The 109,114-nt window shown below is 38.7% G+C and overlaps 12 protein-coding genes, 1 long non-coding RNA gene, 1 other non-coding gene and 3 pseudogenes across 22 annotated transcripts; 10 read left to right on the top strand and 7 right to left on the bottom strand.

Moving 5' to 3' along the window:
- Positions 1-1,901: 1,901 nt before the first annotated feature.
- Positions 1,902-5,810, bottom strand: LOC113664729 (neuroligin-4, X-linked). The gene is made up of 2 exons (XM_089182012.1): positions 4,255-5,810; positions 1,902-3,750 (listed from the first exon to the last, which is right to left on the bottom strand). Exons 1-2 carry the CDS (start codon positions 5,394-5,396, stop codon positions 3,138-3,140), a joined length of 1,755 nt encoding a protein of 584 aa, XP_089038138.1. The 5' UTR covers positions 5,397-5,810; the 3' UTR covers positions 1,902-3,137.
- Positions 5,811-6,717: 907 nt separating this feature from the next.
- Positions 6,718-9,839, top strand: LOC113664747 (neuroligin-4, X-linked). The gene is made up of 2 exons (XM_027180373.2): positions 6,718-8,132; positions 8,783-9,839. Exons 1-2 carry the CDS (start codon positions 6,988-6,990, stop codon positions 9,405-9,407), a joined length of 1,770 nt encoding a protein of 589 aa, XP_027036174.2. The 5' UTR covers positions 6,718-6,987; the 3' UTR covers positions 9,408-9,839.
- Positions 9,840-9,979: 140 nt separating this feature from the next.
- On the bottom strand, positions 9,980-13,407 carry LOC149039789 (neuroligin-4, X-linked-like). The gene is made up of 2 exons (XM_089182013.1): positions 11,643-13,407; positions 9,980-11,078 (listed from the first exon to the last, which is right to left on the bottom strand). The coding sequence occupies exons 1-2, from the start codon at positions 12,365-12,367 to the stop codon at positions 10,445-10,447; spliced, it is 1,359 nt and encodes a 452-aa protein (XP_089038139.1). The 5' UTR covers positions 12,368-13,407; the 3' UTR covers positions 9,980-10,444.
- Positions 13,408-13,794: 387 nt separating this feature from the next.
- Positions 13,795-16,282, bottom strand: LOC113664730 (neuroligin-4, X-linked-like; annotated as a pseudogene).
- A 46-nt stretch (positions 16,283-16,328) lies between these two features.
- LOC113664749 (neuroligin-4, X-linked) lies at positions 16,329-19,643 on the top strand. Its single transcript, XM_027180375.2, has 2 exons — positions 16,329-17,972; positions 18,538-19,643. The coding sequence occupies exons 1-2, from the start codon at positions 16,828-16,830 to the stop codon at positions 19,169-19,171; spliced, it is 1,779 nt and encodes a 592-aa protein (XP_027036176.2). The 5' UTR covers positions 16,329-16,827; the 3' UTR covers positions 19,172-19,643.
- A 521-nt stretch (positions 19,644-20,164) lies between these two features.
- Positions 20,165-27,591, top strand: LOC113664744 (tetraspanin-13-like). Of its 2 annotated transcripts, none has more exons than XM_089182014.1 (5): positions 20,165-20,368; positions 21,800-21,967; positions 22,599-22,814; positions 23,831-23,965; positions 26,772-27,591. In XM_089182014.1, exons 1-5 carry the CDS (start codon positions 20,204-20,206, stop codon positions 26,835-26,837), a joined length of 750 nt encoding a protein of 249 aa, XP_089038140.1. In that variant the 5' UTR covers positions 20,165-20,203; the 3' UTR covers positions 26,838-27,591. The 2 variants fall into 2 exon arrangements, with proteins under 2 accessions (XP_089038140.1, XP_027036170.2); XM_027180369.2 differs by lacking the exon at positions 26,772-27,591 and adding an exon at positions 24,484-25,714 and having other exon boundaries at positions 20,190-20,368.
- Positions 27,592-28,044: 453 nt separating this feature from the next.
- On the top strand, positions 28,045-31,303 carry LOC113664741 (myosin-2 essential light chain). The gene is made up of 6 exons (XM_027180365.2): positions 28,045-28,155; positions 28,241-28,268; positions 28,418-28,561; positions 30,082-30,252; positions 30,678-30,755; positions 31,065-31,303. The coding sequence occupies exons 1-6, from the start codon at positions 28,153-28,155 to the stop codon at positions 31,091-31,093; spliced, it is 453 nt and encodes a 150-aa protein (XP_027036166.1). The 5' UTR covers positions 28,045-28,152; the 3' UTR covers positions 31,094-31,303.
- A 1,123-nt stretch (positions 31,304-32,426) lies between these two features.
- LOC113664742 (myosin-2 essential light chain) lies at positions 32,427-37,032 on the top strand. Its single transcript, XM_027180366.2, has 5 exons — positions 32,427-32,571; positions 32,655-32,789; positions 35,377-35,544; positions 36,624-36,701; positions 36,803-37,032. The coding sequence occupies exons 1-5, from the start codon at positions 32,541-32,543 to the stop codon at positions 36,829-36,831; spliced, it is 441 nt and encodes a 146-aa protein (XP_027036167.1). The 5' UTR covers positions 32,427-32,540; the 3' UTR covers positions 36,832-37,032.
- On the bottom strand, positions 36,849-43,060 carry LOC113664743 (checkpoint protein HUS1). The gene is made up of 8 exons (XM_027180368.2): positions 42,903-43,060; positions 42,395-42,522; positions 41,644-41,817; positions 41,087-41,194; positions 40,169-40,243; positions 39,819-39,918; positions 39,160-39,282; positions 36,849-38,382 (listed from the first exon to the last, which is right to left on the bottom strand). Exons 1-8 carry the CDS (start codon positions 42,952-42,954, stop codon positions 38,297-38,299), a joined length of 846 nt encoding a protein of 281 aa, XP_027036169.2. The 5' UTR covers positions 42,955-43,060; the 3' UTR covers positions 36,849-38,296.
- Positions 43,061-43,262: 202 nt separating this feature from the next.
- Trnar-ccg (transfer RNA arginine (anticodon CCG)) lies at positions 43,263-43,348 on the top strand. The gene is given in 2 exon segments: positions 43,263-43,299; positions 43,313-43,348. It is a non-coding gene; the product is annotated as a tRNA-Arg (tRNA).
- A 1,781-nt stretch (positions 43,349-45,129) lies between these two features.
- LOC113664746 (uncharacterized) lies at positions 45,130-47,082 on the bottom strand. Its single transcript, XM_027180371.2, has one exon. It carries the CDS (start codon positions 46,805-46,807, stop codon positions 45,683-45,685), a length of 1,125 nt encoding a protein of 374 aa, XP_027036172.2. The 5' UTR covers positions 46,808-47,082; the 3' UTR covers positions 45,130-45,682.
- Positions 47,083-48,048: 966 nt separating this feature from the next.
- Positions 48,049-60,360, bottom strand: LOC113664752 (2-hydroxyacyl-CoA lyase 1). Of its 4 annotated transcripts, none has more exons than XM_089182707.1 (17): positions 60,113-60,360; positions 59,757-59,797; positions 59,273-59,353; positions 58,369-58,441; positions 57,516-57,593; positions 57,167-57,261; positions 56,606-56,718; positions 55,433-55,568; positions 54,246-54,351; positions 53,785-53,868; positions 52,514-52,627; positions 52,343-52,396; positions 51,764-51,864; positions 50,826-50,996; positions 50,256-50,357; positions 49,246-49,441; positions 48,049-48,764 (listed from the first exon to the last, which is right to left on the bottom strand). In XM_089182707.1, exons 1-17 carry the CDS (start codon positions 60,302-60,304, stop codon positions 48,732-48,734), a joined length of 1,770 nt encoding a protein of 589 aa, XP_089038833.1. In that variant the 5' UTR covers positions 60,305-60,360; the 3' UTR covers positions 48,049-48,731. The 4 variants fall into 4 exon arrangements, with proteins under 4 accessions (XP_089038833.1, XP_089038836.1, XP_089038834.1 ...); XM_089182710.1 differs by having other exon boundaries at positions 58,365-58,441; positions 59,752-59,797; positions 60,113-60,342; XM_089182708.1 differs by having other exon boundaries at positions 59,752-59,797; positions 60,113-60,342.
- Positions 60,361-60,801: 441 nt separating this feature from the next.
- Positions 60,802-70,403, top strand: LOC149039788 (uncharacterized). Of its 4 annotated transcripts, XM_089182693.1 has the most exons (4): positions 60,802-60,845; positions 62,328-62,375; positions 63,485-63,522; positions 67,998-70,403. In XM_089182693.1, exon 4 carries the CDS (start codon positions 68,009-68,011, stop codon positions 70,163-70,165), a length of 2,157 nt encoding a protein of 718 aa, XP_089038819.1. In that variant the 5' UTR covers positions 60,802-60,845; positions 62,328-62,375; positions 63,485-63,522; positions 67,998-68,008; the 3' UTR covers positions 70,166-70,403. The 4 variants fall into 4 exon arrangements, with proteins under 4 accessions (XP_089038819.1, XP_089038822.1, XP_089038823.1 ...); XM_089182696.1 differs by lacking the exon at positions 63,485-63,522 and having other exon boundaries at positions 60,813-60,845; XM_089182697.1 differs by lacking the exons at positions 60,802-60,845; positions 63,485-63,522 and having other exon boundaries at positions 62,311-62,375.
- Positions 70,404-78,096: 7,693 nt separating this feature from the next.
- LOC149039785 (uncharacterized) lies at positions 78,097-103,261 on the top strand (annotated as a pseudogene). The gene is made up of 2 exons (XR_016179810.1): positions 78,097-81,535; positions 103,176-103,261. The product of XR_016179810.1 is annotated as an uncharacterized LOC149039785 (transcript).
- On the top strand, positions 89,609-92,332 carry LOC149039787 (uncharacterized; annotated as a pseudogene).
- LOC149039786 (uncharacterized) lies at positions 96,224-96,874 on the bottom strand. Its single transcript, XR_016179578.1, has 2 exons — positions 96,629-96,874; positions 96,224-96,272 (listed from the first exon to the last, which is right to left on the bottom strand). It is a non-coding gene; the product is annotated as an uncharacterized LOC149039786 (long non-coding RNA).
- Positions 101,573-104,437, top strand: LOC149039784 (uncharacterized). Its single transcript, XM_089182705.1, has 2 exons — positions 101,573-103,020; positions 103,176-104,437. The coding sequence occupies exon 1, from the start codon at positions 101,603-101,605 to the stop codon at positions 102,416-102,418; it is 816 nt and encodes a 271-aa protein (XP_089038831.1). The 5' UTR covers positions 101,573-101,602; the 3' UTR covers positions 102,419-103,020; positions 103,176-104,437.
- The last annotated feature ends 4,677 nt before the right edge of the window (positions 104,438-109,114 follow it).

Below are 109,114 nucleotides of genomic sequence, written 5' to 3'. Positions count from 1 at the left end.
TTCCTTGAGGAAAAAAATGGTTCAACTTTGCTCCAACCCCACAAGCTAAATTCCTTCTTCTCGAGCTTCCTGATACCGAGGAAGCATCAAGAAGGATTAAGATTCGAAGCTATGCATAATCGTGACACAAAGTATTTAAATTCAGCGATCATGATAAAAGTCAATTTTAGACGTTCTCATTCCGTAGAAACAATGAGATGTTTAGTTCAGGGAGGGGGGAGGGAGGGGGGGGAGAAGGCAGCTTGGAAAAGATTTGTTATCAAACACTTCGTCTCGAAATTCATTTAGGAGGTCAGGTTATTTTTTTCCGAACGTCCAAGAGATAATTAACCATAATTTAATTAACCACTTGATAATTTCAAAATCTACGTGGTAAGGTGTGATTTCTAGTCATAGAAATTACACGGACTAAAACGTCTAAAAATTCACCTAACACGGCTTTCAGGTTATTCCGCACTCCCTCCACACCCCCTCCCCCCTTCTCTTTTCAAAATGTTTGGTTTAATAGCCTTTCAAATTCGTCGTGGGGGTTCAAATTCATAAGTGGCTTGGATTGCCTAAAGAAGTAAACAGTTGAGATTCGGTTTTCAGCTGAAACAGATCACGCTTCCTAAAAGTCTTGATCTTCACAACAATCTCGCTCAGAAAGAGTCCCATCTACTTCTGATGACCCTCCAATTCATTGCAGATCTGTTCGTTTTAATCTGAGGCCGGCCAAATCCTGCGACATGGAAAACAACTTACATCATCTGTGAGAAATGTCGGTGTTATTAAGTATCAAGTGTTCTCTAATGAACCGGCCTGCATGGCAGAAGTTCAATTTCTCAGCCCACCCTCGACAGGTGGTTATCAGATTTTATTCTTTATTTTTATTGACGTAGATGGAAACTAATGCCAGCATGTACTGAAAGCCTGTTGACGTCACAAATTTTGCATTCGAAGTAATTTTATCCGCTTAAGTTTCATGACCAGTAATCAAAATATGTAACCTTGGCCATTTTCCACACCGCTTTTCAATGGCCATGGACTGTTTCCAGAGGAGAGTAATCACAGTGAGGCAAAAAGAACCCAGAGCAAAATATTATTACGATAATTTTTTCTCGGGGAGGGGCGGTTCGAAGATTTTGGTTGCGTCACAATAACATTTACCTGATCTCCCCCCCCCCCCCCCATAAAAAGCTCGATCCGTTGTATTCAAATTATTCCCCCTCCCCCCCGTCATTGGCCGTCAAATTTCTTCAGTCTCCCCTCTATACTCTGTTAGCGACGACTCATCCCCCCTCCGGTCCCCCCTGAAACCATTTGATCCCCCAAAAATCTTCCGATTCCTCACGTGATAATAATTACTGGTCCATGACGCCTCAAACGCGGGGAAAACGCGAATGATCTGGTCGCTGTTAGTTTTAGTTTTAGTTTAAAGCTGAATCGTTAGGAAATTGGTGTAGGTATATTGTTGACCAATCGGAGGGGGCGACGAACAAAACAAATGCGATCCCCTGTTTATTTTAAAGACTTAATTGGGGATTATTTCGGTCTAGACTATACGATTTTTATCTGTCTGATTTAAGATCAAAGTTACTGAAGAAGAAAGCGAGGAAACAATGACGAAAATGGAGGGGAAAAAGTTAGAAAAATTGTCAGAGATTGACACCAGACCACCATGACCACCAGACCTGTGAAGAAATATCACCTAACTCTTAGCCCAACAATGTTTTTGCTCGCACGCGATGAAGGTCTAGGCGCATCACATGACGGAATATGCCCCAGTTAAAACTGGGAAATATCTAGTGCTGTATATACCCCAAGGGATGTTTCCTTACTTTTCAAAGGTTACATCCACTAGCGGAAAACTCTGAAGTAATCTTAAGTTTGACTCAAGATGAAAGAGCGTTTCGCTGTTGTTACAGAAGAAGAGACATTATTGTTTATAAAAATAGTACCAGTGGGCACTGAAAAGTGAACATCCCACGCCGTAAAAGATAGCCTATTCGTAAACATTTTTTCCAGCGCGTTACAAAATATTCGTAAGATGTTTGTTTGTTAACTTCCATTTGGCACGAGAATAAATACTTGGACATTATCTGTTCTTTGTAGCTCAGTTTTCTTCGAGCTTCGCTCTCGGAAATCTCTGCGCATCTTGGTAAAGATAATGTCTGTGAACAACTATCCGAGCATATTTTCACGCCACATGGAGTCTATTACTTAGTTGTCAGCATCATGCTTAGTATACGATTATTAGCATGTAAGATTCATTCAACCTTGACGAAGTTTTCTTTCTCCTTGTCTCAGATATTTAAGATTTCAACAACCTTACTTTCCACTCAGAGACTTAATTAATATTCAGGAACTTAGTAATCAGTCATTTTGGACGTGCAATGCATGCTACACGGTTCGCGCGCGCATCTAAATACGAAAAGTGTGCTGACAAGTACCCTAAGCAATCTTAGGTTCTCAGTATTGTATTGTAAAATCTCATTTTTTACCAAAGAAATTTAGTAAATCAAACAAATCAGGAGAATTATATAACAGGTATTTTTAAAACACAACCATACAAGAAAAAAAAAGCCGTGTTCAAGTTTGATATGATAACACAACTTTTGATTTGGAAGACTTTCGGTGTCGTTAGGATTTAAACTCCGCTTCAAAAGTGACGTGGCTAAGGCAAGAGTCATTGTTAATCGCGTGGGAGAGGGGGGTGGAGGATTTTTGGGGCAGATCATAGGGTTTCACGAACAGATAATAAAGGGAAAGCTTTAGAAAATTGACTGCCAATTAACTGTCAATGATGGCGGGGAGCCATGTATGGTGTCGTTAGGATTTAAACTCCGCTTCAAAAGTGACATGGCTAAGGCAAGAGTCATTATTAATCGCGTGGGAGAGGGGGGTGGAGGATTTTTGGGGCGGAACATAGGGTTTCACGAACAGATAATAAAGGGAAAGCTTCAGAAAATTGACTGCCAATTAACTGTCAATGATGGCGGGGAGCATTATGGGGGATAAAGTAGATTTTATGCGACATAAGCAAAAACCCTCAAGCCCCCTCCCCTCCCCCTTAACTGTTTGCTAAAAACAGAAAATTAGTACGATAGTTTAAATCAGTGGACTTGCTAATCATGGTGAGGCAAAACAGTTAGAGATTAGCAAAGACTTTTGAAAATTGTCAAAGCAAGAGTGGGCAAGACATGAATACTGACAACTTTGGCACTAGCGCTATTGATCTCTGTACCAAAGCCTACTTGAATTAGCTTAGGATGGTAATTGTTCCAAAATGCCACTCGACGAGGAGCAAATGAAGCGGCCATCTTGGATTTGTTGTCAACTCGGATGTAAGCTCTGTGACTTGAGTCGTACTTCTCCCACGTAACACCGCTGACTGGCAGTGGTGTTGGATCGCCATACTTGGCAAAGTTTGTATACAGTTCCATGATCGTCAAACTAATATCTTTGTCGATGTCATCAAAGAAAGGTAACGTCAAAGGAGCGCCAAAGTCAAAAGGCGCGTTTGCGTCATGAACCACACCCATCCACTCTGGGGTGGGACTCGCTGTCTTTGAACGGTGAGCGAATTCGTACATGTAAACTGGCGCGTATTTGCTGTGAATATCGGCCACCTCGTGACTTGGTGCAAAGTAGATGTAATCTCCAATTAGGTCGACAAGCTGACTTCTTAGTGCATATTTGTTACTGTTGTCAGGCCATGGGGTGTACATAAATTCCAGCGCGTCTGCGATAAGGACAGCGGTTTCATTTCTAGAGATGAAAAGACGAAAGCATCAAGTTTGTCTGAGGATCGAGGATTATGGCTCCTGGTTGTTTTTTTGTTTGTTTGTTTGTTTTTTTTTCCTTTTGAACTGCAACCTGTTTCGCTTCGCCTTTGGAAAAGTTGGAAAATTTTGGATTTGGTTGTGAGGAAACGGGAACTGTTGATGGTCAAATGTCTTAATTAAACTCCTTATTAGTTTAAGATAGGCATTAAATAAGACTGATTATAAATTGAAATATTTCACAAATTTCTTCCCAATTCTTTTAAGATAGACTGGGAGGTACTGTTTTGTCATCCTGGATGTTCACTCTTGGAAGTAAGTGGAACAAACTCTATTAAATATGAACGTTCTTTATAGACGGCGTTTCGTCCCCACCACACCCACTTTATTCTGGGAAGGAAAGGGGGGGGGGGGTACTAAAAGTTTTACTACTTCATTTCAAGACATGGAACAACACTGACGACAAAGTTAAAAAAAATTTAAAACTCACCTGCTGCTTTGAGCATGTGCGAGCCTTGTTACAAACTTCTTAAAGTATGACGGGCTTACACCGTTTTTCACATTCTCTGTGAGTCCGAAAGAAGATTTCGCTACGGAGCCAAGAAAAGTTGAACCCTCGTTGCTGGTGAAACTTATCATCAACGGCACTTTCTTGAAATCTCCTCTTCTACGCATCCGTTGAGGAGAGTCATCGAGAAAATTCTTATCCACGATTGGAGCCCAACGGACGTACTGATGATGCGTATTCTTCACTGATTCTGCAGCTTTCTGTATTTCCGAGCCTTCTTTACCGCGTATGCAATCAACCATTAAGGCGTGATCGCTTGTTGTGCAGTCCAGTTTTTGGGCAAGCTCTTTGGCAAAATGCACACCGATTGAAGTTGGTTGAGTTGCAAACGAGCTCAGATCTACTCCGCTCTCTGCAATGGCTTGGTGGAAAAGATTTTTTGACAGCGGTGATAGTAGATGAAGGCTGACACTTGTTCCTCCAGCGCTTTTTCCAAAGATAGTCACCTTGCTGGGATCCCCACCAAAATTCTTAATGTTCTCTTTGACCCATTTTAGAGCTGCGACCTGATCCAGTATTCCATAATTTCCGGGAGCAGCGGAATCCCCGGTGGTCATGAAACCAAATGGACCGAGACGGTATTGAATCACGACAACCACCACCCCATGAAGAGCTAACATGTCGCTTTGAAATATTAATGCAGTGCCACTTTCGTAACCTCCCCCATGAATATACACCATCACAGGTAAACTCAAAGTTACATTTGGGCTGTAGATATCGAGGTACAAACAATCCTCGCTGTAGACAAAATCTTTAGTGAATATTCGAATGAAGACCTCATGGTCGTCATCTTGCCAGCAAATGTTGCCGTGTTGTTTAGCTTGACGCACGTCTGGTTTCCATTGCCGTGGAGGATCTGGTGGTTTGAATCTGAGGTTTCCAATCGGTGGTGCAGCGAATGGAACTCCAAGAAACTTGCTGACAGACTTGAATGGTCCAGTAGAATTTTGATAAAAACTTTCAACACCTTCAATGTCCCCATACTTTGTGGAAACCATGGTTGATTTGATTTGAGGCAAACACACCACGAATAAGACAAGCTTCGCTAAAACCGTCGAAAACATTCCTGTTTACTTCTCTTAAAGATGATACGGACAAGTTTAACTCATAAATTCGTGACCCTATCGAAATATTGATCGCCACCGGATAGGCATACTGAACATACCAGAAATAACTCAAGCGTGTTTAGGGTTTGAGACGAATTTATACATGTATAAACAATGCGTTTAATTGCTAATCGCAAGACTAGGCAAGCGTTTCTCATACCAATGAAGTTCGCGAAGGGAAACGACGTTTTAAACAGAACGAATTGCAATGAGAGTTGTTTTGTGGCAAAGTGGACAAGTTTAATTTCGAAAGAGAAGTTTATGAAAAAGTGTGATGAATTTTAATCTGAGCTGTTTGCGCACAATAGTGTGACTAGATGATAAATGTAAAGTGAGGTGGAGTAGATCATTAAAAATTAAAAAATATTTGCACATACATTTGATTTGCATATCATTCTAGAAATATAAGGAAGTTATTCGGACGTAACAACAAAGAACTGGCAGACGAGTCGCACTCGGAAATTGCAAAAAAAAAAATGCATTTTTCTTGATATACATGAATTGTCGCGATTTGTTGAGTCATTTTTATGATGGACGAAATTGCCATACCTTCAAATGTATTTCTTTATTCACTTAAAATGCATGATATTTATTATTTCAGTTAGGTCAATATATGTATCCTTTTAGTCGGGATAACCTCTTTTCCTTTAATAGCAGTACTCATAGCTATGACACAAGGCACGCTATTCGCTTACCATACTGCAAATGTAACGCAGGTTCCGTTTTCTTTCAAAGTCCTGCATTTTTCAATACCCTTAGTTGCAAAATTAAAAACACTCCAACTCTAGCGTCCTTCAACTATTATCAACCTCCTTCTTTCTTTTTTTTTCCTCCTGATGCTAATCTGGCTTTACACCTATGCATCTTTTTCGATGTTTTGTCCGGCACAATCTTTTTGTTCCTTAATTTGGGAGAAAACCTAATCGCATGCAAGCATCGTGGTTTCATATAAATTTCCTCGCCACACCCCACCCTATCATACCCTATGTATTTTAACAACTGGGGGACCAGTCTAATTTATGGGGGGGGGGGGGGGAGTGGGGTTTTGAGAATTTTGGGGTTCACTTGATTTTCAGGGGTAACTGAGGGAGATCCGCCTGTGGCAGGGGTCGGAGGATTTTGATTGTTCCCCTTAGGGCTCTGTAGTATTCTAATGCCCCCCCCCCCCCTCCATTCTCTGTTAACGACGACTGACGATTTTTCGCTCTCGAGAGCAGAGTTGCATAGCTTAATAAATTGGTGTTAACTATTGTGACTTTAAGTTTACTGTACCGTGATTAATTCAATTTATTCCATTTTTGTTACTCTGTAGCTGTGTTTTGTTTGCACACAGCCATACAGCCTCCTTGACGTGCAACTATGGTGACAGTTGACAGTTCTCCGGCATTCCCAGGACAACATGAATGCCACGAAAGCTTTTGTTATTGTCTACAGATTCAAATTTTACATTCCGTTCTGTGAGAGTTTTCAGTAGCTATAACAACGAACACTACACCGGCATTTTGTACTCAAGTCACGCACAGAACGGAGATAATTGCTGAGAAGAAACATGTTTTCAGTTCTTCTGAAGCCGTTGACAGCAATCTGTACATTATTGCCACTGGTCACTTCAATAAGAGTATCTACGAAGTATGGAGATATCGAAGGTGTCGTCGCTTCATATCCAAGAGTCTCGGGGCTCCCTTTTCAGTCTGTCAGCAAATTCCTAGGCATTCCTTTTGCTGCTCCACCGGTTGGTGAGCTTCGACTCAAACCACCTGTACCTCCAGTTGTTTGGAGACCGCACATCCTTCCAACGAAAAAGCATGGAAACATTTGCATGCAAAGCAGACAGTATGATTATTGGTACAAAACGTTCGCTGAAAACTACTCGTACAGCGAGGATTGCTTGTACCTCGACGTCTACTCCCCAAATGTAAGCTCGAGTTTACCAGTCATGGTTTACATTTACGGTGGAAGCTTCACCAACGGTGCGGCTATCACATACCCGAGCGACATTTTGGCTCTGCACGGGGTGGTAGTTGTAGTGATTCAGTATCGTCTCGGTCCGTTTGGTTTCTTGACGACCGGCGACTCTTCGGCTCCTGGGAATTTTGCAATGCTGGATCAAGTCGAAGCACTGAAGTGGGTCCAGGACAACATTGAGACTTTTGGCGGAAATTCTACCGAGGTGACGATATTTGGAGAAAGCGCCGGCGCGGCGAGTGTGAGCCTTCATTTACTTTCACCTCTTTCGAAGGGTCTCTTTCATCAAGCCATTGTCGAAAGTGGGGTGGATTTGAGTTCCTTCACGACTCAGCCCGTTTCGTTTGGCCTTCACTTTGCCAAAGAACTTGCTCAAAAATTAAAGTGCACTACAAACAGCTACAAAAATATGGTCTCTTGCATCCGCTCGAAGAGTGCTGTGGAAATGCAAAACGCTGCCGAAATGTTAACGTTTAAGCTCACCGATTATCTTATGTGGGCGCCGGTAGTAGACAACCATTTCCTTTTCGCGGACCCACGAGAACTGCGTAAAAAAGGAGAGTTCAAGAAAGTCAAGTTAATGATCAGTTTCATGAGTCACGAGGGCGCATCGTATCTTGGACCTGTCGCCAAATGGTCTTTTGGACTACAGGAAAATGTGGAAGACGGAGTCAGTCCAGCCTTTTTCAAGGAATTCTTAAAGGCATTCGCTCATGTTAGCGTTACCGAGTGAGTCACTTAATATTATCAGCATTTTTTAAAATTTGTGCTTCTGTTTGGTTTTAGCACTTACTAGGTCAAAGGCTAGCAAGGGGCCTGATGCATCCTTGCCTAAGCGCAACTACATGTCAAATTTGACACGTTCTGTTTGTATGTCAGAAGTTGATGTTCTGTCTGGTAGACCAACGGCCCTGTATATGTTATGGAAGTCACACGGACCGTATATGATAAGAGATGCACTGCTCAAAAAATTACACTGCTTTTCAGTGTTGTCAGCAGTGTGATATTATTACTGCGTATCCCTAGCAGGTCGCTAGTATGTTCCATAATTAAGTAATTTTGCGTGTCATGGCACACGAAACGCTTTTAGTCACACAACCACGATGCACGTCAGTCACGCTTGTCACGCTACGTGTCGTTTTCATCCCTTATATCAATTGTTTGTTTATTGTCGCACGTTTAACGCTGCATTTCGTCCGGTACATCACAGCTGACGAGAGTGTCACAATGTATGACAAACTACATGTCACTCCGCGTATTACGCTACATATCAGTCGTTTCAAGGCACTACGTGTCACGCTCTCTCAGCTCATGTCACGCTTAATGAGACATGTAATATTCTGTATCTCTAAGATGTTTGATCACTTTATTACCTTTAGGAAGAAGAATGCTGACCTCATCGCAGACGCGCTGGAGTTCATGTACACCCCATGGCCTGATAATAGTGACAAATACGCACTAAGAAGTCAACTTGTAGACTCCATCGGTGATAATGCGTTCGTCGCACCAAGTCACGAAGTCGCCGATATTCACAGCCAGTATGCCGAGGTCTTCATGTACGAGTTTGCGCACCGCTCAAAGAATGGCAGCTACTATGCTGAATGGATGGGCGTGGCACATGGGGAGAACCTTCCATTTGACTTCGGTATCCCGATGCTGCCGAATTTTCCTGAATATGATGAAGCCGATAGAAACATCAGTTTCTTTGTCATGGCACTGTATGCAAACTTCGCCAACTTCGGTAATCCAACGCCGCAACCAGTCAGCGGTGTTATGTGGGATAAGTACAACTCAAGCCGCAGGGCCTATCTCCGAGTGAACACCAAACCCAAGATGGCGGCTTCGTTCGCTCCTCGTCGAATGTCATTTTGGAATAATTATCATCCCAAACTGAAAAAGACGAATTTTGATTTGAAGAGAGCCGTAGTCGGTGGAGTAAGCTCTAATGTAGTTTTGGCAACATATCTCCAGCTTGGAGTTATTATCTGTGCAACAATAGTCTGAAGTAACAAACATGATCTTATCATACCACCTAAGATATATATATATATATATATATATATATATATATATATATATAATAGAGATGATCTCACTGACTCTCCCGTAAACCTCTCCACCCAAAGCTTTGATATTAAGGATGAGAAGGGGCTGGTCATTATTTTTCGCCTAGGAGATTGAAGGGGGGGGGGGGTAGTTTGGAGGATTTTTAATTTTTCACGTTAAATTGTTCCCAATCCCCATAGGCTCTGTATTATTATCCACCCTTACTAGAAGTTAATTGGCGGTCAATTTTCATTAGCCCCCCCTTTTTAATTACTTTGTAGGCAGCGACTGATCCCTCGTCTATTTCCCCCTGAAAACCATGTGACCTCCACAGAATCCTCCAACTGCCCTCGAAAATAAATGGCTAGTCCCTTATCACTTTGCAATTTACTTTCGTTTCATTTCACCACCCCATATGGTGTAATGAAAAGAGTCACGTAGAAATTTGTCATGAATAGAATAGAGAAAAATTAAAAGGGTATTATCTAAGATGTAGAGCAGGCTATAAATTCGATTACTGCACACACGAATTTTATGAAAATTTTATTTTCAGAGGAGCCAAGTTTACCTCGATGAAAAATCTCACCGTCAAATATATAACTCTCACTAACCGTGTTTAGGGTCCATAGTGTAAATTGCACGCCAGTTTTTTTCCGCTCGGAAATATGGCCTATGTGCAAGGTATGGGGCCATAAATCCGAGAGCAAAAAACCAGGTTCCGTAACTTACAATACGGACCGAGAAATCGAGGTTAGCAATGTATTTCTTATATATCTGAGTTAAAATGGAGGGGAAATATGCCAATTAAAACAAGCTTTTGAATTTAGTGAGCCATACGGTGAAATACAGCCCGCTAAATTGACCAATCATGGCGCAAATACTAGCGAAGAGTGTTATCGAATGTAACTTTAACGCAAAAGTCAGAAGCAAGCTTCACTGAGGTAAGTTATACAGATATAATGTCCACGTATTATTTTCAAACATTTTCTCAAGTCTCATTTTAATGTCCTAAAAATGCCAAAGGAAAGAGCGGTGAGAAAAAATGTTGTGCTGCATACATTTTCGCCGGTACCACTAGCCACATATTCCTTCGTATCAAACTTGACTTGTTCAAGCTTTGGATAGTAATCATTCCAGAATGCCATTCGACGCGGGGCAAAGGACGCCGCCATCTTAGGTTTCGAGTCAGCTCGTAGATACGCCCTGTAGCTTGAGTTGTATCTCTTCCACATAACACCGCTGACTGGCTGCGGCGTTGGATCACCGAACTTAGCAAAGTTTGTGTACAGCGCCATAATGAACAAACTGACGTTTTTGTCATCTGCGTCGTAACGGGAAGAAAACGGTGGGAGTAGAGGAATTCCAAAGTCGTAATGTCTATTGGCACCATGGACCACGCCCATCCACTTCGGGAGCTTAGTAACCGTTTTTGAACGATGCGCAAACTCGAGTATGTATACCGGAGCAACCGAACTGTGAATATCGGCGGACTGGTGACTAGGTGCATAAAATACGAAATCGCTGGAGAGGTCCATAAGTTGACCCCTTAGTGCGTATTTGTTGCTTTTATCAGGCCACGGGGTGTACATAAACTCCAGGGCATCCGCAATAAGGTTTGCGTTTTTTTCCCTGCGCGAGAGACAAGAAAGCAGAGAAGAGAATTTCTGATTGAGATACCTAGGATGAAACTTGGAGCGACGTATTGAATACTAAGCAAAACTAGGAGTGTAGTATGTTTTCGTATTAGTCAAATGAAGGATTCCCATTTCTCTAAGCTGAGGGCATAAATAATGTAGGGACTGGATACAAGTCTATCCCCAGTTTCGTTCCCAAGTCTCCTGTATGTACCAATTCGAAATGAATGTAAGATATCTAAGGAAAGAGCCCCTCAAGGGGAGGGAACAGAGCAGGAGACCATACAACGAATAGATATAGCTCATTGTGGTTATTGGAGGTACTTTCGGACCCCACTGGAGGGATAACGCTTAACGAGAACGCGAGTAACACACGCAGGAGAGCAGAACCGCGAGGATGACTTCTCGTGACTTGTCACTTACATGTTCTGGTCTAACTAAAACAACCAACAAATTTTGCCGAGTAAATCATAGAAATCTTGGTTAACCGCAAATCCGTCTATTGAATCTACCAGCTGATTATTCCCAAACGCTTAATAACAAATTCTCTTTTTCTTACCTGCTGGTCTGACTATGCGCAAATTGTGTTACGTATCCTTTGAAGAAAGACTGACTCGATCCGTTGACTAAATTTCTAAAGGTTGCTCCACCCTCCTCACTGTTAAAAGTAATCATAAATTTGGCTTTCTCAAACTTTCCTTTGTTTCGAAGATTCCGGGGGGTGTCAAGAAGAAAGTATTTGTCCACAACTGGTGCCCAACGTAGGTATCCGGTAAAATTATAGGTTATTGAGTCGGATGCGTCTTGTATCTCCTTCGCTTCTTTCTGGCGAATACAGGCCATCATTTCGCTGTGGTCGCTCGTTGGACAGTCCAGGTATCCAGCAAGCTCATTGGCAAAGCGAAGACCAAAGGAAGTCAGCTGGATTGCAAAAGGACTCAAATCCACCCCGCTCTCTGCAATGGCTTGTTGGAAGAGGCCCTCAGACATTGGAGACAGTAGATGGAGGCTCACACTTGTTCCACCGGCGCTTAATCCAAAGATGGTCACCTGGCCGGGATCCCCGCCAAAATTTTCAACGTTCTCTTTAACCCACTGAAGTGCCGCGACTTGATCCAGCATTCCAAAATTACCAGGAGATGCAGAATCCCCTGTAGTCAGGAAGCCAAATGGCCCGAGACGATACTGAGTGATGACTACCACCACCCCATGTAAAGCCAAAATATCCCCGGGAAATGTGACTGTAGCTCCAAACTCATACGATCCGCCGTGAATGTAAAACATCACGGGTAGTTTCGATTTGACATCTGGGGTGTAGATGTCGAGAAACAAGCAGTCCTCGCTGTACGTGAAATTGTGGACAAACTTTTTGAACCGAACTTCATAGGCCTTGCCTTGCCAGCAAACGTTTCCGTGTCGTTTAGCTGAACGAACTTTAGGTTTCCATTTAAGAGGCGGTTCTGGTGGCTTAAACCTAAGTTGGCGTACGAAGTTACAAAACCTTCGATATCTCCATTCTTTGTTGACACTGTTACAGAAGCGATTGAGGGCAACCAGACACAGAACACCGTCAATCTTATGAGCATTCTGGCCCTCAGATTGTTCAAGGTTAATGAGTTTATTTTGTTTTGTCGCGAAGTACACTATTGCGTGATAAATTTTCCTCTCAAATTTCCTAATAAGACTTATTTGTCATGTCATTGTGGAACGTCACGTCATTGAGGGCTCTCATGTAATCCGTGATGGTAAACCTAATGATTCTATCTACATATCATCCAGACTGATGTGTTTCGTCGCAAATGCCGAAGGATGCTCATATTGTCTGATTTCTATTTTTAAAACCTCTATTTCCTTCCCATCTACGTAATACTAGAACGTGATTGCAAAGGTCATTAATAAGAACATAGCTTTATACGTCATAGATTGATCACGTGGTTCATAATGGGTAAACAACAGTGGCAGCCGTATTAAATACATAAAATTATCCACAAAGGAAGTGGGTTTCTGCTGTCCGTCATTGTTTTTATGGTAAGCGAGAAGTTAACTAAATAAGAAACGTTGTTTCGTTTTCGGCATGGTAATTGTAGGGGTGTTGTGGCTTCAACCTCACACTGACCTGTTTTTATCTGTGAATCTCCTTAAAACATGTAACGAGCCTGTTGTCAACATGCTCCTCTCGATAATCGATCATCATTAGGTTCCCTTGTTCTCTACAGACTACGGGTTCTGCTAGTACCCTTACGAGAACGTCACGCAACGCTTCCGAAACTTCTTTTGTATTAGAATTGCGTGACATCCCAAGAAAGATAACACATGACTTTCATTTAAAATAAGTATGATACTACTACCTAAAGGGAGAGGTCCTCTGCTTTCAAAGGGCAATTGCAACGCAGGTAACATCTTCCCATAACTGAGAAAGCTTTAATTCCTTTGGAAACATAATTGGGCTGCACATGCGTTTAGGATAAACGGATGACATTTTGTTCCACTCCAACCGGCAAAAAACAGGTCAGATATCATTCTAATGCTAATTTTATCCAGAAAACAAATAATTCCCTTTCCCCCGCCCTTTCCGGTAATAATAGGGAAATATTGAGGATACTGTTTATGGGTGCACACTTCCATTTAAAATGTTCAGCTTGTTAGCATCACATTGTTCGAAGAGAAATGACGTGTTGTACGGAATTTTTCCAGAGAAAAGTATTTGTATCATGGCCCTCTAAAATGCCATAAACATCACATCAGAAAGGTTAATCCAGAAGCAACCACCACTTATTGTAACAGACCTTTCTTAAAACAGCCATTCTATCAGAAATTGCTACTCGGCTAAAAAAGATTTACTTTCGCGAGCCGAAAGTCTTCCTCAGTGCAGCACCATCGAGAAAACCGCGAATGCAATAAGAACAAACTTTGCCAGAGCAGAGGCACAGCCAGCATCACTAACTACCACTGTCTCTTTTTAAACTTGACTTCCATCAGCTTGGGATAATAATCATTCCAGAACGACATTCGGCGAGGAGCAAACGAAGCTTTCATCTCGGATTTTTTGTCCACCCGGAGATAAGCCCTCTGACTGGAGTTGTACCTCTCGAACGTAACATCGCTGACTGGCTGGGGTGTTGGATTGCCGAGCTTGGCAAAGTTTGTGTACATTTCCATTATAAACAAACTGATGTCTTTGTCACACTGGTCCGGAAACAAATTTGCAAAACGAGGCATCAACGGGATTCCAAAATCGTAGCCAACGTTATCGCCGTGTTGTACCCCGTACCACGCCTTGTGAAGGGGGCGTACTCTCTGCTGATAATCGAACATATACATATAGACGTCGGCATACTTGCTTTGAATATCGGCGACTGCGTGACACGGGGTATATGCCAAAGAGGTCAATAAGCTGAGTTCTCAGCGCGTATTTATCGCTGCTGTCGGGCCATGGGGTATACATAAACTGCAACGCATCTCTTATGAGGTCACCTTTCTGCTTTCTTAAAGGAAAGAAAGAGAACAATCGTTTTAATTTCAGTGTTTGTAAATGCTTTCCTCGCTTTCGCCGCATTTACCCTGACTAGGTTTCATTGACATGTGTCTGGACTTTCTGAGATGTTTTTTCATGTACTTTGTTAACAAGTAATAACATAATTTATCTTGTAATTTGGTACAATAAGCACTTCAAAGACTTCAAATTGCACCTGCCCTCGGGCTTGTGTAATTTTTTTTGAAAATTTATTCGTGTTTATTGACACCAAATTGAACTCCAAATCATGCTATTTCCTATACGTATTTGACAGATACTCCTTTAGTGCGCTTTGAATTTGAGATGATAGCGTTGCGCCGAGTTGGCTGTAGCCAAACTCGTATCTAACGAGCGCGAATGGAATCATTGTTTTTAATTGTCAAATTTCATTTACTCCTGAAAGTTTGGTCATTCATTTCATTAGTACGTGTCATTGTAACGTCACCTGCGTTAGGAAAATTCCTTCCTCTCGAGGTTCTAAATTTAAAAATGTCAAAAACTCACTCATCTTTCAATTTTTAAACAGAAATATTTTCTAGGAAGGAATTTTTTGGTGTATTTCCAATTGTACTTTTGCGCTTATTCCCTTTGGAATGTTATGTGTCGGTTATAACGTCATCTCTGCTAGAAAACTTTTCTATAAGGGACGCGACTTAGTTCAAAAACTCCTTTCCTCATTAGCACTTTTTACAATATGGAATTTTTGCAGCAAGACTCCGAGTTCTCGTGAAGAGAAAACAATTTTAGTATAACAGATAACTTAATTTACCCCATATTTCGAGAGTCCACAAAATATGTTAGAAATTCAATAAAGAAAGAGGGACTCACTCCGTTGTCTACACTTTCTGCCATCCCATAGGAAAAGTTTGCCATAATACCCAATGTAGCTCCAAATTCCTCACCGTTAAAAACGATCATTGACTTGACTTGACTTTCTTAAATTCTCCTATGTTTCGCAGATTCCGGTGGGGTGTCAAGGAGAGAGTTTTTATCCACAACAGGTGCCCAGCCCAAGTATCCTGTGTAAAGCGTTCTCTATCTCCTTCGTTTCTTTCTGACGAATGCAGGCCATTATTTCGCTGCGGTCGCTCTTTGGACGGTTCAGGTTTTCAGCAAGCTCACTGGCAAAACGGAGACCGGCTGAAGTCGGCTGAATTGCAAAGGGACTCAAATCCACCCCGCTCTCTCTAATGACTTGATGGAAGAGGCCTTTAGACAGTGGAGACAATAAATGGAGGCTAACACTTGTTCCACCGGCGCTCAATCCAAAGATGGTCACCTTGCCGGGATCCCCTCCAAAATTGTTTATGTTTCCTTTAACCCACTTGAGTGCCGCCACTTGATCTAACATTCCATAATTCCCGGCGGAATCCCCGGTCGTTAAGAAGCCGAACGTACCCAAGACGGTATTGAATAACAATAACTACCACACCCTGAAGAGCCAAGTAATCGCCGCGATGCGAGGTTGCAGTTCCATACTCATAAGCTCTTTGCTCTTTTTACAAAAGTAACACTGCTAGCATATACAGTATATTTTTTTAGAGTCGTATTTCAGAACTGTGGGTGGTAATCGAACCCATTGCTCCTCTCGCTTTTCGTAATATGGTGATATTGGTTTCAATTTCAAAATTAGTTCGTTGATATCGATTCAGCATCTCGCTTGGACTTCTATTGTCATTAGTCATGATCCTCGAAAATTAAAAACGGTTTATCATTAACTTCTCTCGCCAGAGAATCTGTTTTATTCATGTATTTCCTTGCTTATTTTTGCATATAATGCAAAAAATTTTGACACGGCTCCTACGCACGTCGAAGTCTCTTTTCATTCATGTAAATTGCGATAAGAGTCATTTGATTGGCCTATAGCGGCCTTATGGGAGAAAGGCCGTCTTACGCAAACAAACACGTTGTGAAAAGCCAGACATGCGCAGTAAGAAAATATAAGATATCAGGAAAAACCCTCATTAAAACATCCATCCTCTCAGATCTATAGAATTTTGCAGTGCTTGTAGAACGAAATTTTCCCTATGCTTCGTTTCCTTCTGGATGAGGCCTTTCCAGACATCTAGTTAAACAAAGAAAGCCATAACTTGACGTCATAGATATTTCAAGCAACTTCAAGCTGTTTAATGTCTATTTCAAACTGTTGCAACATTACCTCGCTATCAGGTGACACGAATACACAGTGGATTAGCGAGTCAAGTCACGTTCCCACTCAAACTAAGGCACAATGATTTCGACAAAACTTTTACCACGTTTATCAATTTTCTACGTCTTTCTGCCTTTAGTCACGTCGATGAGGGTGTCCACAAGCTATGGTGACGTCGAAGGTGTCGAGGAATCCTACCCGAATTCTTCTTTCGCTTACAAGTCAGTCAGCAAATTCCTCGGGATTCCATTCGCAGCTCCACCAGTTGGCGACCTCAGAATGAAAGCACCAAAAGAGCCAGCTTCTTGGAAACCAAATGTTCGCCAAGCTAAACGGCACGGAAATATTTGCATGCAAAAGAAGACCCTCGAATATTTTGTGCGGTTATTTACTCAAAATTTTACCTACAGCGAAGATTGCCTATATCTCGATGTCTACAGCCCGAACGTGAGCCAGCATCTACCCGTAATGGTTTACATTCATGGAGGAGGCTATGAGTATGGAAGTTCAGTCACATACCCTGGCGATTACTTGGCTCTCCAAGGCGTAGTAGTTGTTGTTATTCAATACCGTCTTGGTACGTTTGGCTTCCTGACGACCGGGGATTCCGCTGCCCCTGGGAATTATGGAATGTTAGATCAAGTGGCGGCGCTCAAGTGGGTCAAGGAGAACATAAAAAACTTTGGAGGGGATCCCAGTAAGGTGACCATCTTTGGATTAAGCGCTGGTGGATCAAGTGTTAGCCTCCATTTATTGTCTCCACTGTCTGAAGGCCTCTTCCATCAAGTCATTGCAGAGAGCGGAGTGGATTTGAGTCCCTTTGCAATTCAGCCGACTTCCTTAGGTCTCCGCTATACCAATGAGCTTGCTGGAAACCTGAACTGCCCAACGGGCGACCACAGCGAAATGATGGCCTGCATTCGTCAGAAAGAGACAAAGAAGATACAAGACGCTTCCGAAAAAATAACCTTAAGTTCTGTTGAATACCTGGGCTGGGCACCAGTTGTGGATAAAAAATTTCTTCTTGACACCCCCCGGAATCTGCGTAACAAAGGAGAGTTTAAGAGAGATAATTTAATGATCGTCTTTGCCAGTCAGGAGGGCGGATCTTTTCTGGGTATGATGACAAACATGTCCTTTGGGATGACACAAAGTGTAGACAACGGAGTGAGTCCCTCTTTCTTCAAGGAATTTCTAACAAAATATGCGCACGCTCAGAATATCGGGTAAGTTAAGTTATCTGTTATAACTGCTTTTTGTCACAAGAACTTGTAAAGTGCAAATATGAACAAATATGACAACTTTCTTCTTGAAGTTTTTGAACGAAGACATGTTATGTGTAAAACTTTTGAACGAAGTTTTTCTAGCGTAGATGAGGTTACAATTTCACACAGAATGTTAAGGAAAAAGAGAGCAAATGTGCAAATGAAAAACTATGACAAATTTTTTCTGGAAAAATCTTTCTGTTACAAAATTGACAACTCATTAGTTTTTGACATTGTGAACGTAAAACCTCGATAGAAGGAATTTCCCCTACGCGGATGACGTTACAATGACACGCACCTTTGAAACTTGAAAGGGTTTTTACAACTTGGTAATTCTACTCTATCAGGGTTTCCTCTTCAAGCGTCTTTTGACCTCAGTCCTTAATTAACAAAAGAGCTCTGATAAATATCCGCATAGGGCAATATATGTGTCAATGATAACAAGCCAGGGTAAATGCGACTCAAGCAAGGAAAAGCTTTTACTAACTCTGAAATTAAAATGATTATTCTCTTTCTTTCCTTTAAGAGAGCAGAAAGGTGACCTCATAAGGGATGCATTGCAGTTTATGTATACCCCATGGCCTGACAGCAGCGATAAATACGCGCTGAGAACCCAGCTCGTTGATCTCATCGGTGATCAGCTTTTCTACGCCCCAAGTCACGCAGTCGCCGATATCCACAGCAAGTATGCCGATGTTTACATGTCCATGTTCGATTATCAGCAAAAAGAACGACCCCGTCACAAGGCGTGGTACGGAGTACAACACGGCGATAATGTTTTTTTTGAATTTGGAGGCCCGTTCATGCCTCGTTTTGCATATTTGTTTCCGGACCAGTCGGACAAAGACGTCAGTTCGTTTATCATGGAAATATACACAAACTTTGCCAAGTTCGGCAATCCAACACCCCAGCCAGTCAGCGGTGTTACGTTCGAGAGGTACAACTCCAGTCAGAGGGCTTATCTCCGGGTGGATAACAAATCCGAGATGAAGGCCTCGTTTGCTCCTCGCCGAATGTCGTTCTGGAATGATTATCTTCCCAAGCTGATGGAAGTCAAGTTTGAAAAAGAGACAGTGGTAGTGAGTGATGCTGGCTGTGCCTCTGCCATGGCAAAGTTTGTTTTCATTACGTTCACTTTTTCATGGATGGCGCTTTATTGAGGAAGACTTTATAAGGCGCACGAGAGCAAATCTTTGCAAAGGTTCCTTCTTTAAAGACTGCGAGCGAAATGTAGAATTCATCAGGTGGAAGGATAATCTATGAAGCATGAAAAACAAAGTTTGAAGATGGAAATATTGAAAATTTCAAATTAATTTAATCCAAACTGATCCTCTATATTGCCCATATTTCAAGACGCAATTACGAATACTTTTGTACTTTGTCGTAGATAAAGAAGAATTTTATCGGCTAATGGAAAATTGAATATTGATCAGACTGGTTGAAGCTGCTATTAATTTTGCCACATAAAGTATGTTTGTTTTATTGTCTTATTTCAATTTCTTATTGAGTGGCTGTTTTTAAGAAAGTTCTGTGATTTTCTCACTGAGAAACGCAAACCCGTTGTATTACCTCAAGGAGTTACTATGGATGAATTTTGCCTCTGAATAAACCCTCCTGATGTGATTTTTATGGTATTTTGGAAGACCATACATTGTCTGAAAGTTTCTGTACAACCGACTCGATTTTGTCTTCCAACAATCTCTACTGAACAGAATTTTCTTACAAAATCACGTAATGTGCGACCCCATGCGGGCACCTGAACTAAAACCGAGCTAAACGGCCCTTAATCAGCCCAAGAAATTCACACGATGCAAGGGAACAATCACCTAGCGAGATGAATTTTTTCAAAACCAGTTCAGATTCGTTCTGATCGAGAGCGCGTTAACAAAAATGCCTACATTTGGACCATTGCACAATGTGAACATATTTGCATATTTTGCGAGCTTGTGTTTCGAATTCCTTTGTTTTGACTCATTTATTCCTACAACGATAACTATACTTTCGGGCGCAAATCCACACGAGTTGCTTGGAGTTGAAAAGCAAAAGATATCCACTTTGAGTTGCCAATCAGAGCGCACCTTCTACGCTATCTATTATTGATTGTGTACCTCATATCGACCTCAGCTATATTTAGCCAGAAATAGTAAATGACGTAAGTTCTCTTGTGTCACGTGATCGTTAGAGAGCCCACGATGCTGGTGGTCTTTTTGGATGTAAATCGATCACGGATTGTAATCGGGCGACGAAAGAAGGCCGTGAACATTTTCCAGATGTACAGTCCTAAATACTCCAAAGCACAAAGCTGTGCTTATTTCTGCTTCAAAAATGCCCTGGTGGCACTTAACACGCTTTATATTGTAAGTATCTTAGAAAACCTTTCAACTTTAAGTCAGAGTTTTAACGAATCTCGCGAGCTATTGAATGGGGAAATTGAGTCTTCGCAGTCTGTGTTACGTGGCATTTGGTGGTTATTTAAAGCTTTCTATTAGATATTCTACGGAAATCTCCTGCGGTTCTTATCCGTAAATGTTTCTAAATCTGATTAGGGGCTTAATGAGTAAAAGGTACCTCTCCTACGAAAAAGAAAATCTCTAGGCAATAAAACCCCGTTGTTCCTTTGCTGCAAAAGGCTAGCTGTTTATATAGCGCATCATGCATGTATTCAATAGTTTTTTTCTGAACGAAAAACCAATAAGAGCTCTTTAATTTGACTATCACCTTATGTTTCAGGAAATGTAAGCTTAATTATAATTAACGGGCGAATTTTTTTGTATTTATTTAATTTTCCAAGATCTCGACATAGAGTCTTCCTGTTAAAAATATTGTAAAAGCATTGTTTAGACGAGGTTAATTAGTCGATTATAAAGAAGTAAAGGTCGTGTGTCCTCGGAAGTCCATATTATTTCTAGGGCTTCCTCTTAGATTATTTTAAAACCCATTTACTAAATGTTAGGAGATTTTAATGAGGCTTCACCTATATCAGTGGATCTTGAATGCAGCTTTTCCATTTATCACAAGGAAAGGAAATGAACAAATGAAGGTCCTAATGACTATGCTATGCAGATAAGCTGACTTGTGTCGCATTTCATTTAACAAAGCTGTTCGTAATTCAAATCATTGCAAATTTTAATTTTGTTGTGTTAAATTTGCCATAAAGTTAGACGTATGACATTGTCCTCTCAAAATGACATGGAATGATGTTGTTTGCAATGAGTATTATTACAAACTTCAGAGGGATTTTGAATGTTCACTTGTCTTCCTGGTATTTAGTATTTGGCATGAGAATTTGTTGAATAACATAGCAATTTAAATCTAATTTTTATTTCAATTGATGATAAGAATATGTCAATGATAGGGGCACCATTGTTGTAAAGAACTTGTTGTGGGTTGGGTAGATTATGTGTTCCCTCATGTATGAACAGTTATTGGCATGCTGCTTTTTGTGTTTAAGGTAATCTTCGATACTGAAAGAAAAAAAGGATAAAGAAAATTTGCTTAGAGTTTTTCTTGAGAGATACTGGAAACATGATATCTTGCTCACGGAAACTATTTATTGGAAGCCCCCAAGGAAGAGGTACCTAAAAGTATACACATGGTAAACAGTATTGTCAAAACTGTGCTCTTAGAAGCTGCCCAAAGGCTATGGACCCAGAAATACAAGGTGCTCATCTCTTAAAAACCTTCATAAAAGCAAAGTGATTCCTGGCACTGTAAGACAAAAAGCAAAAGAGCACAGCCCTGAACTACCTGATTTGATTGTTTGTATAAAGTCTTTTTTTCCCTTGCAGTTCATAGCCTTGGTAATGATATGTGTAGCTGTTTATGCCAAAGCATCATCTAAAATAACCAGTCTCCCGATTCTTGGTGGTGTAGTTGCCTGTGGCGTTTTCCTTCTTCTCATTGCCATCATGGGTGTTGCTGGTGCAGTGCGTCACAGCCAAGTGATTCTGTTCTTTGTATCCTTTTCATGATTGTGAACTGCAGTTAAAAGCAGTTGTAGAAAGTAAAGTTTGCAGAACAGTTCTGCCCAGTGCCTCCCCGACAGTGGTTTGCTCCAATGCTACCATTGTAAAGCTGTGTATTAGGAGCACAGTCTGACTTATAAATGGTAAAGTGTAATGAAAGCAATTTGGAGATCATATTGGCATGATGGTTAGTGCGCTGGATTCTGGGTTTGAGAGGCCTGGATTTGAAAGCTGGCTGGGTCAAAGTGTTATGTTCGGGAGAAACATTTTAACTTTACAGTGCCTTCTCCACCCAGGAGTACAAATTGGCGAACAAAATCACCAGGCAAGCCTGGTGAAATCCTGGGGGCAAACCTTGCAATGGATTACCATCCCATCCAGGGGGGAGAAGTAGCACTTCTGGTTACTTCATGCTAAGGAAACTGGGGATGAGTTCTTGCTGGGTAGACCACTTAGCACAAGTACAGATGTTACTTCACTGAGGTGTTCTTGTTGCCTATTGTTTTGGAACTAGCCTAGGGTTAAGAATAATGACGATGATGATGACGATTCTTGTTACTTAGTGTTCTGGAAAGTACATTATGTTCTTATCTGTTTGTTTCAGCCTTAACTTATTGAACAGTATATGATTATCATGCTACTTCTGTTTATCATTCAAATGTCAGTGTCTCTTGGTGCAATAGCAGTTTCACATGAGCAGCAGTCTAATCTAATGGAGGCAGGATGGGGAAAGATGTCACCCACTTTAAAGACCAAAATCCAAAAAATCAAAGACTGTTGTGGATTTAAAAATAAAAATATGACGTCAGGTGAAATGGGACATCCGAAGTGTACTGCGGTAAGTTTTTGTGGTGTACGACCCATTCACATGCTGGGGTTGTAGTTCTTGAAATCGGAGACTTTCAGGAGGTAATGACCCCCCCTATTTGTGACACCAATAATTTTTGTGGCCATTGCCACCCTCCAATTATTGCTTGTTAGTATTAATTACAAGAAAATTTTTTTTTGTTAAAGTTTGGATTCTCTCTAATGTATTCACATTTGTGATACATCAGCCTTGTAATGTTGTCACAAGATAGTGCTTGTACCTAGGCTGCTGTTAACCCAATAATGCGCACCAAGCGTTTCTCCCAGACCTATTTACTTGCCATGTGTAGACAATGGTCTGTGTATTATTCTTGTTAATAAAATGCTCTGTAAATGTAATTTATAATTTTAGTCAGTATTGTTAATAATCATACAATTCAGCCTTATTAAGCTGGCATGTGATTTTTAATAAAGCTCTCTACCTATAAAGTCACAACAAGAACTGTAAGCTGCCAGAGTTATTGTAAGTCTAGGAAAAGATTATGCTCTAAAACAGTACAGTCAAACCTGTTATCCGCACTTGTGAGAACTGGGCTGAATAGTCTGGATAATCCAGGGTTCAGATAATCAAAATCACTGTGGATTACTGCTAAAATTTGCTAAAGAATTTACAAAAACAACATTTTATAACCCAAAATGCTGACATAAATCAGTTTGTCTCAAGCTGCTACTGCGTTTGTGCATCACTAATTCTGTCATTCTATGAAACTGCATGAAAGAAATAAGGTCAAAATTAATTATTTCATCATCTGATTTGTTTGATGGAAAAATTGATGGTAAAGAAAGGCTGTGAGCATTGTTGATTAATTGTAAAAGAATCACAAATAATACTATTAACTCAAATTCTTGTGTTTTTTTTATGCCTTGTGAAAGTGTTGTTACCTGATCTGGTCTGGGAATTTTAACTGAATTCCTCATAGATATAAAACCACTAACACTAGTTTTGTTTGAGTATTCATGACCATTTCTTTAATAATTGTGTTTTAGCTACCATGCTGTTCTAAGACTACTAACGATGATACATGCCCCAAATGTGAAACATGCTATGACAAGTTAAAAGATGTGGTAAATCATCTTCTGAAAGTGGCTGGAGGAATTGGTCTGTTCTTCAGTTTTACCTTGGTAAGTACAGAACTTACATCAATTTACACACCATTTTTTTTTTTTGTCATATAGTGAGATATCTTCTCTGTAACCTTGTTGAGCAAGATACTAACACTTGCATTTTAAAGTTGGACTAATCTTATGCCTAACCCTTTAACTCCCAGATATTATTAACATGTAACTTCTCCTTATAATATCAATATATATCAAGTAAAAGGGTAACAAGAATACTCAAACTTATCAGGTAGAGGTTGTTACTTTGATCCAACAGCAAATTGTCATTGCTGTTTTACAAGGAATTAAATGTGCAGCAGGTAGAGTGAAGAATTAACAAGCAAATCTTGGGAGTTAAATGGTTAAAGGAATTTAATTATTACTCTAACTAATTATTTTGATAATTCTGGTCCGCTTCCTCTTAATCTGGATTCACGCTCATTAACCACTTGATTAGGACATTTGATTGTCAGTAATGAATAGTAAAGTATCTCTCTCTATAAAGTCTTCTTAACTTCCTCTCATATTTCTATCTTTCACAGCTGTTTGGTGTGTATATGGCGTGCCGCTACAGGAATCAGAAGGACCCTCGTGCCAATCCTGGGGCTTTCTTATAGGTCCCTGGGTGCTGAGCTAAATTCTTAGACCTGTGCTAACCTTTCTTTAACCTCTAAATAGATCTCTTAACCATGCTAATTTACCCATTATTGAAAATATGTAAAATAAGATTGGAGAGACATGATTGTTTGTAATATATTATACAGGTTAGATTGCATGTGTTCCTTTGCTTTTTATTATCAGTATTTTTCAGTATCACTGTGTCAGTATCATGTGGAGTTAGTCTGATTCAATACCATGATTACATAGCTGCCATTTTTATTCATTAGAAGCAACAATAGTAGTTGACTAAGCTTTTAAATGTTTCAAGACTAACTTTTAATCAGTGACATGGCAAAGTCTACTGGTATGACAGATTCTAGTGAGGGGCAGGGTGGGTGGGTTAGTTAGTTAGTTTGGTATAAGAGTTTCCCCCTCCCTGCCCTAGGCATATCCTTCTGTCCATGCAGAGTGACTTTTTTCTATAATATCCACAGTAGCTAGTGTTAAGTAATCTATCAATGAGTTGTTTGCTGCGAGTCTTTGAGATTATTGTATGGCGAGGTAGTCTTGAGGTAAATCCCAGTATTCTGACTCACTCTTACTTTGTCTTTATTTTGCTCTATGGACCAGGTCTTTATTTTGTTTTATGGACCATTTCCATGGAAATAATCATAAGCTCTGTATTTTTGGTTGCAAAACCTGCAAATTCAGAATAAAAGTTTGGTCCTGGTGCCATATGTTAAACCACTTACTAACCTTGCTTTATAGAGCCATACTGCCGAATTTTTAGGTCTCAGTCCATTTTTAAATTCTAGGGAGAAATCTTTTGAAGTTAGATTGACTGACAGTTCAATTTTCTCATATTGTGTATTGTATGAAGGTCTATGGCCCATTGATATCATTACTCATTTTTTTTTGGAAGAAAAACAGATACCTTTCTTATGTTGCAGTATTTTAGGGTTAGAGTAGTTGCCTAACTGCTTCTATTTCTCCAGTTAAAATGGAGGTATTTTGAGAATAGACTAGAAAATCTCTCTTTGAAAGCTATATTTAATAGCAGTATTTAATTATTTCAGGAGTGTTTATTGATGAATTATTTAAGGTTAATTTTTTTTGTTACGTTAAGTGTAGAATATATCCTGAAAATAAACATTCGGTATCTTTGTGCTTTTATGCAGTCTTCAGTAACATTCCCCAGAGCCCATAATTCCTAGAAGTGAATGATATACCAGAAAACCAGAAAGTTTCTGGCCTTTCATATCTCTGATAGTTTTTGTAAGGTTACTTTTTCACGCGTGTTTTCTAGGTTCCAAAATAAAACTTTGAAAATTACCGTGCGTAGTTAGAACTTGAATGAGATACCTTTACTTTACAAGTGTCAGCACCCTTTAGTCTGTAGGTAACCAGAGGAATGTCACGCCTTCTCCATGAAGCCGCTACTGCGCATTTTATGTTTTTACGGATTTTTTTCACTCTAATCTCTTGAAGAACATGTAGATGCTCATGGAAATACTCCTCTTCCGTCATATTTTTATCGCAAAGAAAGCAAATTCTCTGAAAAAAAACTTGTTAAATGCGACCCACGCCATACCAAGATTGTGTGACGGGCCAATTGCTATTGTTGCTGGTATCATATATTTAACCAATTAGAAAGCGTGCAGATGATTGGTGCCAATGGTTTGCAAGAGTCGTATCGGCTTTTTGGCGTCTTGTAGGAGCAAATTATTTCGGTTACAGTTGATGAAAATTTGAAGGAGCGACTTTTCCGGGATTTTTTTTATCAATAAGTGAAACTTTGAAAAGAGAGAAAACCCCGAATTGTATGAAATCTTAGAAGGTAATGTCTTACTTCCGAAGAGGACTTATAAGATTACATAGGCAAACGAAACTCTTATTCATAACGCTGCAAACCTGCATTTGAAACGCATGCCTCTATTCAAATCAAAAATTTGCGCTACTCGCCCTTCAACCGTTGGCTCTTAATTTTTTCTTTAAGTATCTCCATAGGTTCAAATATGAAGGTCATGAGAATTACGGAAATGATCACCAAGTAAAGCTCTTGATGATTAAACCAATTCTCCTTGCCAGCACCTTAAGAAATGTGTTAATAACAGCGTGGAGCATATGTATACTGATGTTAGGGTGTGAAGATTTAAGACCATGCACATAACCAGTGGTTAAATATTGAAATACTCGTGCTTATCAGTCAGTTATTTATATTTTATTTCAGATTCTGGGAGTGTGTCTTGCCAGACGAGTGCGAAACCGCGGACCGCAGAAACTCTATTTTGACTAAGGGACATGAAGTTTGCTGTTTGGTCATCTTGGAAAATTCTCTTTTTCAGTAGCCTGAGTACTAGGCTTCCTAAAGGGGGTGGGGATAGGACGAGAGAAAAACCCACCGCTCTAGCTCGGCCCTAGTCCCCCTTCCTCTGGAAGGCTTGTTATTCAGGCTACTGCTTTAAACCGAAAAAATAGGCTTTGATAAAAATTGTGGGCATAATTGCCTGATACTGGTACAGGTGATAGTAACTAACATTGGCTTTGTTTGGACTGTAGATCAATTAATGATTAGAATTTAAATGGGAAATATTTTCAAACCAGTTCTCTAGCATTGTAAAATAATAGCTCAGATCGAAGAGGTGGTTACAGGAAGCAAAAAAATTAGGGTTCTTCTCGTGTAGAACTCAGCACGAACCATTTATTATCGGGATAGTTGAGCAAAAACAAATAAAAAGACCATGTTTAAAAACTATGCAGTTAGCTACCCACGCGAAATCCTGAACACATGCAGAAAAGTTGTCTCGGATTCGACATTGCTTTTTTAGTAATTTTTCGCACCAATTATTGGTTTAAACAACTTGTGCCATAACCACATGCTGGATATTTAAGATTGATAGAGAAAATTATATTTATTAGTTTGTAAGATAATTAATTTTATTTAAGAATTTATACTAAGGTTGGGGCAATTTACAAAAAAAAATGGTCTTGATGCTATTTCATAGCTATTTGTAAAGATTGGCATTCAAATAAATGAATATTGTGAGGTATCACGGCGTTTCCAATCATTGTTTTGGATCCTTTTTCTTTTCCTTCGATTATAAATTCATATGGAGATCGAGTCTGAGCGGTGCGTGATCCTTGTTCCTCCTTGCGTTACGCGTGACACCAGCTTAGCCTCTACTGACGCGTCACAAAATCAACTTTTCTTCTATGGAACTCACGATCAATATTTGCATGACATCACTAACGCTGATCATGATGACCAAAAAAATAGGATGGTATCAGGAGGGGGGCGGGGGAGTGGAGGAAGAGTGGTCTGCAGTGGTTACGCAAAATTGTCGAAAATTTGTTACTGCCAACAAATCAATTTCTACGTAAAGCATCTAATTGGAACGAGAACAGTCCTTCAACAACGAGATTTTTTCGCGTCCTACGCTTTAGCGGCATCATTTCCTCTCCCTGTCCCCTCTCCTTTCCGTTTCTCACTCTCCCGGAAGTTTTTGACATTACTAGAAACCAAAATCTCCAAATAAGGACAAGTCCCTTGGGACTTCTGTTAAATATTTCCAGAACGGCGTGACAGAATCTCAGATCTAAGCTAACTGAAAATGGTGAGGGAAAAATATTGTATAGAATATTGCATTTTAGCCCTCTGCTCCCGGATAATCATGCTTAAAACCTATTTTTCTTTCGCAGGCAACTTTAACGGAAGATCAAATCTCTGGTATCTATCACATTGCCCATTATGGTTCAAGATTCTTATATTAACTTATTCTACGATGCTCGAAACATCGTTAAAATGATACAGCTGTTTTAGTTTTAAATTTTTTCTTCACTTGTTGTTTCAACCTGTACCTTTTTTGTTTTTCGTAGAGCATAAGGAGGCGTTTATGCTTTTCGATCGCCGAGGAGATGGCAAAATCGATTCGGCACAATTGGGTGAAGTTCTCCGTTCTCTTGGACTCAACCCAACACAAGCTGAGGTCCACAAGGCGTTAAACGAGGTCGATCCTTCTGGTAAGCAATCAGCCTGTCTAATAATATTAGAGAATCTTGTAGCTGTGATGTACCTGTCCAAAAACTACTCAGTTATTTCGTTGGCATGATTTGATCGAAATACGTTTCATATTGACTTTTCATTTGCCGCAACTTTGAAATGGCTTGGAATGAAATAAGTTTTAAAAGAGCTTCTTTTAGATAATAAACTTACTTAATTCTTAAGCCTTCTTTTGTTTATACGTACACTTCGTTATAAATCCTTAGCAAAATTTTGCGACCGATCGAAGAAATCGAAGTTGATCTAGACTTTTGAGGAAATGTTTCGTTTTCCTTGCAGAGTTCTTGCAGTTAACTAGATATTTATCACAATGACTTGACCCTGTTTGATACTAGCTCGCGTGCGGACGAAAATCCGGCTTTCGATATTGTAGAGATTTTCGAATTTTTGCACAATTCAAATGGACGTCATAGTGATAAATGAATTTTAAGTTTATATCTTTTAACAATCGTGCATAGATGTATTACGTGCTTGTCGCAGCGTGCAAACTTTTTGAGCTAAAAATAGACAACTAGTGGTCTGCAGTATAACTACTACACTTCAACGGTAAACTGTATTTCGTGCTAACGATTCGTTCAGTTGTGTGTTTTTAATGGGGGAATCTTTTGTTATTCTCCTTGGACTTTTTTCGTACCGAAATTTTTACAAAAGAATCACTGAACCTTGGAATAAATGGAATCATTATTTTGGTTTGATTAGCCTTTTTAAGTAAGCGGCGTTCGAAGGGTGAGGCAATTAACACATGTAAATAAACTTTTAGATTGTGTTAATGAAGTGACTTTTTAATGAAAGCTGAAAGCCTTTTATACTTCAAAGTTGCGATAGTGTTTTTATTGCTCATTTAATTGTTAAATTTTCTGTATGCCCCATTGACGAATGAAATTTGATTGGATACTACAAAGAAATGATAATTTACAAGTGACTGTAGTCAGTGTTCATAGAAGTGATCCCTAAAATGAAATTTTATCCTCCCTAGATGCCTACTTCTAACCTTTTACTGCTGAGAGTGACTAGTAATTAATTTTTCCTTATAATATCTTCCCTGAATCAAACATTAAGGAAATGAGAATAAAAGAAATGATCACCAACGGAAGAGACTCTTGATTGTTAAACAAATTCTCCTTTTCAGCACCTTAGGATATGTACAGAAAAACAGTATAGAGAATATGTATATTGATGTTAGAGTTTTAACCCTTTAAACTCCCAGAATGACCAGCATCTAGTTTCTCCTTACAATAATACTGCTGAATCATTCATTCAAGATCATGAGAATAAAGGAAACAATCACCAGCTCAAGAGGCTCTTGATTGTTAAATAAATTCTCCTTGTCAACACCTTAGAAAATGTATGGAGAACAGTATGGAGAATATACATACTGATGTTAGGGTGTAAAGGATTAAGGGTAAAGGTTGTCTCAATGAAGTTTTATTGTACCATCTAATGCCAAAGTTTTATGAACAAAAAGTGAACTCTTTTTTAGGGTCTAAACGTATCTCATTCGAGGAATTCTTGCCAATCTTCCACTCCTTTGGTCAAAGGAAGGCCAGTAAAAGTACAAATGAAGGTTTTGTGGATGGCTTGAGAGTCTTTGATAGAGAAGGAAATGGCCAGGTGTCTGCTGCAGAGCTGCGTCATGTGCTGACAGGATTAGGTAATTGTATATTTTGGTTCCTTTATCTATGAAAGTAAATGATGGAGAGGAAAAGTGAATTAGGAGAGACAAGCATTGAAAAGCCTGCTTTCTTTGCAAATTAATGCCTTAACTCCTAAGAGTGATAACCAACTAATTTCTTCCTACAATTTCACCCCTGAATCAAACATTAAGGTCACACTTGAATAAAGCAGGTGATCAGAAATTTAGCTCTTAGTTGGTAATCCTTTAATCCCAGAGAGTGACTTGCATACAATTTTTCCTTTCATTATCACTTTTAAATCACACATTAAGGTCATGAGAATGAGGTAAATGATCACCACCTCAAGATTCTTGACTGTAAAACAAATTCTCCTTGTCAGTTCTGCAGGAAATGTATTGAACAGTGTGGAGAATATTCATACTGATGTCTCTTTTTGTTGCAGGTGAAAAAATGACTGAAGAGGAGGTAGACTTACTCCTTAGTGGACTGGAGGACAATCAAGGCCAAATCAATTATGAAGGTGTTTAATTAATTTTTTTTTCCAGTTTAGTGAGTACTGAATATTGCTTGCCCACTACTAATGAAGCTTTATATCCAAGTTTCTGTGACTATAATTGATGTAATGTTTATGCATGGGTTGTAAATGGGTTGTAAGGGTAACAGTTAGGAGATCCAGGTCTTAGTAGTTATGCTCCATGCTAGTTCAAATTCTGCCCTTCCCAACCCCCCCCCCTCCTCCCCTCCTTGAATGCCAGCCGTGCAGGCTAAATGTCCTAAGACTGAAGTATAGATACATTGTACTAAAACAATTTTTTTTATTTTCTGGCAGAATTTGTGAAGACAGTCATGTCTGGATGATCACTATCCACCCCATTTTTTACATACAGAGCTCTTTATCTACTGTGATTAAATGAGATAACAATACAGAAGATTAATTTATCATTGTTAGGATGATTTCATATCATGAGGGATATACAACTACAGTGATTCACAAAGTATTATCTATATAAAGATTTTCTTATAGATAGTTTTGTAGAAAATAAAATCAAACAGCAGAACTGGGATCTAGTTAATTGTGTGCCCTTTTTTTTCATCGTCAATAACATAACCAAAATGCTGCCAGTTCTTCTTGGAAAACGTTTGCGTTGGAATGTCACGCAAACCCTGTTGCGTGACATTCAAGAAAACAGTTGCGAAGAGACTCGCAGAATGTGTAACACGCGGCGAGAGCGTTTACGCTAGAAGCCAGTTTGGCAAGGCGCATAACGCATTGCGGAGAATAATCTCCTTCACCGTCTTAGTTCGAATCGTCCCGTAATACGCCCTTTAGAATCCTTTAAATGATCGATGAAAATGTTCAAAAATATTTGTTTACTGTGGAATGTTTCTGGCCCAACTTGAGATATGTTTATGTTTTCCTTACAACCTCATCACTGAAAGTTTAAGACGTTTCCTATTTTGCGACTGACACATCTTTTTATTTTATAGATTATTCATTGCATCCTATTGCTTTCGTTTCTCTGATGTTTTGGCAAACAGATGTTATCTTTCAAGTTAATTGAACGACGCCCCATTACAAGACTTTGCAATTCAATTAACATTACCTTTCACAGTGTTCATTGGACACCTGATATCTACAAAGGAATGTATACTAATTTTTCTGCATAAACTGAGTAATATTGAATGTCCTGCATATCTTGACGTGAAAACAAATATCAGGAAAGAAAGAGTAACATTTCGTGGTCAGATGCCTTTCGACAAACCTTGAAAGCTCTCGAATGACGCAAAGTTTCGATTTACGGTTTGCGCTTCGTAAAGAATATACTCTCAATTTTTCAAGTTTTTCACATTTAATCCACATTAATTTAAGCCATTCTTGACTCTTCCCTGTTTCTATGCACTTCGTTATTTCTTCTGTTTTACAATCTTGGTCGAATTTGTTGACAGTTTGGTAAGGAATTGAGGCTTTTTTTTCATACGGTTACAATTTACTTATTCCTATTACTGCTAGCCTGAGGAAGTTGAAAAAAAATTTTACACAGTAATTTCTCAAAAACTACTCTGAATTAAAAATGCCCTTTTTGTTTACAATTTTTCTTTCTCTGGAAAACTTCCTACCACCCCGACCCATGGTATGATAATAATCACTGACGCGCTCCACGACGCCCACGCCCTGTTAACGCGCTGTCTGTGATTCCTGGATTTCCTAGTCTAAATAGGTGACTTCATTTAGCTTTGGGTCAAACGCTCAAAGTCACTCGGGCGCACCACAACCTCGCTTCAACACTTTCCTTTAACCGCCGAGATGTCCCAACCAACTCAAGAGGAGATGGACGGTTTGTATACAATTCAGAATATCAATAATGTTGTTCACAACAACACTTACAATTGGAAATCTTTCGCAAATATTTTCTTGCAGAGTACAAAGACGCTTTCGCTTTATTTGATAACGAAGGCGACGGCAAGATCGAGTCGGATCAGATCGGTAGGCTGCTTCGTTCTTTGAACCTCAACCCCGATGACGAAGACATTGTGAAGATCGAAAAAGAAGTGGGTGAGTAATGAAGAATTTTTATCGCGCAATTACGACCTGATCTTTGAATTCCTATTAATTGATCGACATTCAGAAGTTATCTTCTTTGGTTCACGTTAAACACCGGTCAGGGGGCTTTTGTTCTGAGAATGATAACAATGCTATCGTTTTGCCTAAGAGTTATTCTATTCATTTAGTAACTTAAACGTTTATGTTCTAGATTTTGCGACCCATAACAAACAAATTTTAAGAATTGTTGAGAAAGGTGCCGCGAATGAGTCAAACAGATGTTGCGTTACGGTTCAACTTCAACTGTAAAATAGACAAGTTATTGTAGGTTAGGCCTCATAAAGCTGATTTATCTCATCTTTCGTCAAGCTGGCTTCCCATGTCGAGCGATGATCTCTTTCTGTTGCGTTTTTTTTGTCACGCGAGTAAATGAAGAGTAGTTAGTGTTTTTATTTGATGTGTGATAACTAAGACCATTTGACTTCGTACATGCATGATTAGTAAGCGGGTCGAGAAACAATTTGAAAAAAATATGAGCTCTGAAAACAGTCACAGAAGAAAATCGTGTCTAAGTAACAATGCGTAAGGTCCTTTCCTGTTACACACTGTAAGAGTAATAATCAGCTTGGCGATTCAATCGAAGAAAAGTATTCATTTCACTGTTAAAAAGTCACTTGTTGATTGATTTTGCATCCTTTCACGGTTGTGATCACAAGCGCTTCGATTAATTTGGCGTGCGTCTACGAAAAAAAAATCACCAAAATTAATATCCAAGGACCAAGGAAAATAATCAAACGTTTTAGTGAAAGGGACATGTCATCTGGAGTATCATGTTTCATTCGAGGTCCATCATTTTGTCAGTCTTTCACAAAATGGCACAGGAGATTCTTAGTGAAAACAACTTTTTTACATAAACAGCCGCAGGGAAATGCATTGTGCAAATTAACCTGCTCGCATTAGTGCCTGACGGATTGTTAGAGGTGCTGTAATTAACTATTATGTCTTATCTCTTTTGTTGTTGATTTGAGCTAAATCTCGTCCGTAAAACTCGTTAAAAACGCATTTCTTCAATATTATTGCAGTTTACAAACTCGACCTTTTCTCCTTTGTTCGGTACACGCAAACTTTTTGGTTGAAATTGGTTTTAAGATGAGAATGTTTTGAACAGAAGTCCTCATTCCCAAGACCAACTTTTAACTCAGGTCATGCCCTTCGATTATATTATGTGAAAGCTGATACATAATCATCCTACATCGCTATCACGAGTAACACAATCAGGACATCTTTTCACCAGTTTAGGAAAATTCACCCGATTCTGTCCTTCAAGGGCACAAATTTGTTGAAATTTTATTTTATTTTGTTCTTTCTTTTAATGAGCAGTCTTCTTGAGAGTTTTAAAAGTGATTCGTGCAATTATGTACCAAAGGTTATCACTTAATTGAAACACCCACACCATCAATTATTAAGATGGCGAGAAACTCAGCCCAATATTTGTGATAAACAATGACATTCGTTGCATAAGTCTGTTGCCATAATCCATGACATACAAGCCAGATAAGATAAGATTAAAATGTCTTTTAATAGCCCAAACTACAGATTGAATCAAAAACGCTTTACACCAGTCCAAAAGAGACCTCAGATTTACGATCTCTCTCACTGATTCACACAATGTTGCTTTGATTTTCTCTTGCGTGATTCTTGTCCAGTTCAAAAGTGACTGTTTCATAAGAGACATTTTAATTGCAAGATCGGAAATCGCTCAGGGTGAACGACTCGTTAGAGCCCAGTTATTATTTGTCGTGGGTGTGTGGTGGTGGAGGGGGAGGGGGGATGTACTGAACTCGTGGGGTACATTCTACTCTCAATCGTTAAATCCTTGTTGTTTGTTGTTTATCGTCAACATTCACCACGTCACAAACTTAGAACACTCTCTTCTAAAACCTATCACTCTAATCATCACGTCTCCTATTCAATTGTAACCTCACCGGGAATGCTTAAGTGCCATGTCACGCAACTTCCGTTAAGAGGGGGATTTTGGTGATTTCATGTTAAAATTTGCCTGTTTCCCCCATAAGGCTCTGTGACATTCTTATGCCCCCCCCCCCCCCGTCACTGGTAGTTAATTAGCAGTCAGTTTTCTATAGTTCGCCCTTTATCCTCTGTTGACGACGACTGACCCCCTCCCTCTCTCATGAAAACCATGTGACCCTCTGCAAAATCCTCCCACCCCCTTCATTAAATAATGAATGGTCCCCTAGATCCCACTAAATGAGGATAAAATATCGTCCCACAGTTATAACCCTACCCTTCACCCCTACCTTAGTGCCCATTCCACACCCCTCACCCCTTACTATTCTACCCATGATCCCTCCCCAGTTTAGGCTTGTCCCGCTTGTGATCGACTACCCTTGAGCAACCTCTGCCGTTTGGAGCAACTTTTGGCGGTTCTAGCAATGTCAGAAAATTTTTGGTTTGGAGCAAGTATCAAGCACGAAGAAGTCAACGATTTCATAGAAAACATCAATTTATGCAAATTTCTTGAATGATTATCAACCTTGAAGGGCTCAGCTAATTTTTTTTTTACTCACTTGTGTTATAGGCAATCGTCGTGTCAAGTTTGAGGAGTTCCTCGCTATCTTCTTGGCTGAGAAACAAAAGGCAAAACCGGTCACCGCCCAGCAGTTTATCGACACGTTGAGCGTTTTTGACAAGGACAATGCCGGCAAGGTCTCCTCTGCTGAACTACGTCACGTGTTAACCGCGCTCGGTAAGCTGGGAGCCATAAATATTTTTGGTCCATAAAGCTTCTTTTCATTTGGGTGTGGTAAAACCGAGCCCGTTATAATCCAAACGTGTCATCAGAACAGGGTAAAAGGTCTTAACCCTTTTATTCTCAGAAGGATTAACATGTAACTTCTCCCTATCATACCATACACTATCCAGCAAACAGGTAGTAATAATACTGAAACTTATCAGTTACAAAATATTTTCTTGATCGAACAGCAAATTCTCGTAACCAATTTACAAGGAAATGTGTAGCAGCTAGAGGAGAGAACTAAAAATCAGATCTTGGGAGCCAATGAGTAAAAAAAAAGTCACGCGTGGGATCAAGTCACGAATAGTTTAAGCTTTACATTTGATTGGTCGGGGAGATGGTGTGAGTTTTTTAGACTAATTACAGAGCTAAAAAAAGCAAAACTAGTCTCATCTAGGACACTAAAAGCTAGAACCAAGTCAGGCCTTGAGTCCCAGTGATTCAAGACCCTCAAAACGGTCATTTGTTGGCCAAAATTGTACAGAATCATTTGCAGTTTGGTTGTTTTTATAGTGAAGCGTTTTGATTGTTTATTGGTGAAGTTCAATGAGTTGAGGGGTAATGATGACGTGGGAAAGGGAAAACTTTCAGACTTTTCGAACACAAAGCTAATTTCAATTCGGATATCTTGTAGATTTACCACTCTGTTTTGAGCTTTTCCAAAAAAGTTATACGCCTTTAGAATACCGCGACTTACTAGCTTGTGTGGCTGTCTATAACACGCGAGAGACAACTTGATTCTAACAGCTTGAAAGCACGCCACCTAGTCAATATAACGTTTGCAAATGCGCAGACGTTTGACCGCTTGCCTGTGTTGCTGGCCTACTGGTGAAGAGTTCCCTTTATGAGCCCTTAGTCGGTGAGAGGGTTTTGTTGACTGTTGCGTTTTGCTTTGTGTCAGACACTTCATTAGTCGTTTATAAATCAGTCCTATAATCATTGAACCAAGACTAATTAACATATTTAAGTCCAAGGTAGTTCTCGCAAGGTTGTGTCTATTTTTAATCGTAACGAATTGTTTTGTTTCAAAGGCAATAAACTGAGAGCCAAAGAAGTGGACGTTTTATTTGAGGATGTTGGGGAGCATGCCGGATATGTCAACACTGCAGGTATGATAACCTTGATTCCAAATCCTTAATCCACTTCTGAGAACAAAATCGAGCAATTATATTAAATTACTTATAAATGTTTGGTTCTCCTTACTCCGCAGATTTCGTCAACATGGTCATGTCGAATTAGCAACGAAGACCGCTATGTACCATAACATGAAGTTTTAATTATCGATGAGTCGTGGAAACAATTTAATGACAATAAACAATAGATATGGCCTTAATTTTTTTCCTGATTTCTAGGGCTTACAAATGAGAGAAGCGTAACTTGATTTAAAATATGGTAGCATTTCTTTTTACATCTTATTAAAGAGATTTCTACTTTTCGTAATGACTTGAAGTATTCGTTCACGCTTTCTGAGATTCTCCATTCCCTACGTCTTCCATACAGAATCACCGAGAGACTCAATAACACTTCAGGAACTATAGCTGCTGTTTGTAAATACGTCAATTGTTTCACCTCTCACCAGTCCACTCTCTAAATCCTAACATCACCCTAAGGTGCTGACAAGGAGAATTTGTTTTACAATCAAGAGCTTCTTTAGCTGGTGATCATCTCCTTAACTCTTTTTACCTAAATGTTTGTTTCAGGGGTGATATTAAAAAAAGGAATTAGATGCTACTCACTATAAAGGGCCAAAAGGGTCGAATCGTCAAATTCACGAAAGTAACATACACAATGAAGCTCTTTACTTGATTTTCTATGATAAGAAAAATCCTACACGCTTTTTGATGGGTTCTTACCTATGATCTATTGTAGCACAGACGCATAGATTACGTCACCATTGCCAATCTTTTGCTTTTTTATCACGAAAGATAAATATATTTCATTTGGTCTTGGGTCTGTACAGTAACGGATCACAAGAGACGTTAGAATTAGCCGATGAATACTAAAAACAGGCAAACTGCCAAGAGCGCGGGAAAACGCGAGTGAGCATGTCACGAGTGGCATTAGTTCTGCGTTTGATTGGTTGAGAAGATACGCGAGACTAGTTTTCGGGACCAATCACAGAGCGAGGAGAAGAAACCCAAAGTGATCCTCAATTTGTTTCGACTCTCAGTCGAAAATTGCTCAGACATGATGGCGTCGGATTCGTCTTAAGTCAGAACTGTTTCATGTCATTCTCGGCCCGGCTACGGTTCAAGACAATCTTTCACCATCAGTTTTGCAGTTTTCTCAAACTTTTTAGTTTTCAAATACATGCAAACACTGCTGAATGTAAAAAAGGCGAAAGTTTAACGCCAAAAACGAATGTAAAGCTTTATGTGGTGTGTTCTGGCGAAATGTAATAACTAAAGAATTCAAACTGGTTTTTATAAGACTCAGAGATGTACTACTGAGGACTACAAGTTCTTAAGATCAGGCCGTACAAAGTTACTGTAGATTATCGACGGGTTACTCAAGGAGTTATCGACGCAATAATGTAGCAAAAACGTACGTTTACCATAAAGTGCCTCACTGAGATTCCCATCGTAAATCTATTTTATGAACTCTATTCAAACGAGTAAAGGCCGTGTCTAGTGACAGATCCCTCTGTGAAATCTGAGCGCCATGTCAAGCCATGAAGTGTAAACCGCGACATTTCGTTCGAGTATCAGAGAGAAACCGCTGGGATAACGTATTGGAGAGAAAGATCCTCATGAAGTAGAAGAAACTGGACCGCCTTCCCATGCACAATATCTGATGTGGAAAAGTAAATAAAACAGCAATATTATAACCGCTAACTGACAGGAGTTGCGCCCCCCCGGGAGAGGGGGGAATATTTCCTTGTAATAGGCTGATGGGGATGTGCCACTGAATGGGATGGCATTTTCACGACTTGACCGACTGTAATCGGGTTGCATTTTCAATGTGGTTACTACATTAAGGTTATACAATTTCGACACTTTGTGGGCTAGAAAATTCTAGCAGGTAGGGATTAAAAAAAAATGGGAAGATTTGCGGTTAAAGTTGAACCATATTAAAACATGTGACCAGGATGGAGTCTTTAATTGACCAAAGAATAGAGTATAATGGGAAGGGGTTCTAAGAGGCCAGCGGCACATACTCAGAAAAAAAATTGGTCTAGGACTGATAAAACCAATTCCCAATTCGTCTCAAATCTCCCCACGGGTGGTAAAACGCGCGTCCTGTATTATAGGGGCCTACTAGCAAGCCGGCTGATTGGCTATAGAAGCAATCTGGTCTTGTATCAGTGAGCAATGCTGTGATTACTTTAAGGATCTCATCCCATCCTCTTAACCAGTCATATTAAACTTGGACAACTAGGTCCAGGTCACTCGCATTTTCTGGCAATGAGGCCCAGATTAAATGTTTTAACTTCGAGTTCACATGGACACCAGATATTTCCCTTCCTTCTGATTGGCCGCTGTGGTTATGTGTGGGTATGTGTGGTTATGCTGTGGGTATGGTTTACCAAGATCAAGCAAAAAGAGCTCTAAAAAGATCTTTACTTACTGCAGATGACGCGGTTTGGACTAACTTGCTGACTGTGTAGAAAGGTGGCGAGTTTCTTAACATCAACCCTTGCCTCTGCCATCTTGTCAGGATCCCGGTTCCGCTGTTGAGACGATGTGTCACCTGTAAATGTTTGAAAAACTGAAGTTTACAAGGTGCAGTTTGTGGTACACAAGGGTAGTAAAACAGATATAACAGGAAAGTGTCCAAGGGAGGAGGTAGAGCAGGGTTTCTTAGTAGCATAAAGGGGATAAGCTTCTAAAGAAAATATAGTGTTGGGTCGGTGGGAGAGTATAACAGGGTAATTTAGTATTATCATCTGAGTTGGTATCATAAATTGGCCACCATAAAGACTTTCAAACCTGACCTTTCGAGCGTTAGCCCTTCGTCAGAGCGAATAAATACACACACAACCCACAATTCCTCCATTTAAAACAACATGACTCACTGGTTTGTGTGTATGTCTATACCTCTTACAAGACAACTTGGTTTTGAAACCCTGCAAATACGCCACCTCACCGGTTTATCTCGTCATGCCCTCGCCATTAACGCGTTTGCACATGGGCAAACGTTTGACCACTGTTTTGAGTCAACAACTCTCTTTATTTGATAACTGAGCAAAATATCCTACTCAATCGGTAAACAAAAAAATTATTGACCCCACGTAGGTGTGTCCAAATTCTTGAAATGTGTTGTGACAGATGCTAAGTCCGTGTCGATTCCGAGAGTCATGTAACCATTTTGATTAGCTGCAAGAATCTAACAAAAACAAGTACAAAAATTAATGGACTTATTAAATAGAACTATTTTTAAGTGAGCGTCGAAAGTAATTCCCTTACAATGACATACATTGGCAAAAGTTTGGAAGAACAAGAAAAACAGCAACTCAAGGCCTCAATCAGGTGTCCCTTTTATCTATGACAAGAAAACCCTGAAGGTTTTTTAAATCAAGAATTTAAAACATAAATAGTGCAATATTATTACTTGAAAAGTATAAAATCAAATTTACCAAAAAATTGCTGAGGTTCTTCATTCGTTCAATTACGTTCTTAACAACTGTGAGGGATGGCATGTAGATGCTCACCTGTGAAAAACAAAGAAAAATACATCAGCCATTCACCATGCATTCTCTTTATTATCACATCTATATATAAACTATTATGATCATACTTTGAAGGTTGCTTAAGTCTTGTGGGGGATGTGGTGCTAACTGCCAGAGCCCCCTTGGTACAAATTTCTTTCTTGCCCCAGCCTTCCTCTACTGTAAAAATCAAAGATGGCAGCTTTAGTTTTCACTGAGAAAATACTAAGCACTTGCTTTCATAAAATAAGGCCTGTTCTGCAGGCTTCATTATTTTTTGCATGTAAAGAGATACTGTAAAAGCTTGTCATTTTGCCCTGGGTGGATCGGGACATTGTGATAGGAAACCGCTTTGCCCAGGAACATGAAACAGTGACCAAGTGGGGGGTCAACATGGACCTTTTGACTCAGAGTCTGGAGAGATGCTAAGGACCATTGGTCAGTGTAGTGGACCCCAGGTCGAGAGGTCTGGGTTTAAGACTTGGCTGGGTCAATGTGTTATGTTCTTGGGTACAACACTTCATTCTCATGGCACCTCTCTCTATCCAAAAGTTTAAATTGGTCCCAATGAATAAATAATTGTCAGGGAAGCCTGAAAAAATACTGGGAGGTTATCTTGTGATGGACTGGCATCCCATCCAGGGGGAAGTAGTAATACTCCTAATCACTTTACGTCTAGGAAACTGGGATAAGCTGTTGATGCTGCTAATTGGGCCATTAAGCTCAAGTACAGACTTAACCTTGCCTTTTCAGCTGACAATGAAGCCAATAATTCTACCCCAGTAGATAACCTACCACAAAAAGTCTTAAAAAGAGCAAGGAAGTTAGGATTGAAACAGCACTTACATCAAATTCAGGCATAGCAGGTTCCTTATAATCCTCCCAGTCTCTCTCAGGTATGACTCCTACTGGTACATCATGCACTACACTTCTTGTGTGACTGGTGAGGGACGGCTGCCCAAAGAATTTCAGGCACAAGTTAAGAACTCAATCTACCATAATATCAATAAGCCATTTCTGAATTACTTTTGGCCTCTTTTTTAAAATGAGGTCTGGTGCTAAACCAACGATAATGATCATCACATGATTTTTTATCACCATATCAATGTCAAAATTTCCAAGTGATCCATGTTTGAGAGCTGATAAAGGCATCGCATGAAATCTTGACACGAGTAGCATTGTCTGCACAGTTGCCTATTGACAGTGGCAACTGGCCAATCAGATTGTGTCATTACTACCGACTGTGGTACAATACATTTTTTGAAATATATTGACATTGTAAAAAGGGAAGGAAAATTCATTTTTGGCAATTCCTGGAAATGAAATGGTAAGAAATTTCTGCATTAAACACAGTTCAAACTATTTCAGTTTTCATACAATACTATCAAAGCAGCTTCACTTACCAATGTAATCTCAAAAGTTAAACATGGTGCGTGTTTTTTAGTAAGTTTTATTTTGACGGCTTGTGCACTGCTGGCTGATTTCATGGCTCGCATCAAGTTTTCTGGTATCAATTCAAGGTAAATATTGTTGCTTTCATCCTTTCCTTCAATGCGATACTCCTCAAAAAAGTTGCTCTGAAATAAAGAAATCAATGCATGTTGTAATGACTAAAGCAGACAACTATATATCTTAAGGATCCAGTTTCACAGAAATTGTTTTCAAGTAGGTAATTACCACCAGAGAACATTATGCTGGGGTTGGCACTTTGTAAATTATTTGGGTGGAGTGGGTGGGTACATTGCACAAGGACAATGAAATCCTACCCAGGAGGGGTACTGATGGGAAATGTGACCCAAGTTGTTCAAAGCTGGGTCAAGATAACCCAGGGTTAGAGTGAAATTTGATTCCAGGTCTGAAAGCTTTAAAATAAATTCAGTTCAAATCTTGTTGCTTGCAATTTAGTCACTGGATGTTCTAACAAGACTAGAGAAAATTTTCCCTAAAAGGCTTTGGAAAAAAGAAATAAAGCAGCCTGGATTTAAATTTAACCCTAGGTTAGCACTAATCAGCCTTCGAAAAACTGGGACCTGAGTGGGAGTGTGATGCCAAGGCCTCTAAGCCATGAATCTAATTAGAATTTTCAAACCCAGAATTGACTAATCAGTCATTTCTCCTTACTATATCACAATATTATCATCAGATTTAACAGACCTGTATCAATTCACACCAAATGGACACTCCCCCAAGAGCAGCATTGTCAGCCAGTATAAAATAAAGTTTTGTCGGGGTCATTCGCAAGGCACACGTCTTGGCCATATGAGATACCGTGCCTAAGACACCTACATTGTCAACATGAAATAATATGGAAAGACATTTAAGAAAAGTTATCTTGACTTGTAAGCACATTTTAAAGAAAGAAGTACGTAAGTTTTACAAAAGGTGCGAGAAAGTGTCAATACTTTAAGTGTAACAAGGCTGAAAAAATGTGATCGTATAGTCAGCTGATCGTTTGAGAGTGGCTCTGAGATGGAGGGACTGTTCTCTATAACATTAGCGAGATTCATCCTCACAATGGGCAAACAAACCGATTTAAGATAGTACCACCCTTCAATTCAACCAAGCACTACACTGCATCCATTCTGCAATCTCTGTCATACGATGCGGCTTTCTATTTCGCTGTGCTGAAGAAAACGAATTATGATGTAATCTTATGACTTACGTGTGAAATGCTGTATGGAAGTGATGTCTACCATCCTTGCTCGAAAACGCATATTGCTTGGCAATTTGGCAAGAATCAAAGGTAAACTCTTAAGTCATTTCTACTCAAAACTACCGCCATTTTGTATACTACCCACAATGCTCATCAAATCGTTTGATGCGTGGGGTCTGGGAGAGAAAAACGTTAAGCAGGTTCTTACGGGTTATTAATCCTTTATATCTTCATGTGCTTGTAAGGAAAATATTTAGAACTTTAGAAATTCCTCACCCGCAAGAATTTTCCCACTAATGAAGCTTTGAGTACCAAATAAAAACAATTTTATTTTTAAATACGTAAATTTCAGAAATACTATTCTATTGTGTCCTTGTGGCCTAATGGATAAGGCGTTGGCCTCCGGGTATGCAGGAAGTAGCCAAAGATTGAGGGTTCGAGTCCCTTCAAGGACGAATATTTCTTTTAATTTTCGCTTTTACGTGAGACGAAGAAAATTAACGATAAAAGTTTAAATTAGGGTCGAAAGTCATTCACTTATCGCATGCGAAACGAGTTCATAAGTAGGTATCCATGTAAGGCTTTCACGTTTTTAAATGAGATATTTAACCCGTTAACTCCCAGAAGTATTGAACACATAACTTCTCCCTTTAATATCCATACATTATCAAGTAAAGCAATGATGAGAATACTCAAACTTATCAGGTTTTAGTTTTTATCTCGATTTAACATCAAATTCTTGTAACTAATTTACAAAGAAATATGTAGCAGCTAGAGGGGAGAATTAACAATCAGATCTTGGGAGTTGAATGGTTAACAAGAATTTTCCATACACCAGACATAAGCATGAAATAATTTGATTTCCACCCGGTTCTATCTACTTGGAGATAAAATTTTTTACCACTTTAAAGACCATCATTATGCTCAGAGTAATACTCTGCAGCACTCTGGTTTATGTAACAGATAGAGATTATCTTTAAAAAATAAAAATTAAATGGTATATTAACCCCTTTAATACACAAACATCAGTATCGATATTCTCCATACTGTTTTGTTTACAATTTCTATGTCATTGATGAGGAGAATTTTTCAGAAAATCATGAGCTTCAAAGATTTGTGATCATTTCTTATATTCTCATGGCCTTTGTAGTTGATTCAAGGGTGATATTTTAAGGAGAAATTAGATGCCAGTAAGTCCCAAGGGATAATATGAAGGGCAAGAGATTTTCAGTGAATGAGGCAGAAACACCTCAGACCCCCTTAGCTGGTATTTTGTGACACTCAGGATTACCTTTAAGAACAAATGTACAGTTAAAATTTCACACACATGGGCCTTTTTTTTAAATGACTAAGGAGAAAGTTTCTTAACATTTTGTTTAGTATTTTTCTTAGAAATATAATGATTGGCTCAGGCAGACTTGCTTTACTTTGGTCATGGAAAGTTAACCCTTTTACTCCTAAGATCTGACTGTTAATTCTTCCCCCCAGCTGCCATATGTTTCCATGTTAATTAGTTACGAGAACTTAGTGCTGGATCAAGACAGCAGCTTCTACCTGATAAATTTGAATACTCTCATTACCTGGGCCCAGTTGTATAACCCTTCAACTCCATGAGTGACCAAAACAGACTTTCTCCTTACAATAACAACCAGGTAAGTGATGAGAATAAAGAAAAATGTTAAATTGAGGATAATTAGTTGATCCAATAGTAAATTCCCTGAACTAATATTATAAGGATTGCATGGTTGACAATAAAGAGAATTACAAATTTGATCTGGGAGTTAGAGTTAAAGGGTGAGTAACACTATCAAATGGATAAATTGCCATCCAGGGAATAAGTAATAGCAAAATGTATAGCATTATCCACTGGTTATCCAATCTTCAAACAACTGGGGCCTGTTTGCTGAAAAATGTATATAGATGTTATAGGGAGAAGTTTCATGTTAATCAGTTCTGGGAGTTAAAGGGTTAAGGATCTAAGGAGGGCACTGGAACTCTGTTGTCACAATTTCCCTGATTAGCAATCTCTTCAAAAGGTGACATGCATTTCTATGTACATCAGTAAAGAGAAATTGGTTTAATATCAAGACAATACTCTCTACTTGAGTCTGTCTATTCCCACCACCTACTTGCTGAATAACATATGAAAATTGTGAGGAGAAGAAACACTTTAATCACTGCTGGGAGGCAAAGGGTGAACTAGATAACAGTAACTGTTTTCATCACAATAAATCAATTGAACTCTAAATGTGTATTTTATTGCAATTTTTTTAAATTTTGTCATTTTACAATTAAATTCAAAGACATTTGTGTCAAATAAAAGATTGGGGTTTGCTGTGTTTCGCAAGGAAAAGCAAGATAATTGAAATGAGAATCTAGCACTGCATGATAAGTCTCTAAAGATGTTTTTCACACAATTTCAGTGCTAACCCTAACCCTAACCCTAAGTGCTACTGGAGCATGAACCAATAATTTAAATAGACAAAAAAAGGACCATATTTCCTCATGTGAAAAGTACCATATTTCCTCTAAAGGGGAGGGGGGCACTCATCAGAAGGCAGGTGCTTAATCAAAGGGGGGGCCTTTTTTAGTTTGTGCAGCAAAAGGACAAACTCAGGAACTCAGTGAGCACAAGGAGATAGAAATAGCTTGTATCCCAACCATTAAGAAAGTGAGGAAGGAGGGGGAGGGGGGTATTTATTCCAGAGGGGTGCTTGCTTAACATTATAACCAAGAGGGTGGGTGCTTGTTCAAGGAAATATGGTAGTTAAAAGTAAAACTCCTCTGCATCAAAAACTAATGAAATCAATAATGTGTGGATCAAATTTGGTACCAATGTGCCGTGAACCAGTAAACTTGACATGACCTGTCTTTATCAGCTGTGTGAAACTTGAACAGCTGGAGCCAAACATGAAACCACCAGTACCTGCTGGGACACCCCCAAGACTACTGAATGCATTTGGGCCACTTTGTATACACCGACACTGTCGGAAATCTGCACCTGAGATGTCAGCATTCGTGAAATCAACCACTACATGACTGGAAAACTCACAACCATAGAAACTTGTGTTTACCAGACAAGCCTCTGCAAATGAAACATTATGTGCAAATGTGGTATGTGCAAAGGAAAGACCTGAAAGGTTTTTACCACTGAAATCTATATTATTTTTGGTCATGTTGTGGGAGACAAAGTCTACATTTTTAAATCTGGAGGAGCCTACTGCTGCATCTGGTTTGGGCATGTGTTGACTTGGTGATGAAGGACGAGCGCTTGTGGAGGCCTGTCTCGTCAAGGTCGCCAGCATGTCATTAATTTCATCCTGGGTGAAGTCTGGCGCCGGTGGTGGCGGATCCAAGATATTCTCCACGCTAGCTACTAGATCACTGAGTTGATAATAGTGCGCCTCGTTTATGATTTCCCTCAGTAATACTTCATCCTGTGGAAGCAAATCAGGTCTAAACCCATCACGGAGATAATTTAAAATGTGCCTGAAATGGGTGCCATCTCTGTCTACGAAATAACTTCCATCTGGTTCTTGTAAAAGTTTGTGCCTCCCTGAAAACATGGTAGCTAGCATTGAGTCTTTGTCTCGCCTCAGAGTCTGAAGGGAAGTCGTGAAACGATGCCCTCCTATGTTGAGATGAACAGGTGATGATTGGAATTCATGCACTTCTTCCATACTTTTCTTCTCTTTTTCAATCCGTTGCCTGGTCTCGTCAAGATCTTTGTATTGCTCTTGAATTGCCATTTCCTCGCTTTCTCGCCTAGCCTTCATTTCTTGTTCAAATTCAGCACGATCTCTTGCGAGTTGCTCGCTCAATCTCGTCAGCTCACTCTCGCGTTTTTCAAACGAAGTCAAGAGATCGTTAAGTTTTCCGTGAACTTCACGACTCCAAGATTCTCCGTCAGACATGTCTTTTAGTGTGGATAATCCTTTCTGGCAGACTCTTCTTCCGATTTTCAAAGATCGACTGATGAAAGTTTTTGAGAGGGGAATAACTATCGACGATAAGCCAAAACAAAGGAGAGACACGTGTTCAGCGGAACGTACTGCGGCCTCATATAGAACGACTTGAGTTGGAAAGGGAAAAGAATTGAGGCTCGTAACATATCTTGCTCTTGTAAATCATTTCCTAAGTGAAAGTATGTCCAATGTCACAAAGTAAGAAGCGAGTTAATCTGACGTGGCACTCGAAACTAGACTTTCTTGGGGTGTGGTAGTATGGGGAGGGGGGAGGGGAGGGGTACTTTCAATGACTTTTCTGGCATATTGACGGAAGGGGGGGAGTGGCGGCTTGAACTTCACCTCTCAGGGACAGTTCCCACATGCCTAACTTAGCGCATTTCACCGATGATTCACTCTCTTTTCTACGTATGTTACTTTTCAAGATGGTGATTCGATATATATATATATATATATATATATATATATATATATATATATATATATATATATATATATATATATATATATATATAACTAACTGCAGACAGTACTGTTTCGGCCTTCTGGGCCTCATCAGTGCAGTGCTGATGCTAGGATGGAGGTAAGGCTATATAGCCACCCCAAGTGATCTCACATATGTGGTATCATCTAAGCCATGCCAGAGTGCTCAAACTATTTTTTATGAGTGTATAATAAGTGCCAGACCCCCGGCAAATCTCTCCCCGACTCGTCTCCAATCGCGGGCGGCGAAACGCGCGTTCTGCATTGGAAATAATGATTGCCAACTCGCAGGCTAGGAAAACGCAGTCGCAATTGTTTTAAATTTGACACTTACAAGTTCAACGGATGGTACGAGTTTCCAAGACAAATTACAAGTCGCAGTGTATCACCAATCTCTAATAATTTCGCTCCAGCTTTAACCCTTTACACACTAACATCAGTATGCATATTCTCCACACTGTTCTCTATACATTTCCTAAGGTGCTGACAAGGAGAATTTGTTTAACAATCAAGAGCTTCTTTAGTTGGCGATCATTTCCTTTATTCTCATGACCTTAATGTATGATTCTGGGGTGTTAATGTAGGGAGAAATTTCATGCTGGTCACTCTTAGGGGTTAAAAGGTTAAGACCAACAGGTTAAAACTCGCTTTCCAACAATTCGCCTGCTAGGGCAACTCTATTTATAAAGCAAAAATTTCAACATGTGTTTAACTTTAATCTACATTTTAATTCACACAATTCTTCAAAATGTTACTCAAGTAACAATGCATGTTGCTGTACCCAGCGTCTGTTTCCCCTAGGTATCTGTCTTAAACAGAATATTTGTAATCTCTACTCGTGTTACATGAAAAATGCACTCTCTTTCAGCCAATCAGAAGCATGTGATTTTTTCATGTAAATTATCAACCATTAAACACGTCCATATTAAATGATAAAACACGTTTATTCCATTAGGAAGTTTTGAGAGTTCAGGTTCATTTCCCCACCCCAAAAAGGCAAGGTCTAAGTCCCCACAGCATTACCCATCTCCAGGGCCTCCGTTTGAGCTCGATTCTTCATTAGCTCCACTGTGTAAAGCTGTCGGGAAGGCTATCTAAGGCTTGCCTTGATCCTGCGCAGTAGACTGAGAAGACGGGAGCAGGCATGTATTGAGCTGCCGTTGAGGACAATCTACAGGTCAATACAGCTTAAGAGTATAAGAATTAGATTTAATCAAAGGGCTTTAATTCCGTCTTTAGTGATTTCGTCATTCGTGATTTTCCATTTCTCATAGCAGGCTACTAATTCGAAGGCAAGATCATGATTGAGTGCAGCACGTTCTGATCTCTTATCCTCATGAGTTCGATCTCATCTCCTATCATCTGACGGTGATTCCCATAGCAATAAAATTCACATCTTTGAGCGTGTAAGCCAGAAAAATTCCTGTAAAGCAAATGCAGAACATAACATTAGTTAGACTCCTAGACGCTAGGGGTTTTAGAAATCTCTCCTCCTTGCTCTCACCAAAGATGTCCACTTCAGTATCGAGAATAAAGTAAACAAATATAGTTAGATTTTGTCACCAAGACCTTCTGTCCCTCCGTTCCCCAGCCAAATTGATTTGGCGCTGAATTATGACATAACGACACATTTTTAAGAAATAAACATGTTATGAGGTTAGTTCTGAGATTTTGGTATTGGATTAACTAATTTACCCAATTGATAGTTTTCTTTATTCTCATCACTTATCTGGTTGATATTGTATCGATATTGTAAGGAGAAATTCTGTCTTGGTCACTCATGGAAGTTTAAGAGCTAAGAGTGGTTAAAATTGACACCGATTGTAAAAGACGAACTTGGAAGATTTTTCAACATCCCCAAAACCACAAGGGTGCTCAATCTGTGCATTTTCTGACTACTTTACCTGCGGTTTGCGGTCGGCATAGGGGCTTATCATGACGTTGATCAACACTGGTTTCTTATTCTTTCCCGTCTCGACGAAAGCGCTTTCCAACGCTTTCTTCAGTTCATCCGCAGTCTCTGCGAAGAAACCTTTTCCTCCAAATGCTTCGATAATTCTCTCATACCGTGCCTTGGGTAAAAGAGCTGTTGGAGGCGCACTAGAGAGAAATGTTGACAAACAAACAAATCTTTTATTTATCATACATAATCTTTCTTACCTATCACACAACGTGGAGAACAAGTTGGAATTGAGAGTTGAAGTAATCCGTGACTGGCTTAGTTTTGCTTTACTTCGCTGTGTGATTGGTTCAGAAAACTCGCGCCACTTTCTCAACCAATCAGATCCAAAAATAGAACCGATCGCGAATTGATCACTCGCGTTTTCCCGCGCTACCGGCAGTTTGCTTCTTTATTTTGAGTTTTCATTGGCTCTTTCGTATATTTCCTTAATTCTGATTGGCTGTTTGTGCTTTCTTTGGTTTGATTTAACGACATGTGATCGAAAAGCACTTTAAGACGAGAATTGCTTATCCAAAACCATGGGAACTCCCACGGCATATCATCACAAGACTTAAATAACTCGAAATAACGGGGGTTTACAGTCATCCCGCCACAAAGAAGACTCGCCTCCGGTGAGCTCGCCACCAAGGCAATCACGCCACCACCAGGTCAGCACTAGTAAACTCGCCACTAAGGTCGCTAGCTAATTTGGTATAAATTCAAAGAATAAGGCGACTCTTAAGTTTGATTTTGAGTCTCGCAAGCATCGCCATAAGGATGCCAGGGGCCATACCGCTGATAGCAATTCCAGTAACATTTGATATTCAGTTGTACACCCCCTTACAAGAGACAATTGAAGGACTTGCAACAGGCAATAAGAAAATGGAAAAACATAATCACATTATAATGACATTCGTAACTTCTTTTTTTTACCGCCGACGGTTCACAGTCACTTGTTCCATGTAACTTTACCTTTTTGCAGGATTGACTCCCAACTCGTCCCAGCTCTCCTCGTCCAATCCGTTGTAGATACCATTGTTGTTTACTATGATGAAGACGATTGGCAGATTGTATCTGGGGTGACAGAAAAACTGTGAAATTTACAACAACAAAAAAAACTCGACCACAACTAAAAGATCTCTTGACGCTTAGCTTAAATAGTACTTCTCCTTCAAAACTGCTGTAGACTTTTTTCGGTGTTAGTCGTCAGAATTTTGTGGAACATCTTTATAAAGTACAAAGTAAAGCAGTGGATAACGTTGAAGGCGCTATGCTATTCACCTCCGGGCAACTCGCACGGGATTTGCGCCCGGAAATATTGTAATCGTTGCGAGAATAAATGAGCTAAAATCATCTTTTTGTGATATATCATCTCACTTTTTTTATTTTATACTAAAACAATTATTCACCTCAGTGTAAGTGTCCACTTAGGTAAATCCATTGTTGGTTGGTTTTTTTCAAATTCTTAACACCCGCACGCTGTATTGATATTAAAAGAAGACAACAGATGCTGATCTTTAAATGTTTATTGCTGTATGATACCTGCATGCAGTTTCAAGCTCCATTCCTGAGAAACCAAAAGCACTGTCGCCTTGGACGCACACCACCCTCCTAGGGGGATTTTTGTCATCAGCTTCGGACTCAGCTAACAGAGCAGCAGCGATGGCAAAACCAGTCCCCACTCCCATTGTACCAAACGTACCCGCATCTAGCCTGGGATGAAACGCAAGGAAATATTTACAAAGTTTAAGCTGTGGAAGTCAATCGATGTAATTTAACATAACAATAGTTTGTGCACAAAAACTCGTCTGAGTTGGAATTTCTCTCCTTAGGATTCGATTTCTTTATGTGCGGGTTTGAAATTCACATTAGATGATGCGGTAGCCAGGCGCATTTTACTCTTGATTGAGCAATTTTCAATCTAGTGTCAACAGTAATCCAGGACTGCTTTGGTTTTGCTTTACGTCGCTATGTGATTGGTTCAGAAAACTCACGCCACTTTCTCGACCAATCAGATTCAAAACTAAAACCAAAGGCGACTCGGCCACGTAAGTTTTCCCGTGGTTCACTTGTTTTTACTTTGAAATTAATTTGTCTCTTGTTTCGATTGGCCGTTGTATTCACTTTGGTTTAACCCTATTCACCCTAATATCAGTATGCACATTCTCCATACTGTTATCTAATACATTTCTTAAGGTGCTGACAAGGAGAATTTGTTCAACAATCAAGAGCTTCTTTAGTTGGTGATCATTTCCTATATTCCGATGATCTCAAATGAATGAATTAGCAGTATTATTGTAAGGAGAAACTAGATGCTGGTCAATCTTAGGGTTTAAAAGGTTAGGTTCCAATGGTATTGGTCTAATAGTGTCTTGTGAAGACTGTTCATGAAAAGTAATCAAGTCTCTGAGTAACTACTAAGTTAAAACAGATTTACGACAGATTTTGAAAATTAAAAAATGAACGAAATTACATCATACCTGTTTCGAGGGAGGTGATTGGGTATCATGGTTCGTCCAATGTCCATTGTGTTTGCTCCTTCATTAACTACAACACAGTCACGCGGTAAACGCTTTGTGAGCTAGAAAATGAAGAAAAGCGCCAGTTTCAATTCAGCGAAATCCCTTACCTTCTGTTTTCCAGGAAAAGTATATTCCTGTGCTTCAAACTTGCTCACTCCCCACCCCAAGCTATGTAACCATGCCTCTTGTGAAGAATGTAAGACCATATAAGGCCACTAGGACTATTTGTAAAAGTACTGGTACTCATTAAATTACATGTAACAGTCCATATGGACAGGAAGGTAAATGAAATGTTCAGTTTCATGGCTCGTGAGCTAGAATCCGTTTCTAGAGGTCTGGGTTAAAGTCCTGGGAAACTCATTGCTTCTAAGGGCCTAGAAGTATTTATAGGGAAGACCTGGCAATTTTGTAGAAATCTCAGCTAAGAGCAGAAGGAATACTTCTGGTCACCTTATGCCCGGGAAGCTGAGATCATATTTGGCGATATGGACCACCACGCTTGCACGATGATTTTAAAAATATGAATATTCCACTTACCTGACCATAAACTTGGTAGTAATTCATTGGAACAGAAGTCTCGTTGGTAAGTTCCTGTTGAAATATAAATTCATACTATGAGCAAAATTTGATAAAGTGCTGTAAAACCAATAATTAAAAGAGCAACTTTGAACTCAAAGTTGAAAAAATAAACAAAGACAATACCTATACCTCATTGACTCGTTTGTTTGTTTCTGACTTTTCCTTAAGTTCTTTTCTCCAGCTAGGGGAACCACATAGATTTGCTAGATCTTCTCCAAATTTCCTCTTTGCTGCTTCTCCCAGCTACAGACAAAAATAACTTCCCATGAATTCTCAAATAGTGGAACTTGTGGGTTCACCAAGACACTTCATCAGACACAATTTAAGAATGGACAAAAAGTTTATCAGGTTTCAAAATAGAGGCTTTATCAGACCCCACTGAGAGTTGCAGTTCTTATTGATCAAACTAAAACAAAACAAGAGGGTTTTAACCCCTTAACTCCCAAATCAAATTTGTTATTCTCCTCACTGTCAACCATACAATTCTTATAATGTTAGTTCGGAGAATTTAGTATTGGATCAACCAATTATCCCCAAATTGATATTTTTCTTTATTCTCATCAGTAATCTAGTTGATATTGTAAGGAGATTCTGTCTTAGTCACTCATGGGAGAAAAAAGGTTAAGGTGCTATATAACGGCATTTTTCAATCTTATTGGAAGTGCCATGGCCTGACCATTGGCACACCTGAATCTGTGTCCAGAGGTCTGAGTGCAAGACCTGGTCTACTCATTGTGTTGCGATCTTGGCAAGATAGTTTAGCCACACAGTGCCTCTCTTCACTCAGGAATATGACTGGATAGCAGCCAATGTTTAGAAGCCTAAAAAAATGCTGAGGGGTAATCAACAATCAAAAAGCATCCCATCCAAGGAGAAGTACCAAAACTCCTTGTCTTTTTGTGCATTGGAGACTGGGATAAGTTTTGATGCCATGTGGGCTACTTGACTCAACCCCAGACCTTTTTCTTAGCCCTTAAATAGTATGACACCTAGAGTTTTTGAATGTGTAGGTACAGCAAAGAAGAAGGAATAAACCAAAATGGAAAACAAGAGGTTAGGGATAGCTAAAATGAATTCTTTACACCAAAACATCAGTTTGTATAATCTCCATACTGTTCTTTTTATATTTCCCAAGGTGCTAACAAGGAAGATTGGATTAACAATGAAGAGTTTTTTTGGTTCATGATCATTTCCTATATTCTTGTCACCTCAATGTTTGTTTCAGGGGTGATAATGTAAGGAGAAATTGGATGCTAGTCACTCTTGAGGCTTACAGGCTTTTCAAGGAGGCCAAGAGACAACTTTGAAAAGTTTAAGCCACACATCTAAAGCTGTACCTACCAATACATATTAGAGACAAAGACTTTTTGAGGAGCTACAAGCTAATCATACAGGCGTACCTGTTCTGCTACTCTATTTAAATCTCCCAAAAGCACAACCTCTGCACGTACATTGTTATTCATTTCCTCTGCATGGAGATCAATCTAGAGAAAAACAAAAGTTGAGCAACAATCCATGCGAGATGAGAAAGTCACTGAATGATATAATTGTATTCCTTAATTTAAACTGTGACAGTTGTATTTAAATGGTTACATAAGATTTCAAAATCCATGTGGAGTGACACTAATTAAATTAAGATGGCTCATGCAAATTAAGATAAGGGTATATTTCAACCCTTTAACTCCCAAGATCTGATTGTTAATTCTCCCCTCTAGCTGCTACACATTTCCTTGTACATAAGTTATGAGAACTTGGTGCTACATCAAGTAAATGTCTACCTGATAAGTTTGAGTATTATCATAACCTGTTTGCTAGAAAGTATATGGATAAGTATTTACTGACAGCTTATTTGATTATATACCTGTATTATTTTAACATCAGGCCTAAATCTTGGCGGTTTACCAAAATGAAGAATCCAGTTCAATCTTGCACCAAACAGAAAGATCACATCAGCTTGAGATAAGGCTCTGAGGACAAAAGTATATATGAGCATAAGGAATATTAATGTGGCTAGAACAATTAACAATTATTGGCCAAAGACAAAGTGAATATTGTTGAATAGTCCTAGCGATGAAGTTGAGGAGATTATTCAACAATGTTCACTAAGTCGGAGGCAAACAGTTGTTTCGGTGTAATTGCTCAGACAGGTGCTTCCCAATTCTGTTGTAAATTCATTGTGTTGTTAGCACCATTCTGTTTCTATCGTCTTAGTCACTTTTATTGAATTGAGATAAGCAGCCAGTCTCCATTAGAATTTAACAGGTTTATCTTTTAATTCAATCAGGTTTATCTAATTCAATCACGTTTATCTAATTCAATCAGGTTTATCTAATTCAATAAGGTTTACCTAATTCAATCTGCAAATGTGTGACCTCTAGCCTGGTTGTATGTGTATGGTTAGTTTTGTGCTCTTTGGAATTAACTTTTCTTCTATTGTATTTATCCCTGCCTTCATGACAATGACAAAACATGAGGTGACTTGTTAAGAAGACAGTAACTGAACTAGCGTGGTGTGCAATCAGCATGCATGCATGTGGGCTCCGAGACATTTTCAATATGTAAGCTCATAAGCAAAGTGACACATGCAATAATATTATAGCATGTGTGCATTTAGTTTTTGCGAGCCGTATTTTTGAGGACTTGTTACCAAGTTTTATTATAAGCCGTGTCACTGTGTTGAGGTTGTTTTGGCTGATTAAACATGGACTTGTTTTCCAAAGGGTTTTCTATAATTGCTTAAGGACATGACTAAAGCAAGATATGATGCAATCCTTAACCAATCAGAATGCCTGCATCCCTTTAATCACCAGAAGAATCATACCTAATGCTTTTAGCCATTACTGAGATATCAATAATAACTGAATGAGTGAGCAGAAGGTTTGTTGCTTGCAGAAAAATCTCCCATTGTAGAAATTCCTGAAGTTTGTATCTCAAAGGAAACTCGCCTTTTTCCTTGGGAAAAATGTGCGATATCTTCCTGGTTTATATGTCTGTACAGTAATAGCTTGTATTTCATGTTACTCATGAAGAATGACTAGAGGTACTTACCTTGATCTTGCTGCAGCTACACAGAGGGGATGTTCATCAGAAATCACTCCCTTCCCCATAGGGGTGGGGAGAAATGGCAACTTGCATCTCTCTACAAATTCCTGGAGAGGTTTCTCAGCACATGCATATGCAGCACCTGCAAAAGGAAATTGTATATCCTATATGAATACTGACAATACAATTGAAGAGGCCAGACTGTTGTAGACTGTGTAATGAACCCTTTACACCCTAATTTCAGTATGTATATCCTCCATACTGTTCTCTATACATTTCCTAAGGTGCTGACAAGGAGAATTTGGTTAACAATCAGGAGCTTCTTAGGTTGGTGATCATTTCATTTATTCTTGTGAATTTACTGTTTGATTCAAGGTTGATATTGTAAGGAGAAATTAGATGCTAATCACTCTATAAAGTCAAAGAGGTTTAGAACAAAATGCAGCTAACAAATGATATTTGGATATAATAATTCCTGACTCTTGCATACCCAGCTCTCCTAAGTCCATATGATTAGACACTTATCTGAAGAAAAAGCTACCAGTTTGTAAGAAGTGTGGCATTTTTTGTCACTCTTTTACACCAGGTACAATGAACACAGCAGACAGCTCTTAACCCTTTAACCCCTTAGAGTGACTAGCATCTAATTTCTCCTTACAATATCACTTTTGAATCAAACATTAAGGTCATGAGAATAGAAGACATGATCACCAACTAATTAAGCTCTTGATTGTTCAACAAATTCTCTGTGTTAACTCCTTAAGAAATGTATGAAGAACAGTATGGAGGATATGCATAATGATGTTTGGGTGTAAAGGGTTAAAATGGGTAACTGGGACTTTAAATTTCACCTTTTACACCCTAACACCAGTATGCATATTCTCCATACTGTTTTCTAAACATTTCCTAAGGTGCTGACAAGGAGAATTGGTTCATCAATCAATAGAATATTTAGTTGGTGATCATTTCCTTTATTCTCATGCCCTTATGTGTGATACAGAGGTTATACTGTTGGGAGAAATTAGATGCTAGTCACTCTCAGGGGTTAAAGGGTTAAAATATTTTCTTTCCCTTAAAAATTTGGTCTCTTTACGCCCAGCAATAGATCCAAAGAAATAATTTCTTCTTTGGCATTAATTAAAGAAAAATTAATTGGAAGGTTTTTTTTTTAGCTAGTACCTTTTCCAATTATAACTAGAGGTTTTCTTGCATCACTGAGAACCTGGACAGCTTTGTCAACAGCAAATGGATTGGCTAGACACTTGGGTGGAGGAGGTGAACAGCAAATTTTCCTGAGTGTGAAAAAACATTTCCACTGTTTAATCAAAGTCAAACTACAGATTTTAGGCCTCTGAGGTACAATTCACCACATTTACCAAGTTTGAATTTAATGTTAGTAGCAAAATGTACATAAAAATATCAATTTAAGCCTCAAATGCTACTTGGTTAAAAAAAAAATAAGAAAATAAAATATAGTTTTTCATGACTGAAACCAAATGTGATTCTTTAAATTCACAGAACATCAAGCTATCAAACTGAAGCTCCTATAAAAGAATCTCAAGTACATTGTGTAACTCCATGTCAATTGCTTACAGCAGCCTAATGATTTTCTTGGAGTCTTTTTTTCTCTTAAGTGTTTTAATGATTTACAAATTAAAACAGTTCAAACTTTAACCACCAATCTGTCCTACAGCATACTTAAGCCTTGAACAACTTAACATGGTGTGTACTGCTAGTCACCTTGCCTTGCAGGCTGCAACCTTCTCTGTAATCATATTCCCTGGTAAGTCCAGATAACATGCACCAGGTCTTCCATACATACTTGTCCGCACTGCCTATTAATAAAATTATAGCATAAAAAGTCACAAAAAATAATCAGTAATAAAACATTACCTGATTTCTAAAAGTTGATGTAATCTTTCAGAGAAGTTTAATTATCTGCTGAACTAAAAATATTAAAAAATACTGAAAAATTGCAGCAAAAGTTCTACTATTGCTGTTGAAGTATCTTTTCTAGGAGGAAGTTGACAGACCCAGAAAGATGGACTTTTTCACATCTTCCTAAAATAAATGATTCTGCCTTCTTTACCTTTTCAACAAAGAATGGTATCACCCCTACACTGCTTGGTCTTGCTGAATACTTGCTGTAAGGTCTTGCTGCTTCAACCTGGGATAATAAAATCATAAGTGAAGAGTTCTTGGAAACTGAAAACACTGGTCTACAGAAAGTTGATCAATTACAAGGGGTTTCACCATAATGGAGTAGCAATCTAACCTGTGTGACAAGAAGCAGTTACAATAAAAGTAACTTGTACTAGTTTCATCCAATAGAAACATTCCAAAAAAAACAACAGAAAGTGTGATAACCTATAAAAGTGCTAGTCAGGTAGATTTGTAATGCTGAAAACATCTAGTTCTTAAAAAAATATATTACTTAACATAACATGTTAAAAAACAAAAGAAGTGCCCCAAAAAAAGAAGTGCCCAGAAGAACAATGCATGTATATAAAGCTAGCACATATGAGAGAGGAATATTGATTTCAATTGTCTGTATTATTTGATGTTCATAAAAGCTTAAATAGGAAGAACATTTCATATAGGGTGCAGAAAAGAATAAATTAACTCCCCTGACTGACCAAGAGAGAATTTCTCTTTACAGTATCAACACAATGTCAAGCAGTCAAGTGATGAGAATAAAGGAAAACATCCATTAGTGGATTATTGGTTGATCCAACACCAAATTCTCCAAACCGACATCATAAGAATTGTAAAGCAGACTGTGATGAGAATTACTAATGAGATCTTGGGAGTGAAAGGGTTAAGTTGCCTTCTTGTGAGTAGGTTTTTTTTTCTTTCTTTTTTGTGATTATTGCAAATAGTGCTTTTTCAAACCACTGTACCCTAAATAAAATGCACAAGAGAAGTATTGAGTACTTACAAACCTGTGGAAATTCTTGAAAAGCACCCATGCTTTCTTGATCAACATCACTTGACCCACCAATCACTAACACAGGCCTGAAGAACAATCATTCAATACCCTTCACACCCTAACATCAGTATGCATATTCTCTATACTGCTACCCACACATTTCTTTAGATGTTGACAAGGAGAATTTGTTTAAAAGCCAAAAGCTTCTTTAGATCATTTCCTTAAGTTAATTCTTGTGCTGTTAATTTTTGATTCAGGGGTAATCACGTACCAAGAGATGAGATGCTAGTCACTCAGGTCAAAAGGTTAGCAATATAGTCCTGGTAGTAATCACAAATAGAGAAGTATGTGACAGCAAATGAATGTTCAGAAAAAAAAGAATTTCCCTTATTGTTCCTTGTAGCTCACAGTTTTCCTTACACTTTGGTCATCTTGGAACAAATTATGTCTGTGGTCAAATACCTGTGCCTATTTTGGCTCCAAATGGATGCTATTGTTTTTATGGTTCAGTGGCCAAGCATAATGACAACAAATCTGAAAGTCTTAGGTTTGATTCCTCATTGGGGAATCTGATGTTTCCATTGCCCCATTGCAGTTAACATGATGTTTCTAATGGACAACACCTTTTTCCATTTGATAATTATGCTCAAAACTATTCAACTAAAATAATGTTGCAAATTATATTAAAGGTTGAGAAAGGAAGCAGTTGAGACTGCAGAGTGAATAACAAATTACCAGAAACTCAACTTTTGCAGGGTCTTACATCCACACAAATATATGATTTTTACTCTTTTGTTGATCAATGTAGTTTGTTTTCAAGAAACACATTAACATCATTTTTTCAACTGCTTTTTAAGAGTACTTTAATCATCAAAGTTTAAAAAAACATCATCTCACAATAACCTGCGTAAACTTACCAGCAGTTACTCATTGCATTTGCCATTCCTCCAAGAGCATGCAATAATCCTGGACCAGAAACTACAAGACAGACACCAGGTCTGCAAACAACCATTCAGTTAGATCATAAATGAATATGAACCTGTATCTTGTGGGTATTTTTTTTTATCTTAGTTTCAATGCCTTAAGTATCACTTTCAAATACCTATAATGGTTTACAGAATTACAGACAAACTGTGCAATTATGGAGGGTAGGGACAGTATAGTGTTGACAATCCTCTCAGGATTAAATCTGTGATATTATAACTTAGCTGCTTTATGATTTGGCTCAATACATGGTAATTTGTGGTCGTTCTGAATTTTGCATTTGAGATAAATTATTCCTCAAGGGTTTTTTTCCTATCTCTCATTTTCATGGGTTCAAAAGAGCCCATGTAATATTGCACAGTAAAATCCTTAGATGATAAATTCAGTAATTGATAGAAAACAAACTGAATACCTTACCGTCCAGTCAAATATCCAACCGCTGATGCCGCATAACACGCCTGTAAGGATAAGTTCACTCATGTTATCCAAATTATACTTAGATCAGACAAACTGTACCCTGCATCAGGCGTCCCTATCTTGAAAAGAAGGGAGGGAGAGGGGGGAGATTGTGTGTATAACAGCGTGTAGTGGAAGTGGGAGCGCGTGACAGTGACTAACAGGGTGGAGGGGGAGGGGGAGAGGGGAGATTGTGTGAATAACTGCAGAACAGTCGACCGCCGATTCTTGCGCTGCTAAACGAGAAACGCCTAATCACAAGTTAGACTACTTGCAATGGTAGTGCTTAAAGGAAAAGTTCCTCACCACTCACGTACCGCTTGTTCGTTTCTCATACCAATGTATTTGATTCCCTCTGCTTGCGCTGCCCCTGCTATCTCTATGACTGGTATTCCTACAACTCCAAACATGTATTCCACACCTTGAATCTTCAGGGCAGACGCTAGCAGCGATGCACCTGAGAGGGACTCCCCATTATCAGTTACTTCAACGAAGTCTCGATCCTCCATTTCGATTACGCCACTAAGAAGGCAAATGTTGTAGTCTTACACCCCGTACTGGCAAAACACCTGCTTAACCGCTGACTAAAAATTAATCCCCACTGAAAAGTCGCATCGTTAAAACTTAGCGACGAATATTAATAAAAATAATGAAATAATAGATTATTGCAGTTCTGAACACTACGTAAGTAGTAGTGAAAGTAAGGCCTGAACAAAATTCTTGGTACCTCTGCGATACTAAGCTGCACTGGTATCGCAAAGGTCATGGGTTCAAATCCCGTAGAGGCCTGAAATTTTTTTCAGGCCTTATTTTCATCACTACTTAAGAAGTGTTCATAACTGCGAGGATTACATCCTTATTCGTTTCTTCAACCGCATATGATTTTCATATATTTACAATCAATAGATTCTTATTATGTCCACCTGTTGACTAACCTGATCTTGTCCCCAGTCTCCTCTTTTCTTCTTTGGAGCAAATAAGAGAGAGAAACCCGGGAACAAGGCTGCGTCTACAAGATGGCGATGGCGTCCTATGTAGGTTGACTTTATTGGGAGTTACTACATCACGGGCGACGAGCGGGGATAGAAAAAACGACCCAAATATGAGCGGTCAGCGGTGAAACAGCTTTTATACTTCATATAGAGACATATAATTTGTTGTTCCAGAGACAATCGTGTTGTAAAGCCGAAATGTTAACAGTTTACTTCACAGTTTAAGCAATTTTTCAAAAGTGTTGATTGAACTCATATCTTTTACTGCTTAAATAAACAATGGAGGCTTCGGAGAGGGAGTCAGTGGCATTTGGAAAGGCACCAAGAATAATTATATATATGGTTTGTAGCTAGCTGCGTGACGCGCGTGACGAAAAAAAAGTATCATGATTTCCGGTTGTCAAAAATGTCAATTAAATTTGGCAGGAACTTGGTTTTCGCACTGTAGTTTGCTTTTCCTGGAAGATTTTGCCATGGATGAAGACCAAAAGCCAACAATGTTAAGAGATTTAGAGATCGACTTTTTGAAAGAACATCTCAATGGCTTTTCTGTTGAAGGCAATTATTGTTTTGGATATTTCGAGGGAAAGATAGATTTTCGCGAGCGTCAATGGTGCAGAATCGTAACTTGATGGAGCCAGCAGTGGACAACATCCCAGAATTCAAACTTTGTGATTTTTTTCTCGGCTTAAACGCTAAGTCAGTTGTTCAATTGAATAGGAAGAAAAACATTTCGAACGGAAAACAGCATTAAAAAACAGCATTAATTGCGCGTGTGGATCTTTTGAGAAAAGGTCTCCTAAACGAGTGGTCTTGATTGTAAATATTTAAGGAATGGTAAATACATTAGCCTTAACATGGCTGTTTCTCGAAGCTCAGTGTTTTCCTAGTTGCCTTTTTTCCACGTGAATTGGGGGCGATTGAATAGATATAATATGTAGTAAAAGAACTTCAGCTGATAGAAATTTTAAATTTCTCATCTTAGGCTGTGGATACAAAATTCAAGTGAAAAGGAAGCCAACTGTGATTAATGCTTTGAACAAGTCAAGATACGTTTTTTTCGTCACACAACAAATTACATAACGTGAATATCATCCTTCTTGATGCCTTTCCCGATGCCTCCGTTGGTTAATAGAGCATTAAAAGTATTGTTCCAGTTAAAGCTTGAGGAAGATTGCTTAACTTTTTAAGTAGCGAAGTGTAACTTGGTAACATTTCGGCTTTACAACACGATTGTTTTCTGCAACTACAAAACGTACATTTAATTCTTCTTGGTACCTTTCGGATGCCACCGATGCCTTCATTGTTTATTAAAGCAGTAAGAGATATATGTACAATCAACACTTTTGAATTGCTTAACATTTTATTTAGCGAAGTAAACTGTTTACACTTCGGCTTTACAACACGATTGTTTCCTGATACTACAAATGATCTGTCTATATATGAAGTATGAAAGTTGTTTCACCGCTGACCACTCATATTTGGGTCATTTTTTCTATCCCCGCTCGTCGCCCGTGATGTAGTAACTCCCGACTTTATTAACCCTGTCTAGTAGCAAACCACTGTGGAACACATATTAACTTCAAAGGTAAGAGTAGAAATGTTAAATTTATCTTTTTACTCCACGATGACAATAACAGTTAATAAGGACGTTTTTTTTTTTTACATTTAGTTATTGCTACAGAAGTCAAGTTACTTCACGCGATATTGTCTACTTGCAGATCGAGGTTACAGAGCTAGTTTATCAATTCAGATACATTTTGAGCCTGTAAAAAGGACTTAAGACTTATTGCACGGCAGAATATTTTTGTCTTAGCGGAGTGAGAGTAGAAGTTTTAGGTATGCATAAACAATAGCCTATTAACATATTTAAACAATTGCGAAAACTAGGCCAGACAGAAAAAAACCCAGGCTCTAACAGCATTCGAACCCGTGCCTCCCAGATACTAGTAGGGCGCAAGCTGGGCGCTATTACTAACTGAGCTACGGAGCACGCGCAACCTATTTCGTGAACGAAGGTTTGGAGTAACCTTGGTAAAATTTCCGCACAGCCCCATACTATTGTAAAACAAATCTGTTTTCCCAATGGAAATGTATTGTTTTTGTCATTGTTTTCTCTATATTCAAGAACTGAATGCATAATGAAGTATGGGTCTGTGTGGACATTTTACTATAACCTTAATTAGGCTGATACGCCCAATGACATATGAGAGGGTGTCCTCACAATAAAAAAGTAGATAAATGTACATATTTTGAACTATGAGATAAATTTTTATGATTATTATGTTGGGAAAAGAACATATGAGTGTATTTTGAGCAAAGTGAGGATTTGTTTTCTCAAATTAAAGACAAAAAACTTGAAAATAAACTGGCTATATTAAACAATTAGAAAATTTCTATATCCCATTGAGGGGACTTGGTGTATGTGTGTAGGTCTAAGTTGGTATTAAGCCTTTATCTTTGAGATTTTTATCAAAATATTTGTTATTGCCTTTAACCCTTTGACCCCCAAGATCTGATTGTTAATTCTCCCTTCTAGCTGCAACACGTTTCCTTGTAAATTTGTTGCAAGAATTTGGTGTTGGATCAATATAATATTATTATAAGAAAACACGATCTATTTCTAGATGCGAGTTTATTTCGTTTCAAATAATTTTGCACACAATCATTACTACTTTTTTCAAATTCCTTCAACAGCTTACCATTTCTTCGTTTTTCAAGCATTAAGCATCCAGGTTTGTAAGCCTGTAAACCAACTGTCAAATTTTTTGGTAGATTAGTTAATATATCAACTTCAAACATTTGGAACCCCAAGTGTGTTGGCTAATCAGAGCAAAGGTAATTATTGTATAACCACGCCTTGTCACACACGATTGTGAGGAACATTCATCGAGTGAAGACAGTCAAACTTCTGATTGTAATACTCTTGTTAGATGGCGTCGGTTGAGTGAGTTGACCTTGTTGTCGACTTTAGTAACATCATCTTGAAGCAAATCATTTTGGAAAACATATAAACTTGTAAGGTATCAGCAGAATGTTAAATTCAGCTTATTGCCTACGATGGCAGTAGTGGCTGGGTATGTATCTAAATATGAGACGTTTTGGTGTGAAGTATCAGTGAGTATTTTTACGCGTTGTGCCAAAAACACTCATTAAAGTACTCAGCGTTACTACACACCAAAAGTTTCTAATATTGAATAAGCTATTTAATTTCCAACTGCCTTATTTAATATTTCGAGGGCCATAGTTTGTCAATTGAATTTCGTTGGCAGCTGAGCTATGAATTAATTTCAGAGGCTTCACTTTACTAAACCACGATAGGGCACTAGAGTAAACTATCAAAAGAACTAGAATAGTTTGTTTTCATTTTAAATTTAATATGTAATGTCTCAACTCTGAAAATGTTTCCACTGCCATTAAGCATATCTTGAACAAAAAGGATATCTCAATGAAACCAATGTTGGGAAAGTAACATTTTTTTAAGTAGTTATCAAGTACACAATGATGCTCCCAGGTAAACTGCAATTTAAGCAATTGCAGAAAGTAGGTTTTGTAGGTTTTGACTCGAATTAAACCTGTGCCTCCCAGATAGTAATAACTGAGCTATGAAGGGCACACACCAATATTTTTTAATGAATGTACCATGGAAGGTTTGGATCGATGAATAGTTGGCAAATCCCCTTTTTTTTTTTAGACTGATGACTGTATATCACTTTGTCACACAGTGAGCTTCTTAAGCTATGGATTTTCATAACTATTACTATTATTATTATTATTTTAGATTTTATTATATTATTATTTTAAGTTTTAGGTTTAATAGATTTCCCCGTATTTTTTCTTCACTTGAGAACCTAACCAGAGGTTGCGGTGCGCTGGCTGATCGTAGCAAATCAAATTATTGTGTAACGACGCTCTGTCACATGCGATTACGAGAAGCGTTCATCGAGTGACGATAGTTAAACTTCTGATTGTAATACTCCCGCGGACGTGGTGAGAACAGAGTATCTCAAGGGAATTTTGAAAACTAAGACTGTTCTTAAAATAAGATGATATACGGGCAGCGTAGGTAGGTATGATGCGTGAGAAAGCTCCTAGTCCAAATGCTCAATCTTGTTCCCAGTGTCCTCTCTTCCCTGTTCAAATGAACCACCCAGGGGAACCTGTGAGAGAGGCGGCATTTACAAGATAACGTCGGTTAGGTGAGGAGACTTTGAGGCAAATCACTTTAGAAAATATATGAACTGGTAAGGTATGAGTACAATGTTAAATTAAGCTTATTGCCCACGATGGCAGTAGTGGTTGGGTTTATACCTAAATATTTTATATTCATCTGGGTTCCTTTTTCAAACCCGATGACGTTGCCGCCATCAATGAAAAGAACTGAAGTAGTTTGTTTTCATTTTAAATTTCCTTTGGAATGTCACTACTGTTAAAATTTTACCATTGCCATTAAGCATATCTTGAACCAAATGGATATCTCAATGAAACCAATGTTTCAGCAGCGATGCTCTCAGGTAAACTGCAATTTAAGCAATTGCAGAAAAGGAAGACAAAAGATGTAGGTTTTGACTTCATTCAAACCTGTGCCTCCCAGATACTACAAAGTGAACTGTGAAGAGCACATACCTATCTTTATTCGTGAACGCATCATGGAAAGTTTGGATTAATGAATAGTTAGCAAATCCTTCTCCTTTTAAGATGGCTGTCCCTTTGTCACCCAAAAGCATATGAGAGAGTTTCCTTACTAAAGAAATTTACACTTAATAAGTTATTTGAGCAACAGGTAATTTGTATGAATGTATGTTGATGAAAGCAAGGTTCAAAATAACAGCCAGCTACCGGCGGCACCCGGAACTTTTAGCACACTTATCAGCGATTTTTCACCCGAAGAACTGGAATTTTATATCAAAATATTATGCTTACTGATCATCCAACTGAAGTTAAAGTCGCTGTCATGCCATGGTGAACATTTCATGCTAGGCAATTAAGAAGTCAAGAAATGCGCTAAAAGCTTTTCGGAAACGTAAACGAGTATAAAGTTTCGAAATTTGAAGCCTGCAACAGAGAGTATTTTTGTTTACAGTATTCAGCTTTTCGTATTTGTTGAAGCGTGAAACATGCAAGTTTGGTTATACACTGTCACATTACCGTGTTTACGTTTCTGCACTTACATACTACCTTTAATCAAGATTTATTTTCTGCCAAATCCTGTTCAATGTCGTGCGCAAAGCCCTCTAGTACGCGTTCAAATTAAAGTCGGTACTGGACAGTACAGATTTCCCATAGAAAAGCGCGACAGTTTGTCTCGACAAAGTTGTATATTTCGCGCTTGAACAAACCAAAATATTGAGCCGTTTGCAACGTTTTCTTAGAAAAGGAATTACTGCCACAAAACATGTTGATCAAAATAAAGATTCTGATGCTGAAATTATTTTAAGCAATTTAAGGTAATTATTCCTTTCAGTACTGTTAATAAATCATGTTGAGTGTTGAAGACATGTGCTGACTGCCATTTATTATTGACAGTTAGGAAAACAATGAGCCTTGACAAAAGCCTACAAATTCACGCTAAAAGTTGAAAAATTATTTTCAACCCTGAAAAGTAAGGTGCTTTTACTTCGAGTGAAAGACCAAAACCTTGAAGATAAAAAACAGGTAAAATTATACAGTTAGGAAACGTTTATACTCATCGATAGGGTTTGATGTAGGAGTGTTGATGAAAGAAGGTAATTTTTCTATTTCTATGGCTATTACCTCATATAGGAGGCGAAGCCACACATGTCGTTGAAGTGAGTCAGTGAGTTAGTAGTTTCCTGGTGCTACTGATTGTTTATTTCAGAGCACTAAAGAAGACGATAAACATATTAAAATCATCTCAGTATGGTGCATAAAAAATCAAAGCATTTCCTTGCAGGAATATCTTTGAAGGTGTGATTGGGGCATATAAAGGAATTTCCTTTCGGTCAAGAGAAAGCATTTTAATGCTTGAATTAGGGAATTAAGCCCAGTAGATTGGAAAGTGAATTTTTTTTTTTAGTCCTTACTGTGACACTACACATGATGATAAAATCTCTCAAAATAATTTTACACTGGTGTCTATTGCACGTAATTGATGACAAGACTTTTCATGGCATAAATATCTGGATAGGTGATCTATTAGTCATACAAGCCCTGAAGACAAATTTTATTTATTTGAATATCCTACAATGGGGAATGTCTTGTTGTATGAAACAAAAGAAATTGCGATGAAATGGGAAAATGAATTTTATTCAGCAGGCAAAATCAAAAGGAGCATAGTTTAATCAATATTTGGGCCTAGAGGATAGACTGATGGAGGAACTGTGAGCTTTTTGAGCTAGCAGATATGAATTATCATAACTATTACTATTGTTATCATTATTACATTTAATATTGTTAATATTATTGTTACCATTCAATTATCAGTTGAGTGTCAAATAATCAGTATATTCTTGAATCATCTTTTTCTTGTGGAACAGGGTACTTGTAAATATGTGGGATGCAGTTGGCTTTCTGCACCTGAGACAAATCTTCTGCAACACTACCTTCTAGTATCATTCTACAATCTTGAATTCTCTTCCATACTTAATACAAATTGTGCTATATAAATAACACATATAGTGTTAAACTCCTTTTTGTGATTTTTATCATTTTTTTTTACCTTTTTAACCAGATTCTTTCCATTAAAGTCTATTGGGAATCTCTTTTGTAGTGTCCATTAGAAATTTCTGTTCTCCAGTTTTTGCACTTTGAGTTGCTCCTTTTGATGGCGATAGGTGGAGTGACTTTTCCATTAAGACAAGTTCATTGAACAAATTGTTCACACAATGACAACTATAGATTAAAGTTTAAAATCACAGGGACAACATTTAGATTGTATGAACTGGTTGTGTGAAGCTATGTAAAGGGACATGTTGGAAATGCACTTCTCTTTGTATGTCCTTACTCATGTGAAGGTTTTTCTTTCAGGGCCTTGGCCAGAAATTGCACTGTCTGTGAATCCCTTTGTTAGTGGCAATTGTTATAGTAAAACTTTCTTTCCTGGAAGAGTATGACTGTTTGAAACATATTTTGCTCAACTCACTGTCCAATTTATTTGTTTATTCAAACTTAATTCATTGCTTCTGAAACCCTGTCAAATATGCGTGTCTGGTTGAGTAAATCTCTTTTATGTTTGCTTCTTACATTTTAGAATACTTTAGCATGGCCAAAACATTCATTTCTGGGAAAAAGCCACACCATTGCAAAACTTGTGACAAGCGGTTTACTAGGAAACAAGATCTGCAAAGACATGAAAGATCCCACACTGGAGAGAAGCCATACCAGTGTAAAAGCTGTGACAGGTGGTTTAATCAGAAAGGAAATCTACAAGTACATGAAAGATCCCACACTGGAGAGAGGCCATACCAGTGCAAAACTTGTGACAAGTGGTTTGCACATAAGGGTGATCTAACAGTACATGAAACATCCCACACTGGAGAGAGACCTTATCAGTGCAAAACATGTCACAAGTGCTTTGCACGAAAGGGTGATCTAACAGTACATGAAAGATCCCACACTGGAGAGAGGCCTTACCAGTGCAAAACATGTGACAAGTGCTTTGCACGAAAGGGTGATCTAACAGTACATAAAAGAGTCCACACTGGAGAGAGGCCATACCAGTGCAAAACTTGTGACAAAGGATTTGCACAAAAGGGCGATCTACAAGTACATGAAAGGTCCCACACTGGAGAGAAGCCATACCAGTGCAAAACTTGTGACAAGTGGTTTAGTCACAAAGGAAATCTACAAGTACATGAAAGGTCCCACACTGGAGAGAAGCCATACCAGTGCAAAACTTGTGACAAGTGGTTTGCACAAAAAAATAATCTAACAGTACACGAAAGATCCCACACTGGAGAGAAGCCACACCAGTGCAAAACTTGTGACAAGTGGTTTGCATATAAGGGTGATCTAACAGTACATGAAAGATCCCACACTGGAGAGAGACCTTATCAGTGCAAAACATGTCACAAGTGCTTTGCACGAAAGGGTGATCTAACAGTACATGAAAGATCCCACACTGCAGAGAGGCCTTACCAGTGCAAAACATGTGACAAGTGCTTTGCACGAAAGGGTGATCTAACAGTACATGAAAGAGTCCACACTGGAGAGAGGCCATACCAGTGCAAAACTTGTGACAAAGGATTTGCACAAAAGGGCGATCTACAAGTACATGAAAGGTCCCACACTGGAGAGAAGCCATACCAGTGCAAAACTTGTGACAAGTGGTTTAGTCACAAAGGAAATCTACAAGTACATGAAAGATCCCACACTGGAGAGAAGCCATACCAGTGCAAAACTTGTGACAAGTGGTTTGCACAAAAAAATAATCTAACAGTACACGAAAGATCCCACACTGGAGAGAAGCCACACCAGTGCAAAACTTGTGACAAGTGGTTTGCATATAAGGGTGATCTAACAGTACTTGAAAGATCCCACACTGGAGAGAAGCCTTACCAGTGCAAAACATGTGACAAGCAGTTTCCACAAAAGAGTCATCTAACAGTACATGAAAGATTCCACACTGGAAAGATGCCATATCAGTGCAAAACTTGTGACAAGCAGTTTCCACAAAAGAGTCATCTAACAGTACATGAAAGATCCCACACTGGAGAGAGGCCATACCAGTGCAAAACTTGTGACAAAGGGTTTGCACAAAAGGGTGATCTACAAGTACATGAAAGATCCCACACTGGAGAGAAGCCATACCAGTGCAAAACTTGTGACAAGTGGTTTAGTCAGAAAGGAAATCTACATAGACATAAAAGATCCCACACTGGAGAGAAGTCATACCAGTGTAAAACTTGGAATAAGCAGTTTACTCTGAAAGGAAATCTACAAGTACATGAAAGATTCCACACTGGAGAGACGCCATACCAGTGCAAAACTTGTGACAAGCAGTTTCCACAAAAGCAGGTTCTAACAGTACATGAAAGATCCCACACTGGAGAGAAGCCATACCAGTGCAAAACTTGTGGTAAGCAGTTTATGCAGAAAAGAAAACTACAAGTACATCAAAGATCCCACACTGGAGAGAAGCCCTACTGGTGTAAAAGCTGTGACAAGTGGTTTAGTCGTAAAATAATTCTGAGAGTACATAAACGATCTCATGCTGGAGAGAAGCCATACCAGTGCAAAGCTTGTGACAAGTGGTTTACTCAGAAGGGAACACTTCAAAGGCATGAAAAATTGCACTCTGGACAGCAGCCATATTCCTCAGATTACGATGAAACATTTACTTGCTGGATTTGTCAGGAGGAACTGAGCAGTGCTTCCCAGCTCATTAACCACTATGAGGAACACATGAAGTTGCCTTGATATTATTGTTGATACATGTAAGTCTATCTGATGTAAGATTACAAATACATGGAACAAGCACAGTAGGGAAGCAGGTGCATAATAGATATAAAGTTTTGGTGATATACTCTCTTTAGGTTAGACTGAAGTTATATTTTGGTGAAAAAGTAAAGTTTTCTATTTTCCTCTTCACAAATTTCAGTGGATTGTAACCAAACTTGGTTGTTGGGTCATTCACAAATAGCAGTTATTGAAATGATGACAGATTGTGGAAGTACATGTCAATAACGAGAGTAAGCTTGATACATGTTAGAGGAAATCCATGGTAAAAAACAGAGCAGCAGAAACAAAACACTATTTAGTTTTGAATTAGCTTCATGTTAAAGCTCTAATTCGAAGAAAGCATTTGAGTATGTAATTGTTGTGAGTTTGCTTGTGACTTATTAGTTCAGCCCAGCAGACTGTTAAAAATGGATGCAGAGTCTGCATCAAAGTCTGCTGAAATTCCTTCCATATATTTAGGGCTCACTTTTATTTTTCTCAAATCAAGCAATTTATTTACAAGGTCAGACAGATAGGAGTTTTCATTTTGTCACAAGAATGAGATGAAGCCAAAAAAACTCATGAAATTGAATGTTCCCATTAGGATTTGAACCCTCACAGTGTAACATTGTGGCTACTCTCATAACCTAGCAGTCAGAAAAAAATGATCAGGAGTAGACTTTATGTACCAGTTGCATGAAGCTATTTTAAAGGACTCGTTGTAGATGCACTTCTTTCTTTATGTGCTGACTCAAATCAAAATTTTTGTTTTTGGGCACCTGCCAGCAGTGGGCATGGTGAACAGTTTCATACAGTCAGCAATTGTTATTGCTGATGCACATGTTGTCAGTGATCAAAACTACCAGCATGGATTTTCTCAGTAGTCAACACGATGGGCATGTATTTCTGCTAGCTCTGAAATGGTAGATCATCAGAGAAAAATACCTTGGTTATTTCTAGCACTTGTCACAAGTCACAAGTGACTTTTTAAAGCCGATGTAAAGGAGAAGAAAAGCCAACAGTCAGGGAGTATGTTTTAACCCTTAAACTCCCATAAGTGACCAAGACAGAATTTCTCCTTACAATATCAATGCAACATAGAGCACACAAGTGATGAGAATGAAGAAAAATATTAGTTAGAAGATTATCAGTTGATCCAATACCAAATTCTCAAAACTAACATCTCAAGAACTGTATGGCAGAAAGTAAGGAGAATTACTAATGAGATCTTGGGAGTTTAAGGGTTAGAGTTGAATGAGTTATTTCAAGGCAATCACTGGATCACAAAGTACATAAAACTTCTGTTATATTTCGGGAGCTCAAGGAGCTTAATAAGCTTACATTAGAAGAGAAATTGTGATCTAATATTAAAAGACGTTTGAGTTTTGAAGTAAAATGAATAAAGTTGATTCTCAGATTGACTATCTTATAAAGTGGGACAGGTACAGTTATTACACCTGCAGCAGGCTAAATGCTATATGCTATGCTACTTTTACAATCTGCATCTAATGACACTTTTATTTCTTTTTAAATAGAGGCTGACTGGTTTTCTTTGTTTGTAATGCTCTTCAATAATCTTACAAGCTAATGTTTTGTTTTCTTAGGGATGCGTTTGATTCCTCTTTCCTTTAATTATTCCTTAAGCTGAGGCACTGTCATTTTTGGAAAGTCAATTGAGCTCAAAGGCGCAGCACAGTGAGTTTGAGATGCAACAGCACTTTAACCACTTTGCAGATTAGAAAGAGGTGGAGTAGTAATTTTAGAGGGTACATTTTTTTTTTCTTTTTTGGAATTTGTCCTCCTCCCAGTACTCTGTTTTGTGTTCCTGATAGGATCTGGGCTCCCGTTCCCTTTTTCTTAAGTACCATTGGCATTATTCTTGACGAGGAACATCTCCAACAGAGTCCTTCTTGTTGGATTTCATGAAATTAGTGGACCTTGCAACATTAATGTTCCTTTCAACTCCTTGCCCTGTAAATATTCTTACTGCTTGGTACATTTGGAAAAACCATGGGATTTGTTGGAAACCATTATATGAATGTATTGGGTAACTCTTTCACTCATAACCTTCCCTTAATCCTGTGAGAGAAATGAAGTCATTCACCCATTATTTTACTTTCAGCCAAAACTCTGTAGGGCTGGTATTCGGTTGCCAGTGACTGAGATTTTTGCTCAGGCCACTGCAGCGTCCACCCATATTTTTATGATATTGTCAGCAGTTTTTGGCCCCAAGAAATCATTTTCTCTGGAAGGTGAAACAGCAGTGTTTTCTTATCATTTCCTATGAGACTTGTCCAGTCATGAACAAAACTTTCTTTGCCATCTGCGTTTTTTTTTCCAGACATCAAAAGAAACTTCATAAGACCTTCTGCTGTCAATGAACTTATTTAGGTGTGCCTGTTTGTAGATCAGGTTTTCAATACTCTCCTCAATATCGCAATCATTAACTTTTGTTATTAAATTGGCAGTTAACACTTAACAGTTATTCTTAAAAGGAGGTGAAGTTCATCAACAATTATATGGTCCTATTCAATGTCCAGAAGGGGTTCCTTACAGCAGCCATAATCATCCTTTGATTTTTTCAACATTTCTTTCATTTCTTGTAAAGATCTTGAAAGTGGCTTTGAATTGACTCAACTAAGATGCTGATCTGTTTTCCATCTATTATCCTTTTGGATTTTACACCATGCACATGCATAGTTAGCTGTTGCTCCATCACTACCAGGGAAAACTCGTTTTTATTTCAATGTGGCCAACAGTAACCTTGACTTCTGTAATCATACTGTTAATTTCATCAAAAATGCTTCCAAAAATTCTTTGACAAGTTTTGTGTGGGAGATTCTTTTTTCCTTGAACTTACTAAGGTCACTAATGGGCTTCCCAAGTCGTATATAATTCAGCAATGCAGGGCCAATTTCAGTAAGCTATGCCACATAGACAGCCTACCAGGAAAGGCAACTGGGGTAAAAGTTTAACTGCTGTTAAAGAGCACATCAAGGAGCATCTAGAAGAGAGCCTGAGAGAAAAGCCCACAACTGACAAAATCCAAATAAAAAAAATGGTAACAGGTCTCACATGACTTGGAATTCTAGCTTTGTTTTGTTGTCCTTTTCAATTTTATAGACAGGTTGCACTGCACGAAGGGTGTTTGGGCGAGCGCAGAGCGCATGAAAGTGACACCTGGATGAACTCGCCTAGTTTGAAAAGAAAATATTAACCCTTTTGTTAGGGACGCTAGGAATCTTTAATTCTAGTTTTTATGGGCCCTTTTCCGTAATCACTAAAACGTGGAATGACCTACAACCACCTACTATCACCTAAGACCAGTTACGAACACCTGAAACCACCCACAACTTGAGCCTGCGATCGATTTGAAGAATTAACTGGTCATAAGCCGCTTTTCATTAAAGAAACAGCGCTCCGTTTCAGAGGCTTTTCGCGCGGCTCAAAATAAAGACTAACCGAAACCAGAAACTGCGCACGAAAAGCCTCTGGCAGCCAGGATAAGCTAAGAACTAAAATCGGAACAAATTAATGTCAGCATGTAGCAGGTTCCGAGAGCTGATTGACTCGATCTACTTCACATTTGGGACTCATAAGGATGCTGTTTGTAACTGCGGTAATTTTAGGGAATTTATAAGCTACATGCATCTCGCGAGATTAGCAAGTTCTGTTTATCACACATCATTTCAAATGTCACTGTTCTTTTCGTGGTTTCCTATTCTCAGTCAGTTTAATTTTTTCTCTGAATAATACCAACTTATTATAAAACTGTTTTGTTTTCTTTGTTATACGCTCGCTCCGCAGCCCGATTTGAAGCAAATTTAGGATGGTACCCTTGACGTTATATTACGCAACCTCATCAAGTTTCCGACTACCTGCTTGGTGTCCCGAAAAAAGGCTTTTTTAAAAGGGTGAGTCTTCAAATTTCGTTTAAAAGCTTTAAAATCGGAGGTGCATCTAAGATCTAACGGAAGATTATTCCAAAGTTTTGGTGCGGCGCCTACAAAGGCTCGGTCACCAAGAGTTGGAAGAGTCCTGAAGTTTGGATTTGAAAGCAGATATTTGTTATTTGATCTGAGGCTGTAGGAAGAATTGGGTTTAAAGTTTACGAGGGATGATAAATAATTAGGAGCTGTACCTTAGATTGCTTTGTGAGTGATTATAATAATGTTATATTCTATTTTAAACGTTACAGGTAGCCAGTGTAATTTGTATAATATTGGTGTGATATGGCAATACCGTGGTGCTAGATAAAGGACTCTTGCAGTTGCGTTTTGAACCCGCTGCAGTTTAGTGAGAGCGCAGTAGGGTAGTCTGTATAAAAGTGAGTTACAATAGTCCAATCTGCTTGTTATGAAAGCGTGGACTAACTTCTCGGCAGACTCTATTCTTAAATATTTTCTGACGCGTCTAATATTGTGTAGATGAAAAAAAGCACTCCTGCAAGTTTTGGTTATGTGGAGGTTCAGGTTGAAATGGCAGTCAAACCAGGCCCCTAAGTTTCTAAGTGGTTCCGTGCTGGGAGAGATGATGGATTCGCCAATAGTAAGAGTATCGCTTTTAGTTTTCTGTAGCTACGCCTTCGTCCCAATGAGCATAAACTCAGTCTTGGAATCATTGATCATGAGTTTGTCATTGATCATCAAGCTGCGGATGTCACAGAGGCACGCTTCCATTGCTGCAATGGCGGCGTCTTGATCGGAATCATCGTTTGGATTGAATGCCAAATAGATACCGGTATAATCGGCGTAAGTGTGCGCTGTTGGCAAGTGCTGGCTAATGACATCAAGAAGCTCACTGGTGTAAAGGGAGAACAGCATTGGGCCGAGACAGGAGCCTTGTACCACACCAAACTTCAGATCAAAACTGTCTGACTTTCCACTGCCGATTACAATACGCTGGGATCTATTCGACAGACAGGATTTGAACCACGCTACTGCTTGATCTTGAATTTTAAATCTGTATTCCAGGCGCCGCAGTTATATGCTATGGTCTACTGTATCAAAGGCAGCGCTTAGATCTAGGAACACTGGTAAAAAGACTTGTTGTTTGTTCATGCTGACGAGTATGTGGTTGCACAAGCGCAGTAAGGCAGTTTTCCTACCGTGATATTTGCGGTAGGCTGATTGAAATTCTGTAAGCATCTGATTGGATGACACGTGATCAGAGATTTGTAGTGCAGCTACCTTTTCAGTGATCTTTGAAACGAATACGAGATTGGTGACGGGCTGGTAGTTTTTCTTTATCAAATCCTTGTTGACTTTCTTTAACTTTGGTCTCAGTAAACCCTCTTTCCGAATGTCAGGAAAGTGACTACTACTAGGCGAAAGATTAACCATGTTGGAAATAGTCGTTAAAAGTTCATCAATGCAGTCTTTAGCAATCTAGGTAGGTATAGGGTCACTGTCGCAAGTCTTGTTTGGGGCATTCAGCACCAGTTTTTTTATACCTTCAGACGGTATAGGCTGGAAGTTAGTGAAGGGTGTGCCAGCATACGAATGTTCTTGGACGCTACTCCTGGTCGTGTAGTCAGGCTGATTTGAGGAGGAGTCAATTCTATCCAGCTTTGAGCGAATGTCGTCGATCTTTTGTGTAAAGAATCTCCCAAAATCATTAGCAAGCATAGTAGGGTCAGAGTGTTTGGGGTATTGTTTCTGTGACGACCCTCCTAGCAGTGCACTGGCCGTCTTGAAAAGCTTTCCCTGATCACAATCGTTTTCATTAATAAGGTTGAAATAATAGTCGCGCCTTGCTTGCTCCATATCGTCATTTGTATTACTACGTGTTTTGATGAATTTAGCCCTGTCTGGCTAGAGCCCTGTCCTTTGCCAGATTCCTTCACCCCGTCTACGTAAACGCTTGGCTTTTTTGACTTCGTTATTGAACCAAGGAACCTGCAGACGAACCGTGATGGTCTTCTTCTGAAGTGGAGCATGTTTATCTAAAAGGCTGGTCATGGTTGAACCGTAACAGGAAACAAGGTCAGTAAGTGCATCGGGTGGGTCCTGGCATAGTCTCGATTTCCTGAGATCATCCTTGAACAATTCAATGTCTATATGATGACAAAAGATACAGGAAACGAGCACAACAGGGAAGCAGATGCATCATAGATTTCAAGTTTTTATTTTTGGCAAATGAAATTATTGTGTAACGACGCTCTGTCACACGCGATTACGAGAAACGTTCATCGAGTGAAGACAGTCAAACTTCTGATTGTGATACTCTCGCGGACGTGGTGAGAACAGAGTATTTCGCGGGAATTCTGAAAACTAAGACTGTTCTTAAAATAAAATGATATACAGGCAGCGTAGGTAAGTATGATGCGTGAGAAAACTCCTAGTCCTAATGCTCAATCTTGTTCCCAGTGTCCTCTCTACCCTGTTCAAGTGAACAACCTTGGGGAACCTGTGAGGCGGCAGTTACAAGATAACGTCGGTTTAATGAGGAGATAAGGGCGAATCACTTTGGAAAACATAAAAACTTGTAAGGTATGAGTACAATGTTAAATTTAGCTTATTTCCCACGATGGTAGTAGTAGTTGAGTATATACCTAAATGATTTATACTCATCTGGGTTTCCTTTTCAAATTCGAAGGAGTTACTGCTATCAATTAAAAGAACTGAAGTAGTTTATTTTCATTTGAAATTTACTTTGGAATGTCTCAACTGTTAAAATGTTTCCATTGCCAAAAGCATATGAGAGAGTTTCCTTACTAAAGAAAGTTACACTTAATAAGTTATTTGGGCAACAGATAATTTGGAATGAAATAGATGAATGTACTCTGATGAAAGCAAGGTTCAAAATAACAACCGGCTGCTGGCGGCAGCCGGAACTTTTAGCGCACTTATCAGCGATTTTTCATCGAAGAACTAGAATTTCATTGCAAAATATTACGCTTACTGATCGTCCAACTGAAGTAAAAGTCGCTGTGATGCTATGATGAACTTTTCATGTTAGGCAATTAAGCAGCCAAGAAATGCGTGAGAAGCTTTTCGGAAACGTAAACGAGTATAAAGTTTCGAAATTCGAAGCGTGCTACAGGGAGTATTTTTGTTTACAGTATTCAGCTTTCCACGTATTTGTTAAAGCGTGAAACATGCAAGTTTGTGTAAACACCGTCACATTATCGTATTTACGTTTCTGCACTTACATACTACCTTTAAACAAGATTTATTTTCTGCCAAATCCTGTTCAATGTCGTTTGCAAAGCCTTCTTACACGTTCAAATTAAATTCAGTACTGTACATTACGGTTTCCCATGGAGAAGCGCGACAGTTTGTCTCGACAAAGTTGTATATTTCACGCTTAAACAAGCACCGAAAAATTGAGCCGTTTGGAACGTTTTCTTAGAAAAGGAATTGCTGCCACAAAACATGTTGATCAAAATAAAGATTCTGATGCTGAAATTATTTTAAGTAATTTAAGGTAAATGTTCCTTTTAGTACTGTTAATAAATCATGTTGAGTGTTGAAGACATGTGGTGACTGCCCATTTATTATTGACAGTTAGGAAAACAATGAGCCTTAACAAAAGCCTACAAATTCACGCTAAAAGCTGAAAAATTATTTGCAATCCTGAAAAGTTGTGGTTTTACTTCGAGTGAAAGACCAAAAACTTAAAGATAAAAAACAGGTAAAATTATACAGTTAGGAAACGTTTATACTCATTGAGAGGATTGGATGTAGGAGTGTTGATGAAAGAAGGTAATTTTTCTATTTTTATGGCTAATATCTCATACAGGAGGCGAAGCCACACATGTCGTTGAAGTGAGTCAGTGAGTTAGTAGTTTCCTGGTGTTACTGATTGTTTATTTCAGAGCACTAAAGAAGACGTTAAACATCTAAAAATCATCTCAGTATGGTGCGTAAAAAATCAAAGCTTTTCCTTGCAGAAATATCTTTGAAGATGTGATTAGGGCATTTAGAGGAATTTCCTTTCGGTCAAAAGAACGCATTTTAATGCTTGAATTAAAGAATTATGCCCAGTAGATTGAAAAGTGAGGTTTTTTTTTTTAGTCCGTGCTGTGACACTACACATGATGATAAAACTTCTCAAAATAATTTTACACTGGTGTCTCAGCCACTTAATTGATAACAAGACTTTTCATGGCATAAATATCTGGATAGGTGATCTATTAGTCATACAAGCCCTGAAGACTAATTTTATTTATTTGAAGAGGGAGCATTTTACCATTTCAATCTGCAACTTATACCCAAAAGAGCTGCTAAATTTGTGAAGGGAGTGTTGTCTGAAATAAGATACCTTGGGTTTAACATCTGACCAGGGCAAGGGTGAGATGCTGGAATATCCTATAATGGGGAATGTCTTGTTGTATGAAACAAAAGAAATTGCGGTGAAATGGGAAAATGAATTTTATTCAGCAGGCAAAATCAAAAGGAGCATAGTTTAATCAATATTTGGGCCTAGAGGATAGACTGATAGAGGAACTGTGAGCTCTTTGAGCTAGCAGATATGAATTATCATAACTATTACTATTGTTATCATTATTACATTTAATATTGTTAATATTATTCTTACCATTCAATTATCAGTTAAGTGTCAAATAATCAGTTAAGTGTCAAAGAATCATCTTTGTCTTGTGGAACAGGGTACTTGTAAATATGTGGGACGTAGTTGGCTTTCTGCACCTGAGACAAATCTTCTGTAACACTACCTTCTAGTATCATTATACAATCGTGAATTCTCTTCCATACTTTATACAAATTGTGCTATATAAATAACACATATAGTGTTAAACTCCTTCTTTTTTATTTTTATCATTTTCTTTTACCTTTTTTTTTAACCAGATTCTTTCCATTAAAGCCTATTAGGAATCTCTTTTGTAGTGTCCACTAGAAATTTCTGTTGTCCATTTGTTGCACTTTGGGTTGCTCCACTTGATGGTGATAGGTGGAGTGACTTTTCCATTAAGACAAGTTCATTGAACAAATTGTTCACACAATGACAACTATAGAGTAAAGTTTAAAATCACAGGGACAACATTTAGATTGTATGAACTGGTTGTGTGAAGCTATGTAAAGGGACATGTTGGAAATGCATTTCTCTTAGCATGTCCTTACCCATGTGAAGGTTTTTCTTTCAGGGCCTTGGCCAGAAATTGCACTGTCTGTGAATCCCTTTGTTAGTGGCAATTGTTATAGTAAAACTTTCTTTCCTGGAAGAGTATGACTGTTTAAAACATATTTTGCTCAACTCACCATCCAATTTCTTTGTTTATTCAAACTTAATTCATTGCTTCTGTAACCCTGTCAAATATACACATCTGGTTGAGTAAATCTCTTTTATGTTTGCTTCTTACATTTTAGAATACTTTAGCATGGCCAAAACATCCACTTCTGGGAAAAAGCCATACCAGTGCAAAACCTGTGACAAGTGCTTTCATAGACAAAGAGATTTAGAGGTTCATGAGAGATCCCACACTGGAGAGAAGCCATACCAGTGTAAAAGCTGTGACAAGTGGTTTAGTGATCAAAGAAATCTACATAGACATGAAAGATCCCACACTGGAGAGAGGCCATACCAGTGCAAAACTTGGGACAAAGGGTTTGCACGAAAGGGTTATCTAACAGTACATGAAAGATCCCATACTGGAGAGAAGCCATACCAGTGTAAAAGCTGTGACAAGTGGTTTAGTGATAAAAGAAATCTACATAGACATGAAAGATCCCACACTGGAGAGAGGCCATACCAGTGCAAAACTTGTGACAAGTGCTTTCATAGACAAGGAGATCTAGAGGTTCATGAGAGATCCCACACTGGAGAGAAGCCATACCAGTGTAAGACATGTGACAAGTGGTTTACACAAAAAGAAACTCTAAAAGCACATATGAAATCCCACACTGGAGAGAAGCCATACCAGTGCAAAACTTGTGACAAGTGCTTTGCACGAAAGGATGCTCTAACAGTACATGAAAGATTCCACGCTGAAGAGAAGCCATACCAGTGCAAAACTTGTGACAAGTGGTTTGCACAAAAAAGTCATTTAATAGTACACGAAAGATTCCACACTGGAGAGAGGCCATACCAGTGCAAAACTTGTGACAAGTGCTATGCACAAAAGGGTGATCTAACAGTACATGAAAGATTCCACACTGGAGAGAAGCCATACCAGTGCAAAAGCTGTGACAAGAGGTTTACTCATAAAAGAAGTCTACAAGTTCATAATAGATCTCACACTGGAGAGAAGCCATACCAGTGCAAAACTTGTGAGAAGTGCTTTGCACGAAAGGGTTATCTAACAGTACATGAAAGATCCCACACTGGAGAGAAGCCATACCAGTGCAAAACATGTGACAAGTGCTATGCACAAAAGCATGATCTAACAGTACATGAAAGATCCCACACTGGAGAGAAGCCATACCAGTGCAAAGCATGTGACAAGTGCTTTGCACGAAAGGGTGATCTAACAGTACATGAAAGATTCCACACTGGAGAGAGGCTATATCAGTGCAAAACTTGTGACAAGCAGTTTCCACAAAAGCAGTTTCTAACAGTACATGAGAGATCCCACACTGGAGAGAAACCATACCAGTGCAAAACTTGTGACAAGTGGTTTAGTCAGAAAGGAAATCTACAATTACATGAAAGATCCCACACTGGAGAGAAGCCATACCAGTGCAAAACTTGTGACAAGTGGTTTAGTCGTAAAGGAAATCTACATAGACATAAAAGATCCCACACTGGAGAGAAGTCATAGCAGTGTAAAACTTGTAATAAGCAGTTTACTCATAAAGGAAATCTACAAGTACATGAAAGATTCCACACTGGAGAGAAGCCATACCAGTGCAAAAGCTGTGACAAGAGGTTTACTCAGAAAAGAAGTCTACAAGTTCATAATAGATCTCACACTGGAGAGAAGCCATACCAGTGCAAAACTTGTGATAAGTGGTTTACACAAAAAGAAACTCTAAAAGCACATATGAGATCTCATACTGGAGAGAAGCCATACCAGTGTAAAAGGTGTGGTAAGCGGTTTATGCAGAAAAGAAAACTACAAGTACATCAAAGATCCCACACTAGAGAGAAGCCCTACCAGTGTAAAAGCTGTGACAAGTGGTTTAGTCGTAAAATAATTCTGAGAGTACATAAAAGATCCCATGCTGGAGAGAAGCCATACCAGTTCAAAGCTTGTGACAAGTGGTTTACTCAGAAGGGAACACTTCAAAGGCATGAAAAATTGCACTCTGGACAGCAGCCATATTCCTTAGATATTTATGACGAAACATTTACTTGCTGGATTTGTCAGGAGGAACTGAGCAGTGCTTCCCAGCTCATTAACCACTATGAGGAACACATGAAGTTGCCTTGATATTATTGTTGATACATGTAAGTCTATCTGATGTAAGATTACAAATACATTGAACAAGCACAATAGGGAAGCAGATGCATTATAGATATAAAGGTTTGGTGATATACTCTCTTTAGGTTAGACTGAAGTTATATTTTGGTGAAAAAGTAAAGTTTTCTATTTTCCTCTTCACAAATTTCAGTGGATTGTAACCAAACTTGGTTGTTGGGTCATTCACAAATAGCAGTTATTGAAATGATGACAGATTGTGGAAGTACATGTCAATAACGAGAGTAAGCTTGTTACATGTTAGAGGACATCCATGGTAAAAAACAGAGCAGCAGAAACAAAACACTATTTATTTTTGAATCAGCTTCATGTTAAAGCTCTAATTCGAAGAAAGCATTTGAGTATGTAACGGTTGTGACTTTTGCTTGTGACTTATTAGTTCAGCCCAGCAGACTGTTAAAAATGGATGCAGAGTCTGCATCAAAGTCTGCTGAAATTCCTTCCAGATATTTAGGGCTCACTTTTATTTCTCTCAAATCAAGCAATTTATATACAAGGTCAGACAGATTGGAGTTTTCATTTTGTCACAAGAATGAGATGAAGCCAAAAAAACTCATGAAATTGAATGTTCCCATTAGGATTTGAACCCTCACAGTGTAACATTGTGGCTACTCTCATAACCTAGCAGTCAGAAAAAAATGATCAGGAGTAGACTTTATGTACCAGTTGCATGAAGCTATTTAAAAGGACTCGTTGTTGATGCACTTCTTTCGTTATGTGCTGACTCAAATCACAATTTTTGTTTTTGGGCACCTGCCAGCAGTGGGCATGGTGAACAGTTTCATACAGTCAGCAATTGTTATTGCTGATGCACATGTTCTCAGTGATCAAAACTACCAGCATGGATTTTCTCAGTAGTCAACACGATGGGCATGTATTTCTGCTAGCTCTGAAATGGTAGACCATCAGAGAAAAATGCCTTGGTTATTTCTAGCAGTTGTCACAAGTCACAAGTGACTTTTTAAAGCCGATGTAAAGGAGAAGAAAAGCCAACAGTCAGGGAGTATGTTTTAACCCTTAAACTCCCATAAGTGACCAAGACAGAATTTCTCCTTACAATATCAATGCAACATAGAGCACACAAGTGATGAGAATGAAGAAAAATATTAGTTAGAAGATTATCAGTTGATCCAATACCAAATTCTCAAAACTAACATCTCAAGAACTATATGGCAGAAAGTAAGGAGAATTACTAATGAGATCTTGGGAGTTTAAGGGTTAGAGTTGAATGAGTTATTTCGAGGCGATCACTGGATCACAAAGTACATAAAACTTCTGTTATATTTGCGGAGCTTGAGGAGCTTAATAAGCTTACATTAGAAGAGAAATTGTGATCTAATATTAAAGAACGTTTGAGTTTGTAGTAAAATGAATAATTTTGATTTCTCAGATTGACTATCTTATAAAGTGGGACAGCTATTACACCTGCAGCAGGCCAAATGCTATATGCTATGCTACTTTTACTATCTGCATCTAATGACAATGTCATTTATTTTTAAACAGAGGCTGACTGGTTTTCTTTGTCAGTAATGCTCTTCAATAATCTTACAAGCTAATGTTTTGTTTTCCTAGCAATGCCTTTGATTCCTCTTTCCTTTAATTCTTCCTTAAGCTGAGGAACTGTCATTTTTGTAAAGTCAACTGAGCTCAAAGGCGCAGCAGAGTGAGTTTGAGATGCAACAGCACTTTAACCACTTTGCAGATTAGAAAGAGGTGGAGTAGTAATTTTAGGGGGTACATTTTTTTTCTTTTTTGGAATATATCCTCCTCCCAGTACTCTGTTTTGTGTTCCTGATAGGATCTGGGCTCCCGTTCCCTTTTTCTTAAGTACCATTAGCATTATTCTTGATGAGGAACATCTCCAACAGAGTCCCTCTTGTTGGATTTCATGAAATTAGTGGACCTTGCAACATTAATGTTCCTTTCAACTCCTTGCCCTGTAAATATTCTTACTGCTTGGTACATTTGGAAAAACCATGGGATATGTTGGAAGCCATTATATGAATGTATTGGGTAACTCTTTCACTCATAACCTTCCCTTAATCCTGTGAGAGAAATGAAGTCATTCACCCATTATTTTGCTTTAAGTCAAAACTCTGTAGGGCTGGTATTCGGTTGCCAGTGACTGAGAGTTTTGCTCAGGCCACTGCAAAATCCACCCATATTTTTATGATATTGTCAACAGTTTTAGGCCTCAAGAGATCATTTTCTCTGGAAGGTAAAACAGCAATATTTTCTTATCATTTCCCATGAGACTTGTCCAGTCATGAACAAAACTTTCTTTGCCATCTGCGTTTTTTTTTCCAGACATTAAAAGAAAATTCACAAGACTTTCTGCTGTCAATGAACTTATTTAGGTGTGCCTGTTTGTTGATCAGGTTTTCAATACTCTCCTCGATATCCCAATCATTAACTTCTGTTATTACATTGGCAGTTAACACTTATCAGTTATTCTTAAAAGGAGGTGAAGTTCATCAACAATTATATGGTCCAATTCAATGTCCAGAAGGGGTTCCTTACAGCAGCCATAATCATCCTTTGATTTTTTGGACATTTCTTTCAATTCTTATAAAGATCTTGAAAGTGGCTTTGAATTTACTCAACTAAGATGCTAATCTGTTTTCCATCTATTATCCTTTTGGATTTTACACCATGCACATGCATAGTTAGCTTTTGCTCCATTTAAACCTGGTATGAAGAAAATCAATTTATAATCACTACCAGGGAAAAACTCTGTTTTTATTTCAATCTGGCCAACAGTAACCTTGACTCCTGTAATCATACTATTAATTTCACCAAAAATGCTTCCAAAAAATTCTTTGACAAGCTTTGTGTGGGTGATTCTTTTTTCCTTGAACTTACTAAGGTCACTAATGGGCTTCCCAAGTCGTATATAATTCAGCAATGCAGAGCCAATTTCAATAAGCTATGCCACATAGACAGCCTACCAGGAAAGGCACCTGGGGTAAAAGTTTAACTGCTGTTAAAGAGCACATCAAGGAGCATCTAGAAGAGAGCCTGAGAGAAAAGCCCACAACTGACAAAATCCAAATAAAAAAAATGGTAACAGGTCTCACATGACTTGGAATTCTAGCTTTGTTTTGTTGTCCTTTTCAATTTTATAGACAGGTTGCACTGCACGAAGGGTGTTTGGGCGAGCGCAGAGCGCATGAAAGTGACACCTGGATGAACTCGCCTAGTTTGAAAAGAAAATATTAACCCTTTTGTTAGGGACGCTAGGAATCTTTAATTCTAGTTTTTATGGGCCCTTTTCCGTAATCACTAAAACGTGGAATGACCTACAACCACCTACTATCACCTAAGACCAGTTACGAACACCTGAAACCACCCACAACTTGAGCCTGCGATCGATTTGAAAAATTAACTGGTCATAAGCCGCTTTTCATTAAAGAAACAGCGCTCCGTTTCAGAGGCTTTTCGCGCGGCTCAAAATAAAGACTAACCGAAAGCAGAAACTGCGCACGAAAAGCCTCTGGCAGCCAGGATAAGCTAAGAACTAAAATCAGAACAAATTAATGTCAGCATGTAGCAGGTTCCGAGAGCTGATTGACTCGATCTACTTCACATTTGGGACTCATAAGGATGCTGTTTGTAACTGCGGTAATTTTAGGGAATTTATAAGCTACATGCATCTCGCGAGATTAGCAAGTTCTGTTTATCACACATCATTTCAAATGTCACTGTTCTCTTCGTGGTTTCCTATTCTCAGTCAATTTAATTTTTTCTCTGAATAATACCAACTTATTATAAAACTGTTTTGTTTTCTTTGTTAGACGCTCGCTCCGCAGCCCGATTTGAAGCAAATTTAGGATGGTACCCTTGACGTTATATTACGCAACCTCATCAAGTTTCCGACTACCTGCTTGGTGTCCCGAAAAAAGGCTTTTTTAAAAGGGTGAGTCTTCAAATTTCGTTTAAAAGCTTTAAAATCGGAGGTGCATCTAAGATCTAACGGAAGATTATTCCAAAGTTTTGGTGCGGCGCCTACAAAGGCTCGGTCACCAAGAGTTGGAAGAGTCCTGAAGTTTGGATTTGAAAGCAGATATTTGTTATTTGATCTGAGGCTGTAGGAAGAATTGGGTTTAAAGTTTACGAGGGATGATAAATAATTAGGAGCTGTACCTTAGATTGCTTTGTGAGTGATTATAATAATGTTATATTCTATTTTAAACGTTACAGGTAGCCAGTGTAATTTGTATAATATTGGTGTGATATGGCAATACCGTGGTGCTAGATAAAGGACTCTTGCAGTTGCGTTTTGAACCCGCTGCAGTTTAGTGAGAGCGCAGTAGGGTAGTCTGTATAAAAGTGAGTTACAATAGTCCAATCTGCTTGTTATGAAAGCGTGGACTAACTTCTCGGCAGATTCTATTCTTAAGTATTTTCTGACGCGTCTAATATTGTGTAGATGAAAAAAGCACTCCTGCAAGTTTTGGTTATGTGGAGGTTCAGGTTGAAATGGCAGTCAAACCAGGCCCCTAAGTTTCTAAGGGGTTCCGTGCTGGGAGATATGATGGATTCGCCAATAGTAAGAGTATCGCTTTTAGTTTTCTGTAGCTACGCCTTCGTCCCAATGAGCATAAACTCAGTCTTGGAATCATTGATCATGAGTTTGTCATTGATCATCAAGCTGCGGATGTCACAGAGGCACGCTTCCATTGCTGCAATAGCGGCGTCTTGATCGGAATCATCGTTTGGATTGAATGCCAAATAGATACCGGTATCATCGGCGTAAATGTGCGCTGTTGGCAAGTGCTGGCTAATGACATCAAAAAGCTCATTGGTGTAAAGGGAGAACAGCACTGGGCCGAGACAGGAGCCTTGTAGCACATCAAACTTCAGATCAAAACTGACTGACTTTCCACTGCCGATTACAATACGCTGGGATCTATTCGACAGACAGGATTTGAACCACGCTACTGCTTGATCTTTAATTTTAAATCTGTATTCCAGGCGCCGCAGTTATATGCTATGGTCTACTGTATCAAAGGCAGCGCTTAGATCTAGGAACACTGGTAATAAGACTTGTTGTTTGTTCATGCTGACGAGTTTGTCGTTGTGCATGCGCAGTAAGGCAGTTTCCCTACCGTGATATTTGCGGTAGGCTGATTGAAATTCTGGAAGCATCTGATTGGATGACACGTGATCAGAGATTTGTAGTGCAGCTACCTTTTCAGTGATCTTTGAAACGAATACGAGATTGCTGACGGGCCGGTAGTTTTTCTTTATCAAATCCTTGTTGACTTTCTTTAACTTTAGTCTCACTAAACCCTCTTTCCGAATATCAGGAAAGTGACCACTACTAGGCGAAAGATTGACCATGTTGGAAATAGTCGTTAAAAGTTCATCAATGCAGTCTTTAGCAATCTTGGTAGGTATAGGGTCACTGTCGCAAGTCTTGTTTGGGGCATTCAGCACCAGTTTTTTTATACCTTCAGACGGTATAGGCTGGAAGTTAGTGAAGGGTGTGCCAGCATACGAATGTTCTTGGACGCTACTACTGGTCGTGTAGTCAGGCTGATTTGATGAGGAGTCAATTCTATCCAGCTTTGAGCGAATGTCGTCGATCTTTTGTGTAAAGAATCTCCCAAAATCATTAGCAAGCATAGTAGGGTCAGAGTGTTTGGGGTATTGTTTCTGTGACGACCCTCCTAACAGTGCACTGGCCGTCTTGAAAAGCTTTCCCTGATCACAATCGTTTTCATCAATAAGGTTGAAATAATAGTCGCGCCTTGCTTGCTCCATATCGTCATTTGTATGACTACGTGTTTTGATGAATTTAGCCCTGTCTGACTAGAGCCCTGTCCTTTGCCAGATTCTTTCACCCCGTCTACGTAAACGCTTGGCTTCTTTGACTTCGTTATTGAACCAAGGAACCTGCAGACGAACCGTGATGGTCTTCTTCTGAAGTGGAGCATGTTTATCTGAAAGGCTGGTCATGGTTGAACCGTAACAGGAAACAAGGTCAGTAAGTGCATCGGGTGGGTCCTGGCAGAGTCTCGATTTCCTGAGATCATCCTTGAACAATTCAATGTCTATAAGATGACAAAAGATACAGGAAACGAGCACAACAGGGAAGCAGATGCATCATAGATTTCAAGTTTTTATTTTTGGCAAATGAAATTATTGGGTAACGACGCTCTGTCACACGCGATTACGAGAAACGTTCATCGAGTGAAGACAGTCAAACTTCTGATTGTGATACTCTCGCGGACGTGGTGAGAACAGAGTATTTCGCGGGAATTCTGAAAACTAAGACTGTTCTTAAAATAAAATGATATACGGGCAGCGTAGGTAGGTATGATGCGTGAGAAAACTCCTAGTCCTAATGCTCAATCTTGTTCCCAGTGTCCTCTCTTCCCTGTTCAAGTGAACAATCTTGGGGAACCTGTAAGTGAGGCGGCAGTTACAAGATAACCTCGGTTTAATGAGGAGACAAGGGCGAATCACTTCGGAAAACATAAAAACTTGTAAGGTATGAGTACAATGTTAAATTTAGCTTATTTCCCACGATGGTAGTAGTAGTTGGGTATATACCTAAATAATTTATACTCATCTGGGTTTCCTTTTCAAATTCGATGGAGTTACGGCTATCAATTAAAAGAACTGAAGTAGTTTATTTTCATTTGAAATTTACTTTGGAATGTCTCAACTGTTAAAATGTTTCCATTGCCAAAAGGAAATGAGAGAGTTTCCTTACTAAAGAAAGTTACACTTAATAAGTTATTTGGGCAACAGATAATTTGGAATGAAATAGATGAATGTACTCTGATGAAAGCAAGGTTCAAAATAACAACCGGCTGCCGGCGGCAGCCGGAACTTTTAGCGCACTTATCAGCGATTTTTCACCGAAGAACTAGAATTTCATAGCAAAATATTACGCTTACTGATCGTCCAACTGAAGTAAAAGTCGCTGTGATGCTATGATGAACTTTTCATGTTAGGCAATTAAGCAGCCAAGAAATGCGTGAGAAGCTTTTCGGAAACGTAAACGAGTATAAAGTTTCGAAATTCGAAGCGTGCTACAAGGAGTATTTTTGTTTACAGTATTCAGCTTTCCATGTATTTGTTGAAGTCTGAATCATGCAAGTTTGTGTAAACACCGTCACATTATCGTATTTACGTTTCTGCACTTACATACTACCTTTAATCAAGATTTATTTTCTGCCAAATCCTGTTCAATGTCGTTTGCAAAGCCTTCTTACACGTTCAAATTAAAGTCGGTACTGTACAATACGGATTTCCCATGGAGAAGCGCAACAATTTGTCTCGACAAAGTTGTATATTTCACGCTTAAACAAACACCGAAAAATTGAGCCGTTTGCAACGTTTTCTTAGAAAAGGAATTGCTGCCACAAAACATGTTGATCAAAATAAAGATTCTGATGCTGAAATTATTTTAAGTAATTTAAGGTAAATGTTCCTTTTAGTACTGTTAATAAATCATGTTGAGTGTTGAAGACATGTGCTGACTGCCCATTTATTATTGACAGTTAGGAAAACAATGAGCCTTGACAAAAGCCTAGAAATTCACGCTAAAAGCTGAAAAATTATTTGCAATCCTGAAAAGTTATGGTTTTACTTCGAGTGAAAGACCAAAAACTTAAAGATAAAAAACAGGTAAAATTATACAGTTAGGAAACGTTTATACTCATTGAGAGGATTGGATGTAGGAGTGTTGATGAAAGAAGGTAATTTTTCTATTTTTATGGCTAATATCTCATACAGGAGGCGAAGCTACACATGTCGTTGAAGTGAGTCAGTGAGTTAGTAGTTTCCTGGTGTTACTGATTGTTTATTTCAGAGCACTAAAGAAGACGATAAACATCTAAAAATCATCTCAGTATGGTGCGTAAAAAATCAAAGCTTTTCCTTGCAGAAATATCTTTGAAGATGTGATTAGGGCATTTAGAGGAATTTTCTTTCGGTCAAAAGAACGCATTTTAATGCTGGAATAAGGGAATTATGCCCAGTAGATTGAGAAGTGAGGTTTTTTTTTAGTCCGTGCTGTGACACTACACATGATGATAAAACTTCTCAAAATAATTTTACACTGGTGTCTCAGCCACTTAATTGATAACAAGACTTTTCATGGCATAAATATCTGGATAGGTGATCTATTAGTCATACAAGCCCTGAAGACTAATTTTATTTATTTGAAGAGGGAGCATTTTACCATTTCAATCTGCAACTTACACCCAAAAGAGCTGCTAAATTTGTGAAGGGAGTGTTGTCTGAAATAAGATACCTTGGGTTTAACATCTGACCAGGGCAAGGGTGAGATGCTGGAATATCCTATAATGGGGAATGTCTTGTCGTATGAAACAAAAGAAATTGCGGTGAAATGGGAAAATGAATTTTATTCAGCAGGCAAAATCAAAAGGAGCATAGTTTAATCAATATTTGGGCCTAGAGGATAGACTGATAGAGGAACTGTGAGCTCTTTGAGCTAGCAGATATGAATTATCATAACTATTACTATTGTTATCATTATTACATTTAATATTGTTAATATTAATCTTACCATTCAATTATCAGTTAAGTGTCAAATAATCAGTTGAGTGTCAAAGAATAATCTTTCTCTTGTGGAACAGGGTACTTGTAAATATGTGGGACGCAGTTGGCTTTCTGCACCTGAGACAAATCTTCTGTAACACAACCTTCTAGTATCATTATACAATCTTGAATTTTCTTCCATACTTTATACAAATTGTGCTATATAAATAACACATATAGTGTTAAACTCCTTTTTTTTATTTTTATCATTTTCTTTTACCTTTTTTTTAACCAGATTCTTTCCATTAAAGTCTATTAGGAATCTCTTTTGTAGTGTCCACTAGAAATTTCTGTTGTCCATTTTTTACACTTTGGGTTGCTCCACTTGATGGTGATAGTTGGAGTGAAAAAGTAAGGAAGAGAAGAGTAGAAGAGTGGAAGAGTATGGCTGTTTGAAACATATTTTGCTCAACTCACCATCCAATCTATTTGTTTATTCAAACGTAATTCATTGCTTCTGAAACCCTGTCAGATATGCACATCTGGTTGAGTAAATCTCTTTTATGTTTGCTTCTTACATTTTAGAATACTTTAGCATGGCCAAAACATCCACTTCTGGGAAAAAGCCACACCAGTGCAAAACCTGTGACAAGTGCTTTCATAGACAAAGAGATCTAGAGGTTCATGAGAGATCCCACACTGGAGAGAAGCCATACCAGTGTAAAAGCTGTGACAAGTGGTTTAGTGATAAAAGAAATCTACATAGACATAAAAGATCCCACACTGAAGAGAAGCCATACCAGTGCAAAACATGTGACAAGTGCTTTGCACGAAAGGACTATCTAACAGTACATGAAAGATTCCACACTGGAGAGAGGCTATACCAGTGCAAAACTTGTGACAAGCAGTTTCCACAAAAGCAGTTTCTAACAGTACATGAAAGATCCCACACTGGAGAGAAGCCATACCAGTGCAAAACTTGTGACAAGTGGTTTAGTCAGAAAGGAAATCTACATAGACATAAAAGATCCCACACTGGAGAGAAGCCATACCAGTGCAAAACTTGTGACAAGTGCTTTGCACAAAAAAGTCATCTAACAGTTCACGAAAGATCCCACACTGGAGAGAGGCCATACCAGTGCAAAACTTGTGACAAAGGGTTTGTACAAAAGGGTGATCTAACATTACATGAAAGATCCCACACTGGAGAGAAGCCATACCAATGTAAAAGCTGTGACAAGATGTTTAGTCATAAAGGACATCTACATAGACATGAAAGATCCCACACTGGAGAGAGGCCATACCAGTGCAAAACTTGTGACAAAGGGTTTGCACAAAGGGGTGATCTACATAGACATGAAAGATCCCACACTGGAGAGAAGCCATACCAGTGCAAAACTTGTGACAAAGGGTTTGCACGAAAGGGTGATCTAACAGTACATGAAAGATCCCACACTGGAGAGAAGCCATACCAGTGTAAAAGCTGTGAGAAGTGGTTTAGTGATAAAAGAAATCTACATAGACATGAAAGATTCCACACTGGAGAGAGGCCATACCAGTGTAAAAGCTGTGAGAAGTGGTTTAGTGATAAAAGAAATCTACATAGACATGAAAGATCCCACACTGGAGAGAAGCCATACCAGTGTAAGACATGTGATAAGTGGTTTACACGAAAAGAAACTCTAAAAGCACATATGAGATCCCACACTGGAGAGAAGCCATACCAGTGCAAAACTTGTGACAAGTGCTTTGCACGAAAGGGTGATCTAACAGTACATGAAAGATTCCACACTCGAGGGAAGCCATACCAGTGCAAAGCTTGTGACAAGTGGTTTAGTGATAAAAGAAATCTACTTAGACATGAAAGATCCCACACTGGAGAGAGGCCATACCAGTGCAAAACTTGTGACAAAGGGTTTGCACAAAAGGGGGATTTAACAGTACATGAAAGATCCCACATCGGAGAGAAGCCATACCAGTGTAAAAGCTGTGACAAGTGGTTTAGTCATAAAGGAAATCTACATAGACATGAAAGATCCCACACTGGAGAGAAGCCATACCAGTGCAAAGCTTGTGACAAGTGGTTTACTCAGAAGGGAACACTTTAAAGGCATGAAAAATTGCACTCTGGACAGCAGCCATATTCCTTAGATTACGATGAAACATTTACTTGCTGGATTTGTCAGGAGGAACTGAGCAGTGCATCCCAGCTCATTAACCACTATGAAGAACACATGAAGTTCCCTTGATTTTATTGTTGATAAGTCTATCTGATGTAAGATTAAGATTTAAAGAACGTTTGAGTTTTGCAGTAAAATGAGTAATTTTGATTTCTCAGATTGACTATCTTATAAAGTGGGACAGGGGTAGTGTTTAGACATTTTGTTACTGTTATATGGATTTATCAGTGCGAAAAGAATCATGGTACTGTAACATGGCGCTGATGTAGATTAAAGAAACCTGTTGAGTTTATCTGCACCTATCAGGGTATTAACAGGCCATTATTACTACAGGTACAGCTGTTACACCTGCAGCAGGCCAAATGCTATATGCTATGCCACTTTTACAATCTGCATCTAATGACAATGTCATTTCTTTTTAAATAGAGGTTGACTGGTTTCCTTTGTCAGTAATGCTCTTCAATAATCTTACAAGCTAATGTTTGTTTTCTAAGGATGCCTTTGCTTCCTCTTTCCTTTAATTCTTCTTTAAGCTGAGGAACTGTCATTTTTGTAAAGTCAATTGAGCTCAAAGGCACAGCAGAGTGAGTTTGAGATGCAACAGTACTTTAACCTCTTTGCAGATTAGATAAAGGTGTAGTAATTTCAGACGGTACAGTTTTTTCTTTTTCGGAATATGTCCTCTTCCCAGTACTCTAGTTTGTTTCTGATAGGATCTGGGCTCCCATTCCCTTTTTCTTAAGTGCCATTTAACATGACTCTTGATGAAGAACATCTCCAATAAAGTCCCACTTGTTGAATTTCCAGAAAACAGTGGACCCTGCAACATCAATGTTTCTTTCAACTCCTTGCTCTGTAAGTGTTTTTACTACTTGGTACATTTGGAAAAACCATGGGATATATGGGAAACCATAATATGAAGGTATTGGGTAACTCTCTTTCACTTGTAACCTTCCCTTAATCCTTTGAGAGAAATGAAATCACTCACCTATTGTTTTGCTTTCAACCAAAACTCTGTGGGGCTGGTATTCGGTTGCCAGTTTCTGAGATTTTTTACAGGGCTGCGAAGTACACCCATATTTTTATGATCTTTTCAGCAGTTTCAGGCCTCAAGAAATCATTCATTTTCTCTGGAAGGTGATACAGCATTATTTTCTTATCATTTCTTATGAGACTTATCCATTCGTGAACAGAACTTTCTTTGCCATCTGCATTTTTCTTTCCCAGACATCAAAAGACATTCCACAAGACCTTCTACTGTGAATGAACTTATTATTTATTTAGGTGTGCCTGTCTGTTGATCAGGTTTTCAATACTCTCCTAAATATCCCAATCATTAACTTCTGTTATTAAATTGGCAGTTAGCACTTATCAGTTATTCTTAAAAGGAGGTGAAGTTCATCATCAATTATATGATCCAATTCAATGTCCAGAAGGGGTTCCTTACAGCAGCCAGAATCATCCTTTGATTTTTTTGAACATTTCTGTCAATTCTTGTAAAGACCTTGAAAGTGGCTTTGAATTGAAATAGCTAAAATGCTGATCTATTTTCCATCTATCATCCTTTTGGATTTTACACCATGCACATGCTCAGTTAGCTGTTGCTCCATTTAAACCTAGCATGCGGAGAATGAATTTATAATTACCGCAATGCATGGTCCTTAATTGTTCCTTTCAACAGAGCATCGTAATCTAACACAAGCTGTAGGCCAGGGAAAACTTGTGAGGTTTTCTCAGAGGGTCCTCAGTGATAATTCTATGCCATTCTTTTTACAATGGATAGGGTATTTCTAGGGGCGAAAATTGGTTTCGTCTCCAAAAATTTAGCTGCATATCATTATTAAATCTGTTTATCAAACATTTTAAACATGTTTAAGCTTTGGTGTGAACGGGGTATAAGCTCCGGTTTACTGAACTCAACTACTTTTGCATATTCATGCTGACAGTTCTTTCTGTCATCCGACATTTTTTTAAAAAACCCGGGAAAATGTATTGTATTCCAACTCGGAAAACAGGAGGAGAGGCTACCTAGCTAGAAGAGAAATTTTCAAAACGGTGGACGAAGTAAGGCTGGTGTCAGCATGATTGCACGAAGGGTGTTTGAGCGAGCGCAGAGCGCATGAAAGTGATACCTGGATGAACTCGTCTAGTTTGAGAAGAAAATATTAACCCTTTTTCCAGGGACGCTAGGAACCGTTAATTCTAGTTTTAATGGGCCGCTTTCAGTATAGAAATCGACTATGGCTTTCGAACAAGAGATTCAGATTTAAGGACATCAAACATGAGCACAGAGAACTTATGTGGAACGTTTTAAGGTAGCACGTTTAGACAAATTTAAGGGGAATTAGAGAAGAAGTATAGGGGATTTTTCAGGAACAGGAGGAAATTTCAAAAGCGTTGGGAACCGTCGATTCATCAACTCTTTGTAAACAATATTGCTCAAAGGCAAGAGGAAATATTCTTCATTTAAATTGGATTTGGCGACCTGACAAAAGTTTTATTCATAAGCTATGAAAGGAAGGTTTTGACTACGGTAAGTCCAGTTTTCACTGTTTTCTCTGTAATTTCAAACGCACCGAAATACAATCTAAGTCCACAAAGTGACGCGATTCGCATGCGCGGCGGCCATGATGTAATAAATTGTTCGCCATGAACTGTCTGGAAATACCTTTGCTAATGGCAATTGTTATGATAAAACATACATTCATGTAGGAGTATTACTGTTTGAAGTAAATTTTACACCGAATTCTGCCCATTTTCTCTGCCTATTCAAACCTAATCTATTGGTACTGAGTTTCAAAGGTAACACCTTGTTAGATATGTCCTTCCTTCGGTTGAATAAATAGAGAATAATACATTGGCGCGCGTAGATATCGAATTTCTCTTCGAGTGTTTCACTCGATAGCTCACGAGTGAGATGTCAAGTTGAACACAAGAAGAAAAATTCCATATCTACAAGCAACCATGTATTATTTTGTTTATCATATAAACACAAAAGCCCTCTTACTGGGAAGAAAAGCCGACTATTTTCAATGAAAATAAATGAATCGAAAATCCCCGAATAACAATCGTAGAGTGCGTTGGCTCTAACTCTTAAGATAGAAAAACTGAGCTCTGAACCATGATTGCAAAAACAACAATGGTCGTAAAGTCGACAGAAGACTTCTTTCAGGTAAACGGGCAAAATCGGCCGATGGCAAATCTTCCAGTTGTCGATTTTCATTCTCAGCCAAGAAATGCTAACATCAAAGCCACTGAATACGTAACTTTCGGTTTTTTCTTTTAGTATATTGGTTTTCTTCCCCTTCTAGGAAAGTTTGAACCTCACTGTCAGTCAGCGATACGGATTTTTCAGTATTTTAGCCGCCACAATCCGAGAAAATTCCGACTAACTACCTTATATTGAGAACCGGGAAGGCTTTGCCGATCATTCATCAAATTGTCAAAGTGGCGCCAAAGGTGAGTGACGTGTCAGCAGCTGATTGGCTATATCAACACACGTCAAAAAATACGAAATTTTTTCACGTGTGTTGTTACGGCTTTCCTCAGGCCGGAAATCCCTGTATAACACCGCAGTTTATATGATGAAAAACTTTTTTCGGAAATTATGAGTAGGTATCAATGGAAAAGTAACTTTGATATTCATAGCATAGATTCTTGTTTTACCACTCAAGATCAAAGTACTTAGGGTGCGTTCCTTTGGGAGAAGCCGGATCTGGATTTCTGATCTGTGGCGTTCCTTTCGAGCAAATCCATTTTCAGATCAGTGGTCTATCAAATCCACTCTGGACAAGAATTCATCGGATCACTGATCTTCGTAATCTAAAGACGGATCATTAGATATGTGACGCTTGCGACGAAAGACGAAACTTCGAGGGGTTTGTCGCTATGCGTGTTTTCTAAGTGTCGCTGATATAGGGACTATTTTACCGGTCGTAATGAAACCACGAAAACCAAGATGACTATCAACGGTGTTTATTTAGATCACGGTCACAATCACGATCGTAAACTGAAATTGCAATAATATTATAACGAAAGCATGAATGAAACGCTTTACGTGCCTATGTCGATAACGCGATTAAAATAACAACAATTAACGTGAATTAACATAAACAAATCATAAAAGGCTAAATTAAAACTACTCGAGAATCAAAGATCAGCTACACAATGACCATTTGCGGCTGGTTAACAGCCCAAAGACTAAAATGTGGGTGTTACTTTGCGAGCGTCTAGTTATTTCAAAATACTCCTTCGATTTTAAGATAATTAGTTGTACTGTTGCACAACACAGTACTTGTGCGCTATCGCCCAAGGTAAAAAACTAAACTTAAACATATTGAATTAAAACTAACAAAAATCACTTACATATCGGTCCCGCTTGTGCCAAAGGTTTGGAACGAAAGACGAAGTTATTGCTGTTCAAGGTGAAATCTTACGAAACTCTGGCTTAAAGGGACGCTAATTTAGCTTTTATATGCGCGTGGGGACGCTAACATATCCAATTACTAATCAATAGGAAAAAAGAAAAACATTGTAGCTAAGATCGTAACTAGGCACGCAAATTAAAAATTAACAATTGATCTAATCAACAAAAGGCTGTTCTTTGTTCGATATCCTGTTCTTTGTTCGATATCCTTAACAGGATCATTGATCAAACGCGTTCCTCTGAGCGAAGGATCCGAAATTAATCATTTTGCCCAGCGGCGCTCAATTTCAAACAAGTAGGTTCTTCATATATTGACCGGAAAGATTGTTGGCAATTGCTCCACAAATTCTGCGATAAACGCGAAATAAAATCGATTTTGTAATGTTAAATCGAGCGGCCACTGATCGCAGGCATTTAGGGTTCCCGAGTATCCTTATCGTAATTAATACTTGCTTCTGTAAGTCATTGGCAGGTCTCCCACCACTCCTTTGTCCATAAGGCAGACATAGGCAAATAGCTAAAAGGCGTCCCAAACAGCTGACTGTAGTTCTTGACATCTGAAAACGACTTTAAAAATTTGAAACAATGTAGAGTGGTTTAATACGTTGGAAATAATTTTCGATGCGGACATGGCTCTACCTCTCCCTTATCAAAAGAAACAATAGAAATTCTTCATCTTGACAACTTCTCACTTCTATTAGTATTGAATCATCGGAAAGTTCCTTTACTCAGGGACCGCGCAGAGGGAGGGGCTGGGGGGGCTTTAGCCCCCCCTCCCCCCACTTTTTTGCTAGAATAAAAGTAAATTAAACAAAGAATAATTTTAAAAAAAAATTTCCTTCACACATTCTTCTTTACCCACCCCCCCCCCCCACTCCAAAACTTGCTGCGCGGTCCCTGTTACTAACGAAACAACAGCTGTTCTATCCGCGACGGCAATCTTGTTTTCGTTTTTAAATTTAGCGCGCGATTCCGCTTGGTTGCTCTACAATTTCGCGCCTGCTGTCATGGTGACTGATCTGATGAACTAAAGCTAAGTTCCTTTGATGCAACGTGATCTGTGTGATCTTGGATCACAAAAACCTAATCCGGATCCTCCTAAAGGAAAGCACCCTTATTTTTCCCGTAAAGACCAATCTAGGCCACCTGCTCAACCGCTGACTGAAAATCAATCGGGATGACTCCATGGCCGTAAAAACCTCGGATCAGCGGAAGGAAGGAAAACTTTCACTTGCTTTACCTTTTCATTGCATTAAACTTTTTACTTATTATGCCGATCACTATAGTCTTTTCAGTAACATATACAACCATACTAGAGTAATAATGTCCACCCAGGAACATATCAACAGGAGCTCTCATATCAACAGAAGCTCTCACATCCCATACAAAACCCTTGGAGACTTCCTTTGCCCGTATTTTTTTCTTCATTTGAGAACCTAGCCAGAGGTTACAGTGTGCTGGCTAATCGTAGCAAATGAAATTATTGTGTAACGACGCTCTGTCACACGCCATTACGAGAAACGTTCTTCTAGTGAAGACAGTCAAACTTCTGATTGTGATACTCTCGCGGACGTGGTGAGAACAGAGTTTTTCGCGGGAATTTTGAAAACTAAGACTGTTCTTAAAATAAAATGATATACAGGCAGCGAGAAAACTCCTAGTCCTAATGCTCAATCTTGTTCCCAGTGTCCTCTCTTCCCTGTTCAAATGAACAATCTTGGGGAACCTGTAAGTGAGGCGGCAGTTACAAGCTAACGTCGGTTTAATGAGGAGACAAGGGCGAATTACTTTGGAAAACATAAAAACTTGTAAGGTATGAGTACAATGTTAAATTAAGCTTATTTCCCACGATGGTAGTAGTAGTTGGGTATATACCTAAATATTTTATATTCATCTGGGTTTCCTTTTCAAATGCGATGGAGTTACGGCTATCAATTAAAAGAACTGAAGTAGTTTGTTTTCATTTGAAATTTACTTTGGAATGTCTCAACTGTTAAAATGTTTCCATTGCCATTAAGCATATCTTGAACCAAATGGATATCTCAATGAAACCAATGTTTCAACAGTGATGCTCTCCGGTAAACTGCAATTTAAGCAATTGCAGAAAAGGAAGGCAAAAATATGTAGGTTTTGACTTCATTCAAACCTGTGCCTCCCAAATACTACCAACTGAAGAATTTTTCGTGAATGCACCATGGAAAGTTTGAATGGATGAATAGTTAGCAAATCCTTCTCCTTTTGAGATGGCTGTCCCTTTGTCAGCCATGAGAGAGTTTCCTTACTAAAGAAATTTACACTTAATAAGTTATTTGGGCAACAGATAATTTGGAATAAAATAGATGAATGTACTTTGATGAAAGCAAGGTTCAAAATAACAGCCGGCTGCCGGCGGCAGCCGGAACTTTAAGCGCACTTATCAGCGATTTTTCACCGAAGAACTAGAATTTTATAGCAAAATATTACGCTTACCGATCGTCCAACTGAAGTAAAAGTCGCTGTGATGCTATGATGAACTTTTCATGTTAGGCAACTAAGCAGCCAAGAAATGCGTGAAAAGCTTTTCGGAAACCTAAACGAGTATAAAGTTTCGAAATTCGAAGCGTGCTACAGGGAGTATTTTTGTTTACAGTGTTCATCTTTCCACGTATTTGTTAAAGCGTGAAACATGCAAGTTTGTGTAAACACTGTCACATTATCGTGTTTACGTTTCTGCACTTACATACTACCTTTAATCAAGATTTATTTTCTGCCAAATCCTGTTCAATGTCGTTTGCAAAGCCTTCTTACACGTTCAAATTAAAGTAGGTACTGTACAGTGCGGATTTCCCATGGAGAAGCGCAACGGTTTGTCTCGACAAAGTTGTATACTTCACGCTTGAACAGACACCGAAAAATTGAGCCGTTTGCAAAACATGTTGATCAAAATAAAGATTCTGATGCTGAAATTATTTTAAGTAATTTAAGGTAAATGTTCCTTTCAGTACTGTTAATAAATCATGTTGAGTGTTGAAGACATGTGCTGACTGCCCATTTATTATTGACAGTTAGGAAAACAATGAGCCTTGACAAAAGCCTACAAATTCACGCTAAAAGCTGAAAAATTATTTGCAATCCTGAAAAGTTATGGTTTTACTTCGAGTGAAATACCAAAAACTTAAAGATTAAAAACAAGTAAAATTATACAGGTAGGAAACGTTTATACTCATTGAGAGGATTGGATGTAGGAGTGTTGATGAGAGAAGGTAATTTTTTTATTTTTATGGCTAATATCTCATACAGGAGGCGAAGCCACACATGTCGTTGAAGTGAGTCAGTGAGTTAGTAGTTTCCTGGTGTTACTGATTGTTTATTTCAGAGCACTAAAGAAGACGATAAACATCTAAAAGTCATCTCAGTATGGTGCGTAAAAAATCAAAGCTTTTCCTTGAGGAAATATCTTTGAAGATGTGATTGGGGCATTTAGAGGAATTTCCTTTCGGTCAAAAGAACGCATTTTAATGCTTGAATTAGGGAATTATGCCCAGTAGATTGAAAAGTGAGGTTTCTTTTTTTTTAGTCCTTGCTGTGACACTACGCATGATGATAAAACTTCTCAAAATAATTTTACACTGGTGTCTCAGCCACTTAATTGATAACAAGACTTTTCATGGCATAAATATCTGGATAGGTGATCTATTAGTCATACAAGCCGTGAAGACTAATTTTATTTATTTGAAGAGGGAGCATTTTACCATTTCAATCTGCAACTTACACCCAAAAGAGCTACTAAATTTGTGAAGGGAGTGTTGTCTGAAATAAGATACCTTGGGTTTAACATCTGACCAGGGCAAGGGTGAGATGCTGGAATATCCCATAATGGGGAATGTCTTGTTATATGAAACAAAAGAAATTGCAGTGAAATGGGAAAATGAATTTTATTCAGCAAGCAAAATCAAAAGGAGCATAGTTTAATCAATATTTGGGCCTAGAGGATAGACTGATAGAGGAACTGTGAGCTCTTTGAGCTACCAAATATGAATTATCATAACTATTACTATTGTTATCATTATTACATTTAATATTGTTAATATTATTCTTACCATTCAATTATCAGTTAAGTGTCAAATAATCAGTTGAGTGTCAAAGAATCATCTTTCTCTTGTGGAACAGGGTACTTGTAAATATGTGGGACGCAGTTGGCTTTCTGCACCTGAGACAAATCGTCTGTAGCACTACCTTCTAGTATCATTATTCAATCTTGAATTCTCTTCCATACTTTATACAAATTGTGCTATATAAATAACACATATAGTGTTAAACTCCTTTTTTGTGATTTTTATCATTTTCTTTTACCTTTTTTTTTTAACCAGATTCTTTCCATTAAAGTCTATCTATCTATCTATCTATCTATCTATCTATATATTGAAGGAATCTCTTTTGTAGTGTCCACTAGAAATTTCTGTTGTCCATTTTTTGCACTTTGGGTTGCTCCACTTGATGGTGATAGGTGGAGTGACTTTTCCATTAAGACAAGTTCATTGAACAAATTGTTCACACAATGACAACTATAGATTAAAGTTTAAAATCACAGGGACAACATTTAGATTGTATGAACTGGTTGTGTGAAGCTATGTAAAGGGACATTTTGGAAATGCATTTCTCTTAGCATGTCCTTACTCATGTTAAGGTTTTTCTTTCAGGGCCTTGGCCAGAAATTGCACTGTCTGTGAATCCCTTTGTTAGTGGCAATTGTTATAGTAAAACTTTCTTTCCTGGAAGAGTATGACTGTTTGAAACATATTTTGCTCAACTCACTGTCCAATTTCTTTGTTTATTCAAACTTAATTCATTGCTTCTGAAACCCTGTCAAATATGCGTGTCTGGTTGAGTAAATCTCTTTTATGTTTGCTTCTTACATTATAGAATACTTTAGCATGGCCAAAACATCCACTTCTGGGAAAAAGCCATACCAGTGCAAAACCTGTGACAAGTGCTTTCATAGACAAGGAGATCTAGAGGTTCATGAGAGATCCCACACTGGAGAGAAGCCATACCAGTGTAAAAGCTGTGACAAGTGGTTTAGTGATAAAAGAAATCTACATAGACATGAAAGATCCCACACTGGAGAGAAGCCATACCAGTGTAAGACATGTGACAAGTGGTTTAATCATAAAGGAAATCTACAAGTACATGAAAGATCCCACACTGGAGAGAAGCCATACCAGTGCAAAACATGTGACAAGTGCTATGCACGAAAGGGTGATCTAACAGTACACGAAAGATCCCACACTGGAGAGAAGCCATACCAGTGCAAAACATGTGACAAGTGCTTTGCACGAAAGGGTGATCTAACAGTACATGAAAGATTCCACACTGGAGAGAGGCTATACCAGTGCAAAACTTGTGACAAGCAGTTTCCACAAAAGCAGTTTCTAACAGTACATGAAAGATCCCACACTGGAGAGAAGCCGTACCAGTGCAAAACTTGTGACAAGTGGTTTAGTCAGAAAGGAAATCTACAAGTACATGAAAGATCCCACACTGGAGAGAAGCCATACCAGTGCAAAACATGTGACAAGTGCTATGCACGAAAGGGTGATCTAACAGTACACGAAAGATCCCACACTGGAGAGAAGCCATACCAGTGCAAAACATGTGACAAGTGCTTTGCACGAAAGGGTGATCTAACAGTACATGAAAGATTCCACACCGGAGAGAAGCCATTCCAGTGCAAAACTTGTGACAAGTGATTTAGTCATAAAGGAAATCTACATAGACATAAAAGATCCCACACTGGAGAGAAGCCATACCAGTGCAAAAGCTGTGACAAGAGGTTTACTCAGAAAAAAAGTCTACAAGTTCATAATAGATCTCACACTGGAGAGAAGCCATACCAGTGCAAAACTGGTGATAAGTGGTTTACACAAAAAGAAACTGTAAAAGCACATATGAGATCTCATACTGGAGAGAAGCCATACCAGTGTAAAACGTGTGGTAAGCGGTTTATGCAGAAAAGAAAACTACAAGTACATCAAAGATCCCACACTAAAGAGAAGCCCTACCAGTGTAAAAGCTGTGACAAGTGGTTTAGTCGTAAAACAATTCTGAGAGTACATAAAAGATCCCATGCTGGAGAGAAGCCATACCGGTGCAAAGCTTGTGACAAGTGGTTTACTGAGAAGGGAACACTTGAAAGGCATGAAAAATTGCACTCTGGACAGCAGCCATATTCCTCAGATTATGATGAAACATTTACTTGCTGGATTTGTCAGGAGGAACTGAGCAGTGTTTCCCAGCTCATTAACCACTATGAGGAACACATGAAGTTGCCTTGATATTATTGTTGATACATGTAAGTCTATCTGATGTAAGATTACAAATACATGGAACAAGCACAATAGGGAAGCAGGTGCATTATAGATATAAAGTTTTGGTGATATACTCTCTTTAGGTTAGACTGAAGTTATATTTTGGTAAAAAAGTAAAGTTTTCTATTTTCCTCTTCAGAAATTTCAGTGGAATGGAATCAAACTTGGTTGTTGGGTCATTCACAAATAGCAATTATTGAAATGATGACAGATTGTGGAAGTACATGTCAATAACGAGAGTAAGCTTGTTACATGTTAGAGGAGATCCATGGTAAAAAACAGAGCAGCAGAAACAAAACACTATTTATTTTTTAATTAGCTTCATGTTAAAGCTCTAATTCGAAGAAAGCATTTGAGTATGTAATTGTGAGTTTTGCTTGTGACTTATTAGTTCAGCCCAGCAGACTGTTAAAAATGGATGCAGAGTCTGCATCAAAGTCTGCTGAAATTCCTTCCATATATTTAGGGCTCACTTTTATTTTTCTCAAATCAAGCAATTTATATACAAGGTCAGACAGATAGGAGTTTTCATTTTGTCACAAGAATGAGATGAAGCCAAAAAAGCTCATGAAATTGAATGTTACCATTAGGATTTGAACCCTCACAGTGTAACATTGTGGCTACTCTCATAACCTAGCAGTCAGAAAAAATGATCAGGAGTAGACTTTATGTACCAGTTGCATGAAGCTATTTTAAAGGACTCGTTGTTGATGCACTTCTTTCTTTATGTGCTGACTCAAATCAAAATTTTTGTTTTTAACACCTGCCAGCAGTGGGCATGGTGAACAGTTTCATACAGTCACCAATTGTTATTGCTGATGCACATGTTGTCAGTGATCAAAACTACCAGCATGGATATTCTCAGTAGTCAACACGATGGGCATGTATTTCTGCTAGCTCTGAAATGGTAGATCATCAGAGAAAAAATGCCTTGGTTATGTCTAGCAGTTGTCACAAGTCACAAGTGACTTTTTAAAGCCGATGTAAAGGAGAAGAAAAGCCAACAGTCAGGGAGTATGTTTTAACCCTTAAACTCCCATAAGTGACCAAGACAGAATTTCTCCTTACAATATCAATGCAACATTAAGAGCACACAAGTGATGAGAATGAAGAAAAATATTAGTTAGAAGATTATCAGTTGATCCAATACCAAATTCTCAAAACTAACATCTCAAGAACTATATGGCAGAAAGTAAGGAGAATTACTAATGAGATCTTGGGAGTTTAAGGGTTAGAGTTGAATGAGTTATTTCAAGGCGATCACTGGATCACAAAGTACATAAAACTTCTGTTATATTTGCGGAGCTTGAGGAGCTTAATAAGCTTACATTAGAAGAGAAATTGTGATCTAATATTAAAGAACGTTTGAGTTTGTAGTAAAATGAATAATTTTGATTTCTCAGATTGACTATCTTATAAAGTGGGACAGCTATTACACCTGCAGCAGGCCAAATGCTATATATGCTATGCTACTTTTACTATCTGCATCTAATGACAATGTCATTTATTTTTAAACAGAGGCTGACTGGTTTTCTTTGTCAGTAATGCTCTTCAATAATCTTACAAGCTAATGTTTTGTTTTCCTAGCAATGCCTTTGATTCCTCTTTCCTTTAATTCTTCCTTAAGCTGAGGAACTGTCATTTTTGTAAAGTCAACTGAGCTCATTAATGCCCAGCAGAGTGAGTTTGAGATGCAACAGCACTTTAACCACTTTGCAGATTAGAAAGAGGTGGAGTAGTAATTTTAGGGGGTACATTTTTTTTCTTTTTTGGAATATGTCCTCCTCCCAGTACTCTGTTTTGTGTTCCTGATAGGATCTGGGCTCCCGTTCCCTTTTTCTTAAGTGCCATTGGCATTATTCTTGATGAGGAACATCTCCAACAGAGTCCCTCTTGTTGGATTTCATGAAATTAGTGGACCTTGCAACATTAATGTTCCTTTCAACTCCTTGCCCTGTAAATATTCTTACTGCTTGGTACATTTGGAAAAACCATGGGATATGTTGGAAACCATTATATGAATGTATTTGGTAACTCTTTCACTCATAACCTTCCCTTAATCCTGTGAGAGAAATGAAGTCATTCACCCATTATTTTGCTTTAAGCCAAAACTCTGTAGGGCTGGTATTCGGTTGCCAGTGACTGAGAGTTTTGCTCAGGCCACTGCAAAATCCACCCATATTTTTATGATATTGTCAGCAGTTTTAGGCCTCAAGAGATCATTTTCTCTGGAAGGTAAAACAGCAATATTTTTTTATCATTTCCCATGAGACTTGTCCAGTTGTGACAGAGTCACTTAGGCTTATTTCCTACTTAAAACATGTTTGTTCTGTTTATTCTATTTTATGGAATTTTAGCGATTTGTTAGGAATGTTAGCGATTTGTTAGGAATGTGTTAATTTTGTTAGTAATGTGTTAATTGTATTATTCCTTTAATTGCCGATTTCCCCTATGTAATTCTTGTTTAATTAATCGCTCCTAGCCCAAATTTGGTTTTAAGTTATTTTTACCTTTTCCTGTATTTGACTATAAGTTACAACTGTTTGCTCGGTGAGTTCAGTTGATTTGTTGCCTTCCTGAGAGTGTCTTTAAAGCGGATTTTAAGCTATACTAGCTTTTGGTATGTTTCAGTATTTTATGTTTGTTTATGGTTGTTTGAGCCCTAAGCTTAGCATATAGTTGTTTCCATTTGTATTTTTGTAGTGATTTTCGGGTTAGAATCTGCTTAGTTTAGCCACATACTCTTTCTATCTTATACTGTATCTTATTTGTTTACGCTGACCTTTGTCGCACAGCATGTAAGTTCTCTGCTATATGAACTACAATTCTTTTCGTTTTAGCAGCTGTAATATTTTGCTTACCTGCTTCCAATTCATTGTTGCTATGATTCCTGTGTTTTCATTACACTAGTAATTTCATTTTCTCCTTTCACTGTTTATTACTGTATTAGCTCAAGTTGTGATATTTAGCCGGCTTGTAGTCTCTGTTGAATTCATGTCTGGTTTAGCAATCACTATTTTCGGTAGTTTCTGTCACACAATTTCCTGTTTACAAGTACTTTGTTTGTTTCCTTTCTTTACTGAATTATTTCTGTCTGTAGGATATCTTTTACTGTTAAGTACTTTTTCCTAAGTCATTTTAATCCTGCTACATCATTTGGCTCATTAGAACTTTGTTTTCTTATTTATTGTTTAGTGTCACTCGTTCCCGTTTTTTATTGTGCCGTTGCATTCATTTGCTGTGTAATAAACTTGTAAATCTTCCCTCGGATCTTTTGTTCTTACGTCGACCGTTTTGGCCGTCTTACACAGTCATGAACAAAACTTTCTTTGCCATCTTCGTTTTTTTTTCCCAGACATCAAAAGAAAATTCACAAGACTTTCTGCTGTCAATGAACTTATTTAGGTGTGCCTGTTTGTTGATCAGGTTTTCAATACTCTCCTCGATATCCCAATCATTGACTTCTGTTATTAAATTGGCAGTTAACACTTATCAGTTATTCTTAAAAGGAGGTGAAGTTCATCAACAATTATATGGTCCAATTCAATGTCCAGAAGGGGTTCCTTACAGCAGCCATAATCATCCTTTGATTTTTTGGACATTTCTTTCAATTCTTATAAAGATCTTGAAAGTGGCTTGGAATTGAAATAACTGAAATACTGATCTGTTTTTCATCTATTATCCTTTTGGATTTTACACCATGCACATGCATAGTTAGCTGTTGCTCCATTTAAACCTAGCATGAGGAAAATGAATTTATAATCACTACCAGGGAAAACTCTGTTTTTATTTCAATGTGGCCAACATTAACCTTGACTATCATACTGTTAATTTCACCAAAAAATGCTCCCAAAAAATTCTTTGACAAGTTTTGTGTAGGTGATTCTTTTCTCCTTTAACTTACTAAGGTCACTAATGGGCTTCTCAAGTCGTATCTAATTCAGCAATGCAGGGCCAATTTCAATAAGCTATGCCACATAGACAGCCTACCAGGAAAGGCAACTGGGGTAAAAGTTTAACTGCTGTCAAGGAGCTCGTCAAGGAGCATCTAGAAGAGTGCCTGAGAGAAAAGCCCACAATTGACAAAATCCAAATAAAAATAAATGGTGACAGGGCTCACATGACTTGGAATTCTAGCTTTGTTTTGTTGTCCTTTTCAATTTTATAGACAGGTTGCACTGCACGAAGGGTGTTTGGGCGAGCGCAGAGCGCATGAAAGTGACACCTGGATGAACTCGCCTAGTTTGAAAAGAAAATATTAACCCTTTTGTTAGGGACGCTAGGAATCTTTAATTCTAGTTTTTATGGGCCCTTTTCCGTAATCACTAAAACGTGGAATGAACTACAACCACCTACTATCACCTAAGACCAGTTACGAACACCTGAAACCACCCACAACTTGAGCCTGCGATCGATTTGAAAAATTAACTGGTCGTAAGCCGCTTTTCATTAAAGAAACAGCGCTCCGTTTCAGAGGCTTTTCGCGCGGCTCAAAATAAAGACTAACTGAAACCAGAAACTGCGCACGAAAAGCCTCTGGCAGCCAGGATAAGCTTAAAGAACTAAAATTGGAACAAATTAATGTCAGCATGTAGCAGGTTCCGAGAGCTGATTGACTCGATCTACTTTACATTTGGGACTAATAAGGATGCTGTTTGTAACTGCGGTAATTTTAGGGAATTTATAAGCTACATGCATCTCGCGAGATTGGCAAGTTCTGTTTAGCACACATCATTTCAAATGTCACTGTTCTTTTTGTAGTTTCCTATTCTCAGTCAATTTAATTTTTTCTCTGAATAATACCAACTTATTATAAAACTGTTTTGTTTTCTTTGTTATACGCTCGCTCCGCGGCCCGATTTGAAGCAAATTTAGGATGGTACCCTTGACGTTATATTACGCAACCTCATCAACTTTCCGACTACCTGCTTGGTGTCCCGAAAAAAGGCTTTTTTAAAAGGGTGAGTCTTCAAATTTCGTTTAAAAGCTTTAAAATAGGAGGTGCATCTAAGATCTAACGGAAGATTATTCCAAAGTTTTGGTGCGGCGCCTACAAAGGCTCAGTCACCAAGAGTTGGAAGAGTCCTGAAGTTTGGATTTGAAAGCAGATATTTGTTATTTGATCTGAGGCTGTAGGAAGAATTGGGTTTAAAGTTTACGAGGGATGATAAATAATTAGGAGCTGTACCTTAGATTGCTTTGTGAGTGATTATAATAATGTTATATTCTATTTTAAACGTTACAGGTAGCCAGTGTAATTTGTATAATATTAGTGTGATATGGCAATACCGTGGTGCTAGATAAAGGGCTCTTGCAGCTGCGTTTTGAACCCGCTGCAGTTTAGTGAGAGCGCAGTAGGGTAGTCTGTATAAAAATGAGTTACAATAGTCCAATCTGCTTGTTATGAAAGCGTGGACTAACTTCTCGGCAGATTCTATTCTTAGATATTTTCTGACGCGTCTAATATTGTGTAGATGAAAAAAAGCACTCCTGCAAGTTTTGGTTATGTGGAGGTTCAGGTTGAAATGGCAGTCAAACCAGGCCCCTAAGTTTCTTAGTGGTTCCGTGCTGGGAGAGATGATGGATTCGCCAATAGTAAGAGTAGCGCTTTTAGTTTTGTGTAGCTACGCCTTCGTCCCAATGAGCATAAACTCAGTCTTGGAATCATTGATCATGAGTTTGTCATTGATCATCAAGCTGCGGATGTCACAGAGGCACGCTTCCATTGCTGCAATGGCGGCGTCTTGATCGGAATCATCGTTTGGATTGAATGCCAAATAGATACCGGTATAATCGGCGTAAGTGTACGCTGTTGGCAAGTGCTGGCTAATGACATGAAAAAGCTCACTGGTGTAAAGGGAGAACAGCATTGGGCCGAGACAGGAGCCTTGTCGCACACCAAACTTCAGATCAAAACTGTCTGACTTTCCACTGCCGATTACAATACGCTGGGATCTATTCGACAGACAGGATTTGAACCACGCTACTGCTTGATCTTTAATTTTAAATTTGTATTCCCAGCGCCGTAGTGACATTCTGTGGTCTACTGTATCAAAGGCAGCGCTTAGATCTAGGAAC

The sequence above is a fragment of the Pocillopora damicornis genome, chromosome 9 (genome assembly GCF_964200805.1).
Source record: "Pocillopora damicornis chromosome 9, jaPocDami1.2, whole genome shotgun sequence".
Classification (NCBI taxonomy): domain Eukaryota; kingdom Metazoa; phylum Cnidaria; class Anthozoa; order Scleractinia; family Pocilloporidae; genus Pocillopora; species Pocillopora damicornis.
The sequence above is the reverse complement of the archived record's forward strand: the minus strand, read 5'-3'. Positions and strand labels throughout refer to the sequence as shown.

What these genes read in the sequence shown, in the direction of transcription:
- LOC113664743 (XM_027180368.2), bottom strand. Translation starts at nt 42,954, where the DNA reads ATGCGTTTTCGAGCAAGGATGGTAGACATCACTTCCATACAGCATTTC. An exon ending in TTCCATACAGCATTTCACAC is followed by an intron (nt 42,523 to 42,902) that starts GTAAGTCATAAG and finishes TTGACAATGTAG; the next exon opens with GTGTCTTAGGCACGGTATCT. An exon ending in TCCAAACCGCGTCATCTGCA is followed by an intron (nt 38,383 to 39,159) that starts GTAAGTAAAGAT and finishes TTTCCACATCAG; the next exon opens with ATATTGTGCATGGGAAGGCG.
- LOC113664741 (XM_027180365.2), top strand. An exon ending in AACGGAAGATCAAATCTCTG is followed by an intron (nt 28,269 to 28,417) that starts GTATCTATCACA and finishes TGTTTTTCGTAG; the next exon opens with AGCATAAGGAGGCGTTTATG. An exon ending in AGGCCAAATCAATTATGAAG is followed by an intron (nt 30,756 to 31,064) that starts GTGTTTAATTAA and finishes ATTTTCTGGCAG; the next exon opens with AATTTGTGAAGACAGTCATG.
- LOC113664749 (XM_027180375.2), top strand. Translation starts at nt 16,828, where the DNA reads ATGATTTCGACAAAACTTTTACCACGTTTATCAATTTTCTACGTCTTT. An exon ending in GCGCACGCTCAGAATATCGG is followed by an intron (nt 17,973 to 18,537) that starts GTAAGTTAAGTT and finishes CTTTCCTTTAAG; the next exon opens with AGAGCAGAAAGGTGACCTCA.
- LOC113664744 (XM_027180369.2), top strand. Translation starts at nt 20,204, where the DNA reads ATGCTGGTGGTCTTTTTGGATGTAAATCGATCACGGATTGTAATCGGG. An exon ending in CACTTAACACGCTTTATATT is followed by an intron (nt 20,369 to 21,799) that starts GTAAGTATCTTA and finishes TTTCCCTTGCAG; the next exon opens with TTCATAGCCTTGGTAATGAT. An exon ending in TGTTCTTCAGTTTTACCTTG is followed by an intron (nt 23,966 to 24,483) that starts GTAAGTACAGAA and finishes TATCTTTCACAG; the next exon opens with CTGTTTGGTGTGTATATGGC.
- LOC149039784 (XM_089182705.1), top strand. Translation starts at nt 101,603, where the DNA reads ATGGCCAAAACATCCACTTCTGGGAAAAAGCCATACCAGTGCAAAACC.
- LOC113664752 (XM_089182707.1), bottom strand. Translation starts at nt 60,304, where the DNA reads ATGGAGGATCGAGACTTCGTTGAAGTAACTGATAATGGGGAGTCCCTC. An exon ending in CTGATGTTAAAATAATACAG is followed by an intron (nt 53,869 to 54,245) that starts GTATATAATCAA and finishes GTTTTTCTCTAG; the next exon opens with ATTGATCTCCATGCAGAGGA. An exon ending in ATGCCGACCGCAAACCGCAG is followed by an intron (nt 48,765 to 49,245) that starts GTAAAGTAGTCA and finishes TTTGCTTTACAG; the next exon opens with GAATTTTTCTGGCTTACACG.
- LOC113664742 (XM_027180366.2), top strand. Translation starts at nt 32,541, where the DNA reads ATGTCCCAACCAACTCAAGAGGAGATGGACG. An exon ending in AACTCAAGAGGAGATGGACG is followed by an intron (nt 32,572 to 32,654) that starts GTTTGTATACAA and finishes ATTTTCTTGCAG; the next exon opens with AGTACAAAGACGCTTTCGCT. An exon ending in GAAGATCGAAAAAGAAGTGG is followed by an intron (nt 32,790 to 35,376) that starts GTGAGTAATGAA and finishes CTTGTGTTATAG; the next exon opens with GCAATCGTCGTGTCAAGTTT.
- LOC113664747 (XM_027180373.2), top strand. Translation starts at nt 6,988, where the DNA reads ATGTTTTCAGTTCTTCTGAAGCCGTTGACAGCAATCTGTACATTATTG. An exon ending in GCTCATGTTAGCGTTACCGA is followed by an intron (nt 8,133 to 8,782) that starts GTGAGTCACTTA and finishes TATTACCTTTAG; the next exon opens with GAAGAAGAATGCTGACCTCA.
- LOC149039789 (XM_089182013.1), bottom strand. Translation starts at nt 12,367, where the DNA reads ATGTTTTACATTCACGGCGGATCGTATGAGTTTGGAGCTACAGTCACA. An exon ending in GCGCATAGTCAGACCAGCAG is followed by an intron (nt 11,079 to 11,642) that starts GTAAGAAAAAGA and finishes TCTCTCGCGCAG; the next exon opens with GGAAAAAAACGCAAACCTTA.
- LOC149039788 (XM_089182692.1), top strand. Translation starts at nt 67,976, where the DNA reads ATGTTTGCTTCTTACATTTTAGAATACTTTAGCATGGCCAAAACATTC.
- LOC113664746 (XM_027180371.2), bottom strand. Translation starts at nt 46,807, where the DNA reads ATGTCTGACGGAGAATCTTGGAGTCGTGAAGTTCACGGAAAACTTAAC.
- LOC113664729 (XM_089182012.1), bottom strand. Translation starts at nt 5,396, where the DNA reads ATGTTTTCGACGGTTTTAGCGAAGCTTGTCTTATTCGTGGTGTGTTTG. An exon ending in GCACATGCTCAAAGCAGCAG is followed by an intron (nt 3,751 to 4,254) that starts GTGAGTTTTAAA and finishes TTTCATCTCTAG; the next exon opens with AAATGAAACCGCTGTCCTTA.